The sequence below is a fragment of the Heteronotia binoei genome, chromosome 1 (genome assembly GCF_032191835.1).
Source record: "Heteronotia binoei isolate CCM8104 ecotype False Entrance Well chromosome 1, APGP_CSIRO_Hbin_v1, whole genome shotgun sequence".
Lineage (NCBI taxonomy): Eukaryota > Metazoa > Chordata > Lepidosauria > Squamata > Gekkonidae > Heteronotia > Heteronotia binoei.
The window spans coordinates 80,869,281-80,993,910 of record NC_083223.1 but is presented as its reverse complement, the minus strand read 5'-3'; the positions used below and the strand labels follow the sequence as shown (position 1 = coordinate 80,993,910).

At 43.2% G+C, this 124,630-nt stretch overlaps 3 protein-coding genes across 10 annotated transcripts in view; 2 read left to right on the top strand and 1 right to left on the bottom strand.

Annotated features, from left to right (window-relative positions):
* Nucleotides 1-979, top strand: part of SYNCRIP (synaptotagmin binding cytoplasmic RNA interacting protein) — a 22,481-nt gene extending 21,502 nt beyond the window's left edge. For all 6 annotated transcript variants that reach the window (XM_060236745.1, XM_060236736.1, XM_060236727.1 and 3 more), the window contains exon 12: nucleotides 1-979. This exon is cut by the window's left edge. The gene's annotated coding sequence lies outside the window, so the exon portion shown is untranslated.
* Nucleotides 980-4,848: 3,869 nt separating this feature from the next.
* On the top strand, nucleotides 4,849-72,740 carry SNX14 (sorting nexin 14). Of its 3 annotated transcripts, none has more exons than XM_060236676.1 (29): nucleotides 4,849-5,351; nucleotides 8,618-8,738; nucleotides 9,798-9,874; nucleotides 9,974-10,052; nucleotides 11,328-11,371; nucleotides 12,474-12,561; nucleotides 14,397-14,481; nucleotides 16,088-16,244; nucleotides 17,835-17,910; nucleotides 19,358-19,402; nucleotides 19,504-19,584; nucleotides 20,225-20,339; nucleotides 20,772-20,927; nucleotides 21,417-21,541; nucleotides 29,345-29,403; nucleotides 39,086-39,112; nucleotides 47,690-47,822; nucleotides 49,770-49,962; nucleotides 50,329-50,412; nucleotides 50,527-50,627; nucleotides 51,070-51,181; nucleotides 55,130-55,170; nucleotides 55,267-55,386; nucleotides 57,425-57,548; nucleotides 58,624-58,788; nucleotides 59,085-59,180; nucleotides 61,514-61,605; nucleotides 70,564-70,620; nucleotides 72,541-72,740. In XM_060236676.1, the coding sequence occupies exons 1-29, from the start codon at nucleotides 5,233-5,235 to the stop codon at nucleotides 72,577-72,579; spliced, it is 2,811 nt and encodes a 936-aa protein (XP_060092659.1). In that variant the 5' UTR covers nucleotides 4,849-5,232; the 3' UTR covers nucleotides 72,580-72,740. The 3 variants fall into 3 exon arrangements, with proteins under 3 accessions (XP_060092659.1, XP_060092670.1, XP_060092679.1); XM_060236696.1 differs by having other exon boundaries at nucleotides 5,213-5,343; XM_060236687.1 differs by lacking the exon at nucleotides 39,086-39,112.
* Nucleotides 72,741-75,352: 2,612 nt separating this feature from the next.
* NT5E (5'-nucleotidase ecto) lies at nucleotides 75,353-101,772 on the bottom strand. Its single transcript, XM_060236661.1, has 9 exons — nucleotides 101,425-101,772; nucleotides 95,391-95,613; nucleotides 92,554-92,742; nucleotides 88,357-88,554; nucleotides 88,103-88,257; nucleotides 82,536-82,644; nucleotides 81,748-81,897; nucleotides 77,017-77,217; nucleotides 75,353-75,518 (listed from the first exon to the last, which is right to left on the bottom strand). Exons 1-9 carry the CDS (start codon nucleotides 101,770-101,772, stop codon nucleotides 75,358-75,360), a joined length of 1,734 nt encoding a protein of 577 aa, XP_060092644.1. The 3' UTR covers nucleotides 75,353-75,357.
* Nucleotides 101,773-124,630: the final 22,858 nt, after the last annotated feature.

Sequence of the window (124,630 nt, the reverse complement as noted above, 5' to 3'; positions counted from 1 at the left end):
AGAAATCTTCTGGTTTAAAAACTCGTGCGCACACATTTCCGTATGTTTACTTGTATTTACATTTTTTAGAATAGTGGTTTCCAGTAGTCTGTCTCTCTCACATTAACTGAATTTTTGTTATCTTAATAAACCATTTTAGTATATTGTATGTCAATTACTGGGATAGCTGGGACATAAAGTGTAATTTAAAATGTGTCAAGTATTCATGGGAATATGTAAATGTGCCTTGCTAGTTAAAAAAGAAACTAAGTGGCCAAATGGTAAAGTCATTGCTTAATGAGATGCCAACTGCCACAGTTTCATATACTGCCCATGATGAAGTACTACTCTCCATAATTGAACATGAAACATGAGTGTTGCATCAGCTTCCAAGATCTTAAACTTGATAGGATGAGGCTTATGGAACGTAGGTTTGCTAAATGTAGCCTTAAATATAACTGATTTCTTTGTAATCCTTGGTGCTGGTAGTCCCAGTGCCAAGGAGAATTAAATGGTCCCTTCAATGAGGCTGTTGTGCCAACTGGCATCTTTACTGTCATAGTCTTATAAGGAGCACTGTCAAGCTGTTTATGCCAAATTTGTCTTTATATCTAATGGAGGTATAGGAAGAAGGGGAAACCTTCTGTCTTAAATCTTCCGTATCTCTCCATTGCTGAAAAACAAACTTTTCATAGGTGTTCTGGCATTGTTAATTGTGGCTTGGGGGGGGGAGATACTACGATCAATTGGTGTTTTCAGAGTTGTGCTTTCAGCTGATGCCAATGCATATGAAATTTCATAATATGCAAGCTGAAATTGTGATCATCTTCAGCTGTGAAAATGGGTTGGGGGGCGGGATGCATATTGAAACTGACTGGAAATGATCAGTATAGTTTGTAAGCAATGGTGAGTAATAAGTACCAGAATCTTGACAGTGTTCTTAATTATGAATTCAAGCCATTATGACTTTTACAATTAAATATTATTTGCACTGTTCTGACATTGGTGCAGTTTTTTAGCAGAATAATGAAAAAACTACAGTAAAAATGCATGTGGAAACTTGTATTGTGAAAAATTGATCTTTTAAGAAGAAATGTTAATACTGAAAACTTTTACAATTGGTTCTGTAAATGAAATGAAACCTCATTAATAGCTAACTAAAGGTGATGGGAATATGCTTTTATATAACTTTGACTTGGTCATATTGAGTACCAGTATTATAGAATATTTCAGATTATAGACATAGGGTACACACATGTAGAGAATATATGTCATGGTGTCCTTCTAAGACAAGTGGCTGATTTACCAAAGCAGAAATTTTACTGGTATATTACCACGAGTTTTTTTCTGTTCCAGGAAAAAATCCCTAGGGGTTATGTTTGTGTTACAAATGGCTTGTGCAAAATAAGTTTTGCCATTTTCAGAGACTGGAGTAAATGGTGAGGGGAAGGTGCAGTTATAATGTTGGAAAATCAGTTCTATGAAAAGTTCTTCCATAACTTGGTCTAACAGCTAGCTGCCATGGGTAGCAGAAAATACACATGCTGTTTAAAGGGACACACTGTTCTAAAGGGACACACTGTTCGTATTTATCTTGAACATTCTTTAAAAAGCAAAGAGTTCTTATAACATGCTTAGACTTGACAATGCTTTTAAATGTCCCTCTGTTCACTTCTCTTGAATTGTGTAGGTAACCATTCTTAATTACACTACATATTCAAAAAGACTGGAATGAGAAATCAGGGTTTTATTTATGCATTTTTAAAAATGAAATAGTCACGTTCATAGTGAAAAAGCCACTGAGTGAAGAGGCTGCTGTTTGGTATGGCTTCCTTATAGCCATACAAACCTTGGCTCACTTGCAGGTTTAAGCAGAACTTTAAAAAATGGAACCTAACATGTGTGAAGGCTCAACAAAAATGACTGGCTAGTTGCTGTTGTCTACATCTTGAAATGGAATTTGTAGGGCTTACTTTGCTGCAGCAGAACAGAAGTCTTTGACAGTATATTTGGAGTACAAATGTGCTACAGCTTAGTGAGCCAATAAAACTGCATGATTTTGTAGAAATTGTGGCACTAAATGATAAATACAGCATAGAAAAGGAGGAGGCCATGCTTCCTCACAAAGTTTAGAATTTTCTTCAAAGACATGTAGAGAACACTGCTCAGATTTGTTGGCTCAGAGTTCTGTCTTGGACATTTCTTAGCTTCATATAATGTAGCTTCATTATGAACTTTTCATTGTGATTTGAGTGACCAGTGACAACAGTGGCATGGTTGTCTGCTGCTCTGCCGCATAGGTGTTACAGGTAAGTCTTAAGTTTGTGTCTGCAACAAAGAATGCTTAAAGATATAATCAACTTCAGAACATCTATGGATAGCATTTTTATAACACAATGCTGGATTCTAAAAAAAAATATATCAGTATGTTTCTGTTTTGGTTGGAACATACAGAAGCACAGTGTCACAGGCTATTTGATAACTTATCAGCATCATCACAAGCAGCTAGTTTGTATTGTAATAATACAATTGCTATTAAGCAAAGTGTATTGCTATTAAGCAAAGAGATGAGAATGATAGATGTTCAGAAACTATTGCATTTGTACTGAAGGAATCAGACATAGAGAAATTAAGCTGCTTGGAAGAAAGTTAGACTGGTCACAAATACAGATGTGAAGACCAGGAAAAAAAACAACAGAAAAATACGGGAAAAATACATTCTTCACTCTCCCCCCCCCCCCCCATTTTCCCCTGAGGCCTTTTTTCAATTTTTCCAGTGGAAAACTTGGAAATTTTGGGGATTGCTGGAAAGAATAAGATAGGGGTTTTTTAGAATGAGTTGAAATGCTTTTAAAGACAAAGTGGGCATGCTGTAGGCATAGACAGCTCTTTTTACATTTTTTCTAGTATAACTTAAAAGACAGAACAAACAACAACAAAAAGAAAAGATGTGCACAGCTCTTAAATTCAAGATGAATTTCTGCACCTCAAAAGATGCCAAATCTTCATGAAAGGAACATGCAGGGCTTTCGTTGCTTCTCAACAATGGTATGCCTTTTGTTGTCCTTTTGACCTGACATGGCTGACCTTTTTATCACTACCTCAGACCACTGAGACACATTTGTCCACAGACTACTGGGGTACAAAGTAGCTCATTGCTCTACCTTGCAGGGGGGAGAAACAAGATTAAAAGGAGATGGGGGAGAAAATGCACTTAAAGCCTTGGAGGAAAACTTTCATTGTGAATTTAGCTCTCTCTAACCAGATAGTAAAAATAGCATGCAGTGCATCAGCTTGCAAATTTCTGCAAGTATTGAGTATATTTGTGATTTGTACATTGTACAAAACACAATGCATTTATAACTTAAAATTCCATAAATGTCAAATATTGCAGTTGTATATGCTTAAGCAAGTTATACATGATACATTTTATGTTAAAACCATAAAAATAGTTTAAGTTTGATATATATTTCATTCCCCCTTAGGAGGGAATGCGTGCACACACACACATCCGCTTCAAAATTTCTGGAAATTTTCCGTGTTTAGCTATAAGTATCCTAAATGGCCTGCAGGAGATCCTAAAGGGCAGCGGGGGGGGGGGGCTGGGCAGAGGCGATGCATAGTGACAGAAACACAGGATTGGAGATCTTTCAGCATTTGGCAATGAGTGCTTCGTTAGAGCTGTGAATGATGGAAGTGAGTAAATCAATGGTGGCCAAACTCTTAATATAAGAGCCACACAGAATAAATGCTAGATGTTTGAGAGCTGCAAGACAGGAAGGAAGGCAGATAGATGGAGGAAAAGAGGTGGAAAGAAAGCAACTGCATTCTGCAAGTTGCTGGCTGGCTTGGTGAAGTGAAGAGACAACTGCCTTCTCCAAGCCAGCCGATGGGGTGGTTGGGGCTTCAAGAGCTGCACAATATGTGTGAAAGAACTACATGTGGCTCCTGAGCTACAGTTTGGTCACCCCTGGAATAAATCATTAGTTTTCTCAAGAGTTAAAATAGTTGCCAAGGAATAAGTTCATATATTTTAAGCTCTTGGGATAGAAAATGTTTGTGATAGACCATTGGTCACAATAGCATCAAGTGGTGGTTTTTGCTTTTAAGTCAGTTTTACTGCTGTGCCTTGTGGATGTAGGGAGTATTATGAAAAAAGTGGTCTTATTTTTTACCTTCTGTGCAAGGTATGATAGTCCCAGCTTTTACTTTAAGCTTGGTACTTCATTTCCACATAGTGTGGTAATAGCTACATATTCGGAAGTATATTCGTTCCCATGTTCATCTTTTTTTCTTAAGTAATCTGTAGCATTTTTGGTTCATTCATACAGAATATAAGAGTTAATGGAGCAGTCATTCCTGTTCATATGCAATGTGAAAAATTCACTTTAGGTAAAGTATCTTAATGTGGCAAGAAACCAGAAATGCTAGTTTTTAAGTGGTTTCCTCCTTCCTGTAGCTTATTAGCCTTTCTCCAGAAACAATGGTTGCATTCCCTACTAGGCATCCTATTGCTGTGCACGTTTGTTCCAAGCCAGTCCCTCTAAGGGTGTTCTGCAGTAAATAGGAAATCCAGCGTTTTGCCAATAAGCAAGGGTGCATCTCCTGAAAGAGGTTCTTGTCCACAGAGGCTTATATAATCCGTAAACTTTTTGATTACAGACATGTTTCAAGTGAGCCGATCTTTAGAACGAGTCATTGCAAAATAGGGCAATTAACCCCGAGAACATAGGGTTTAATTATGAGTAGTTTTTTGCCACAATAAGCAGGAGTGCTGGGTGCCGCCATTTTATAGCTTCTCAACAGGGTGTGAATGAGACCAGCCAAGGAGCTCAATGCTTGAAGGCCTTCCTGTAATCAGCCCTTTCTGCCGTTCACCGGATAGGTTAGCCTGTAGTGGCAATGAAGGTGGCACGCGCTGGAGCACCTTCAAAGGTTTAGCGCCTTCCGAAACTCACTACGTTTTTATTTTTTAAAAAATAAGAACAACCGGGCGTGGGAAATGCAGTGAGCCGCAGAGGCTTTTTGCTTGGGCACTTCTGACGTAGTGATATAGCGCCGTTGTCCTACTTTTTATGCGCGAGTAAGACGTGCCGTTCACGTGACCAAAGGAAGATCACGTGATGTAGGCCACGTGAGAGAAACCAGAACCGTCCAACTGTTAGGTTTCTTCTAGGGAGTGGGGGGGGGGGGGCAGTCGTGACCCCTCGGTCATGACGGGTGGGGGCCAGCGTGGGCCTTCCATTTCCGAAGATGAGGTGGCTGCGCGCAGGGGAGAGGCTATGCCAGCGCGCAGTGGAGGCGCTGCGCGAGATCTGCCGCCAGTATCCTCTGCTTTGCTGTATGATCTTGGGGCTCAGTGTGGTAAGCTGGTAAGCTTGGGGCTGCTGACAGGGGAAGGGTTTCCTAATCGCGGAAGTGCGGCTTGTGCGTTTACGCGAAGTTTTACGGGGTTCCTCCAATTCGCTGTCACAGGAATATTTGGAGAATCTCTTTTCAAAAAGGCTATTTAAAAAGTTGGAAGACAAAATTAGGAGCCATGGTAATCTGAGATAAAGAAATAGGACAGTGTTGTAAACTGTCCTGCCTCTTGCGGGTGAAGCAGGGAGTCGTCATGAGTACTGACAGTTCAAGGGGCGTGGCTTTCTAAGGAAGTGTCATTTGGTTTTCTTCCCAAGTCTAAAAAGCTAGAAATCATTTGCATGGTGATTTGCAGTAGGTCATTTACCCTAAGGTCTTGCATGTCTGAGTCCTTCTCAAGAGAAAAAAGTCTGCTGTTAGCAGTGTTTGAGTAGCTTATTAAGAAGGTCTCTTCTTTTAATGAATTGGAGTCTTGTGATGCTTTGAAGGCTCCGGTTTTTTTTTCTAACGTAAGCTTTAATGCACTAGAGAAGGAACAACCTTCAAGAGCCAAACTCTGTCGAAATCCAGAACAAGAAAGTAGCAGAGAGCCTATATAAAAAATGCTGTTAACTGAAAATATACAATTTAACACTTAATAATCCATAAACTTCAGCCCAAACATTGGCTGTTGTGAGTCCTTTATTAGAATACAGCACACATGAGTCCTCACAAGAAGTGAAAGATGCAGGAGTACCGTGAGCAGTTGTTTTAAGCACATTGGCATAAGTCTTTGTACTTGGATTGCTAGCAACTGTTGCCATCTTTCATTTCTGTTTTTGATGTTGGAAATCTACTGGACCTCTAGTGCAGACCAACCCAGTTATCCACCTGAAACCATCTCTGTAAAAGATTTCTTAATCCTTTGTCTGTTCTCTTAATCCGCTCGTTATTTGGTTATTCTATCAACCCACCTACCTCTCATGCAACTTCAAGATTTCATTTTCTGTTTAAAAGTTTTATTGCTTTCACACTGGGCCACAGTGGCACACCCGTATACTTGAGTTTGCTTTGTGTTATGCATGCAGTAGGTCTTCACTAGGCAAACCTTGCATGTAGGTAGGTAGGTAGTCAGCTAAAAGCAATTATTTTAGCCACGATACTTGCCAAAAAACCCCAAAAGTACACACTTATTAAATATTTCTGGAAATTGCCCCTAAGTCTCCAGCTACTTTAATTTCCATTTCTATTATTAACTTCTGTTCAAATCCTGGAACAAGCATGTAAACAAAAACCAGCCAGTCTTCGCTAGCAGTCGATAAGATTTCCAGTGTTCTCAGACTCACAGAAACAGAGGTAATTTTTTGTATAACATCAAAGTTTTGGGGACGGACAGTGGCTCAGTGGTAGAGCATCTGCTTGGGAAGCAAAAGGTCCCAGGTTCAATCCCTGGCATCTCCAAAAAAGGGTCCAGGCAAATAGGTGAGAAAAACCTCAGCTTGAGACCCTGGAGAGCCACTGCCAGTCTGAGAAGACAATACTGACTTTGATGGACCAAGGGTCTGATTCAGTGTAAGGCAGCTTCATATGTTCAAAGTTACATCCTAATATATAACTTTTTGAAATTGATATGCTCTTACAGGATTTGGCAGGTTTTTTCCATTTTAGAAAGTAGCTTTTTATAAAGTTAGAGCAAATAATATCTTTTTTTACATAAGAACTGATCAGGATCCCTACTTTCGTCTTGGCATCACCTGGGATTTTGTAGGCTGTATTTTTTTTTACAGTATAGTATCTCTAGGCTATTAGGAAATGGAGGCCAGGCTGTATTTTAATACAGAATTCTTGTGAACATTGGCCCTTTCTTCTTATGCCTCAAATCAGTCAATGTAATTCAGACTGCGGACATAAGAAGTATCACATGAAGATTTCCACAATGCAGATATCTCAGAAGTGCGACACAAACTTTCCAGGCTAATGTCATCAACAAATCTGAACAGAAGGAATACTCTTTCCTGACTTCATACATGGTAGTCATTTTAGATGCTGAGAATAATGGAAACTCCAATCATGTATCCCTCAGAGTACAGGAAGCAAGTTTACATGCCTTAATGGTTCTGGAGAATTTTGCACTTTAGTAAAACTGATAACCAGTTATCTTTTCTTTCCCTTTCTTCTGCTGTGTCAAACATTTCTGATGTGTTAATGGAATACGATTTTATTAATCCTGTTTTTCGCCCAGTACCTGTCTGTAAGTAATAGCAAGTAGTATTGCTGTGACGTTTGTCAGTACAGTGTTAATCATATTTGCTGTGAAGCTTTAGCTGAAGAGATGCTCTCATTGGAAAGTATTTATAAGTTTTTTCACACATAAATAAGATCTTGAATTTTGTGCAGTATTTTTGAAATGAATTGCTAAGTGATCTGGTTGCCTTGGTATTCTTGTTTGCTAGGTATGTTCGTTTATATTTGGGACTGGGGGCCTTTTAGGGATTCTGTTAAGTCCCTCTGAAATTGTTCCAGATTTTACTTTAGAACACATTTGCTCACAACATGGAACAGATTCGGCACCCGCTTTGGTGGAGAGGGCAGGATATAAATGGAACTACAAGTACCCAAGTGTAAATTGACTGTACTCTTGGGCAGACATATAGCTTAAACGTCCAACGGTTGCCTTATAAGATTGATGTATATTGAATGCAAATAAAGAAGCCTGCCTTTTAGTAATGGTTGAAAATTATGGTGTGAATGATGAAGACGAGAAACCCATTATAGGCTCTTGAACTTTACATACTGTTGGATCAAAAGTTGAGTTGTATCTGTGGAAGGGTGGGTGAGTGTGTCTGTGATATTTGCTGATTTTCCCTTTTCATTGAATATCCTTATGTCTGAACCCTATTCTCAAGGGAATCCTGACCAACAGCCATTTTAGGAGTACAGTGGACTGTAGAAAGAAGGAGGAGGTGGGAATAGGGTTGCCATCCCTGGGCTGGAAAATTCCTGGAAATTTGGGGTGTTGACTGGGAAGGGCAGAGTTTGGGCAGAAAACTCAGCAGGGATGTGTTCTATGCAGTCCACACTTGGATGCTGTAGTTTTACCAGGGGGAACAGATCTCTGTAGCCTGGATATCAGTTGTAATTCCAGGAGATCTCCAGGCCCCACCTGGAGGTCAGCAACTTTAATTGGGGGCAGTCTGTTCCTCAAGCAGAACTCTTTGAGTTCCATCATTATTTCAGACTTCAAACATACTTTGTTATTTAGAAAATTCATTAATTACTTTCTTCTTTTTATTTTGAGGTATTTTCACATTTTAATGATCTTCTGGTCATTTGTGACAGGAGTTGTCACATTTTATTGTTCATTTGGACCAGACTACCTTCTCCCAAATATGTTGTTCATGCTGAAGCATAAAACTAAGGTAACTTGTAATTTTATTGTTGTGCTGTTTTCAGTTTAAGTGGTGAAATTTAGCTGATTTATCAGGAAGAGCTACTTTTAGTTGAGGCCTCAGGCATTTAAGCAGCTGAATTAAAAGCAGATGATTGATCTGTTAAAGTATTTGGTGGCCTTTTTAGTAGTAGCTCTTAAACACAGGAATATTTGTAAAAACCACAGGACATACAGTTGATTGAAATAAGTACATATAAGGCGCACATACAACATAAAAGAGCAACAGATTTTAGATATTTTATAGGTAACATATACTCAGTTATAGATAATCTTTACCTTTGTCCTGCAATATGATTGGAAACAACATCTCTCAAGACAAATCTACTCCAGTTATGTGTCTTTCACCCTTTTTTTGAATATCTGTGGTTGAAAGGTCTAAAAATTCAGTAAAGTAAGATTCAAAGGTATTGCCATGCTTTACGTTGACCTTATTTAATGTTTTGCCATCTGCACTGATGGCAAATAATCCAGCTAATGATAGTTTTTTGTCCCTACTCTGGTAATTTGATTAAATCACTGGCTCATACATTGCTTCATTGTAGATTTTATACTCAAGTGTGCCTGGATTTGTGGGAACCTGTTTTGGTTGATTTAAAAAAAACAAAACTTGGTTTCTGAGCACAGAAGACTTAAAAATATCATTGACTAGGGCTGACCAAAGAATCAATATACAAGTAGCTAAATTTCCTCTGCTAGGAAGATACAGGCTCAGATAATTTTTTTATCCTGGATGGAACAGTTGCCCACAGCAGCAGGAGGAGATAAGGAGGGAGCCAGGCCAGGAGGAAAGAAAGTTTTGAGATGAGGTGCCCAAGTACAAAAAGTCTGAGAAATGCTAGTATACAAATTAGCTGAAGAATACTGACTTTTATGACTCATACAAATACACTTTGTTCAGTTTCTTCACTTTTAAAGCTTGTTAATAACTTCATCACTTGTATTATGTATGGTTTATAATGTCTAATGAAGCAATGACGTCTGAGTAAAGATTTTGAAGTTCAAAATGCCTTTTCCCTCCCCCTCTTAGCAATTAGACCCGCAAGACCTATTTCTTCAGAGTCATGGGTGTGCTGTTTGTGGTAAAGTCAAATGTAGAAGACATAGGTAAGCTAAATAGGCCATGCTTTTAATTATTATGTTTTTGTGCTATAATAAAAACACAAAGGCAGTATATTTTATAATGGTATTCTTTCCCCCCCACAGACCTGTATTACTGCTAGAAAGCTATCAGCCGTGGCTGGACCTGAAAGTCCCTTCTAAAGTTGATGCATCCCTAGCAGAGGTAAATGTTGGATGTATTGCAGTCTTCCATTTATCTTTAATCAAAATTATTCTTGCTTGGAGTATTAGAAATTTGCACTTGATTTTTTTCTAAACGTTATCACAGTACAACTATTTTTCAAAAGTGCCAACATTCTCATCAAACGGTTAAATTCTCGTTCCTTTCAAACTTTTTTTTCCTCAGTGTCCATTATTTTATATTCACTGTTTGACTAGATGGAGAATTTCTTCAGTTTATTGGTCACATTGCTAACACAATTGGTACCCATTAAAATTCTAATGGGACTGCATGGAAAAATCCATTTATGCCTTTGGCTCTCCCCCCGCACTTTCATGGAAGAAAACTTGGGCCTGTTGTTTCCAGAGGCTGCTGTCCAAGTTGCTTTAAAGTTGATGTCTAAGAGTACTTACGGAAGATGTATGGAGTAATGGACACAGGGACACAACACCACTTGTACCACTGAATTCTGCCGGTGATGCATTGCTCTGTTGCTATGTTACTAACTATTCAGGATCACCATCTAGGAAGTTTCTGCTTTCTGAGATGTTTAGAATACAGAGAACTCCCTTAATATGTGACAGAGTCGATGTGAGAGGTGACAATTATATTGCGTAATTTTGAGATCTATGAAGAAAGGTTGTTTAACATTTATTTAATATATTTATATGCTGGCTGGTAAACTGAAGAAGTGGAAGCTTAGTGTTCATAAAGATAGGTACAGAGATACGTAACTCTCTGCTTTCTTGAAGCCTTTGGGAGGATGTCATGGGAAGGAAAGGAACATTCTGGGCGTTTTCGCACTCACCTTCAGCCGGCGCGACCCCCCTCTTCACCGCGCAGGATCTGCGCGGATTTCGCACTAAATGCCGCGGAGCAGCCGGAAGAGCCGGAAACTCCCGTCGCAAAAGCCGCGCAAACGGAAACTGCTTTTTGGTGGTTTCCGTTTGAGCGGCTTTTGCGCCGGGAGTTTCCGGCTCTTCCGGCTGCTCCGCGGCATTTAATGCGAAATCCGCGCAGATCCTGCGCGGTGAAGAGGGGGGTCGCGCCGGCTGAAGGTGAGTGCGAAAACGCCCACAGTGTTTTGCTTCTGTCTAATCTTGGGTGATTTTAATAGCCTGAGTTAGAGTATACATGTTTTTATATGTTTTAAATTGTTTTTTATATTTTAACTATTTTAATTGTTTAAATGTTTCTAATACATACTCAACACTTAAAGCTCTTTCAGTGATGATGTTTTAATGTATTGCTCAACTCTTGGTTCTTTTTTTCACACAGGTGTTTGAGCTGGTGCTAGAAAATTTTGTTTATCCATGGTACAGGTATGATTTTTTGTTAAGTCTTCCTTTTTAAAAAATTCCGTGTGCTGAATGAAGGCAAGATTTGCATTCACACCGGCCTTTAAACAGAGATGTGCACGAAGCTGATTACCTTACACACATGTCTCCTCCCCCACCCCCAGCACAGTGACAGAATCCTGGGTGTAATACCGACCTTGATTGCTGGCGATGTGGAGAGGCATGTGTGGGGGTTAACTGTCCCCTACCCCACCTCACACCAGGATTCCAAAACACAATTTAATAATTACCTGCCTTTTGAAATGCTGTTTATCTTCAAAAGACCTATCCTTTTGGGGTTTTTTGAAAATATTTATACATATTTGAATTGTTTCTTAATTGCTGGTGGTAGGGTTGGCCTTGAGCTGCTTTAGTACAACTCAGTGCTGATTGTGTTACAGCTAAGGGAAAAAATTGCATAGTTAAGATAACAGGTAAAAACCCTGTATCTGATCAAAGTATTTTTAATCCTGGGACCTGTTTCCTTGGACTCAGTTTTGTATTTTGAAACTGTGCCCCAGGAAAACAGTAGGGGGAGCTTGAATGTCACTTGATGCCTTATTAAGCTTGAAGACCTGTAAGTTTTCTGTTGGGTGAATTAATTTCTACGGACAAAGGGCTGATCATATATAATTAGGGCACAAAAAGAAGTTGTTCTTAGTTGGAAATGAAAAGCTGATTTTCACAATCTGATGAGAGGAATCTGAAAATGGCCTTGCATTGTTTTAGACAGGGTGATAATTTACAATCTACGCATTTCACAGAACTGTCACTGTTTGGTAAAAGTAAAGGTAGTCCCCTGTGCAAGCACCAGTCGTTTTCGACTCTGGGGTGACGTTGCTTTCACAACGTTTCCATGGCAAACTTTTTTACGGGGTGGTTTGCCATTGAAAGGGGTTTTAATCTTTGTATATTATCCTTTATTTAGCATGAAGACTTGGAGGGATAATTTGAGCAACTCTGTTCCTTTTGTTAAATGTTGCCAAACTTATCATTCTCTCATCTGATAATTCTGAGAACCATATTAACAATGGGGATTGTTTTGAATGATTAGTAATACACATTATTTTGTTATGATGTTTTGAAGGGACGTAACAGATGATGAAGCATTTGTGGATGAACTGAGAGTAACACTGCGATTTTTTGCATCTATATTACTTCGCAGAATCTACAAGGTAATGGTAGTTACAGTGTTTGAGTCACAGTGAGCTCTTAATGGAGGACTTTTGGCAGGCTGTATTAAGAGCAAGAGGGCTGTGAGCTTGTCCACACTGCTCGTTTACATCTGTTTTAGACCTGTTGAGCAGTTAAGGGCTATCCCACTATCTGACCTTCTCCATCCCATCTATGGAAATTTTGCTTTAGAGATGGTGATGAAAGATTAGATGCCACTCATGTAATGGCTGTAAACAGGCCTCTTGGGTGAAACAGCAAACTAGGTTAATAGTTTAGAAATGTTTCAAAACAATCCCTGTTGCTATAACAATGCATTTTTCCACATGATGCTGTATACTAGGAGACTTTGTGTGAACTGATTCTCATGTTTGTTGTTATAGTCTCTTAAATCTAATTATAATTAGATTCCTTGTTTTCCATCCATCAAGCATCTTCAGGATTGTTTCAGCATTCGCTGGCAAGTGTGGAATATTTGTATGTTTGATTAGTTAAGTTGTATAAGAACATAAGAGAAGCCATGTTGGATCAGTCCAACATTCTTTGTCAAACAGTGGCCAAAAAAACCCAAAACCCAAGTGCCATCAGGAAGTTCACAAGTGGGTCTAGAAGCGCTTCCACTTTACCCTCCTCCAAGCACCAAGAATACAGAGCATCATTGCCCCAGACAGATCCAATAATATACTTTTGCTAATAGCCACTGATGGACCTCTGCTCCATATTTTTATCCAATCTCCTCTTGAAGCTGGCTATGCTTGTAGCCGCCACCACTTCCTGTGGCAATGAATTCCACATGTTAATCACCCTTCGGGTGAAGAAGTACTTTTATCTGTTTTAACCGGACTGCTCAGCAATTTAATTGAATGCCCACGAGTTCTTGTATTTTGAGAAAGGGAGAAAAGTACTTCTTTCTCTACTTTCTCCATCCCATGCATAATCTTGTAAACCTCTATCATGTCACCCTGCAGTTGACATTTCTCCAAGCTAAAGAGCCCCAAGCGTTTTAACCTTTCTTCATAGGGAAAGTGTTCCAAACCTTTAATCATTCCAGTTGCCCTTTTCTGGACTTTTTCCAATACTATAATATCCTTTTTGAGGAGCGGTGGCCAGAATTGTACACAGCATTCCAAATGAGACCGCACCATGGATTTATACAGGGGCATTATTATACTGGCAGATTTGTTTTCAGTTCCCTTCCTAATAATTCCCAGCATGGCATTGGCCTTTTTTATTGCAATCGCACACTGTCTTGACACTTTCAGTGAGTTATCTACCACGACCCCAAGATCTCTTTCTTGGTCAGTCTCTGCCAGTTCACACCCCATCAACTTGTATTTGTAGCTGGGAGGGTCTACTTACCTTATTGGGAACACAAGGATCTGGGTTCCTGGTCCTTACACAGCCCCCATGCCAAGAGCCCTTTAGCTCTCGCCCTTTGGCTCGCGCCTCTGGCAAAAGGTGCAGCTTAATAATGCAAAGAGGGTGGGACCTCAGTCTGCCCCAGGAACACAGCCACTCCTAATCAATCAGCAGCAATCACCTTCAGCCCACTAAAACCAAACAAACAGCAGTCCCCCAGCAACCACAAACTCAGAATTTTCAGCAATCACACAGTCACAAACTCAGAAATTCTCAGCAACTTCCCCAGCTGTTTAGAAAGCCAAACCTCACCCTTATAGCACTTCTTATCCGCTCTTTCTCAGAGCTCTCTGAAATGTGCTTATCCTCTGGTAAGGTGCAGCTTAATGTATAGAAATAGTGTATAAGTATATACCATTTCTAGTTGTCTGTTTAGTGGAAATAGAATAATATTTTTTCCTTTGTGCTTTTTCTTCAGGTGGATATTCCATCTATTATAACAAAAAAAATGCTGAAGGCAGCTTTGAAACATATAGAAGTAATAGCGAAAGCTAGTCATAAAGGTAATACAGAACTGTTTTATATATTACATTTTTACTGCATTAAACTGATGAAACCTGCTATTTTCTCTGTGCACTATGCAAATGTATATGCTGTTAGCATATACACACAAACTTCCTGAGGAGGTGCGGGCCCTGCGGAACCTTGATCAGTTCCGCAGGGCCTGCAAGACTACCCTCTTTAAACGAGCATATATTGACTGCTGTATTGCTGTTAACTAAGGATCCGCCAACACGGTCCTGTCTAAGGACCTATGTCAACATGGAACTAATCAGACTGGCAGAAACTAGCGTCAGAACGCCACCATTGCTGCCAGATTAATTTAAATTATATGAATTTTAAATACACTAACTGGTTTTTAAATGATGTTAAATTTAAAGTTTTATTGTTATATTTAAAGTTTTTATATTTACTATTGTATATATATGGGATGTTGTTAGCCGCCCTGAGCCTGCCTAGGCGGGGAGGGCGGGATACAAATAAAATTTTACTTACTTTTACTTACTTAAAAGAGTAGCAAGTTGTGTGCTTTGTGGAACATAAAACCCAGGTAGGTGACTTGCAGCATGGATCTTACTCCCAAGTAGGCTGGTATAGAGCTTGGCCTTAGAACATAGGCCTGAAGCCCAACTATGCATTAGTGTTTTGTCATGTCAAATTGGCTTTTTAAATAAAAACTTCAGTGTTACTTTGATATCCACTTTGGATAAGAAAAAGAAGAAACTGCATATGACTAGGGATAATTTTGTAGAAAAATAGGTGGTGGAGCTCATCCAGGGATTGTTATGCAGATGCACATACTATTCAGTGGACAAGGAGGTGGAACTCTCAGAAAGGTTCAGGAACTTGCTCCTGTGAGCTCTCACTGAATCTGAGGCCTGCATATGACATTAATTATTAATCCTCAGTGACCTGAAATCTTAAGAAATGCCACCTATAGGTAATATGCTGCAGGTGTTTCAAGGAAGCATTTCCAGTGCATAGCATGTTATGATATGCAGAAATGGAGCTTGCCTATTTTAATATTTATTTCTCGCAGCAGAAAAATACTGTAAATGATATGTTGGATTCTATCCTAGCAGCCAAACCTTCCATCTGCGGATGGTTTCTTACACTGGAGGAAAGCTCTGTTTCTAAGCAGGAGCAGAGTCATAGGGTCCAATCCTATGAAAATAAGAAGCTGCAAAAGAAGAAACTGCATATGACATTAATTATTAATCCTCAGTGACCTGAAATCTTAAGAAATGCCACCTATAGGTAATATGCTGCAGGTGTTTCAAGGAAGTATTTCCAGTGCAAAGCATGTTATGATTTTAATATTTGCCTATTTTAATATTTATTTCTCGCAGCAGGAAAATACTGTAAATGATATGTTGGATTCTATGACTCTTAGCAGCCAAACCTTCCATTTGCGGATGGTTTCTTACACTGGAGGAAAGCTCTGTTTCTAAGCTGGAGCAGAGTCATAGGGTCCAATCCTATATAAATGTAAGACTCTTTATTCACTAAAGCTATTTTTAGTGTGTGCTTCTGCTTGGTACATGATTCGTATTTCACAGCATAAGCAGAAATCTAATGGGAAAATCTCACGGAATTTTTTACTTGCAGTGAAAAATGCTGACTATTTATCACAAGCTGCCTTAGAAGAGTATGGACCAGAGCTTCATGTGGCCTTAAGAAGCAGAAGAGATGAACTTCTTTATTTAAGAAAACTTACTGAACTTCTTTTCCCCTATATTCTACCTCCAAGAGCAACAGATTGCAGGTATAATGCAATAGTAACATTTGGACTAATAGCATGCAGTATTTTTGAATAGTATGGCAAGAAGATAAAGCTGACTAAACTAAGGTTGCACACTTGCAAAACTAGCAGTAGCATGATTGTTTTTGTCTTGCCTTGCAAAAGACTTGTGAAACTGGATTACTAGAATGTGATCATCAGCTCTTGAAATATTAATTAAGAGATTGGCAGCATGATAGTGGGTCCTGCATTACTCTGTTTGGTTCCCAGAACGTTCTGTGCAAGATAGAACTGGCTATCAAAATGCACCCTGAATGTCCACTCAGAGTTCCATAGGTGCTCAGACATGCCCATCAAATCCCACATGAGCAGCCCTCTACATTTACTTAAATCCTGGGCAATTTTAGATGTTTATTTCATTGCTAAGGTAAGGAAATAGTCCTCATGCATGCAGCAATTACATGCATATTGTTTGGTTTTTACAACTCCTTGTTCTGTTATGCAGAGTTTTTTTCAGTTCATGGAATTTCATTCAAATTATGCTAGTGTTAGTTCTGTGTAAAGTACTAAGGATCCTCACATTAAATTATGTAAAATATTGGGACTGGAAGGTATATCTTACCCACCCACCCTTCTAGAGCTTCCTTTATTGTTTCTTTTGATCCGTGCCCATAGTTGATCTGGTACTTATTGCTCTTTACACAAAACAAAGACGTTGGCAAAAAAAAAAAAAAGACATGGTCGATACTGCTGTCATAGTGCAAACTCCTGAGACCTCGGTTGGTGCTGGGATCATAGGACTCAAGTGGACAAAAAGCCACTCAGCCCCAGGAGGTTGCAGTGGATAAGCATAAACGACACCTCCTTGCTTTTGCACCAATGGCAGTACTACTGGCAGAAGAAAAAGTTGCATGATTCTGACAAGTTCTTCCTACAGCCACTGGGCTGCATGGCTTTTGGCCCAAGTGGGTCCGTTTCCAGCATCAGCTTTTCTAAGGTCTCAGGGGGATGCTGAGGGAACAGAAAAGACAAGAAGAATCTGCAACTGTGAACACTGTGGCATTCACACTGCATATTATCCAACCCAGTGTGGTCTGGATCCTGTCTAAAACTCCCATGCACAGAAGACCTGCTTCTCTGTTTCTCCTTATTTCTGCAGCCCAAAATGCCTCCTGAAATGATGTTCCTGGCGGACATAGGATTCCGACCCCCTCCAGGAAGAGGGATGTTGTGAGAGGGGAGAACTGGTGAAAACTGATAGGATCCAACCTGCTGATTTGCTTTATAGATACTTGAAACAGGAAAATTGTGTCACTTCTGCAGTGTTTAATACATAATATAATTTTAGCACTCTGCTTTTCAGATACTATCAGAACAGATGGTAAGGATCGGTTATGCATTCCAGATGCCCAAAGTTGGCTCTAACCTGCAGTAAAGAGCTAGGGACAGAAAAGCCCATTGTGAGGGGAATGCATACATGTGTACCTAGTATTTTGTTAACTGTACAATGAGAGCTTTTGTTCAGTAGTTTGAATACTGTATTATGAAAGCTTCTTAGTTTCATGGAAGAGAGAAAACAGAAGTGCATGAAATCTTTTCTTGTTCTCCTTTCAGATCACTCTCTTTACTTGTAAGAGAAATCTTGTCTGGTTCTGTATTTCTTCCCTCAATGGACTTCTTAGCTGATCCAGTGAGTGTTCTGTTGTGTTCATGTTTGTTTGGGGTTTTTTTTTTGAGGGGAGGATAAAGTTTTGCAAGTTCAGCTTTGAACTAGGCATTCATAGAGTTTCATGATGACAACAATCATTGACATGCAAGAATGTAGTTTACAAGAGCCTTTTTTGTCTTACCTCATTTTGTGTTATGTCTTGTTTTAATATTCATTTGGTTGTGCTCTGTCTAAATAGTTGTTGTGGGGGGGGGGGTTAGCTAGCTGTCCGTGTGTGCTCACGCTCCTCTGTTGGAGCAGTTATAACTTTACAGTGTAAAGCAGGCACAGAAGGTGGAGCTTTCCTACTGCACTCCCAGTGCCCCTACGTGGCAATTGCTTTATTGTAAGTGTTTCTCTGCAGAAGTAGCTCTTAGAAGGAGAAAAAAAGTTTTTAAAAGCAGCAGCAGGGTTCCATCTGTATGTGTTGTGCTTTAAGCATCTTCTTCTCTTCCATCTCCTCTCCTTGCTCTACTCCTTTATGGGAATTCACTAGGACCTGGGCTGAATCATGTATCAGCATGCCAAGGTTGATCTTCGGATTTTTCTGGTGTTCTTAACCTGGATAAAAGTTTACAATCCAGATGGATAGATACACCTCAGCTAATATTAATATGCTTGTTTGTGTGGTTTTAAACACATCACCTTGGTTCCGGGGCAGTGTGCAAGAAGAAGAAATGAGATAACACTCTTTAATAACATAGACAATCTAGCAGTACTGTAAGGCTTTAAAACCACCAATACAATCCATAAACCTGGCAGAGAGCAAAGAGGGTATGTGGCCATGTTATCATCAATGTTAGTCAAACAATTGGGGCAGAAAAAAGAGAGGAAAAGGCCTTACCTAAAAGCTGGGTTAACGCTAGGTAAGCTTGGCACCAAGAGAGCTACTGTGCAGGAGGAAGTTCTGCAACTGTGGTGTCACCACTTTGAAGAATGCATCTTTACCTTTACCTCACCTCTTTACCTCACCTCTGATGATGAGTGCACATGAAGTAGGACCTTGCCTATAAATTGATGGGCTCATAGAAAAGCAAAGTGGTGTTTCAGATACCCTCGTTCCAAGACAAACAGAGCTATAAAAATGATCACTATCCAGTTGAATTTGAACCAGAATGGAAGAAACATCAGTCAGCAGTTTTGCCACTGCATTTTGTATTGGTACTGTACAAGCATATTTCCGAACCTCCATCATGCTCAGCTTGCATAAGCTTCCAAAGTGCTCTGACATGCACACAAGATTCTCCATCCCACCTCACCCCTTCATATGGCTGTTGTTTGGTACTTTGTAGAGTATTGATCTGGAGATTCCCCTGACTTTCCTGGGACAGCCTTGGGGGAGGAGCCAGGAGGGGCAAAGTGTGCTAAAAAAAAATCTTCATGCATGCTTGAATTAATCTTTCTGTATTGTTCTTTTTTCTTCTCTTAGGATACTGTGAATCACTTGCTGCTTATTTTCATTGATGACAGTCCAGTAAGTACTGACGAACCCCCCCACAAGAAGATACAGTTTTGCTTATGGCCTTAAGATCTTTCTTGGGTGAATGACGCTTCCCCTCCTCTTTTTTCCTGCAGCCTGAAAAAGCTACAGAACCTGTATCTCCTATGGTTCCTTTTCTGCAGAAGTTTGCGGAGCCTAGAAATAAGAAACCCTCTGTAAGCATAAAAGAATATAGATTTTAAAACAATGTTTAAACATTGCCTACAGGTCAGTTGTGCAAATGGCAGAGCTTTCTGCGAGGGGAAAATGACCTTGTGCCAGAAAAGAACACTGCTACTGGCAGAATGGTTGTGTAGGTTCTAGCACTGTGAACATAAACATTTAAATGTATTATTATTACTTTGCATTTTTATCCCGCTCTTCCTGAAAACAGGCTTAGGGAGGGTCTTGAGTCAGCCATAGGTTTTGTAGGAGTTATCCTTGAAAGGGCAGCTGCTGTAAGAGCTCTCTCAGCCCACCTATCTCACAGGATGTCTGTTGTGGGTGGAGAAGATATAGGAGATTGTAAGCCGCTCTGAGTCTCTGATTCAGAGAGAAGGGCGGGGTATAAATCTGCAGTCGTCTTCTAAAAACAACTAGATAATCAATTTCCAAGTTAACAAAGTCAGATGACAGCCAAGTCAAGAGGACCAAGAGACTTTGGCTGACACAAAACAAATGGCAGTAGTTAAGATCAGTTCCACAGATGGGACTGCCTGCATCAGGGAGGCCATGTTGATGTTCAATAAATTTGGGAGGCGGGGGAAATGTTATTCCAGATGTTAGAAAATAAATTTCCTTTTTCAACTTACTCAGGCCTTGAAGCTGGATCTGAAAGAAATTAGAGAACAACAGGATCTTTTCTTCCTCTTTATGAATTTTCTGAAACAGGAAGCAGCAGTACATGTGTTGCAGTTTTGCCTGGATGTAGGTAAGGTTGTGTATCTACTGTTCTGTTCTCATTGTAAATCATATCAAATAGCTAATTTTGGTGATTAGTAATAATATTGGCTTTGTACACCATAAATAGTAGACTGGTCAATGCCAGGATGGTTTTCAGTTGGCCGGAATGTGGGGAAAGGGGGGGAGGGAGGACAGGGATGAGAAGCAGAGAAATGCTGTGCAGAAAGCTGTAATTCTGTAGTTCATTTAAAATAGCTTGGTTGATAATTGGCTTAACTTAAGAATATTTATCACTAATCACATTTGCATAAAGACAAAACCAATTTTCATTGCATTAGAAGAGATGGGGAAAGTACTTAGACAGTCATTTTGAGGTTAGCTAAATATCCAGCCTAAGGTAAGGTACTCCCTGTTATGAATATTTACAGCAGTGAAATTTTGCCCTTTCTTCTACCAACAGAGGAATTCAATAACAAAATTTTGCAACCGGAGTTACCAGATAGTGAGAAGATGATCCTTCATGAAGAAGTGCAGAAAATCTACAGAACGTATTGCTTGGATGAAAGCATTGACAAAATTCAATTTGATCCTTTCATTGTGGAAGAGATAAAAAGTAGTAAGTAGTGAAACTTAATGGACAATTTAAGAGATGCTGAATAGACAGAGGGACTAGAGAGTAAAGTCAGGCCAGGAGAAGTGATAATTGTGGCAGCTGCCACAGCTATTGAAGTCTTTTAACCTTACATTGTTGCAGCCCAAAGCGGGATAGTAGAGATATTGATCTGCAAAATACATTATTGTCTTTGTGACCCCAATACATGCATAAAGGAAGCAGCCTTCAGACTCTGTCTCCTTGTCACCATTTTTGGTCTTGTCTGTTTTCTTTCTATTCTGTCTGTATCATTCACTATCAGAATCTCTGCTCTACCTGGACACTGGCCAGTTCCCAAGGTGGTATGTTGGGAGGAAAGAGATAAAACACTGCGGTCAGGACTTGGTGGTCTTGTTGATAATACTTGAATTCTCTACAACCAGGCATTTCTTGCACTGCAAACATTTTACTTACAAATAGTTCAGTCAACATTTTCTTTGCTTTCTCTCATAGTTGCTGAGGGCCCTTATGATGAAGTCGTGAAATTGCAAACCATGCGATGCTTTTTTGAAGCGTACGAACATGTTTTGTGTCTCTTAGAGAATGTCTTCACTCCTATGTTTTGTCACAGCAGTGAGGTAATCCTGAATATGGCTAATGTTTGCCATTTTGTTCAGATGTATTTAATGCACAAATGGTAGCCCAAATGTTTCAGTTTCTGTCCGCTTCTGGTTGGTTAAGGTAACTTTCAGAATCACCCACTTTGGTTCTCTCGGATGTTCCTTTGATCCAAAGGAGCTAGGTGAGTGGTCTCTCCATTGGCAGAATTCAACAGTGAAACATTTCCTGTCCATTTTAAAAGGGGGAGCCCAAGTAGGTGGGGGAGGTAGGTTAAGAGAGTTTCTACCAGGAACACTTACCTTTATAGAAAATTTCCACCCAGCTCCCAAGACTTCTCTGGGTATGCGTTCAATCCTGCATGCTTACCTCCTGCTGCTGAGCACTATCTCTGGAAGAGGACCACAGTGTACTGTCTTTACAATCTGGGGACTGTTGCTAATTGAGCAGAGAGAAAGCATGCATCATTAAGTACTGAAGTCAGCCTAGTGCTTATTTCTGAGCCATTTGTCAACTCTCACCCCTAGGGGAGGGCATCAATCTGCTCGTCTCTTTTTCTTTATTCAGGCTGGCCTATTTCTGTGTTGTGAGTTTAGGCTTGGGATGGGGAGGAGGTGTTTAAGAATGTGGGATAAGAGATTAGTTGGGGCAGGTGTGGAAGCAGGGATAAAAGGGGGTTGCAAAAAGAAAACATTGCATCTTCTTCATGGTCTCTGTGCAGTCCCACACATGGGTCTTGCCGCAGGCAACGGATCCATACCTCGGAGCTCCAATAGCTCGTTTATAACGTCTTTTGGCGCGCTTTCCTCCCGCCCTGGGGAGCAGGCAGCGACTGCGCATGCCTGGAGCGGGGGGAGAGCGCCCATTCCACTCAGTTTCTTCCCTTCCGCCGCCCGGACAACACCTACCTCGTTGCGTTCCTCCTCTGGCTCGTCTCTTGGTATCGTACTATCTCTCTTACTTCTCCTTTTCTATTTTCTTCGTCCCTTTAATATATATTAAAAAAAAAAAAAAAGGTAGATCCGACTTCTGCGCTTTTGCCTTTTTTCCTTTCTACCCCCCCCCCCCAACCCCGTCTCTCCCTTCCCTCCTTCCCCTGTCCGGAACGGATGGAAGGGAAAATCACCTTCAAAAGGTGCAGGCAGTGTGCTGCTAAAATCCCGTCATCCGACGGTCACTCGCTCTGCCTTTTTTGCTTGGGGGAATCCCATAGAACCGATAACTGCCACCACTGCGCTTGCTTCGGTAAGCAGGCGCGTAAGAACAGAGCGGCTCGTCTTCGTAGCTTCCTCATTGAGTCTTCTCTCCGCGGGATGTCTACTTCAGATCCGCCGCCTCCCCCACTTAGAGCGGGAGATTCGGCAGCGTCGGCCCTTCCTACCGCTCCTAGGAAACATAAGTCCGACAAAAAGGCCTCTAAACACTCTGAGGGGCATAAGGCGCCTAAACAAGCCCGTCAGGGCGAATACTCGGCTCCGAAAACCTCCAGTCCGAGCACCTTGGCGCCTAAGAAGCACGACCCGTCAGCTTCTACCTCCGCGCGCCCTAGTACTTCCGCTTTTGCTACGGCTGCGCAATCGGCCTCGGCGGCTGCGCAATCGCAATCAGTTGCTTCGGCGGCACAAGCGGCTTCTGCGCAGTCGACTCCGATTCTACCCATCGAACTTTCAGCTCCTTCTGACGTCATCTCGGAAATGCCTAGCCTCACTCAAACTTCTCTTGAAGTTATCCCGATTGGCTCTAGATCGCCCTCGGTGCACAGCCTTCCTCCCAGCGATATCCTCGACTCCGAGGCTCCACCTCTCAGACCGGAATCCTTCCTCGACATCACTACGCCAGTGCTGAAGGACGTTACAACTCCGGTACTCAGGGATTCCACAGCACCATTGCTTAAGGACAATACTACCCCACTGCTTGTCGAATCTTCTACTCAGGTCTCTTCGCATCGGCTCCGATCTCGATCTCCGCGGCCCCGCTCTCGCTCGCGGTCTCCGCTTCGCCCAAGGTCTCCGCTCCGGGATCCCCCGCTTCGTCTTAGGTCTCCGATCCGAGATCCTCCGCTCCGTCCCAGGTCTCCGATCCGACATCCTCCCAATTCTCCACATCGGGAGGACTACCATGACTTTCGACGCGACCGCTCTCGGTCCCGGTACGGCGACTACTATCGCGACTATCGACAAGACCGCTCTCCATCCCGGTCTCCGTCACCTCGCCTTTACTCACGTTACCATCGGTACCAGAGTTCGCCTTCGCGCCACAGCTACAGGCATCTCTCTGACTTCGATCCGGACTCCTTTCACAGAGATGTCTATATGCCTCGACTCAGGGACTATTATTCTCCCGGACCCCGCGACTACTATCGTGCACGCGATCAGCGATCTCCTTTGCACCGTCACCTGTCTCCGGATCGCTATGGGGATTACCAACATTACTATTCCCCCCGACGGGAGCCTACTCCACGCACCCGAGATGATGCGGCAGCCCTTCGGAACCGAGACACTTTCGACTCCCAGACTGCACCCGATCCACACGATGTTCTGCAGCCTCCTGTCCGTCCTCGGGACCGGGTTTCTCCTAGAACCGCATCCGCATCGGTTTCTAAACCGACTGCTTCGCCTCTCAAACGCCCTCGGGACCCTTCACCTGTCGAGCCCAAGTCACCACAGCATCCACTCTCGACTTCTGACAGAGACACTTCTGATCACTCCGACTCCGAGGAGGCCCCAGCCTCCCCCGCATCGGACCAACCTCCTAGGCTCTCACCATCTGACAGTTCCAAGGCCTACCTTAATCTCATAACAACTATGGCTTCCGCACTAAACATTCCTATGTCCTCTGACTCACCCAAGATCTCGGATGTGGTACATGACCTAGTCCGTTCAGACTTCCCTGACAGCTCTTCGCTTCCTATGCTCCCTGTACACTTGGAGGGCCTCCAAGAAGCCTGGGATAAGCCGGCCTCGATCCCTACGCTTTCCCGACGCCTGGATTCCCTTTACAGGGTTCAAGCAGCTGACTGCAAATTCCTCGCCTCCCACCCGGCGCCCAACTCCATCGTTGTTCATTCGGCCACCAAGAACAAACAATCTCGCCACCCTGTTCCTCCTGACCGCGAGGGCCGTAAACTGGACACTCTGGCTAAAAAGATCTATAGCTTCTCCTCGACTAATTCCAAGCTGAACAATTACTTGGCCTATTTTGCTGCCTACACCTTCAACCTGGCGAACCAGATCACCCCGCATATCACATCCATGCCTGACTCCTCTCAGAAAGCGGTCTCGTCTCTCGTCTCTGAGCTTTCCCGTGTCTCCAAACAACAGATCAACTCCATTCGCCATGCGGTCTCCTGTTCCTCCCGAGTGTTTGCGACATCTGTAGCCTTACGTCGCCATGCCTGGCTCCGCTCTACCAACCTTCAACCAGATATCAAGCAACGTATAGAGGACCTTCCTTTCGATGGCCTGGGTCCATTCCATGCGTCCACGGACGAGGTCCTAGCTTCGGTCGATGACGGCCGTAAGAGAGCCAAACGCCTCGGCGTCACACAACCTACCTCCCTGCCCTCTAACAGGCAGAGACCCTGGAAGCCATCTTTTCAGCGTCGTCAACGATCGCCTAAATCTCAGGAGTTCTGGAAAAGGAAACCCCTGCCTAAACAGCCCTTTCATCAGAGGCCACGGACTCAGCCCTCTAAGAAGCAGTCCCAGACAGGCAAACAGTCTCTTTGACTCTCCCAAGGGGCAGACCAGACTATTCCCCTTTTACCCTCGTTGGAGTTCCATCACCACCGACTCTTGGGTCCTTACCATCGTGCGTTTAGGTTACGCAATAGAGTTCGTTTCGCCACCACACCACCACCACTTCATAGCCACCCCTCCATCTGCACTCCTCCAGCAGGAAATCCTGGACTTGCTCCAGAAGAATGCCATAGAACCCGTTCCTCCTCAACACCGAGGGACGGGATTCTACTCAAGATACTTCCTGGTCCCCAAACGGGATGGAGGGAAGCGCCCTATCCTCGATCTTCGGAAGCTGAACAAATTCATAGAATACAGGAAGTTCAGAATGATCTCCCTACAGGGCATCCTGCCTCTTATCCCCAGGGATTCCTGGATGGCTTCCCTAGATCTTCAGGACGCTTACTTCCATGTGACAATTCGACCTCAGCACCGGAAGTACCTGCGATTCGCTGTGGGGAGAGACCACTTCCAGTACGTCTCCCTGCCCTTCGGCCTCTCCACTGCGCCAAGGGTATTCACCAAGTGCATGGCGGTGGTGGCAGCGGCTCTCAGACTTCGAAACATCACAGTTTTCCCGTATATCGACGACTGGCTCCTCATAGCACCAAGCCAGCGTCGGTTGCAGGCCAACATCAGCACAACACTCTCTCTTCTCGATTCCTTAGGGCTTCGGGTGAATGCATCCAAATCCCATCTCGAGCCCACCCAAGACATCAAGTTTATAGGGGCTCTCCTCCGCACTTCTCTCCACCGTGCCTTCCTCCCAGGGGATCGAGCACTTACTATCATCACCTTAGCCAAGTCGATTCAGCATCAGCCTTACCAGTCGGCATTCATCATACAACGCTTGCTGGGCCTCATGGCTGCCACAACTTCCGTCATCCACTTTGCCAAGCTACGGATGCGACAACTACAGCTTTGGTTTGTAAGAGCTTACCATCCTCAGTTGCAACCGCAGAATGTCCTACTTATGGTCCCCCAGAGAGTACTTTCATCCCTAACGTGGTGGACGATACCCAGCAACCTCCTCGCGGGCATGCCATTTTTACCGGCACCCCCAGTGGCTGTTGTGACAACGGACGCCTCAAAGTGGGGATGGGGAGCCCACTTAGAGGACAAAACCGTCAGAGGCCTTTGGACCCCTTCCGAGAGGGCCATGCACATAAACTGCTTAGAACTGATTGCCGTGCACAGGGCCCTCTTATCCTTTCTCCCACTGATCAACGGGAGCCATGTCCAAATTTCAACGGACAACATGGCAACGGTGTACTATATCAACAAGCAGGGAGGAACCAGGTCGCTCCGGCTCTGCCGTATAGCCGTCTCACTCTGGGAATGGTGCCTGGAGCACGACATTTACCTGACCGCGATTCACCTCCCAGGTGTCGACAATGTTCTGGCCGACTCGCTGAGCAGGTTTCGTCTGGACGACCACGAATGGTCCCTCAATCCGATCTACCTTCGAGCCATTTTCAGGTGCTTCGGAACACCCAAGGTGGATGTCTTTGCTTCCAAGGACAATGCCAAGTGTCCACGCTACTTTTCCAGGAGGCGGAACGACGCCTTCCTACACAGATGGACAGGTCCTCTCCACTATATCTTCCCACCAACCCCTCTACTAACTCGGGTGTTGATGAAGATAACACGAGACGGCACGGACTGCATCCTGGTAGCCCCCTGGTGGCCACGGCAACCATGGTTCACGAGACTTCTCCAGTTATCTCATCACACTTACCGTCGTCTCCCGTTCGCGATCGACCTCCTCTCCCAAGCCAACGGTCAGATATTGCACCACAACCCTCAGGTTCTGGCCCTTACGGCATGGAGAATTCGACCTCCCACCTCTCCGCAGAGGTAGCACACGTTATTCTTAATGCCAGGAAGCCCTCCACAAGGCTTTCGTACCGAAGGAAGTGGAAACGCTTCTCCTCGTTCGCGGCTACTAACCATCTACTTCCTGAATCGGTACCTCTCAATATGATCCTGGACTATTTGCTTTCACTGAAGAAATCAGGACTCTGTTACTCATCCCTCAAGGTTCATCTGTCCGCCATCTCCGCGTTCCACAATCCGGTAGACGGCAAGACAGTTTTTTCTCATCCCTTGTCCAAGTCCTTTCTCAAGGGCATGTTGCACCTCAATCCCCCTGTTAAACCTCTTGTTCCAACTTGGAGTTTATCCCTAGTTCTTTCCTCGCTTATGAAGGCACCATTCGAACCCATGGCCACCATAGACCTCAACCTTCTTTCCTGGAAGACAGCGTTGCTCGTTGCCCTCACCTCTGGTAAGCGGGCAAGTGACCTATGCGCTTTCCGCCACGATCCTCCTTACACCATCTTCCACAAGGAAAAGGTTGTCCTGAGACCGGACCCTGCGTTCCTTCCTAAAGTTGTCTCCCAGTTCCACTTGTCGACTGCAACCTCTCTGCCGACTTTTTTTCCCAACCCAACTGACCAGGGACAACGGGCCTTGCATTCTTTGGACGCAAGAAGAGCGTTATCCTTCTACCTCCATCGTACACGGCCTTTCCGTAAGGACCCTAATTTATTTGTGGCATACGGAAACCCTTGCAGGGGACACAAGATCTCTACCCAGAGACTTTCAAAATGGGTAGTGAGTGCTATTAGGCTGTGCTACGATCTGGCTAAGCAGCCTCTGCCCGAAGGCCTTAAGGCGCACTCCACTAGAGCGGTCTCGACGTCTTCGGCCTTCTTGCACGGCGTCTCCATGGAGGACATCTGTGCAGCCGCATCCTGGTCCTCTCCCTCCACGTTCGTCTCCCATTACGCGTTGGACGTTCGTGCGAGACGTGACGCCTCCTTCGGACAAGCGGTCCTCAGATCCATCTTTCACTGAAATGGAGGTGAGTGCATCCGCTTATACTCCTATACCACACAGTCTTTGGTATGGGTCAGGTGACTAACTTTTTATTTTCCAGCACCCTCCTCCAGGACTCTTAGCTAGCTAGTCACCCATGTGTGGGACTGCACAGAGACCACGAAGAAGATAAACAGGTTGCTTACCTGTAACTGATGATCTTCGAGTGGTCATCTGTGCAGTCACACACGCCCACCCAGCCTTCCCCGCTGCTGGCCTCTGGTACTTCTTGCTTTAACCTTTCTAGTCTTGCCAGTGGCGGCTGGAAGAAACTGAGTGGAATGGGCGCTCTCCCCCCGCTCCAGGCATGCGCAGTCGCTGCCTGCTCCCCAGGGCGGGAGGAAAGCGCGCCAAAAGACGTTATAAACGAGCTATTGGAGCTCCGAGGTATGGATCCGTTGCCTGCGGCAAGACCCATGTGTGTGACTGCACAGATGACCACTCGAAGATCATCAGTTACAGGTAAGCAACCTGTTTTTTCTCTTCCTTCCCTTGCAATTTCCACTTACATTACAAGGAGAGTGTATTCTTTGGCTGAATTTTCCACACTGTTTTAGGATACATTTTGTGGATAACTGTGGGAAGAATCAATAGACCTCTGTGGATATTGTTATTCATTTATTATTAGATTTATAGGACATTTTGTCCCATGGATTCAGACATGCCTTCAGCTGTTTTTCCAAATGCAGTTCTGTCTCCAAAGTCCTATCACTCCAAATAATTATGAGATAAGGACAGGCAGGGTTCGGTAGGGACCAGACCACCATTCTGAGGCCTCCTGAGCTCTTTCCAGAAGGAAATGATCTTCTTTCCCATGTATGGAACATCCCTCCTCTTTAGTAGCAGCAGCAGCAACTGTTGTTGGCTTCTGACAGATAAGGTGCTGCAGAACAAGTGGGTTGCATGGGGACCAGAGCTATATCCTAAGTGTGGTAAGACTGAAGGAAGAACTTGTTTCAGCACGTGGGTTCTTTTCTCCTTGTTAAGGGCAAATTGTAGAAGTCATTGAGAACTACAAATGAAAAGAAAAGTTAATCTCATTCTTGGCATGTTTGTTAATTTGTGGAGTGCATGTGATACTGTTGTCTTAAATAATTACATATGTAGGAATATGGCCATCTGGTGCTAGAAGTGGTTTCTTGGTAGCTAGTACAGTGGGGGGGAATGATAGCAAGCTATTAATTGTTTTCTTTTATCCTGACTTAGTATTTTAGGCATCTCTTAAAAGGAGTTGAATCTCCAACACGCAATGCCAGATTCAACAGGTGAGTGTATTATATCTGACTGCACATGAATGCAACTGCCAAACATTTTCACCCACTGAGTTTGTAAAAATTTAGTTTTATGGATTACCTTTTGAGAATTAATGTGTTGAGAGAGCAATTATTTCTTTGCAATGTATTGTTTTCTTTAATCCGTAGGTTAGGGACTGAAAAGGAACCATATATTCCTTCATCTTTCTCTCTTGCTTGTGGCTATTCTTTCAACTTCCTCTTAGTGTTCGTTATGACTTATTATGATGTGGGATGGTTTACACTTTCTCTACTAACTGGAGTTAGAATCATAGAATAATAAAATTGGAAGGGGCCTCCAGGGTCACCTATTGAAAACCTGCTTCTAGTTGCGCTTTCTGATATTATCTTGCAGAGGTTATGTAATTTGCTCATTAGGACCTCTTGGCAAACTGTGACTTTTCACCACAAAAGAAATACATTGGAGTGAGGGGAGTTGAGCCCTATTTTTTATTTCTGAAGGTGCCTTCCTTGTTGGGGAGCTCCCACAGATCAAGGGTTCTTTGGAAAGTACTCTTGTAACCAGCTGCCACCACTCAGTTACCTCCTAAGAACCTCTAGTGCAACCCTCCAAGAAGGTATTCTTCTAGTGCAATACTAGAATAATAACCAAAGTGACGGAATAGAAACTCTAGAAAATACCTTCTACTAACCGACTGTGAAGACATGTGCAGCCTGGAACATAGGGAAGTTATTCAGAGAAATATCTCAAATTGTCCTAAGTAAAGGCAACCTCCCCCCCCCCCAAAAAAAACCCTCTGTGAAAAACGCAGGGTGGGGAGAACCACACAAGAACATAGTACAGAGAATTCCAAAATAAAAGCAATAACATTGATTAAGCTAAGTATAAGTATCTAGGCTGTAGTAGGGTCTTCAGAGCATGTACAGAATTCCTTGCAGTAACAAGATGTTGGAGGAGTTCTTAATCCCTACTCAACTTCCTGTGGACAGCAGTTTCCACTTAAGGCCAGGGAAAATCCAAAATACTATTATAGTTAGTGGAATCTTACCTAAGCCAGCCTCCTCTCTTAAGAGTGATGAGTTTATTTATCCAGTTCCCTATAAAGCCTCATTTCTGATGTCAGAGGCTACTGTTACCAATCAGAGACTTAATAAAATATAGTCCCATCCCTATCAAGCATTTTCTAGTGACTCTGAATATCTATGACAAAGAGGTGGTCTGGGCCAATTTGGATTGTCCTTTGTCCAATAGGGATGGAGTTTGAGAGGATGGGCCAGTGTTCAATGAAATGAATTCTCATGTAAGCTGCAGGTGTCTGAGATCCCAGACACTCTAGGTGGCACTCTTGCCCTAGTAACTTTTAAAATTTCTGGCAGAGCATTTTGTCTCTTTATGTGTGAGCAAAAACACCAATACTCCTAGACTTATTTTTCTATATTAGCTGGGATTCAGAGCACCAGGTAGATTGGGGTTTCCTCCACTGCTGCTTTGAATGAGTTTACAGTGGGTTTTTTCTCTTCTGATTTTTCAGTATGAGCTGGGAAGGAAGCCACATTTGCATGTATTTGACTAGATTAGCATGGAGTGTAAAATTGGCAGTGATGTAGTCCTCTTGCACTTAGTGGCAGGTAAGCCTTGCTATTCAGTCTCCCAAACTTTGGCAGCTCCCTTTATGGAAGTTCTAAAACTGCTGTAGGCAGAGGAATTATTTCCTGTTTTCCTGGGATGAATGTTTTTGGCAGACTTGCCTTACATAATCACACATTAGTTTTTCTGTGGCTCTGCAGAGTGCCAGTATTTTTAAACTGTTCACTTATCAGTTTCATATCTGTAGCAGTTAACTTTACTTCAGCTGTTTGTTTCACAAAGCTTTTAAGTCTAGTGCAAACAGGTAACCTGTGATATTGTTGCAGGAAGTGCATTTTATTTAAAGGATATTAAAGTATCTCAACTTTTCAGAACGCTTTGGTTGGTCAAATGACAAAGACCAGTTTTGCACAGACATAATTCTACTGAAGGCTCAGGGCATGAATAAGGAGGCAGGGAATTAGCCTTCCTCTCTTCAGAACAGGTTCCTGATAGGTTGACTTTAACATATGGGGAAAGAGCAGGTGGTTTTATCCTCAGAGCAAGTCTTGAGTCAGACCCAGGGCGACTAACTCTGCAGACCCAGTGAGACTGCATTTTAAGAATTTCTGCTGAGTTGGTGTCTGGAAATAGATAGACTATTTTGTGCAATGAAGGTAAGAGCTCACAAATATGCTAATTGGTGGCAAGTACATCTTTTAGTGATGCTAGAGATTAGCAGGGATTTTTAAAAAAAATCTCCGCCATTTGTTCAGGAGTACTTGGAAAATAGGCAAGTTCCTTAATGTTCCTACATGCTTATTTGATATCAGTCAGAAGAGAGGTTGCATTAGGGTTGACAGGTCCCCGATTTTTATATATGAGCTGAGAAGAGGGCAACCAGTGGAACATGGGGAGGAATTACCTAGAGAAAGAGAAAGGTCCAGGCCTCATCACCAGCATCACACAGGAACTAACATCATCACACCAGCGATGTCCAGGCAGCACTCTGGTATTTGAGCAAAAACTCAATGGTAAAACTAGTTTCTACTTAAGAGTTTTGCCCAAATACCAGAGTGGTGCTCGGACATCACTGATGTGATGATGTCATTTCCTGTGCAATGCTGGCGACAAGGCCCCTCTGCAAAAAAGCCCCTCTGCCAGCCAGTTGATCAATGGCTGGGGGACAGGGTCTGTCAGTGGGGGATCCCCACCTCCAACAGGGGTTCTGGATGATAACCACAATTTGTAGCAGGCTCTAATGGTAAATTAAACTTTCTGAGCCACAGTGGTCCCTCTCCTCACCTCTAATTTGCTCCATTCTTGTTTGCCCACTGTTGCCACTTCTTGTGCCTTCATCTGCCTGACCTGTTCTGGTGTTGCATTCCCCTCTCGTGAGGCCTGAGCTACTGCTGTCCTGATCTGAACAGACTTTGTTTGCTCCAGCCAGTCATAAGAGTGGGAGGAAGCTGTAGATGGACATCTGTATTGCCCTCCTTCTCCATCTGTGTGTTTTTGTTTATTATCTGCCAAGAAAAGTCATGACTTGTTTCCACTAATATTAAAGTACTTGAGGTCTTACTGTATTTCTTGTCATACTGAAACTGTTCTATCTTCTTCGTGGTCTCTGTGCATCACACTTGTGGGGATACTGCGCCTGCGCCGGTCCCCGATCGGTATCTGTAAGAAAGCCCGGGAATTTTCCGCGGTCGGCGCCACTGGGCATGCGCAGGCATCCCATTGTGCACGCCCAACGGCGCCACCGCGGCAATCCCACCAGTTCCTTTCTGACCGCTGTGCGAAGAAGCTGCGTTTCCTCGTGTTCCCGGTCGGTGAGCTTCGGGTTTTACCCTTTTTTCCCCTAGCCTCTGTATATATAGCCGTTTGTTGTTTTCCGTAGAGTAGTAGTTAGTTTCTAGTTAGTTAGTTTTAAAAAAAAAAAAAAGAGAGAGACTTTGTATTTTTCCGGGTGCGTGTTGTGGCGGGTCGCCCTCCGGGGCTTCCCCCCCCTGTTGTTTCCCTAGTTTTTTCCCCCTCTCAGAGGACTCTGAGGGGATCTTCCCAGTGACGATTGTCTATGGACAGTCGCTGGGGTTTTTTTAAGAGCTGCCAGGCCTGCGGGAAGAAGATCGCCCCTCCCGACGGCCATTCCCTGTGTCTTCTCTGCTTGGGTGAAGCGCACCGTGTGGAGGCCTGCCCACACTGCCTCCGCTTCTCCAAACAAACCAGGAAGAACAGGGCGGCAAGGCTCTCGGCCGCACTAACTACCTCGGCACTTCGCCCTCCGGCATCGGTACCGAAAATGGCGGCTGCCCAACCCCCGACGGTCCCATCGGCCGATGCGACCTTGATCGAGGCGGAAGCTCCAAGGGAGCGACAGCCCGCAAAACGAGCCCTCGAGGGGTCGGTCGAGAGGCCCGCAAAGAAGCGACGGGAGGAAGCAGGGCGAGAATCCTCCAAGAAGGCGAAGAGCAAAGAGAAGCGAAAGCGACCACGCTCCGCTTCACCTTCTCCCGACGTGTTGGCACCGATCACCATCGAGCCGCCGAGAAGGGTTCCTCCCTCTCCGCTGCGCAGCCCACCGACTCCAGGGGCTAGCGCTCATCGGCCACGCAGCCCTTCAACTCCAAGGGCTAGCGTTCATCGGCCACGCAGCCCTTCAACTCCAAGGGCTAGCGTTCATCGGCCACGCAGCCCTCCAACTCCAAGGGCGAGCGTCCATCGACCTTGCAGCCCACTGGCCCTCGGGCCCAGCGTTCATCGGCCGCGACCCCCAGCATCGGAAGTGGAGATCGACCTAACCCGTCGATCTCCATCGGTGGCATCTCGTCGGCGGAGCAGCGAGTTGGCATCGGACGTTGAAGCATCGGCCGACGCGGCGACACCTGCAGCGCCTAAGCGCGTAAGAGAGAGGGAGCCGTCGGTCGAGTCTCGCCGTTTCCCACCGATACCCCCTTGGGAGCAGCATAGATGGCAGTCGACCTACCCCTGCTGCCCACAGTTCCATTGGTACCAGCCAAGGGAGCACCCGGAGTGGGAGCATCGGTCCGAAATGTCCTCATTCTCCAGGACATCACACCGATCCAGAAGACCATCGGTATCGATCCCACCGAAGCGACGCATCGCACCGACAGAGCCCCCGCACCGACCCCCGACGCCGATCCAGTCGCCACGGAGGGAGCCAACACCACCCCTGTCGGAGCGCTCAGAGCACAGAGAGTCTTCGCCATCGGGGTCGGAGAGCGACGAGGAGAGAACATGGGAACCCTCGCCGGATCCTAACACAGCGGAGGACCTCCCAGTCTCGCCCTCAGAGGACCTGTGGTCCTATGCAGAGATGGTTAAAAGGATGGCAACCACCATTTCCGTCCCCATCTCCCAGCCTAAGCCAGTCGTGGATGATAACGTCTTTGATATCGTCCAACGAGACACCTCCACGGCTGTAGCCCTGCCTGTGACCAAGGTCATCCTATAGGCACTCAAGGACCCATGGAAGAAGCCATCCTCGGCACCGGTGTCCTCGAGGAAGCTGGACCATATGTACAAGGTCCAGGAGACGGGGGCTGAGTTTTTATTCACGCACCCAAAACCAAATTCAGCCATCGTCTCATCTTCCTCGAGGTCGCGCAGGGTGCATTCTGCCCCTCCTGACAAGGAGGGGAAGAAATTGAACAGTATGGGCAGGAAGATCTATTCGGCGGGATCCCTTGGCGCGAAAGTATCTAACTATGTGGCCTGCATGGCGAGATACCAGTACGCCATGTGGGAACAGCTGTCCCCCCTCCTCTCCTCCCTACCCGAGGAAAAGAAAATGGCCGCAACGAGACTGCAAAAAGAAGGCCTATCGGTGGCCAAGCAGCAGCTAACAGCAGCGAGGCACATGGTAGACGTGTCTGCCTCGGCCATCATGTCCGCCGTCTCCATCCGCAGACACTCCTGGCTAAGGTCTACCGCCCTACAGCAAGACACCAGGGCACTCATCGAGGACTTACCCTTTGAAGGGGACGGCCTCTTTAGTACGACCACGGACAACGCCCTACAGGAACTAGATAAAAACCTGAAGATCTCCAGGAGCCTGGGGGTTCAGGCATCTTCCAGACAACCCAGAGCCAGGCAGTGGAGCAGATCCTGGAACAGGAAGCCTCTCCACAAGCCACCCTCAGACCAACAGTGGCGCCCTCGTTCCTCGCAACCCGACAAGCAGGCCTACTCGGGTAACAACAGAGGTCGCTACAGCACCCAGCCCTCAGGCAAACCTAAGGGCGCCCGCCCCTCTAAGCAGGGGCTTTGACTTTACTGCTGCATGCATCGTCGCCCCCACCCATTCCACTATCCGCCTCCGCCCTTTCCTGCCTGCCTGGGAGCGGGTCTCCTCAGACAGGTGGGCCCTATCCATCATCAAAGAGGGCTACAAAATAGACTTTGCTCAGATTCCAAACCAGTCCGTAGTGGTCACCACTCCTCCCTCCCCACCTCTGCTGGCGGAGGTGGCCACCCTCCTACAGAAACAAGCCATAGAGAAGGTACCAACAGGGGACAGGGCGGGTGGTTTCTACTCCCGCTACTTCCTGGTTCCCAAGAGGGATGGAGGGCTGAGACCCATTATGGACCTTCGGAATCTGAACAAATTCATCCTGTACCAGAAGTTCAGGATGTCCACACTGCAATCAATCCTGCCCCTCATCAACCAAGGGGATTGGATGGCCACCCTAGATCTCAAGGATGCCTACTTCCATATCAGCATCCACCCAGAGTTCAGAAGGTTTTTAAGATTTGCTGTGGGCCCACAGCACTTCCAGTTCACGGCCCTACCATTCGGACTCTCCACAGCACCCAGGGTGTTCACAAAAATGATGAGCGTAGTGGCTGCCCACCTCCGGCTGCAGGGAGTGATAGTCTTCCCATATATAGACGACTGGCTCCTGGTAGCCAGATCAAGGGAAAGCCTGTCTGCTCACATCACAACCACACTACGCCTTCTCGATGCCCTGGGTTTGCAGGTCAACCTAGAGAAATCAAACCTCACTCCATCAAGGACAGTGCAGTTCATAGGGGCAGTACTGGACACAAACCTGCATCGAGCGCTCCTGCCCGCCCAGAGGGCAGAGGACATCATCAGCACAGTGCAGTTGCTCCAGAGACAAGGGTGGGGCACAGTACAACAGCTTCAGCGGATGCTGGGGCTGATGGCGGCGACGACAAGCGTGCTACTCTTCGCGAAACTGAGGATGAGAGACCTGCAGCTATGGTTTCTCCGTCAGTTTCGCCCAACCAAAGACTCACCTCGAAAGAGGTTCACTATTCCTCCTACGACGCTCCAATCGCTCCAGTGGTGGGAGTCGAAGGACAATATCTGCCAAGGGGCTCCCTTCCATCTCCCGGCCCCCACAGTAACCATCACCACGGACGCTTCCCTGTGGGGTTGGGGGGCCCACATGGACGACCTGTGCGTGGGGGGCCAGTGGCCTCCCACACTGGCCCTGCACCACATAAATTACCTGGAACTGCTGGCGGTGCACTTTGCCCTTCGTTCATTCCGCCCGAAGCTGGCAGGAAGGACGGTGGCACTGCTCACAGACAATACCACCGCCCTGGCTTACATCAACAGGCAGGGTGGGACAGTGTCCCGTCGGCTCTGTGCACTGGCGATGGACTTGTGGGCGGAATGCATCCAGCACGACATCTTTGTGAAGGCTGCTCATCTTCCAGGGGTCCTCAACACACAGGCAGACTCCCTGAGCAGAGGGGGGGCCTCACCACACGAGTGGGAACTTCAGTGGCGCTTCCTGGAACCAGTTTTCCAGCTTTGGGGATACCCACAGCTGGATGCCTTTGCCACAGCAAACAACAAGAAGTGCCCCATGTTCTGCTCCAGAGGGGGAGCGGACCCAGCATCCCTGGGGGACGGACTCATCATCCCCTGGGCGGGCCGTTTTCTCTACCTGTTCCCGCCCCTTCCCCTGTTGACGAGAGTAGTCAGCAAGATAGCAACGGAGAGGCCACGTTGCATCCTGGTGACCCCCTGGTGGCCCCGCCAGAACTGGTTCTCCACACTGCTACAGCTGTCGGGGGGGAACTTCTACCACTTCCCAGCGGAACCAGACCTCTTGTCGTCTCAGGGGGGGGCTAGTGCTGCACCACAACGTGCCACACCTGAAACTGACAGCTTGGTTTATAGACCAATAGAGTTCTCTGGCAGGGTCCAGGAGGTCCTACTAAATAGCAGGAAACCCTCCACCAGAGCTTCCTATGATAGGAAGTGGAGGAAGTTCTCGAACTTTATGGCTGACCGGTCAGGCACACCAAGGGAGGCAGGCCTGCCGGCCATCTTTGACTTTTTGCTATCCCTAGTCGACGCAGGCCTAGTTTTCTCCTCCATTAAGGTCTACCTGGCAGCTATATCTGCTTTTCACGAACCTGTGGGGGGATAATCCATCTTCGCTCACCCCCAGTCCAAAAAGTTTATGAGGGGGCTGTTTAGACTGCATCCACCATCTAAGCCTTCCACTCAACTGTGGGACCTGACACTGGTCCTAGACACACTAACCAGGCGTCCCTTCGAGCCTATGGCCACATGCTCCCTGCAGCTCCTGTCTTGGAAGACTGCCTTTTTGGTGGCCATCACTTCTGCACGTCGTGTGGGGGAGCTCACGGCGATGCGTTGTGACTACCCCTACCTAATCTTTAGGGAATCCGGTGTCTCCCTGGCCCCAGACATCAGCTTCCTCCCTAAGGTGGCTTCCCAGTTTCACCTCAACCTAGAGGTTTGGCTACCATCTTTTTTCCCTAACCCCTCCTCGGATGAGGAGCGTGGGTTGCATGCCCTAGACGTCAGGCGTGCTTTGCTCTTTTACCTAAAGTGCTCTAAAGCCTTTCGCAGGGACCAGCAGCTATTTGTCTCCTACACTGCGCCCAAACTGGGCTCCAGGATCTCGTCACAGAGATTCTCGAAGTGGCTGACAGAGACCATCAAGATCTGCTACCTCCTAGCGAAAAGGCCGCTGCCTGGACCTGTTCGTGGACACTCCACAAGAGCTATGGCGACATCGGTGGCGTTCCTGAAGGGTGTGCCCTTGGCGGATGTCTGCAAAGCTGCTACCTGGTCTTCCCCACATGCCTTCATGAAGCACTACGCGCTGGACGTGCATGCTCAACAGAGGACTCGGTTGGGGACTGCGGTTCTACAATCTGCTGTTTCTGGTTGACCGTCTTCCCACCTCCAGGTATGCCTTGCTTGCTAATCTCCCACAAGTGTGATGCACAGAGACCACGAAGAAGATAGACATGTTGCTTACCTGTAACTGTAGATCTTCGAGTGATCATCTGTGCATTCACACTACCCGCCCTCCTTCCCCACTGCTGACGGTCTCCCTTCAGTAGGAGCTTTCAGCGGTCATGAAGGAACTGGCGGGATTGCTGCGGTGGCGCCGTTGGGCGTGCGCAATGGGACGCCTGCGCATGCCCAGTGGCGCCGACCGCGGAAAATTCCCGGGCTTTCTTACAGATACCAATCGGGGACCGGCGCAGGCGCAGTATCCCCACAAGTGTGAATGCACAGATGACCACTCGAAGATCTACAGTTACAGGTAAGCAACCTGTCTTTTCAACCCTAGTTATGACTATGCAATAGCATTGTAAAAAAAATTTCCTGCCCAGCACCCATTGGTCCTTTGACAGCTGCCTGTTGGGTATTTGTTAAAAGCAAAGGATTCTTTCTAGGGGACCAAATGGCAGCCCTCCTGAAGAATTGTTTCATGATTTGCAGAAACCAGGCCTTTGGTAATCTGGGCTCAGCAGGCCACTGTAGCTTTTCTATTCCCTGTTCAGGTATAAACACATGACATTTTGGTTTAGCTTTGAGCCACCATAACTGAAATGAAACAGGACTTTGCTAGCTTTTAATTGTTTTTCTCACCAAAGTGTGCATTGAACATCTGCCTTTGCAGTGTCCCAGTTCTGTATCCAGGACACTTTGAAGGCAAGCAGATCTCCTGAGGGATGGATTTTGACTACGGAAGCTGGGGTGCTGCAGCCGTTCTAAGGCAGTATGGTTTAAGTAAAATAGGACTGCTTCAATTTCCTTCTCTTCTTGGCTTGTGGGGTAATGTTATTTGCCTGTTGTTGCAGAAGTAGCCTCAGTTTGGATGACTTTCGGTAAGTCAAGCTGACATGCCATCAATGTTGCCTGCTTTACGCCGCACCTATTTGTGACCCTCTCATACTGCCTTTATAACAAGTAGCATTAGGACCTACAATTTCTAAGTACTTCAAAGCTGAATTCATGTCGAAATCCCCTAAGAAACTGTACATTCCTCTCATTTCTAATGTTAAGGGGAGAAATGATATTCAGCTTGTTTTTAATGTCTAGTGTTATTCAAACACTAGAAATTCAAACTCTAGAAATATGTCACTAAGCATTCCTACATATTTACTGCCTCTTAGAGGGGGGAAGAACAATTTTTGTTTCTGGTATGTGTACATTTCAATTACAACAGTGTGAACCTAAGAAATATTTAAAAATCTATTCTATCCAACTTTTAAGTAAGAATGCAAATGCATTGATAGTCAGAATGGTTAAAGTTAGCAAGTCTGAAAGTCCTCTTTTCTTTGTTAGTAGTGCTAGATGTACAGTTCTGTGCTCTTTTTTTTCCACAGAACATTTATAATCTATTAGTAGTTCCTTCTTTTTTGGATGCACAGATTATCATACCTTACCTTTACTATCCATTTCTAAGACCATTTTCAATAGAATGTATATTTTGCCTCCTACCACCAGCGCACTGCCCTGCTCAGTGTGTTTCTAGAGTAAGAAATAAAATTATCTGGTGTAAGGGCAGTATACCAGCGTGCATGCATTAATATGCCGTATATGTGAATGCATGGCTGTAGAGAAGAATGCAGGCTTTGTGGCTAATGTCTGTATGTTTCACTTAAATGTGTCGGCTTTTGGTTGCTGTGTTTATAAATTGCTCTGAACAAGATTGTAAAATCTGACTTATGCTGTCCTGTTGGGCTCTGTCCCATTAATGGCAGCTCTTCCCTCTGACATAAGGAGCCTTTGGCTGGCACAAGAGGCTGTTCCGCGTCTTGGAAAGCATCTTCACCAGAGGAAAGTGCTGCTGCTAGTGGAACCAATCCAGAGGATCCCAACCATTATTTGTAGGACAAACCGTTTTCTTAAACCAGGAGATTTCATTTGCAGCTATATTGCTTTGCAATTTTAATTAGTCCAAGCCATTTTCTGTTACTTTTGCCTTCCCTCCCTACTACTTTACAACAAAGTTGAGCTCTTTCTCATATCACACATCACTGAGTAAATGCTTGGCTGAAGTTGAAACAATGTGCTAAGCATGGTATCAAGCAAATTTTGCCTTTTGAGTTGCTGTGATGCAGCATGAACAGACAATCATGGTGATTGCTCATTGTGACAATGTGTCTTTTTGTGTTTGGTTGCAAATGATGCTGTCGTAAGAAAATAGTTTCTTCCATCATATACAGTTTAACTGCTATCTTAGAATGTATGAAAAGAAAAATTTCTCAGATCTATAGTAAAGCCATTTCCTAACTTTCTGTCAAATGGGGCAACTGAGAAACTGAACACTGCATGATGGAAAGGGCTCTGCTAATAAGATCAGCCTTAATTTTCCAAAAGAATAATTTGTGCAGACAGAAAACTTTTCCACTGGTGTCCAAAGTGCTCTTTATTTCTTTCTCCATAAAACTGAACTGTAATTATCAATTGCACTGAAGTAAACAAAGTGTTGGACTTTTCAGAGCCTTTATACATGACTTGTACCGGTATGTGCGAAGAACTTCTTAATTGTTCCTGTTAAGAACCTTGATGTTCGCTACTCACTGTGTACCATGTATTTGTATTTATTTTTAAAATAAATTATTATTTCAGTTAATCAGCTCACAGATATAAACATGAACTCCAATCATAGTAATCTAAATCATACATTTACAATCTGAATAATTTACAATAATCCACAGTGACAATTATGCATAGTTATCTAAGTCATACATAAAACATAAGCACAGTCATCTGAACCATACAACAAAGAATAGAAGCATAAAACAAAAACTACAATCATTTAGATCATATAGTTATCAATAAAATCATATATCTATATAGAACATTTTTATATTCTTGATTTTTCACTTCTATTTCAATATCTATTTTTTCCATTCATCTTCATATCTAATAATGATTTTATTGCTAACGTGTTGTCAGTCACTTTCAGCTGTATAATTAAAACATACTTTCAATTTTTCTTGAAATTTTGAGATCGGCCTGTTGTGTGTATATATATAAAAATATTAGTCTTTATGTACATAGATGACGATGACCAAATGACTGTAATCCCCTTCTTTCATTCAAGATGTTAGTTTTGCTATTGTCACATATTGATTTTCTAGTCCTTCAAATCTGGACATCTTTCTGCCTTCTATTTTGCTACAAATATTACCCTTGCCGCCATCACCATATACTTAAATAATTCACAATGTGTTTTTGTAGTATTATTTGGTAAGATATTTAGTAACATATTTATGAGGTCCATCACAAACTTGGATTTTGGTTATCTTTTGCATATCTTCATGTGCTTCTATACAATATTTTCTTGCTTTCTTACAAGTCCACCGCATATGGAAAAATGTTGCATCTGCATTCTGACATTTCCAGCATTTTCAATTGTTATTTTTTGCAATGTCTTTGGAAGTAATATACCATCTAAAAACATTTTATACCAATTCTCCCTTAATATTTGACATTCAGTAAATTTAATTTCTTTAGTCAATAGGTTTTCACACTGGCTCCAAAATTTTCTCCAAATTTTTGTATCCATTTTATCATACAGTTTTTACTTGATATCTTTCTGTATCATATTGCAATAACATTTTATAAATTTGAAATAGGTGTTTTGAATCAAATTGTTCAAAAGCTGTTTTCTCTCTTAATTGTTCAAAAGCCATTTTCTCTCTTAACTGGCCACCTTCTTTGATTCATTTGTTCTTTGAATTTGGACATCATTTGATAGTACAACCACCATGGAATATTTATTCCTTTATCTTGAATTTCTTGCCAGAATTCTGTTCTGTTCTGTTCTGTTCTGTTCTGTTCTGTTCTGTTCTGTTCTGTTCTGTTCTATTCTATTCTATTCTATTCTATTCTATTCTATTCTATTCTATTCTATTCTATTCTATTCTATTCTATTCTATTCTATTCTATTCTATTCTATTCTATTCTATTCTATTCTATTCTATTCTATTCTATTCTATTTTTGCCAGAATTTTATTTTCCCTTGCTTTAAGCCCAACCAAGCTTTTGTCCTGGTTTGAAAGAACTTCTGGAAACCTATGGGTGCCTTTGTAAAGGAGAATGAGATTGCATCTTAACTGACTTTGTAATATCAAGATGGTGATGAGGCAGGGTCTCTGGTGCTAGGGCTCCTGAAACGGAAACTTTTACACCTACCACACGCCTGCAACAGTTGCTTCTAACAACGGACCTAGTAATATGCTGCTAGGGGAAGGTGCAGGGCAAAAGTTTAAGAACTTGGTGGGCTACAGTTCCCCAGAGAGACAAAAAAACATAGTCTACCATTTTGTTGAGTCAGGCCTGGCACTGACGTGGAGGGCTGCTGTGACTGTGGCCTGGTGTGTGGGCGAGGCCAGGCGAAGGCGAGTGGGGCTGTGTGGCGAGCGGAGCGTCGGGCACAGGCGGGGTCGGACGCCGGAGAGCGAGGAATCGGAGGAGAGACCGATGGAAGCTGGACCACCAGACGAGGTGCCAGGAAGGCAGTGGAGGGCACTCGTGGATGCAGCATTTGGCTTGCCGCAATTCGACTAGTGCTTCCTCCAGCGGTGGCGGTCGGCTGCTACTGTGCCTCTGACTTGGGTGGGGAATATTATAAACAGCCGTCCTGGGCACCGACCACGAGCGGAGCTAGTGGAGCTCCTAGAGTTCTTGTTTGCATGGCAGAGAGGCATGGGAGGGTCTTTACCCCCTGGGTCTGCTAAGCTGCGCAAAGGGGTCAATGGGCTAAATACTTCGCTCAAAAAAATTGAAGACCTCGCTCTGCACCTCGCTGCATGACTGCACTTTGGAGAACTGGGGATCCTGCTTTTCGCACAACCGCACTTTGAGGATATTTTGTGCAACATCTGGACTATAGAAGCACAGCAGCACTTTATTTTGCTACAACATCTACCTCCAACTATCTCCGAACTGCTAATTTATAATGATTGAATTTTAACTGCTAATTGATGAATTAATTTATAGAGAAATTTATTATTGAATTGATTGGCTTTCAGATAGAATATATATTTTTGGCAAATTAATTAAGAATGTTTTATTGTTGGGGAGGGTTTCTATAATTAGTAATGCCATTAGAATTAATTTAAGTATGTTAGCTAATTAATTTAAAAGGGGGATTGTGGGTTGGTTGGTTGACTTTTAGAACTGGCAGGTCGGTAAATTAAGGGAATTGATTGGCAAGGACTGAGAGGATTGGTGAGTTAGTTAATTGCAAGGTGTGAGTTGTGCTTTCTACATTGGTTGAGTATGAAGTAGAGACCAGTGGGAGATGACAGGCCTGGGGATTCCAGTACTCCTGGAGAGGGGAAAGTATGACGGTGGGAACAGACATTGATATAAGAGAAGGAGGCCAAGATAAGGTGGTGCTCGACCACCTTCCGGTCTGTGTCCCATCCCAACAGTGACAGGTAGTGGGGCCAGGTTGAATTACTCGCCTCCGTCATTGGTGTTATGCAATGTCAGGTCCATAAATAATAAGATCTCGGTCCTCCGAGAGTTTCTGCTCGAGTAGGACGTGGACCTGGCTTGCGTGACTGAGACCTGGGTGTGAGAGGGAGGGCACTGTGGCCCTCTCCCAAATGGTTCCCCCGTGTTACTCAGTCTTTCACCAATCACGGACTAGCTGGCAGGGGGGAGGGGTGGCTCTATTTATATGAGAGGCCCAGAGATCAACGGTATTGAATGGTCTGGCGTGGGATGTTGGGGAGGGGTTGGTGATTTGGCTGGTGTACTGTCCACCTAACGCACCAGCCAGCGCCTTACTATCCCTGATTGAGGCCGTAACAGGCTGGGTATTGGAGTACCCAAGGCTTGTGATCCTGGGCAACTTCAATGTCGATGCTGACGACGCGGACTCTAGTCAGGCGATGAACCTAGTCGTCCATGGCAACACTGGGACTCTCCCAATTTGTTACATTGCCCACTCACCAGGCGGGGCACATGTTAGATTTGATCTTTGCAGCCGAGGTTTTGGTGGACGATATTACTGTGGAGGCGGTGCCATTGTTGGACCACTTTGCCCTCAAGGCTCATGTTCCACTCCAAGCCCGTTTGGGTGGCAAGCTTATTTTAGCTCGCCCGCAGAGTCTGATGGACCCTGGTTGAGTCCTGCCATGGCCGGCTCTCCAGTCATTGATGAGATTGCACCTTGACGCCCTCTGCGCCCTCGCTTTAAGCTGGCCCCGTGGTATACCCTGGAGCTGTGGCAGCTGAAACGAGGACTCAGACGGTTAGAGAGGCAATGGCGGCGTACTCGAGACGGAGCGACTAGAACATCTTATAGAGAGTTTATGAGGTCCTATGAGATGGCAGTCAAAGCCACAAAGAAGATTTACTTTGTGGCCAAGATTGCATCTGCAAATTTGCACCCGGCGCAATTGTTTAGGACGATTCGGAATCTTACAACACTGCCACAAGGCAGGCCAAATGCTAGGGAATTAGAGAGAGGCTGTGAGGCTTTTGCGAAATTTTTTGCAGATAAGATTGCGTCGCTCCGCCACGACCTCCCCGCCACATTGGATACAGTATGTAAACTCGAGGCCCCGTGCTTGTCTTCTGGTCCAGTTCTGGATCGCTTCGACACACTCAGCTTGGAGGAAGTTGACAGAATCCTCTCTACTGTATGCCCAACAACTTGTGATCTGGACCCGTGCCCCTCCTAGCTAATTAAAGCTTGCCAGAGGGAGCTTAGGTGTCCTATACGGGAGATCGCAAATAGATCCCTCTCAGAGAGACTTTTTCCCACTCCTCTTAAAGAGGCTGTGGTCCGCCCTCTCCTGAGAAAGGCTACATCAGACCTGATTGAATTGGCACATTACTGGCCGGTCTCAAATTTGCGCTTTTTGGGCAAAATTATTGAGAGGGCAGTAGTGTTACAGTTGCAGAGTTTTCTGGATGATGCTTCCATCCTAAATCCCCACCAGTCTGGCTTTCGCCTGGGCCATGGGATGGAGACAGTGCTGGTTGCCCTGGTGGATGATCTCCAGCAGCATCTGGATCGAGGCGGTTCAGCGGTGCTGATGTTGTTAGACTTATCGGCTGTGTTCGATACAGTCGACCATCCAACCAACCAACCAACATTTTATTTATATTCCCCCCTCCCCGCCGAAGCAGGCTCAGTAACCATCAGTTACTGACCTGCTGCTTCGCTGATGCGGGGATTCAGGGGCTGGCCTTGCAATGGCTTTCCTCTTTTCTTGATGGTCGGGGACAAAGGGTGGTGATTGGGGGAGAACTGTCCCAGAGGCATCCACTTAATTGTGGGGTGCCACAGGGTGCAGTGCTCTCTCCAGTGTTGTTTAACATCTACATGAGCCCCCTTGCCCAGATTGCCTGGAGGTATGGACTGGGCTGTCACCAGTATGCTGATGAAACCCAGGTGTATCTACTGATGGATGGCCGGCCTGACTGCATCCCAGAAAATCTGGACCTACCGTTGCAAGCTATGGCAGGATAGGCTGAGTAGGTTGAAGTTGAACCCAGGGAAGACAGAGGCCCTTTGCCTGAGCTGTGGCGGCCTGGGAAGGAAAATCCCCCTACCAGCTTTTGATGGTGCGCCATTGGAAATGGCACACAAGGTCAAGAGCTTGGGGGTACTACTGGAGCCTTCCTTGTCAATGGAGGCCCAGATTGCAGCCACTGCTAAATCCGCCTTTTTTCATCTTAGGCGGGCGAGGCAGTTGGCCCCCTTCCTGGAGCGCGACGACCTGGCAACAGTGATCCATGCAACAGTCACCTCAAGGTTAGACTACTGTAATGCCCTCTACATGGGGCTGCCCCTGTGCCGAACCCGGAAATTGCAGCTAGTGTGGAACACGGCAGTCAGACTGTTATTGGGACTCCCTAAGTGGGAGCACATACAACTGAGGCTGCGGGAACTGCACTGGCTGCCAATTGTGTACCGGATTCGTTACAAGGTGCTGGTTATTACCTCTAAAGCCCTATATGGCCAAGGACCTGCCTACCTTAGGAACCGTCTCTCTATATATGTTCCCCAGAGGGTACTGAGATCCAGTTAGCAAAATCTATTGAGAATCCCTGGGCCGAAGAAGGCCAAACTGAAAGCTACAAGAGAAAAGGGCCTTTTCGATCACAGCTCCCCATTGGTGGAATCAATTACCAGAAGAGGTGCGGGCCTTGCAGAGCCTTACCCAGTTCCGCAGGGCCTGCAAGACTACACTCTTTCAGCAGGCTTTTTCTTAATGTGGAACCTATTGTACCATCGCCATGTAAAATTATAAGATGAGTAACATCGAGACTGTAGCACCAAACTAATTGTTGGAATTGAATTTGATGGTTTTAATTAGATGGTTTTAATGTAATAATATATATATGTGAACTGTAATATGTAATTTTATGTAACCAGTGTGCTTTTATTATTGTAATATTTGTATTTTGTGTTATGCTATGTGAGCCGCCCTGAGCCTGCTTTGGCGGGGAGGGCAGGATACAAATTAAATATTATTATCATCCACCTATACTCATAATTTATATAGTCCCATTTTATTTCTCATACTAATATCACAATAGGTGTCAATGGAGATGTCAATGGCAAGGTTGATGGACGTATTCTGTTTCTGCACTGAAACCATATTCTTTATACTCCATTCCTCAAAATATGAGTGCCATCTTGTCTTTGAATAATTTTTAATGATTTCTTAGTCCTTCCTTCTTTAGTGTCAATTGTCTCCAGTTTAATGTTCCTGGATTTATAATCCATTCTGATATCCAGACTAGTGTGGCTGCTTGGCAATTCAGTTAATATTTGGTACGGCTAAATCTTTTTTTTCCATCCTGTAATATTTAAAATTTTATTTTTGGTTTCTTCCTGCTCCATACAGAGCTATTTATTGTTTCCTACCATTTTAAAAGGTCTTTTCATCTATATAGATTGGTGACATTTGAAACAAAAAAATCAGTTTTGGTAATCTGTCCATTTTAACAGCAGAGATCCTTCCTAACCACAGAATTTTTAATCTTTCCCATCTTTGTAAATCTTCAATAATGCTTACACTGATGTTTTGATAATTACCTTTATATAAATTATCATTTTGCCCTGTCACATATATACCCTGTTATTTTTTCTATCTAGTTTAGTTGCCACTAGTAACATTATCTTGGTTTAGTTGCCACTAATAACATTATCTTGGTCTTTTTTTATTCAGTTTATATCCAGAATAAATTCCAAACCTAATTATCCTTGTATAGTTCAAAGAAATATTTGGTTTTACTACTGATACAGCAATGTCATCCACATAGCTTTTCATCTTGTATTTTTCTTCATTATCTTGTATTCTAGCAATTCTGATATCTTGTCTGATTTTTATAGCCAGTATTTCCATTGCCAGAATAAATAATAGTGGTGATATTGAACAACCCTGTCGAGTTCCTCTGTATTTTTGTATTGTGTACAGGAGCACTCAGAAAAAAGGAGAATCCTTTGGGATCAGCAAAATAGGCAGCAAAATCAAAGGGGTGTTCAAGAGCACCACAATGGAAGGATCTGTGCTGCCCAATTATGGTCCAGCTGAAGGCGAGGATGACTTTGTGAGTAGAACCCTTTGGCCTGGTAGTTCTGACATGCATGGTTATCCCTTTTTCTCTCACCTGTGTTGTTATCGCATGCATTTCAGTGGAAGCTGAATTTCTATAAGCCATTTTATGGCTGCTGCTTTTCCCACTGTCAAGTCTCTGAAGGCAAGCAATGAACTGCAGATTCTTACAGTTCCAATTCAGATACCACAACAACTGCGGTTTCTCTTCAGTCAGGAATTTTTTCAGAGTCTGTAGGGTAGGGAAGGGGTCTCATGAGTCCGGTGAGTGCTTGGCTTGCTCTTGTCTCAGACAAGTTTGCTCATATCTGAACACAGCTTGGATCTATGTTAGATGTTTCTTTTGGCATATTTCAGAACACCATAACGTTTAGGTAGACCATTACAGGGAAGCCTAGCAGCTGTTGCTGGAGCTGTCCCAAGTCGAGGAAAAATGATTTTGGAGATAAATCATTTGGCTCCTTTGCATGCATCCTTGGAGTTAGATCAGATGATGCTTATCTTGGCATTAAAATTAGTGTGCTTATCCCTCAGAATGCTGACTTCTAAAGTGTTAGATTCTTTACAGTTCATTTTGGGTGCCTAGGGTTCATATCCTTGGTTCAAAATAGTGCAGTGTAGTGCTCTAGTTTTTGTAGATTAGAAGTGTGAATTATCTATTGCCACTTTATCTAGGGGTTACAAAGCTGGTTCTGAAAAACTTTACAGGTGCACACAGCTTGGAATTGGAATCTGGCCATCATGAGTGCATATTCCCATCTCTGGACCCATTGGATGTTCATGAGTGGATGTCTCAGTTGGCTAATGCTTTTGTATGTAGAGCCAACATGTTGACTGAAATCACATGATAGGTTTTGCAGGGGAATAGGCTGCTGTATACGAGCTTATGCATGCTAAATTGTTTTGCTCATAGGTCCAATGCAGAGGTCAATATGTAGATGTTCAGTGGACTAGAAGTGGTATGAATGCTTATGTTTTGCAAATATGTTATTGTGGGTCTTATTCTTCCACTGTGTATTGCCATCATCATAAGAACTAGCCCATTTGATCAAGGCATTTTTTCCTATGTAGAGCAAGAATTTTCCTGCTGATATTAGGAAGGAAGGACTTCTAAAATGACAAGGAAGCAAGGCATTTGTCTTGCATGCCTGACTTTTAAATGCATTATTGAGTTCACTGACAACAGCCTCTGAAGATGTAGTTCTGCCCATATTAAAAAAACCCAAGTTGTATAACTTCATTGGGGTTTTTTATTGTATTATAAATATATGTGTGCATGCATTTTAAAATTTGTTTTAATTGTTTGAGTATTCACTGCCTTGGACACCCTGAAGCGGGTAGAAAGGCATCATAACATGTTTTAAATAAGCGAATGACTTTATATTCACTATAGCTACACATAATTTATTATCTCCGGTACAATTTCAACTCTACTGTGCTTGACACAGTTTGAGAAAGAAAGTACAGATTATCTGTACAGAAAGTACAGAGTATCTGCAGGTGACAATATTGGGGGAGGGGCATTTTTCCTTATTTTCAGAATTATCTGCCACCGTTTTTGTGTTGTGCTACATACAGAGTTTATTTATTTCAAGTATAGTGTGACTTTCTCACTGAGACTAACATTTTCCCATACTTTTACAGAGTAACTGCAAGGTAATACAATAAATTATTGTTCATGGCATGCCATTGTTTGAATTTGAAGCAAGCCAGAATTACTCCTTTCTATGTACTTTGAATCCTTGTGAGAAATGCATTAAATAAATCATAAGTTTTGTCTTTTTAAAAAAATTACATACAAAACTTCCTTCAGGAAATTGATGATAGTCTTGAGTTTTGCTTCCTGGAGACATCCAGCCTGAAGTCTTTTGGAAGAACATTAGCAAGTCCAAAGGGAAATTTTATCAAAATCTTCTTGGGGTGCTTGAATCTTTCACTGCAGATTGAAGAAGGCATTATGGTAATGGAAGATGATTCTCCTGTGGAGGCAGTTAGTACTCCGAACACACCTCGCAATCTTGCGGCTTGGAAAATCAGCATTCCCTTTGTGGATTTTATTGATGACACCCCTTTGGAGAGAAAAGAGAGAATACCAGTATTTTGCATTGATGTGGAGAGGAATGATAGAATGGCAGGTAGGCTTTCCGAAACCTGTTGTGTGCCTAGTGTGCTTATCTGGTCTTGTTGAGATGCATGCTTTCTTTGCATCTTTCATTTTATCATGAGTAGCGTTTCCAAGACGTGTTGCAATCTTTGAAAACATGAGGGAGAATATGAAGTATGATTATCTAATATGGAATGTTGCATCCATTTGGATATCCATGATAGTGTTTGCATTATTTAACTTTTTAAAAAAATTCTGCAGCTGGTCATTGCTGATATCATCAGTTGGTAATGAAACCTTTAAGGGATTTCCTGCACTGCTTTATACTCACATGTTTGCCTTTGTACCCCTTTCAGGCTGGATAGAAGGTAAATCTTATATCTGTATGTATTTTCAGTTGGGCATGAACCTGAACGCTGGTCAGTCTACAGAAGATATCTTGAATTTTATGTCCTTGAGTCAAAACTAACAGAATTTCATGGTAAGATTTGTGTGTGTGTGTAACTCTATATCAGCTGTAGTTTTTGTATGAAAATTTGAGAGTATTTTATAGTAGATTTCAGTTATAGTAATTTTAAGAGTTTGAAATTTTCAGGTACATTTCCTGATGCCCAGCTTCCTTCAAAGAGGATCATTGGACCAAAAAACTTTGAATACTTGCAGTCAAAGAGAGAGGACTTTCAGGAATATCTGCAGGTAAGAAAAACAATGCCAACTAAATCTTCAGTGTATAGAAGGTTGGACCAGTAGTAACTTCTGCTAACAGAATGTATGTGGAGCAGGATGTTTTTGCCTCTGTTGTCTTGTTGCAACCCCAAATGCTGCTCAGGAAGGGGATGCTAAGGAGCACCATGAGGAACAAAACTGCTAGGTGTGCTGCTAGATCCAATCCAGAGTAATCATTTACAATAGCATGAGTAGGTCTTCATCAGTTTTCAACTTTAGCATTGTATACACTTGTCACCTGCTATTCATATAACATTTTTTCCTACAGCTGTGATTTCTGATGGCTTTGTGCATAAGCGCGTTTGCAATATTAACCTAATATAACCTGAAAGTTTAGCATTGAAATTCTTCTTATTGGAGGAAAGGTAATTTGAGCATCGTAATCTCATTCTTCTTTGTGTCTTTTTCTAAGAATCTTGCACAGCATCCAGAGCTAAGCAACAGCCAGCTTTTAGCCGACTTCTTGTCCCCTAATGGTGGAGAGACGCAGTTCCTTGAGAAAATATTACCTGATGTAAATCTAGGTATGTAAAGAGCTGTAATTGAAAAATAATACCCAGTTTATCCAGATATAATTGTCTGACTCTGATTTGCATGAACTACTTAAACTTTTTTTTTGTGGTTTCTTGCATGCATACAACTGTTTGCTGCCATGCCAGAGACATGGCAATTAAGTTCCTTGCAAAAGTGCCTTTCTGCTCATGGGGAAATTTTCCACTCATGAAAAGCCCCAGCCCATTATCCTAACCTGCCAGCACAAAATTGGGGTTTTCCTGTGCACATTTTTCAGTTGCATAAAGGAATAATTGTCGATAGGTGATTTAACATAAATGCACTGACAGTTCAGGTATGGTGAAATATTTAGGTTGGACCCTGTGCCTTCTTTCTGCCAGCACAAGATGCAGGCCCTGCTGGTACAAGAGACAAAGGGGCTTCCTCCTCCCCCTCACTACAGCTGTCTTTTGTGCATGTTGATTCCCCCAACCCCTTTGCTGCTCACGGCTGGCTGCTGGGAGAAGGGAATTGGGAAAAATTTCTCTCCCATAGGGCTTTGTGCTGGCACTGCACAGGAGTAAACCTTTTTGTTTTTAAGTAAATATTCTGCAGGTTCTTTTCATAGCATACTAAGACATGGTTTACCAGACGTGGGGGACTACAACTCCAAAAAGCAATTAGATTATTCTGGGGGCAAGAGAATAAAGTGCTTTCATATTTTTAAAAATAGAAATAAAATGAATAGAATATAGCAGTCATGTCCAACTTCGAACAGGTCGTGATCTATTTTTTCCAGACAAAAGTGCTGGTGATCTACCACCATGAAAATTAAGTTTCAAATTAGTTTCGAATTAGATATTAACCCAGCAAAGTTGGGTTCCACCGCCCCCCCCCCCCTTCCCATTTACAAATCACCTTCTGTCATTTACTGGTAAGCGAAATAAGCAAAAACAAAACAGAGACAAAGATCCAGAAAGAACTGCGAACAGTTTTTCTTAAATTTTTATTGTTATAACTTTGTTTAACTGTCTTAACTTTTGTTAACTTTTATTGAGTAATTTGTGTTAAATGTAGGTCAAGTATTGATCCAGGCAGATCTTGCGCAATCTTTAAAATGTCGCTCTTGCTAATTAGTGAGACATCTGAGCCTGCATTTCAACCACCAGCTTTTTGAAGTTGGGTGAATATTGCGTGAGGGCCAGTCTCAGGGAATCCTGGAGATGTTCATCTGTCATGTTGGAACGCTGTGTACTCTTTGTCATTTTCAGATGGGAAAACGCAGATTCACACAAATAAGTTGAACCGAAACAAGAGTGTACAGCTTCACTGCATCTTCTCAAGCTGGGAAATTTGTCTCTAGGCACTAGCTTCCAAAACGATTCTTGCTCAGCACAGGTCTTGAGAAAAATGTCATTTTTGAAAGTTACTATTTCATTTTCAAGAGATGCCTTGTTCAATGAGTAATTTTTACTGATAGCAGCTGCAGTTTCCTTAATGTCCATATCCGCTTTGAATGGGTATGACAAGTACTCCACAACTTTTTCAATTCTTTGAAAGTCACAGAATCTTTTTTCGAATTCCTGGATAACAGAGCAGATTTCTGTCACATACTTCTTATTCTGAAAAACAAAATTTGGATATTGTCCCAGATGGTCTTGCATATTAGGAAAATGATCAAAAGTGTTGTTTGCTAGGTCAGTCATAATTAGCTCAAATTTGCTCTTGTAGGATGAAACTGTACTCATCATCTTGCCAATGGCATTTGTTTTTACCTTGTAGTTCAATGTTCATACACATTATGTTTATTGGCAGAATTGAGAACAATGTAGTGATGATTCTCAGGGCAGGGGAGGGCATATGTGAGGAACGGGTCAGGGTCAGCTTAGGAGGGTGACCACTCTAAATTTTTCCCCAGTCCTTCAGTCCTTCAGGTATACATACAGTCCTTCAGGTATACATACAGAAATCCTGTCAGAACTCTAAAAAAACAGGCACCAGACCGACAGCCAGTCTGGTGTAGTGGTTAAGTGTGTGGACTCTTATCTGGGAGAACCGAGTTTGATTCCCCACTCCTCCACTTGCACCTGCTGGAATGGCCTTGGGTCAGCCATAGCTCTGGCAGAGGTTGTCCTTGAAAGGGCAGCTTCTGTGAGAGCCCTCCCCAGCCCCACCCACCTCACAGGGTGCTTGTTGTGGGGGAGGAAGGTAAAGGAGATTGTGAGCCGCTCTGAGACTCTTTGGAGTGGAGGGCGGGATATAAATCCAATATCTTCTTCTTCTTCATATCACTTTGTAAAGTCAGCGAGAAATGCCAGATCACATAACCACTCCTCATCTTCCAACTCTGCTTTGTCATCTCCCTTCTCCTTCAAAAACCTTCTTGTTTCAGTCAGCAAATCACGAAATCTTTGCAGAAATTTGTGCCTACTTAACCACCTTACATCTGTATTAAAAATGATTTCCACTGCCCCTTCATCAAGAGTAAGATTGAAAAGCCGTCTTTGAAGCGATCTTCCACGAACTGAATTTACAATTTAGAAAGTGATGTCCATGACAGTCTTTGTATTGAGTCTCTTTGCTTGCCAAAATTTGCTGGTGAATGATGCAGTGGTAAGAAAGGAAATCTGGAAAGTCGTCGTGCTGTCTGCAGAGGCCTATGAAACCGTTAACCTCACCTGTCATTGCTCTTGCTCCATCAGTAGTGATGGAAACAAGTTTATGCAATGGAAGATTACACTTTGTCACAAAAGAATGGAAAGAGCTGAATATTTCCTGACCAGTAGTTCTCCCTTTTAAAGAAATCATTCTAAGTAGTTCTTCTTTAACCCTGAAGTCTTCAAAAACCACCTGGATAAAGACTAGTAACTGGGCTATGTCTCTTATGCCTGTAAATTCATCCAGTTGGAGTGAGAAAGCAACACAAACTGAAACATCCTCTTCTTTGGAACACTCATCTTCATTATGCTGGGGTGGCTGGGGTGCTAAGTTAACACTGACTGGTCCAAAACTGTCACTGTCCCAAAGTATTAAAGATCAACAGGAACTGAAGACCTCTGGCTGATGCCAAAACCACACATGCAGTTCTAAAAGTAAAAATAAGTATTCATCATACTGGCACCAATAATCAAATACCACCCCACCAAACAATCATCAAAAAAACCCAAACACCTGTCCAGCAAACCATGAGACCAAGTTCGGCTGGTGATCTACCTCTGACCCCTCCGCGATCTACTGGTAGATCGCGATCTACCTGTTGGACATACCTGGAATATAGGCTGTGATTTAGGTTGATATTGTAAGCTACTATAAATGTGCTTTTAGATTTTGGGGCTGATTTCTTTTTAATCCTTGAACAGCAACCCCCCCCCCCCACACACACACACACACACCATGCCATACCATGTTTTTAATGTTCCTTTCACTTACAAAAGTGGATTAGCAATGGTTTGGGGGGGGAGCTTTTCAGCATACCCACATAGAGAGCACATGGAACTAGTTGTGCTGTTTTCTTTGTGCTTTAATGGTTTTCTGGATTCATTTATACACATACAGTGGGTTTGGAGGCTCTAATCCAAATTCTGAGGTACAGCCCTTTCATGTGGTTATACAGACAAATGGCTGCATAAAGCAAGTGGCTTTCCAGTGCACCAAGAGACAGTCATAGAACTTGAAGGCTGGATCTAAGGCCTCCCTTGTGCAACAAGAAGGGCACTTGTGTAAGTGAGCATCTACTTCTAATGATTCCACCTTCCTATCAAGCATCACATCCCACATTTCCTGAGGGTCCCCAAATCTCAGAATCAAAGAATGGGGAAGTAGTGAAGATTGGTTTTGCACAGCAACAAATTGGATTTATATCCCGCCCTACCCTCTGAATCTCAGAGCCTCAGAATAAAATGAATAACTTAATGTTAGTTGTGAAGAAACAAATCTCTCTCTCTCTCTCTCTCTTTTTTTTTTTTGCTACTGTTATGCAGGTAAAATTATAAAATCTGTTCCAGGAAAGCTAATAAAAGAGGTGAGTAGAGCTGATACATTTTATAATTAGTGCCTTTTCCTGATAATTTGTTAAGGACTGAAACTTGTCCATTACAGCTGTTTTGTTTAATTTCAGAAAGGTCAGCACTTGGAGCCATTCATTGTAAATTTTATTAATTCCTGTGAATCTCCCAAGCCTAAACCAAGTAGACCAGAGATTACAATTCTCAGTCCTACTTCTGAAAATAACAAAAAGGTACAGTATGTCTGCCAGGATGAAATTGTTCAATGATAAAATATCTATTTTATTTTAAAATGTGTCTCCCACCTTCTCCTTTATTTATAACTCACAAAATTCACCACACTACATCGCCTTCTTAAAAGCCACAGGAGGGTGGGTGTTTTGTCCAAATAGCCATATCCCAACAAGAATATTTGATCTATAAATTTCTTGGTCGGGGGGCAGGACGGGGTGGGTGGGCCAAGAAGTACAGGAGTCCAGATCATGCCTTATTTATTTCCTTCATTTATATTCCACCTTTCTCCCCATTGAGGACTAGTGTTCCCTGTAAGCTGAGTTAGGTGAGCTAGTTCACAGTTTGTTAGCCTCCGACTCAGACATTTTTGTCTTAGCTCAAGAAAAATGGCCCCAGAGCAAACTAAATTATGCAGTAGCTCACAACTTTAATGCCAATAGCTCACAAAGTAGGATTTTTGCTCATAAGACTCCACAGCTTAGAGAGAGCATTGGAAAGCAGTTTGCATTCTCCATTTTATGCTCATAACAACCTTGTGAGGTAGACTAGGCTGAGATTGTGTGACAGACCCAAGGCCACCCAGCAAGCTTTCTTGGCAAAGTGGAATTTGAACCTGGGTCTCCCAGATCCAACACATTTAACTACTACAGTGCAGCATTGGCCATAGCAAGGGTGCCAGTGGTGGCAGCTGTAGTCCAGAGTCCAGTATCTCCATTTGGTGATTGTGAGGCACATACTCAGCCTCCTTGGCAGATCACATTTTACTGTGAATCACCCCACCCCATGATTCAGTAGTCTCCTTGCCTATGCTGTTGGTGATGATCTCAGATTTGGCACAAATATAGGGAACAGATCAACCTGGTGTTGAAAGCTCTGCACTGGCTTGCCGTTCTCTTTCTGGGCACAATTCAGAATTCTGGTTCTTCTCTGTACAGCCCTAAATGTCCTGAGTCTGTGTTTCTTTCCTCCTCCTCCTTTGCATTTTTATGTGCATATTTGTATGTATGTGAATGTGTGTATTCGCACATATCAGGAAGTCATGTTGACTTCTGGTGACTGACCCCTACCGGGGGCTTGGAGGATATGCAGAGAGGTGGCTGAATAAAGCCTGTCCCTGCCTTCCTGGGTCTGGTATTCCAAGGAGGCCTCCCATCCAAGTACCTGCCAGAGTTGACCCTACTTAGCTTCCAAGATCTGATGAGATCAGGCTTGCCTGGGCTATTCAGGTCAGGGCTTTGAGGCTGTGTTTCTTGAAGGTGACTGCTTTCTTGCATACTGTCGAACCTGCCAGCTAAGATCTTCCTCACAAGTCATGCTCTCTTTGTCCCTTCCTTCATAAGTGATGTGGGTGGTGAATGGAGGCAGGGCTTTTTCAAAGTGGCCCCTCGTGTGTAAAATACCCTTCCATCACCTGGTGTCCATGCTACTTTATTTTAGGCATCAGGCAGAATCTTTTTTTTTTTTAAGGGTGGGATTGTAGCATCATTTTTATAGCCTGAGAACTGTGAGAGACTCATTTTAAGCTCCTCATTGTTTTGTTTTTATGCTCTGGCTGGGTTTTGTTAACTCTGGGTTTTTAATGCTGGAGTTTAATTAATAACTTACGATGCGTGATGTCTTTTATTCGGTCAGCTGCCTCAGATGGGTTCCTTAGAGAAATGCTCTAAAAATAACTGCCTTGTGTGCATTCTGGGAAACCACCAATGAGGATGCTCCTCAGTAAGTCTGTTCCATAACGCTGGGTCCACATACACTGTGTTACATGTTGAGGGAAAATCCTGACAGCTGACTATAACTTCTGCTCAAACTGCCACATTTTTTTTCTGCTAAGGAGAGGGCTTGATCCTTTTTTCTGCTTGGCTTATGCTATTTCACACTGGTTTCATACAGATATTGGGAGATTTATTACTGCTTAAGAAAGTTGCCACTCTGATTCAGTTAAAACCAATCATTTATATAGGGAATCCAATCTGGTGATAATGCTGCATTTCTGCTTGTTTTTAAAACTTGGTGGACTTTTTTGTTGTTTATTTTTAGCTTTTTAATGAACTGTACAAGAACAATGCAAACCGTGCTGAGAACTCAGAACGAAGACAAAATCAGAACTATTTTATGGAAATGATGACAGTGGAAGGAGCCTATGACTACTTAATGTACATTGGTGAGAAATCACTTCTATCTTTTCCAACATGATGCAAGGGTTCATGCAATTCTGGCTCTGTTGAATTTATGCATTAGATTAAAATGCTTTAGTATTTCAGCTTGAGGACCTGTTTATCTTGTATCTTTAACAAGATTGTTATGCAAATGAACTGTGGGATATGTGCCAACATCATAGAATTTTCAGTTCCTTGTTCAAAGTTACGCAAACTTTTCTGGTACAATGCCCATGCTGCATTTGCATGGGAATCAAAAGGCATTGTGAGAAAAATCATATTGCAATTGGAAGGCTCTTGTTCTTCAGTTGCCTTTGTCAGCCTGTCTGGGGGGGGAGGGGAATCTCAGCAGTGATACTTAGAGCATTCTCTGTCTTTATCCACTCTGACACACAAGTGAATGAAGGAGAGGAGGCAGGCTGTACTTTGTACTCCAGTAAGACAAGAAGGGCAAGTGGTGCGCCTGCATTTCTGTCCTCCTTTGAAAGGTGGGAACTGGAACTCAAACCAAAGCAAAGAAATAGCTTTCTTTATAACACTGCATGAGTTTGAGCTGCATTCTCTTAGGGTACACCTGCATGATTCTTCTCCCTCTGTACCCTTTCAGCAAGTCAAAGTACACAAATTAGATTTGATAGGGAGAACAAGAGAAATGAAACTGCAAAACAAGGAGGTCAAGTTTACTGCTCTAGCTAGTCACTGCAATTACCTGGCACTCGTACATAATGAAGCACAAAAGATAATCATTCAGGGAGATAACTCAAGACACAGGGAGGTAATCAGCATTTCCACGTAACACCCCCACAGTATTACCCAACAGCACGTGGCAGAATTCTAGCAGTCTCTGTTACTTAGAACATTCTGCCTCCGTATACAGAGACTGCATTTAGCCATCATGGCTAGCACATGTTGATAGACCTGTCTTCCATACCTGACAAATAAAATACATAAAACATGGGATCCTTGTTAATAATGTAAGTTTGGGAGAAGTTTTGAGACAGAAGTTACTCTGAAATTTAAATTATGTGCATTCAAACAAACTGTGTTCATATGGTAAATACATGCAACAAAACTTTGCAGGTAGAGTGGTCTTCCTTATTCCTGATTGGCTTCACCATATTATGATGGGAGGACGTATTCTCTTCAAAAACACCTTAGAAGCATACACAGACTATTATCTGCAGCATAAACTAGAAGAGCTCTTCCAAGAGCACCGTTTGGTGTCACTTATAACACTTTTGAGAGGTCAGTGTGAATTTGTGCTGTTACTGCATATTTTCAGTGCTGTGCTGAATTATTCCAAACTTAAACCCATTGAATTTGGTAAAATCCTGGACTAGATTGTACAATTTGAAAATGATCTATTGAGATAAAAAAAAAACCAGTTCTGCATCTTGGTGGATGGGGGCTTTTTAAAAAAAATGAGTTGTCACCTGATAAAGGATTTGAATCTTACCTTAGCCTGATTAAACATAGTCAAAATAATTAAAACAAAAGTATCTGTATTTATGCAGCTCTTATTAATTGATGTTTTATTTCAGATGCTGTGTTTTGTGAGAATTCTGAACCACGTTCCCTTCAAGATAAACAGAAACGGGCAAAGCAGACTTTTGAAGAAATGATGAAATACATTCCAGGTTCAGTGTTGATTGTGATATGACACAACTTATAAAGACTAGAAACTGTAAATAAAAATCAAGTTGATTGAATGGCCCATTTTCATATAAATGCTCTATGTATGTAATTTTCAAAGCATTGATTTTCAAAAGGAGCATAGTTATTGGAAACAGAGATGTGTTATTTTAATATTGGATGTCCTACAGTGCCATTCTCCCTTCTTAGTGTTGGCTGCTTCATGTTGACTCGCGGTGCTATTGGCCTCAATGTGAGCCTCTTCTCTTCCCAGCTCAGTTGCATGCCTGAGAATGATTCCCTCTGGGAGCCATGTGAACCTGAAAATACAAGTGCTGTGGACTAGGAGTAGGCAAAAAAGTGGTATTTTGGATATATTGAACCCCAAAAATATCAATATTACATTCCTGAAACCCAGTACCAGTTCAGATTCAGAAAATATTCAGGATTCCTGAATTTTTCAGGTCCAGTGGACCCAAGAAAAAACACAAGAGGATCAGCTGGGGTGGCAGGAGCTGAGAGTTGCATGTTGCCCCAGCCAATCCTGGGTGGGCTCCTTTTTGCAGGTCGGTTTAAAGTGGACTGCCCAACAGAGACACTCCCCTCCTCCATTGTTTCCAATGGGGGGGGGGAAGCCACAAGTGAACTCCAAAGAGTCAAGTTCACCCAAAAGGTGTTTAAAGAGACTGTAGTCCCTTTAAACACCCTTTACCTTCAGTCAAGCGGCAGTTCTGTAGATTCCTGAATAGGATTTTTTGGGTTGGCCATTTTCAGATAGCGAAATAAATACTGGGCTTTGTATCCAGCTGGAAAAATATCTGGAAAATACCAATACGCTATCTGCATTCAAAGGATCAGATAGTAGGTGATATCTGTCTGAGAACCTGGAGAACCACTGCCTGTCACAGTAGACCATGCTAACGTTGACGGAATAATGATCTGACTCATCAGAAAGTGGTTTTGTGTGTTAAATGCGGACCCTTTTGTGTAAGGCCTGTTCTCCAGGGAGTGTAGTTTGGGAATTACAGTCACACCTGCATTGGTGAATTGGACTTCAGGAAGTCCAAAAAATGAAGAAAAACATTGTATATTGTAAAATGGACTGTGAAATAATTTCAAATTAATGTGGAAATATTGTGATTTAAAATATTGTTTAAAATATTGTTTTCCATATATATTAGTTAAAGCTCTCACGGAATGTTCTCCTATATACCTTACTGGTCTCCAGGGAGAGCAGGTTATAAATTTCATACATAATAACAAATAATAAGGTAGATTGTAGTGAAAACTGTGCTCAACGGACTATACCTTTCCAGTACAAAAGAAACCACCATTTGAAACATACTTTCTTGCAATGTCTCAAACAAATATATTATGTCATAAATTACTTGTCCCACTTGCAACTTCAGTTTTAAAAAATGATAGATCTGAATTTAAGTTTAGGGTTAAAGATGAGTATAAGGTAAGCTAAAGGTCATGTAATGATTCCCTTTTTCTTGCCATCAAATCATTGCTGGCTTATGGCAACCTTGTAGGCTTTTTGAGAAGAGACATTCAGAGGTGGTTTGCCATTGCCTGCTTCTGCATAACCACTGCAGGACTTCCTTGGTGGTCTCTCTTATAAGTACTAACCAGGGCCAATCCTGCTTAGCTTCCAGAATGCTACAAGATTGAGCTAGTATGGGCTATCCATGTCAGGGTTTGCAATTTTACATGAGCTGAAAAATTACTCTGATGAACTTTATGCTCATACTTACAATGGTTTAACTTCATCCTTGTTGACAGAAATAATGAATTCATTGGGTGTGCCGATTAACGTCTGATTTATTGTATTTGAATAGATGTAGCTTCAGTTCCAAGAACAGAGGCATTTGTTGGTTCACAGACATTGAGGCATGCAGTCTGTTCTGGAAAGAGCAGTTTCTGTCAGAGCTGTCAGCCCCATCTACCTCACAGGATGTCTGTTGTGGGGAGGGGAAGGGAGGAGAGATTGTGAGCCGCTCTGAGGCTCCATCAGGTAGCGAAGGGTGGGGTATAAATCCAATTGCTGCTTCTTCTTCAGTCATTCCTACACATGGTCATCCTTTCACCTTGAGAGTTAACCTCCAGGATAATGTACAGAATACAGATTGTGCTTCCTGCTAAAGACAAGACTGTGTACTTAGGCTCTTTGCCATTCCGAAGTATCTGCCATGACTCAGTAGCTGGCAGCAACAGATTACTTTGTTGAACAAACAGCTTGATTATCTTAAAGCTCTGAGGATTTGAAGTACTAAGTTTGTATTCCCACCTCTTTTTGTTATGTGCTTAATTTGTTATGTGCTGACATTTTGTCCAGACTTGATAGGCAAATGTATTGGAGAAGAGGCCAAGTATGAAGGGATAAGACTTCTGTTCGATGGATTGCAGCAGCCAGTGCTTAACAAACAGGTATGAGCTTTTACAAAACACCCAGCTACTAATAGTGTTTCATCAAACCCTGTTCCTTCTCTCTTTCCTGTCCCAGAGCCATGATATTGGTGCCAGAATGAGTTAAAATAGACATGTAATTTGGGGTGGGGCTGTGTTAGACCATCAGCTAGGCTTGCAGAAGGTCCTGGGTTCATTCCTAAACATATCCAATAAGGATCAAGCAGTAGGTGATATGAAAGGCCTTTGCCTGAGACCCTGGAGAGCTGGTGCCAGTCTGAATAGACAGTACTGATTTTGATGGGCCTGATTCATATGTTCATAATTGTAACTGAATCAATACTAGCCATTCATGCTGTTCTTTTTTACCTTAACAATGCAGGCAAAGGAGAGTCACCACCAGAAGAGCACACAGCCACAATAGTTGTATTTGTTCTTGTGGAATGGAAGCAGTAGCAGGGAAGATTCACTTTGCTAGTTCAGAATTAACTGAGCTAGTTAATAGAACTTAAAGCAGTACTGGATGAGGGTTCTAGCCTTACCTCATCTTGGTTCATTGTTCAGTGCAGCATGTGGCAAAGTTAGATAGCCTCAGTTGCAAAAGATCCAACTAAAGAAAAACTTCTTAATGATTCCATCTACTAGTGTATGAACCTTTTTAAAAGGTTGATTTGCGAATCAGCTGGCTGGGTTGACATATATGATCTTCTTCGTGGTCTCTGTGCTTCACACTCATGGGATAAAGCGCCCGCGCCAATCCCCGAATCGGTACCTAAAAAGCCCGGGATTTTTTCGCGCTCTGCACCAGTGGACATGTGCAGGCTTCCCAGTACGCATGCTCACCGGTGCCAGCACAAGAATCCCGCCAGTTTCTTCCTTCTTGACCGCCACATTGAAAGGATCTGCTTTTGGCCGCTCTGGTCGGTGCCTGGTAATCTGTTGGATTTCCTCTTCTTAGCCTGTTTGTTGTTTTCCTATAGTAGTTATAGTTAATAGTTAATAGTTGTTGGAAAAAAAAGACTTTGTATTGGACTTTGCCCCTCAGGGCTTTATTTCCCCCTTCCCTTGTGGGCTCCGGCCCTATAGAAGGCATTGGGGGTTCTTCAAACGCTGCTTGAAGTGTGGAAGTAAAATTGCTCCCCCTGATGGTCGCTCCCTCTGCTTGTTATGCCTGGGCGAGGGACACCGTGTAGACTCATGCCTGCATTGTTCAAGGTTTTCGAAGCAAACTCGAAAAAATCGTGCGGCAAGGCTATCAGCGGCCTTAGTCAAGTCGGCTCTCTGCCTGCCTAAAATGGCTGCAGATCAATCGGCATCGATGGGGGATGCTGCTCAGGCTCTGGCTTCAACGTCGGTCAACCCATCGTCACCAGAGCGGGGCCGACCCACGAAATGACCCTCTGAAGGGTCAGTGGCGCCCACACCATAGAAGAAACGTCAGGACGAGTCGGGGACCCAATCGTCCCTCCCAAAGAAGCTTAAATCGAAGGAGAAGAAGAAGAAGGACAGACTTTCTTGCACTCCTTCTCGGGGTGTCTCGATGGAGTCATGTCAGCGCAAGTCGCTCCACCTCGAAAGATCTTGGCGTCTCCTAGTCCGCGAAATCCGTTGGTACTGAGGAGCCGCGGCTCACAGCCGCTCCATTTTTCTGGATCGGAGCAGGAAATAGACCTAACTTAGCGGACCCACTCTTCCAGGTCGGGGCCGCGTCGTCAAAGCAACAGTGGTTCGGTATCGGAAGTCGAGGCTTCAGCGCTGAATGAACATCTAGCACCATTGCCACCTATTACAGGATAGAAAGAGCTCCAACTGAGTACTGTGATGCGTTGCTTCCCTCCTCCTCTATTGTGGGACCAACGCCAGTGGCCTTGCTCATACGGACCATACTCGTATTCATTGCCATACCCACGGTACCCTCTCCGTGAGTTCCCGGAATGGGATCAGCGGTCGGAAGCTTCTTTCTCGAGGCTTTCGCATCAATCGGCCATTCAGCATGCACCTTCGGCATCGGTGTCAATTCCTCCTGAAAGACGCAGAGAGCTGTCTGGGGACCAGCAAGTTCATCCATCGGTATCGCTCCGTTCACCCGAACGTGCTTCAACCCCAGTTTTATCTGAGCACTCTGCTAGGAGAGAGTCGTCGACATCGGACTCTGAGGTCGTTACTGATGATCCGGACAGAACAGCGGAACCTTCTCCAGATTCTCATATTGCTGAGGACCTTCCCATATCACTATCGGAAGATCTCAAGTCTTTTTTTAATTGGTTTTTTTATAAATACAATTTTATTTGGTAACATATGGTAACAAATTATATTTCTTGCATCATTAATAACTTCTTTTATCTATCCCGTATATTACTTTTCACCCACCCCTCCCCTCGTTACTTGACCCCCGCCAGTGTTATTTACTTAAAATACTAATATTTAAAGGTACCCTTAACTAACAAAAACAAAAATTAATATTCTTTTTTTTCCTAAAACTTAAATCATTATCAAAAGTTGTCCAATGTCCTTTTATTTTCCACTCTTTTTCTACATATCTTCTGAACTTTTTTCACTCCATCTTAAAAACTTCTAAATCATAGTCTCTTAAATCATAGTCTCTTGTTAATTTGTCCATTTCACTCCATGTCATAACTTTTACAATCCAATCCCATTTCTCTAGCATTTTTTCTTGCTTCCACAACTGCACATATAATGTCCTAGCAGCTGAAAGCAAGTACCAAATTACAGTTCTATCTTCTTTTGGAAATTTTTCCATTTGTAATCCCAACAGAAAAGTCTCTGCAACTTTCTTAAATTCATATACCAAGATCTTAGAAATTTCTTGTTGAATCATCTGCCAATACTTTTTTGCTCTTTCACAAGTCCACCACATATGGTAGAAAGAACCTTCATGTTTTTTACATTTCCAACTTCTGTCTGGCATCTTGTTGTTCATCTTTGCCAATTTTTTAGGAGTCTTATACCATCTATACATCATTTTAAAACAGTTCTCTTTAATCAAAGATTTCAGGTTTTCACGGCTGGTAACATCATTAGGGTTTGTAGAGTCTTTTGGGATCAAGTGCCGTGTTCTACTGGAGAAAGTTTTCCTTCCAGACGTTTCGTTCTCAGCTGCGGAAGTTGAGTATTAAAGTTCTTTTTAATACTATGACACGTCGAAAGCTTCATAGAATTCTTCCATAAATATTCCCAAGTTTCCATCTGTATTTCTTTATTTACATTAATTGCCCATTTAATCATTTGAGATTTCACTACTTCATCCTCCGTAGACCATATTTTTGAAATTAATTTTTCATTGTCTCCAAGTAGAACCTTTTCCATTTCTGTTTGTTCTTTTCTTATTCCTTCAGTTTTGATATCATTATCCACCAAACTCTATTTGTTGCATTTGGAACCAATCATATTTATTATTCAGCTCTTCAGCAGTTTTCAATTCTATTTTGCCACCTTGTATTTTTAATAATTGATTATATGACAACCACTTTTCTTCACCTATCTCAGCTGTTATCTTTATTACTTCAGCTGGCACTATCCATAACGGTGTTCTCTCATCTCCATATTTCTTATATTTCATCCATGTATTTAGCAAATTATTTCTTATATAATGGTGAGAGAAAAAACCGTCCATCTTCTTTTTTCTATAATACATGTCTACGTAACAGCCAAATTTATTTCCATGACCTTCCAGCGCTAAGAGTTTTTTATTTAACAGCATTATCCATTCTTTTATCCACACTAAACAGACTGCTTCCTGATATAATTTTAAGTTTGGTAATTGAAATCCACCTCTTTCTTTTGCATCTGTCAAAATTTTCATTTTAATCCTTTGTTTCTTCCCGGCCCACACAAATTCTAAAATTTTTCTTCGCCATTTATCAAATTGTTTACTATTTGTCACAATAGGAATAGTTTGAAACAAATACATTATTCTTGGTAGAATATTCATTTTAATTGCAGCTATTCTACCCAGCAATGACAAATTAAGTTTATTCCATTTTAACATATCTTCATCCATTTTACGCCATAGCTTCTCATAGTTATTTTTAAACAAATCAATATTCTTCATTGTTATCTCCACTCCACACCCAAATATTTTACCTTGAAGGTAACTTCACAACCTGTCAGTCTCTGTAAGGCCTGTTGCTTATTTGTTTGCATATTTTTACATAAAAAATTTTGATTTTTCTTTGTTAATAACAGCAAAGGTGTAACTTGTATAGGATTTTCATTTATGAACAATATATCATCTGCAAATGCTCTGTATTTGTAAGTAAATCCTTTTATTTTTAATCCTTCTATTTCTTTATCTTCTTGAATCTGCATCAATAATATTTCAAGAGTCATTATAAACAACAATGGGGAAAGCAGACAGCCTTGTCTTGTACCTTTGCTAATTATCATATCTTCTGTAAGATCTGCGTTTATACATAGCCTTGCACATTGTTCAGTATATATTGCTTTTATCATTCTTATAAATCTTTCTCCTAACTTCATTTTCTCCATTACTGCAAACATAAAGTCCCAATTTAAATTATCAAGGAAGATCTCGAGTCTTATGGGGACCTCGTGAAGTGAATGGCACAGTCTCTCTCCCTGCCAGTAGTCCATCTACAACCAGTCGTCGATGATACCGTCTTCAACATTATGCAGAGGAATTCATCGACGGCTGTGGCCCTTCCAGTGACAAAGTTATTCTACAGGCTGTGAAGGAGCCTTGGACAAAGCCGGCGTCCATATCAATCTCGACATGTCGCCTGGGCCATATGTACCGTGTTCAGGAGGCTGATGCTGAGTTTTTGTTTTCCCACCCCAAACCCAACTCAGTGGTGGTTTCGTCATCCTCAAGAGCGCGTAAGACCCATTCTTCCCCACCTGATAAAGAGGGCAATAAAATTGACAATGCAGACAGTCGATTCTACTCAGCAGGAGTTTTGGGAGTGAAGATCTCAAACTACGCTGCTTGTATGGCTCGTTACCAGTATGCGGTTTGGGAGCAGCTCGCACCATTGATGTCATTCCTGAGTGACGAGAAGCGTGCTTCACTGAAGAAGCTGCAAAAGGAGGGCTTTGCCATGGCCAAACAACAGCTGGCTGCGTCAAAGCACATGGTGGATGTCTCTGCAAAGACCCTCACTTCTGCAGTCTCCCTGCGCCGTCACTCTTGGCTACGGTCTACAGCTCTCCAGCCTGACACCAGGGCCTATGTTGAAGATCTTCCCTTCAAGGGTGAGGGTCTTTTTAGTTCCACCACTGACAGTGTCCTTCAAGAGATGGACAAAAGTATAAAGACCTCAAAGAACCTTGGTGTTCCTGCATCCACTAGAGCTGGCAAGCCTAAGCAGTGCACAAATCTTGGCCCAAGAGGCCTTATCAGAAATTTTCCCTGGACCAACCATGGAGACCTCGCTCTTCACAGCCGGAGAATAGATCTCCTTATAGGGGAAATAATAAGTCAAGGTTTGCCTTAGGTTCTGCAAACACCAGCAAATCTAAGGGCTCTCGCCAGCAAAAACAGGGCCTTTGACTTTTCTGCTGCACACATCGCCGCCCCTCTTTCTTCTCACATCTGCCTCCATCACCATCTACCGGCTTGGGAGTCCAACACAGACAGATGGGTTCTCTCCATCATTGCAGAAGGCTACAAGATAGACTTTGTTCAGGTTCCGACTCAGTCAGTGATTGTTACAACACCTCCTCCCCCCCCCCCCCCTCTGCTAGAGGAAGTCAGCAACCTCTTGCAGAAACAAGCCATAGAACCGATTCCAGTAACAGCCAGAACGGGGGGCTTCTATTCTTGTTATTTCCTGGTCCCCAAACGGGATTGGGGATTGAGACCAATCATGGACCGTCATAATTTGAACAAGTTTATGTGTACCAGAAGTTCAGGATGTCCACTCTGCAAACAGTCCTTCCCCTCATCAACCAAGGGGATTGGATGGCAACGTTGGATCTCAAGGATGCCTACTTCCATGTCAGCATCCATCCATCTTACAGGCACTTCCTCCGGTTTGCAATAGGCTCCAACCATTTCCAGTTCAAAGCCCTCCCATTCGGCCTGTGCACTGCACCATTGGTGTTTACCAAGATGATGAGTGTTGTAGTCGCACATCTTCAGCTCCAGGGCATAGTCGTTTTTCCGTATATCGACGACTGGCTCCTTGTGGCGGATTCGGAAGAGCGTTTATCCGGCCATACTGCAACACCTTAGGTCTGCAGGTCAACATGAAAAAGTCCCATCTCATACCATCAAGGACAGTTCAGTTTATAGGGGCTCTGCTGGACACAAACCTTCATCATGCTTTTCTGCCTCAGCAGAGAGCAATGGACATTTTCAATCTCATCCATCTTTTTTGAAGCTGGAAATGGGGCACAGCACAACAGCTGCAGTGGATGCTGGGGCTGATGGCGGCGACTACCAGTGTGCCGTTGTTTGCGAAATTGCACTAGAGGGCTTCAACTTTGGTTCATCAGAAAGTTTCAGCCTTTACAGGACTCACCTCGAAAGAGGTTCATAATTCCATCACTGATCCTTTGGGCCATGGAATGGTAGACATCCAGAGACAACATCTGTCAGGGAGCTCCCTTCCATTTGCCTGTGACGACAGTTACGATCACCACAGATGCGTCTTTATGGGGTTGGGGTGCTCACATGGACTCTGTGTGTGTTAGGACCTTGGCCTCCACAACTGACACTTTGTCACATAAACTATCTCAAACTGTTGGCAATTCATTTCACCCTTCGGTCTTTCCATCCTCTGGTGGCGGGGAAGGCTGTGGCCCTGTTGACGGACAACACTACAGCCCTTTGTTATGTCAACAGGCAGGGCGGAACAGTCTCTCGACGGCTCTGTGCGCTAGCAATAGAACTGTGGATGGAGTGCCTAAAGCATGGCATCTATGTGAAGGCTGCGCACCCTCCAGGAGTTCTCAATCTGCAGGCGGATTCATTGAGCAGAGGAGCAGCATCTCCACACGAATGGGAGATGCAATGGCGCTTCCTTCAACCTGTTTTCCAGTTCTGGGCATATTCTCAGGTGGATGTTTTTGCCACAGCACGGAATCGGAAGTGTCCCCTTTTCTGCACCAGGGGAGGATCGGACCCAGAGTCTTTGGGAAACGGCCTGATGTTCCCGTGGAACAATCGGTTCCTGTATCTGTTCCCGCCTCTTCCGCTGCTGATGAAAGTTGTCAACAAAATAGCGAGAGAGAAACCAAAGTGCATTCTAGTCACACCGTGGTGGCCTAGGCAGAACTGGTTCCCGATCTTGCTTCGTTTTGCAAGGGGAGGTTTTTTATCAGTTTCCGGCAGAACCGAACCTTCTGTCGGCCCAGGAAGGACAAGTGTTCCATCACAACGTACCTCACCTGAAGCTGACGGCGTGGTTCATCGACCCTGCAAATTATCGAGCAGAGTCCAGCATGTCTTTCTAAATAGTAGAAAGTTGTCTACCCCCACTTCCTATGATAGGAAGTGGGGGAAGTTACTTCGCTTTTTGACCGACACTACAGTCTCACCCCAACGGGTGGGCCTACCGGTGATTTTCGAATTTTTGTTGTCCTTGGTGGATGCTGGACTTTCCTTTTCTTCTATTAAAGTTTATTTATCAGCAATATCATCGTACCATGAATCTGTTGAGGGGCATTCAGTTTTTGCTCATCCTCATTCGAAACAGTTCATGAAAGGACTGGTCAGGTTGCATCCTCCATCTTGATCACCTCCACAGTTGTGGGATTTGCCATTAGTATTGGATAAGTTGACTAGGCGTCCCTTTGAACCTGTGGCAACCTGTTCCCTACAGCTTCTGACCTGGAAGACTGCATTTTTGGTGGCAATCACGTCAGCACGCCGTGTAGGGAAACTCATGGCTATGCGTTGTGACCACCCATATTTAGTTTTTCATGAGTCCGGAGTATCATTGGCTCCTGATGTTTCGTTTCTCCCTAAGGTGGTTTCCCAGTTTCACCTTAAGTTGGATGTTTGGCTACCCATGTTTTATCCCACACCTTCCTCGGACAAGGAACATCGGTGGCACACTTTAGATGTTAAGCGTGCGTTACTTTTTATTTGAGTCGTTCTAAGAGCTTTCATCAGGACTAGCATTTTTTTTATTTCTTATGCTGCTCCTAGATTGGGTTCAAAAATTTCATCTCAGAGGCTTTCGAAGTGGCTTACTGAGACTATTAAACTGTGCTACTTGCTGGCGAAGAAGCCGTTGCCTGGACCCATTCGTGGACACTCTACTAGAGTGGCGATGTCGGTGGCATTCCTGAAGGGTGTTTCCTTGATGGATGTGTGCAAAGCTGCCACCTGGTCCTCTCTGCATGCTTTCATGAAGCACTGCACTCTGGACGTGCATGCTCATCAGAGGACTCGTCTGGGAGCTGTGGTGCTGCAAGCTGTTTCTTCTGGTTGACCGTCTTCCCGCCTCCAGGTATGTCTGGCTTGCTAATCTCCCATGAGTGTGAAGCACAGAGACCACGAAGTAGACAGGTTGCTTACCTGTAACTGTAGATCTTCGAGTGGTCATCTGTGCATCATCACACTACCCGCCCTCCTTCCCCACTGCTGACGGTCTCCCTATGGTAGGGGCTTCCAGCGCTCAGGAAGGAACTGGTGGGATCCTTGCGCTGGTGCCGGTGAGCATGCGTACTGGGACACCTGCGCATGCCCACTGGTGCAGAGTGCGAAAAAAATCCCTGGCTTTTTAGGTACCAATTCGGGGATCGGTGCGGGCGCTCTATCCCATGAGTGTGAATGCACAGATGACCACTCAAAGATCTACAGTTACAGGTAAGCAACCTGTCTTTCTGTCTGACTACATTTTTCCATCTAGCTTGCCAGCTATTTACGTAATCTGGTATTCCTTTTCCTTGCTGGAGATCATAGTAGTTATTCCAGGCTGCCTCACTAGTGATGTGGAGGTTGTATTTACAAATTTGTTTAAAAAATTAACTTCTCCTTGAATCTTTTAGCTGACTTATGTCCTGCTGGATATTGGGATACAGGAACTCTTTCCAGAGCTCAGTTCGGTAGGTCATGACGAAAAAAATACCCTTATGTTCTAATTTGTGTGATTGCAGATGTATTTTATCAACAGGTGCAGATAAAGCTACTGCATTTCATGGATGGATATAGTTTAACTGCTAAAAATTCCCTACTCAACAAATTGAAAGATTTGAACATCTTTAGAAGCAAGCTCTAAATGGTTTTGTTCTTTGAATTTTGTCTTCCTTTATAGTTTTAATGTATCTATATGTTAATTAGATACATATAATTCTGCTCTTTCTGGAGAAATCCTTTGCTACCAGCTGATTTAGGGGGTTATTCTGAAGGTGTCATGACTTAGCACCTCGGAATATGGGGTTTCCATTTGCAGTAGTTACGGTTCATAGAGTGCAATAGACCAGTTTTTGCCTAATTACTACTGGTCATTTTGACATGCTGTGACAGTGATCACTGCTTACTTGTGCCTTACGGTGTTCTTCCTGTTCCCATTTTATCCTTACAACAATCCTATAAGCTAGGTTGGACTGTTTATATGCCTGGCCCAAGGTCACCTAACAAGCTTTCTTGGCAGAATCAATCTTCCAGATCCTAGTTCAACCTATACCCCGTTATAGCTCAGATGGAGCAGTGTATACAGACAACTTCCTTTGTGCTTATATTGATCCTCAAACCTGACTTTTAATAATTTTTAATAATCTTCTGATTATTATTTTCTATTACAAACCTTCCTTCCAATTTTTTTCCTTCGGCTAAAATGTTGACTAAAAGTCATTATCAAAATGATTTTTTTCCCACTTCCTTTCAGCTGTGGTCCCCAAAATGCTTCTTTTGGGAAGTTGATGGACCTTCAAGTATAACATGAGATGTGAAATGATGACAAAGGAAAGGGGGGGAAATCACATATAAACGTACACCCACACACCCCTTTTCTGTACAGAGAAGTCAACTTTGTGTCTAACTCATAGATCAAGCCTCGTTTGCTGTGATGCTTAATCAGCAGGTTTGGAGCAATTCATTTTAAATATTGCAACTTCTCATTAGCCTAAGGTGACTTATAAACATGATCAAAGATCAGAACACACAGTAAAAACAAGGTACTGCAATTCAGTAAAAGCCGCCAAGGTCCAAGTTAAAATTTATTTTTTTATTGTTAGCAAATCATGCTTAGCTCAGTGTTCACCTCTGGAACCAGAACATTCAATGAATATGTTTAATGACACATAATGATCAAGGAAAATCAGAAGGAGTTGAGTTCTCAAAATTTAGCAATTCACAACAAAAAATCAGGAAGTGCATATACCTGCCAAAGGTATCTCAAGCAATATATGCAATTTCTAAATTCTTAATAAAATTTTTACAGAATGCAGCAGCAATAACATTAAACTAGGGTGAATTGTAGGAACATCGCTCCAGTTTGCTCCAGTCTTGTTCCATCTGTACTGGCACCCAGGTTGCTTCCAGTTCTGGGTGCTGCTGTTGACTTTTAAAGCCCTATGCAGATTGGGACCAGCATACCTTAAGGAGCACCAACTCCTATATGACCTAATCCACCATTACAAGTATTATTGAGGGCCCTGCATTAGGTTCTCCCATAAGCTGAAGCTTTATGGGTAGCACCGAAACTCTGGAATTCCCTCCCCAGGGAAATTGTCTTTCTTGGTCATTGTCTTCCACTGAGTGAAAATCTTTTTGTTTAGTTTATTATTCCCACCTGTTTGTTTTTAATTGTATATGTGTGTGTGTGCTTATAAAATGGATGTGTATTTGTACTGTTTATAATGTTTCACTGTCTGCTGCATTGAGGTAGAAAGGTGAGATAGCAAGGTTTTAAATAAATAAAACTAATCACTAAAGGTTTACCTATTGATACGAGTACAATACATTTTCACAATTTGAGTGAATTAAATCACAGGTCTTTTCTCTCCGACTGCTGTTTCCAATAGGTTCAAAAGGATGCTCCTTCTTTACCATCATGGATGTAAGCAGCAGGATGTGGAAATACCAGTGTTTTCGTGATGGATGTTCATGTGCTGATTGAATTGACAAGGTCATCTGTTGTTTAGTCTTGTATATTTGCTTGTAAATATAATGAACTTCAGAATGTCTTTACCCAAGGAAGATTAAAGTTTTATTACTGACTGAATTTCATTAAGTCTCTGTTGTCTTTTCTCAGTAAAGTATGGTAACTTCCATGATTCAAGCTAAAACTTTAAAAATGAGACTGTGATATGGAAGGTTTTTTCCCTGTCAATTGACGATCCCTATGAAAGATCAAAAATGAAAGTACTGTTGACATTGACTTAACTGTACACTGCATCCCCAGCTTTTAAATTTCTGCATCTTCTCCAGACATGGCCTCTTCATTCTCAGTTCCATCATGATGACTAAACTTGTTATTGGCCTTCAAGATTTTATTAATAAAAATTAATTAAATCCACATAATTTGGCTCTCTGAGCAACTTGACATAATACAGATGCTTAAATATATAGAAATATGCCACTTCCTTTCCATTTCTATTATACACTTGCTCTTTGGATTCTGCCTTGCCATTTCTGTTACATGTTTTTTCTCCAGTTTCACTGCTGCTTGGTTTGGTTGGACTTCCTCATCAATTGGAGTAGAAATTGTATCATTTGAATTTTATTATTGCATCCAAGAGCCCACATGAATTTTGTGAAATTCTCTTATTGTGCTCCTGAGCCTGTTTCCCTCAGAAATATCTCCCTCAAATAAAATTAACTTGAAGTCTTGACACACTAGTTCCCTTATTTACATTTTAGTTTTAGTGTGAAAAACCAGAGTACTTTCTCATAAAAACTGCTTTGTTAAAATAGTGTGATGCAGTTTTAATGTTGCCCTGCTTGAGCTCTTGAGAGCCTGAGAGAAGGGCTTTAAAGGTAATGACCAGCACTTTGTACTGGACCCGGTACGTAATCGGCAGCCAGTGCAGTTCGCGTAGTCCCAGCCGTATATGCTCCCACCTCGGGAGTCCTAGCAACAGCCTGGCTGCCGCGTTCTGCACTAGCTGCAGCCTCCGGGTTCGCCACAAAGGCAGCCCCATGTAGAGGGCATTACAGTAGTCCAATCTTGAGGTGACCATCGCGTGGATCACTGTTGCAAGGTCCCGACGCTCTAGGAAAGGGGCCAACTGCCTCGCCCGCCTCAGATGGAAGAATGCTGACTTGGCAGTGGCTGCTATCTGGGCCTCCATTGATAATGAAGGCTCCAGTAAGACACCCAAGCTCTTTACCTGGTGCGCTGCTTTCAATGGCGCACCATCGAAGGCCGGGAGAGATATTTCCTTCCCCAGAGCGCCGCGACCCACACAATGGACCTCTGTCTTCGTCGGGTTCAGCTTCAGCCCACTCAGCCTAAGCCACATTGGGACAGCCTGCAAAGCCTGATCCAGATTCCCTGGGACGGAGTCGGGCCGGCTGTCCATTAGCAGATAGAGCTGGGTGTCAACTGCATATTGATGGCAACCCAGCCCAAACCTCTGGGCAAGGGGGCGCATATAGATGTTGAATAACATCGGGGAGAGAACTGCTCCCTGAGGCACCCCACAATCTAGTGTGCGCCTCTGGGACCGCTCGCCCCCAATCGCCACCCTTTGTCCCCAGCCCATGAGGAAGGAGGAAAGCCATTGTAAGGCCAACCCCCTAACCCCTATGTCGGCGAGGCAGCGGGTCAGTAGCTGATGGTCGACTGTATCAAATGCCGCCAACAGGTCTAACAGCATCAGCACCGCAACGCCACCTCGATCCAGTTGCCGCTGGAGGTCATCTTATCCCCCATACTAGTTAGCACCAATATGAAACCACGGGGAGAGGTCATCAAGAGGCTTGGGCTGTGGTGTTACCAATATACAAATGATATCCAGCTCCACTTTTCATTGCCACCTAATTCTGAGGATGCTACTGACATTCTGAACCAGTGCTTGATGTCAGTAATGGGCTGGATAAGGGTGAACATGAAACTTAATTGTGACAAAATAGGTCCTCTGGGTTAGTAGAAAGGCAGACCAGGGACCTGAGATGTTTTGTATGAGGTTATACTCCCCTTGAAAGCCCGGCTCACAGCTTGGGAGTGCTGCTTGACATTGCAATCACCTTAGAAACCAGGTAGCTGCGGTCACCTTGTGTGCTTTTGTCCAACTTCAGCAGGTGTATCAGCTGTGCCCATCTGGTTGTTGGATCTAGCCACAGTCATCCATGCCTTAGTTACATCTAGACAGGACTACTGCAATGTGCTTTTCTCGGGGGCCACCTTGAAGAGTTTTATTTAGGATTGCATTTGACTATTTTAGTTTTTTATTTACTGGGAGTCCTAATTGAGATCTTAAATCATGGCTTTCTAGGTGTTTTTAATAATAGTTTGTAAGCCACTTTGAGTTCCCAAGACAGAAAGACAGATAATAAATAAATTGCTGTTGGATTCCATTTGGGCTGTTCTTCATCAGAAGGCAGTATAGAAAATATTTTGGCTTAGGCTTTATGATATGTTCCTCCTGGGAACAGGGAGAATCTATACAATTTTGGTTTACTCATTTATTTATAACACAATTTATCAGTTCTATACATCAGTATGACATGGTCCAAATAATGTACATTACAGATGATTAAAAAACATGTCTTCTAGAGACATTAGTAGTATTTACAATTTACATATTGGCATCTCTAGCTTTAAATCAGCTGAAGCCTTGAATTGTGTTAAAAGGTTAACCAACTGCTGGAGCCAGTTGGAATGCCAAAAACAAAAATTAAAGAACGAAGCACAACAATATAACAAATAACCCCAAAACAAAACTATGCTGTCCTTGGAATACAATTCCAGCAGAAAACCTCACACGACCTTCAACTCCTGGAAATACCCGGCCCATTCTATTAATATAGTTGGAAACAACAGCAACATCAAGGTCACCTGTTTAAAAAACAAATGGCATGCATCAAATATTAATATATTTTAATATAAAGTTACATTAAATTTAAAGAGAGATTGGATTTATACCCCACCAGGTCTTGAATTCAGCAGGAGCTCACAGGAGCACAGCTCCTGAACCTTTCTGACAGCTCCCCCCTCCTCCCCACCTACCTATCTTGTCCATTGAATAGTAGGTTCAGCTGCATAACAATCCTGAGATTAACAGGGCGGGCAGCCAGCTAGCCACCAGGGGCTTTGCCACACCCCCAGCAGCCCTCAATAACCCCTGGTGAAGTCTGTACCACCCTTTCTCCACTTTTTATGTGATTCTGAGTGGTAGATGGCTTGCTGGCCTTTTGACTGTAGAGGGGGGGAGCCCAGGAGAGCCCCAGGAGAATGAGACCTGCTTGGGCTGGCTGGATCTCTAGCCAGCCCAAGCAGGCCTTGCTCACCCAGGACTCCTTTCTTGTGTCAGGTTGCTTTTGGCGGGAGGGGGCATATGCTAATGAGTTATGTTAATGAGCACCACCTATTTTTCTACAAAATGACCACTGTACCCCACCATTCACTATCCAAAGGAGTCTCAGAGCGGCATACAATCACTTTTCCCTTCCCCTCCTCACAGCATATTTCTTAGCAAAGGATATCCTTGGATCTCATTCCTGTTGCCAGTCCTAGGAGTGGTCCTCAAAGCTTGTTCCTCTATCTCTGTTCTCCCATTTACTTCAGATGCATGTTATACTGGTAAAGTAATAGCTATTGTATTTGAATATTATAATCTGGACAAACAGACCATACCTGGGCTCTCTAGTAAATTTGGCTGTCATATTGTAATATATAGCTAAACAAAGATGGTAGTGATCATTCTGTCTTGAAGATCTTAACATAAACCTCAAGTGGCGATCAGAAATATATGCATGGATTTTCAAAAGCTCAGGTAAAATCTAGAGGAAAATTGGTTGACCAGGTTAAGCTCCTGGGAGTCCATCATAGAATGGTGGTATTTGTACAGATCTGATAGTACTTTTCACATTAAGATAAGAGGGAAAGACTCATGCCTTTTTGCACTTCCTGAACATGCAAAACTACCTTGTACTGACTGCTGGTCCAACTAGTTTAGTATTGTCTGCTCTGACCAGAGGGGCTCTGCAGAGTTTCAAATGGAGAACAGCCTTTCCAGTTATCTGCGATCCTTTTATAGGAGATAGCAGGAACTGAACCTAAGCTCCTATGCATTCAAAGTATGTGCTATATCACTGAGTTATAGCCCTTTCCCTGAAAGGACCATGTAAGTATGCAAATAGGCATCTTATGCAGAGACACTCACTTGCTCTTCCCTTTCTCGGCGTTTGGATAGTGCTCAAAAGCTAACCCAATTTAAATATTTGGTGTTTCCCCTTGAATAAGATGTCATGGAAAATACAGCTTTGCATAGTCTTACAATCATTTCTAGTATGCATTTGATTTGCTATATATACAGATCAGCAGGTGTGCTTACCACTACTATGGTTATTTGAGCTTCCTTTTAGCATGTAATATCCGTCTCCTCCCCCAGCGAGGAAAGAGGGCAAAAGCACTTTGTATGTTTTTTCCATCTCGAGTGGCACGTAAGCTGGCACTCTGCACGCTGTGCAAAGAACCTCTAAACTGACCACCTTGCTTCCTGGACTTTGGGAGAGGTCATATACCACATGTATGCCTAATAAGAAACAAGGTTGAACAGCATTTAACTCATCAATTTCCTCTCAATTTTTTAAACATCTAAAAAGTTATTGTGTTGTTCCTTGGCTCGGATAAGATTATGAACAAAATATTTCTTTAAAAAATCCTCTCCTGCATTCTATGCATTCAGCAGTTCCCGTGTTTTGAAATGTGCCCAAGTGGATATGGCAGCATTATTTAATCTTCCAAGCTTTTGTCTGTCTACACTGGTTCATCTTGATTTGTAATACACTGTATTCTTAGTGTTCTTTGTAATACACTGTGTTCTTTCACAATAGTGATCCCTAGTGTATAACTGCCCATGTGTTTCTGGATGCCTGCCTGCAGCTTTTATTAAAGTGAAAAGTCAATCTTGGCTTTCTTCCATCTCACTGAGTAGAAGGTGCTTCAGAAGACTGCAGGAATCACCCATTCCTAAATAAGCTACTTCCATCACAGGAGCTGACCGGCTTGGAACCTCTCAACATTTTATAATTGCCATCTATGGCTGCCATTTTGTTATTTGTTTCATGTCACATGGCACCCTTTCTCAAAATTCCTAAAGTGCACATAGGCTTAACATAGCTGAGGGTACCTTTTGTTATCTATCAACATTGAAATCAGCTTTCTCCTTTTAAGCTAGATATCACTATACGTAATTTTCAACATGGCTCCATCTATGGATATTTAAATCTGGAGACTCATTGGAGCTAGGGCCAGCAGCAGCCACTAGGTGACTTACTACCACCCAACTTGTAAGACTCACCCAGGTCCAGCTGCTTGCTACTGTTCAACAGCAGCCACTCCACAAAAGTCAGTATAGTAGTTAGTGTTTCAGACTAGGAACTGAGAGACTCAGGTCTGAATCTCTGCTCTGCCATTGGAGCTCACTGGGAGGTGACCTTGGCCTAGTCACACCCTCTCAGCCTAACCTATCTAAGGGTTCTTGTGAGGAGAGGAGAATGATCTAAACTTCTTTGGTTCCACATTGTAGAGAAAAGCAGGATAAAATTAAATATTTCTGAAGATGTGGGGAGGAACAGATCAAAGCAAGTTGGTTGGTGAGTGGGGAGGAGAAAAGGAAGCAGGGTAAGGGGAGAAGCTACAGGGGCTTTCAGGGAAGGGGAAGCTGAAATATCTAATTCTCGTTGCAGCCAAATCTGTGGATATGAAAATCCAGAGACTGGAGCCAAGGACAAGCCTTTTTACAACCCAGGGGAAAAAAGCCCCAGGTTTGAAGAGAACATCTGAAGCCAAAATAAAACAGTGGGGACTTTTAAAAAAATACAAGCAATACCTGTACCTTTAATAAACAATCCATGCAGTGGTCACCTCCAGATTGGACTACTGTAACTCACTCCAAATGGACCTACCCTTGACACTCAGAAACTTCAGCTAGTACAGAATGCAGCAATGTGGGACCCTGCAAACAGCACACATTTAATCTGTGCTGCGTGAGCTGCACTGGCTACTAGTTGAGCACTGGATCAGGTTCAAGGTTTTGGTGCTTACTTTTAAGACCTTTACTGGTCTGAGACCCATGTTTCTTCAGGACCACCTCTCCGGGTATATCCCAAAAGGGCGTTATACTTCATCAATAAGAATTTGCTTGTGGTCCCAGGCCCAAGAGCTATCCAGCTGTTTTTAACCAGAGCCAGGGCTTTTAAAGCCCTGGTCTCAACTGGATGAAACTCTCTGCCAATTAACATCTATGCCCTGTGGGACTTAATGCAGTTCTGCAGGGCATGTAAACCAGAGCTGTTCCTCCAGGCATTTGGTTGAGGACAGTGACAGTGTTCATCTGGCTGGCACCACCCCCCCCCCCCCACCAGCAAGATGGTAGCATAATTGGAAATTCAGATCACCATCTCAGCAAATTTGACTGATATTTTATCGTAATGTTTTATCCTATATAATATGTTGTTTATTGTTATGCACGATCCTGAGCCCTGTTTACAGGGAATGGGTGGTATAAAAATCAAATTTAATAAAAATATTTAAAATCATACATAAAATAATCATTATAAGAACAAAAAATAATTACTGCAATTATCTTTGGCTTTTCACTGAAAAAAGTTATTAATGAACTAGTTTCTCAACAGTTTTCTGCACTGCATCTGCAAGCACTTTTTCTTGTCCTCTTCTTTCCCAAAAAATGCAGTAACGAAAAAAAAACACACAAATTGCATTTTCAAAAACAAAGAAATACTGGCTTTATTGTCCAATTCTTTAAAAACTGACAAATTAATGACCAAGATGAAAACACTGACTTTTACTAATTTTCCTGATAATTTTCCTTAAAAGGGATTGGAATTTACACTAAGTTTTGATCATAATTTTTTTTTCTCAAAATGTACCTTTGATATATGTCTCCAGATAAATTGGCTAAACAGTATAAGCATACTTCAAACAAGTATTGGAAATGTGAGCAACATAAAAGGACATTTTATCATATGTAGTGGACCTGAAATAAAGCCATTTTTAAAAATACAAATACATTTATTAATACAGAAGGTTTTAAAGTTTAATATACAAATGAAGCCAGAAGCTTTTCTTTTGGGACTAATGGATAGACAGCTTGAAAATAATCATAGAATTTAGGGACTGCGAGATTATTATATGCCCAGAACTGGAAATCTTCAAAAATACCCAAAGTAGAAGAATGGTTGTCAAAGACGTTACGATTTGTTGAGATGGCTAATCTTACTTCTCTGATTAGAGAAAAGACAATATCTACATTTATGGCTAACTGGAAACCTCTTATTGACTTTTTGCATGAATGAGAAAAAAAATGAATTGATTACTTTGTGGATTTGACGATTAAGGAGATTTTTAATAGCAGAAATGTAAGAAGTGTTGAGATTATTTTGTTGCTTAGTTTAAGTACCTATCTCATAATCCTAGACATAATATTAAGCATATTTGAATATGTCATCAAGAAATTTTGAAAGTTTCACTGGTATGTTTCAACTTTTTCTTTGATTGTTTATTTTCCCTTCTTTTATTGAACTTTTAGTTTTTATTTGTTTACATTTTTTAAAATAAAAATACTATTAAAAATTAAATGGCTGGCAGCCATTTCAGTGCTCAGTTATCTGGGATATGGCAAACAAAATTAACTCGGCTAATGCTATGTTGGAGTTACTAATGTTGGAGCCTGAGCACTGCACTTTTTAAAATGCTAAAAGTGCAGTGTTAAGGCTATTATTAACAGTATATATGTACCATAAATTGTGACAAAAAGTGATGAAAAGAAAATTGTACCCCCTTTCCCTAGTGAGGAGTTTCTCTTGGGCTATGATGTGATAAAGGCTTTACAACAACAATGCAACCACAACTATTAATACAAAACAAATTACTTAGGTTGCCTTTCTTAAGTGCTCCTAGTATAAAGAGGCCTGTGCAAAATATATAGAGCCTATATTAAGGGCAAATTCTGGGCTGCTGGAATAAGATTGTCTTAATCTCATGCTTTCGGATGAAAACCAGCTCATTTCCGAAGCTGTTGCCAAGTTCTGTGCTGTCTATACCATCCGAAAGACTCGTTTTATTGCTTCTCAGTTTTAAGATGTTCTGTTTTAACTTGTGTCTTGATGTAACTCTTATACTGAATATATTAAGACAGTTGTCTATCCTAATACTTATTATAGCACAGATTTACAGTGTTGCTTATCTTTTGTGCTGAAGCTTTTAAATTCTTGGGTTTTTTATTTGGTCTGTGACCATAAATAAACTGACTGACTGACTGAGGTTGCCCTTCGTTTCCTCAAGGTCTTTTAATTGTATCCTCTGTAATCTGTCTGGAAAAGCAGCACACTTTTCTTTTTTTTAATGGGGAAAAATTCTAGGATCTTTACAGTCCAAACTATATGATTATTAGTAAATACAGCCAGAAAAATACACTCTAAAAATCCTGAATGCATCCAAGCCCTGGAATACATATTTATGGCACTAAACACAGGGCTTTTTTCCCCCTGGGGAAATGCGGTGGAACGGAGTTCCAGAACTCTTCATGGAAATAAAATTCTCAAGAAATGTTTAAAAGTTCATGAGGGGCACCCATTTGTTTCTCCTTCATTTCCCTCTTGAGAGTTCTGGCACCTCTTTTTCCAGAAAAAAGGCTCTGACTAAACATAATTCTGTTTCAGCCATTAGCTGAAATGCACAAATTCCAAATACAAACAGCAGACCTTAAGGCAGATGCACAAGTTACATAGTCCACGCATGGAACCAACAGACCAATTTCTGTTAGTTTCCAGTGTAATTCACAGGTACACACAAGCCTAATTTTAATGGGACCATCACATGGGAGCAGAAAGGGCCTTTTCCCCCAACCTGGGGAGCTGATATTTGCCTGTTGCCCAGAATTGCCCTTTAGTCATAATATATCCTGCACAGTACATTTGGCAGCAGCTCAGACTTGATCTTCAGCATGTTGTAATAAATCGTATCTGGAAGGTTCTTACGTTTATTTACTAAAATGACAGTTTCAGGACTCTGAACTGCTGATGTCAGCAATGAAACTTACCTGCAACCTGTAGCAGCTCACCTGTTCCTTTCCCATGTCTATGAACACTGTGCTCAAATGCTTCTTTTAGAGCTGAACCTCTGATCTCTAGCAAATCAAAAGTGCCTCCAAAGGGCAGTACAGCTAGCAGCTCTTCCAAAGTAATAGTACCTGAATGGAATGGAACAGTTTTTACAATGCAATGTATTGTAGTACCCATCACTTTAAGACAGTCTGAAGCAGAAAGCAAGCTGGCTTGGACAAAGGAGAACCAAGTTCATATTCCTGCACCATGATGAACCTCACTGACTGGGCAAGTCACAATTTAATGCACCCTAAAGCTAAGATACAAAAGTTAAAGTTCCAATGTCCTCTTAACTGGAGGGGTAGTCAATGTAAAAATGATTACTGGAAAAACAGGACATTCTCCACATACATGATGTACGGCTGCTTACCACATGGATTCTTTGTAACATGAAAATGCAGCATGCTGGTTGTGGCCTGGAATGTCTTCAAGTGATACAAAAGATCTATGTGGTGTAGTGTGGCCCTGGTCAGTGTGGAGATGCTGGAAGAGATTTTCAGTAACCTTCACGTGGAGACTGTTAAATAGATTTTTGCTTCAATTTAGAAGCTTCTAGCTAAATTATGTGATGTCCAAAGAAGAAAGGGAATTTACAGTCTGGCACAAGAAATAAAGAGAAGTTATAAGAAACCCCAAACCTAGTTACATTAGTTCTCAGAAGTGTGGGAAAAGAAGACCAAACTGAAATAGTGTTGCCTTAAAACAGCCCTAAAACTATATATACCATCATTGCTTCGTTCGTCAATGGGTGCCCGTATTCCACCACCATTTAGGATGCACATCGAAACATGATTCCACTGATTATCATCTGGATGTCTAAGATTATTGTAAACCTAAAACATTCACAAAGAAAATAATTTCTATCATTTTCCAGTCTTTTGCTTTAGTTTAGCTTCAAGGATTCTAGCAACTCGTTCTTGAACAGCATCTTATAAACTGATGGTAAAAAGAACTTCTGGATCCGCCCTAGCAATAAAGCTTTTAAAGGGGGGGGGGGGCTTTGCTGCTATAGTTTTGGGATATAAACTGAAAATAATAAAAGAGCCATTATTCTATAACAAATGTTAACCTGTTTGATCATTCTGATTGCAAGCACAACAGAGGGATGAAATTATGCTTTGGCTTGTGTCCTCTCCTCCAATATAGGTTTTGCGTGAGCAGCAAGGGTTAAATAACTTATACTTATTTTTAAACAAAAATTTCATTGTAGGATGAGAAATCCCTGTAATACTTATTCTGTAAGCACTTGTTCTTATGAATGTGTCTATATATAGATAAAATACAATAGTTCCTTCCATGGGAAATTTACAGAATCTTTTCTGTGATTCTCCTTCACAATTTCAGTGACAGTTTATGAGATCAATGACACAAGAATTGCATGGATTTCTTGCTTTGTGCTGAATATTCCTAGTAGATGAAAAACCACAACCCTTCTCAATTGTTGTGAGTCCCAAAGCAATTGCTTATTAATTGTTCAGAGACATATGGTGAGTGATCAAACCATTACAGAAACCATTCACACATCTGGATAGAAACTCCAAAACTCCCTCTCTAATGCAGAGCTCCATGGAAGACTTTCCTCATTTACAGCAGTGCAGTGGCTGGCATCTGCAGTGTCAATAAACCTGCTTTCTTGTTCCTTAAAAAAGAGGGCTTTTTGATATTATTTTTTGGAAAATGACCCCTGAACGTTTAAATGAGTACATTTTTGTGTGCTGCACCTTAGAGTTATGGGGAGGAGTGAGACAGATGACTGACATCAGCATCTGAATGTGAAGTGCTCTGTGAAGATGGTGATGGGGGCAGGGCTTACTCTGCAGTAGTCAGACCTCTGACAGGTGTGCTTGCATGCACACAGACAGAGCGGCACAAAGTTCATCAGCTTGCTTCAGAAGAAGGAATACAAACTCTCATCTCTTTTTTCTAAGAGAGCATCTGAAGTCTCTCACAGTGTGGCACGTAAGATTATCTACTTGAATGCTCAAGTAATATTCTGCCACAATTATTTTGGCAAGAGAGAAGTGTTTGACTTCAACTCATGAAGTCTGGATCCTGCTCAGCCCTGAAGCTGAATGACCTTGATGGAGTAAGTGGGTAAGATTCACGCAGTTGCAAGAAGGAATTCCTCAGAAATGGATTTTCCTTCATCATCTTTCCCCAGCCGCCATGAGGGCACCCTCGAGCCATTGCCATTGGTCATGTGGCACAGGGAAGTGGCTGCAATGAGGAAGGGAAACTGGCCAAAACTACCTACCTTTGATATTGCTGGAGCACACCAAGCCCCACAAAAATTGCCTATTTGTTAACAGGACAAATCGAAACAACAACACTTGGTAATATTTGAAAATCTTTGTCTCTGGCACCCAGTTGTCTAGCTGGCAGTTCAAGAAAAACAGAAGGTGTTGGAGAAATGTATAATCCAGTAGATATGTAAAAAGGATGTTTACTTATCACTGGATTTACAAACAAATCTGGCCACTAACAGGGTTCTAATGAGAATACTGTCTTTCCAATGTGCTCTTTACCCCAATCACAATAACAGGACTGGGGTAAAGAATTGCTCTCATTTGTTTCCTGTTCTGTGCCATGTGGTACTGCTAGGCACAGGACCAAAGGTTTTGTTTATACTGACATAAAAACTAAGCAGCGCTGCAGACTGAGTGGGGATATACCAAATGCTATACTTGCCACTGCCCTGTCATGAGTTACCACTAGCTAGACAGGAAAATGGTATGCTTGCACATGCTTCTGTTGGGGCAGACAGCACTTGCACCCAATTTCACCTATCAGTGATAAGCAGCATGTGTTGTGCCGTTGTCTTTCAATGTGCACTGCAATCAGTAACACAAAGGAGAAAAAGACTTAAGTCAGTAATCCTCAGTGTGGTGGTTGCGCATGCCTTGTCACTTGCTCATGTGCTTCTTGGAACACCCTTTTCTCCACTTCACTGGAGTAGGAGATGGTTTAGGCATCAACTTTGAATCTGAAGGTGGTGCTCTTTGGGAAATAGCTTCCTCCATCAAAGGAGGTTGCTTGAATTGGAACAGCATAACAATTTCTGGAACTAACCAATGTTTTGTATTTTTGGGTGGGGCCCACCAGCTTTTCTCAGTTCCAAAGTTCCCACAGTTTCAACAAGGCTGGAGACCCCTGGGTTAGTGCAAAGTCATATGAGATACAAGTGATCAATGATAAGAAGTCTCTGGCCATCTTTCATGAACTTTCAGCAACACTGATCCCTCTGCTGCTTTCTTGCCTGCACCCCTTTTTCGGCATTTTTAATTTCAGCCAGGCTCACTTCCAGAATTAGAGACATACTGGAATAGAAATACATCCAGCAGACTGGGCAGAGAAAATAAAACAATGTCCTTTTGAGTAGGTGAAAGACAAACTAGTTTTAAACCTTGGCAGCATTTTGTAGCTATATCCCATCTGTCAAGATTTTAGCTGGCTTTTACTGGCAAAGAGGCCATGAAGAATCAACATAAAGATAGAACAAAAACATTGATGGGAAAGAACACATTTCCTGAGATATCTATTCAGTAGCATCTCTGGGAACTCAGGGCTAAGCTACACGGTACGCCCAACACATGGGAGGTCATGGGTGCAAGACCAGAATTGGACACTGATGCACCCTGGAAGAACTCACCTTAAAAAGTACTCATTTGCTTGGCACAGCACAGGGAGAGAACTATCTTCCAGTTTCCAGCCATGACCCTGCAAGTATCAGGTGTATCATGTAGTTATACCATCAGCCTCCATGTCAAGAGACAGCAAACCTCTGAATACTGGTGCCTGGAAGGCTGCATCAGGTGATGGCCTTGGCCTTTATGCCCTGTTCATTTGGATCTCAAGGCAGCTGGTTGGCAACTGCATCAAACAGTATGCTGGACTAGATGGACAACTGGTCTCATCCAGCAGGCTCATATTATGCCTTTAAGGAATGCAAGCAAGATCAAAGCAAGTTCTGTTAAGAACACAACATAAGAGATGCAAGATCACAGCCAGCTCCAGAACACAGAGTCACTTGCAATTTGTATCCTGATGAGTGACAACTATTTCTGAAGTACAGCTTTTGCTAGACAATTTGGAAAAAAAATATTTCCTGTGTGCATTTAATAGCTTAAACAATAATCTTGGCCATGAAGCTCAAACTTGAAACCTAGCTAGCAAAGAAAATGTCCCTTTTTGCCATTTTTAAATAAGAAAACTGCATAGTATTTTAAATAATTCCTATTCAAAACAGTCATGTAAAAAGTTAATGGCTGAGTGCTTTTAAGCCTTCAGAAGGTACTGTATACAAGTATTTATTTTTTTATAACCAGGGCTTTTTTTGTAGCAAAAGCCCAGCAGAAACTCACTTTCATATTAGGCCACACCTCCTGATGCCAAGCCAGCTGGAACTGTGCTCTTCTGTGTTCCTGATCAAAAAAAGCCCTGTTTATAACTGGCCTTTCTCTGCAACAGGGACCAAAAGCAGTTTGTCATTCTCCTCACAACAATAATGTGAGGTATATTAGGCTGAGAAAGTATAATTGGCCCAAAGTCACTTAGTGAGCTTCCATGGCAGAGTTGGGATTAAAATCCAGGTCTCCAAATTTCTAGTCTGACTGTCTAAACCAGGGGTATCAAACATCCAGCCCCTGCAGTGTTCCCATCTGTCCTCCCAAGCAACTGATTGCATCTTAGTTCTCTGGGGCTGCTGCTGTCATCACATGGCAGCTAGCTTTTGCCCAGCTCCTCCTTCTTGGTTCCTACAGAACAGAACCAAGCCATGCCTTTCTTCCCTCGATTGGCTGAGCTCACCTCCTTTGGGAGAAAGGGAGGGGGAGGGGAAGTGAAAGTTGGTGCTAGTGCAGCAGAACAAGAGCAAAGCTTGACTCCTCCCATGACACCTTTAAGAACAACAACGTTTCATTTCAGGTATAAGCTTTAGTTCTTCAGAGGGAGGGAGGTGGATGGATGGATTCTTCTGCCAAGCACAGTTTACACCGAGATCACTGTGCTCTGCCATTCTCCTTAAGACTTGGTTGGTCTCTCTCTCCCTCCCTCCCTCCCTCTCTCTCTCACACACACATCTAGGTGTATTAAAAGGAAGGGGCATGTTGGGATAAAGGGAAAGGAGAATTAAAAGGAAATCATTTTGGCTTATTCTGAAAAGGAGTTTTTAAAAGATTAGATTTCTCAGTGCCTATCTCGGATTTTATTTTCTTTCAAAAAGACCCTGATTAAAAATTAGAATACTTTGATTGCATTCCATAGTTTAATGACTGGAAATTGATGTCTAAGTGTTTTAAAATAGATTTATGGTTCCATATGTTCCAGTTTAACACATCTCCTTCTCTGACTGCCTTTTATCACTGATGCACTAGCACTGATTTTGTCCAACACATTATTTCACTTGGAGAGATCCTCTTCTCCAGTTTAAACAGATGAAGAAAAAAAAAACCTAACAGTACAGCTTGCAGTATTTATTAGTGGAAAGGAGCAAGAGTTCAGTAGCACCTAACAAAATTTATGGCAGGGCATGAGCTTTCACTGCTCACTTCTTCAGATACAATTAGAATGTGAGTCCATGGGTCTTCATATCTTGAAGAGTGGAGTGATTTCAGATGCCAAACGACAATAGCAGGAAACCTAGGTCTCAGTTTAGTTCTGGAGGATGCATTAAGCTTCATTATCAGTTGCAATTCAGCAGTCTCTCTAATCTTCCTTTGAAATTCCTTGATAAGAGAACAGCTACTCTTAGGTCAGCAACTGAATATCCTGAAGGGTTAAATGTTCCCCCATTGGTCTTTTGTTTTAATTTTAATGATTTGTTTTCTAATGTCAGACTTATGCCCATTTATTCTTTGCAACATCCTGGACTGAATCCTCCTGGACCAAATTTAGACCTTGTTCTCTTGTCTCATTACCAATGTTGGTATCTCCACTCCTATTACCCCTCTGCATATCATACCTAATCCAATCAAGTCTGCTATTGTCATTCACCTGCTATTGCCATTCAACATCTGAAATCACATTTATAAAGGTTATATCTCCCATACCTTGTTTTACATGTTACAGCATGCATGGTGCAGCCCATGTCAGATCCAGCCCTTGTAACAAATGAGTTCAACATCCTTGCTCTGAGCACGATGCCACACTGGCTCTTGGTCTTGAGTATCAGTTTCCAAAAAAGAAAATGTAAGTAATTTCCAATTATGTCTAATCCATAACAAATGGTTTCTGTCCCAGAAATACTTATCAAGTGGACAACAATGCAACATCATGAAGTGCTTTCTTTCTTACCACAGCATCACAAATCAGATTTCCCATGTTGCATTCTTGGAAACGGCATGCTTCACTTGTACCATTCAGGTATACAATGGTTTTCCCTATCTCCTGGGAAGAAAAGTTATTCAGCTGAACCCTCATCATGGAAACTTGGGCCTTCACCTCTTCATCTAAAACAGAAGCGGAGCACAGATAAGTCTACTGTGAGCTAGATGGCAGACAAGGATTACTAAACTGCTCATCCACAGAAATAGATCTTTTTGCCATACCTTCAGGGATACTGCTGTTGAGTAGGATTGGGTTTCCTGATGCACTGATCACATTTCCTTCATCATCAAATACAACATTCAAATAACCAAGGTATTTTCCAAAAGCATAAGCTTGAACAACAGGTACATTAGGGCCATGATCAGATTTTACCATGAATGGATAATTACCAGCTGGTATATTATTTGAAGGTGGAGTCCCTATAAAAACAACCAAGAACCAGCTTTCAATGTACAAACAAAATATATGCATTTTATTAAAACATTCATACTCCATTCTATCCCCACATAAGGGGCTCAAGTTTATACCACAAAAAGAATAAGAACACTATTTTTTTAAAAAAATCATAACCCATACCATTTCTGTTCAATTTTTCCACGTTAATCAAAAGCTCTTCTAAATAATATCACCTTGCAGGATCTCCTGAAGGGCAATAGGGAAGATAAACCTTTTGAGCTCTTATGTAAGGCTGTTCCAGAGAACAAGGCCTACAACAGAAAACCCACACACACAGGTGGAGGAAGTTCTCACAGCCCTGACAGATAAAACAGGGTACAAAAAAAGTAGTTGTATCCGTCTACTGAAAAATTGCAAAAAGCAACAGTCAATATGATATCTTTTTCTTAGGACCAACAAAAGTATCACAAAAAAGTGAGTGCAAATAATGGGGAAACCCAAATGTTTGCTTCTCTGTGTTCTATACATTTTTAGTCAATGCTAATAAAAAGGTACTGTATTACACTGATGCTTAAAGAAGAAACACCTGCAAAACCATAACCATTAAAAGGTTTGGGGTTTTTTTGCAACCTGTCACTAAGTCAAAGAAATGAACATTTTAAACAATCTACCTGTTGAGTCATACGAGTGGCTGAAGCAGACACCACAAAAACACTTATTCACCCCTGGGTCCTTCTTTGACTGCTAACACTTTACACCTGAGCCTTTGTAATTAGAGTGTTCTTATCATAATTACAACAATATGATCTTGTCCCTATATCACTGTACTGCTGAAACAACTGAACTTTTATCTCCACTTGGTCCAAAGTAATTCCACTCATTTTATCTTGACTTACAGTAATGCACGTATCTCAGAGTGGACTGTTTGTTAAACCTTTTAATGTATGCAATTTCTTCACGCAAATACCTCCGCCTCCCAAAAATACAAACAGAAAAAAACAGTTAACATTTCCTTATAAAAGAAAATGTTCTTTAAATCAAGTCGCCTTGCAACTTGACATTTTTAGCAGATGTTTTTGTAATTATCCAGGAGGAAAAAGTGATCTGATAAAGTTATGAATCTGAGCTGCTTTGATTATTGCAATTAGAACAATGGGTCTTTAATCCACATGAAAACAAGCCCTGCACAAATACAGAAAGATATTACAAGAAAGTCCGCCAGTGACACTTGGCGGGGGGGAGGGCAGTTGCTGGTTTAAAGTTTATGTACATGTGTACTGAGTATATTAAGTTATTGGTCTATCTAGCTCAGCATTATCTAACCTGCCAGCAGCAAACTGGGATTCCTGGGAAATAAAAGCTTTCCCAGCCTGAGATCCTTTGACTGGAATTTCCAAGCACAGAATCCTTCTGCAGGCAGGCCATGTACTCCAAAACTGAGCAACTCCAATGACCAAACTGATCCTTAGGAGTGGCTGTTTTAGGGATAGGGGGGGCTACAGTTGAAATGAGGCTGAGAAAATTCTTATGGACCTGGCTCTGGAAAACCTAAAAACCAAATCACTGGAAAACATGGCATGTAAAAACACTGAACAATGAGAGAGAAATCCCAAATGAGAAGATAAGTTTACATAACCTCAAGTAAACTATTTTGTCTGGCTGCAAATGCACACCCAATCCATTTTAAAAGCTTTCCGTTTTAATTTTTTAAAACTTAAGTTAGCAAGTCTCTTCACCTCACTGGGAATTAGGAGGAAAATATTATTTTCTGCCTGAAAGAGTTAACAATACATCGGAGGGTACACTGTGTGTGTGGAGGAGGAGCAGAAGCCATGGATTTTGTCTTCCACAGACAACCAGTGTCTCATACCATGAATGATTCTTTGTGAATGCTGGCTCTGACACTTGTTTTAAAACGAGTGTTCTGGATAGCACCCAAAATGCATTTGTAATGGTGCTGGAAAATACAAGATGTCACTGGTAAAGCTTACTCAAAGTATGCTGTTTGAAAAAAAAAAGTTTTAAGTGGGCCAAAGAGGCTATAGAATCTAAACAGAAGCATCTGTAGGGACTGCAAGTTACATGCCTTAGTTGTGACCAATGATAACTGAAAGTCTGAAGAACATTCAGTCTGCTGACAAAGTGCTGCCTGCAATCATACCCTGAAAACTGTGTGTTCCAAACTGGGAAATGAGGACAGGAGTTGGACTCTGAAAGTAGGTCTCACCAAAATGAGACTACAGGCTTGTTTAAAAACAAGGGAGCAGCTGGCGTTGAAGGGTTGGTGTCTGATCACCCCAAAGCAGTCAGTACAGCAGACAGTGCACAGATGAAGCAAGAATGTAAGGTTGGATAAGGACTGCTTACAGAGTGAGATTCATGGAAAGGTTTTTCCCATTCCACTGCAATCTGTTGAAAAGCAGCTCCTAAAGATCAGGGCACCTTTGGCAATGACATGCGATGTAGCACAGAAACACCAGCAAGGAGGAACTTGGATCTGGCCACTAACCAAAATAGAACTGAATTGAACAGGCAAGAATCATTCCTTACCCTTTGTTCTTGTACCATTCTCAAAACTCCCCTAAGCTTCAACAGTAGCTTTTGGGGAGGCACCAGGATAGCAGAAGGAAGGGGCAAAGATTCCTCCCATGAATTCAATCCTTAGAATTCAAGCCATAAAATAAAGCTTGGGGGAAACTGAGTGATTAACAGTGGAACTGAGAGAGTATGGGCTTTTAAAACTCCATTCTGTATCCATACTAACAAGAGTTATATCCTTCTAAGATCACTGACTTCAATAGACTCAGAAGGGTGTAGCTCTGTCAATCAGTTCCACATTGCACAATTGATGACGATGCAGCCGATTTCTGGCTCTAAAATCAGGCCATTTCCCTTCCTACACAATCCCACATGTGAACTTCAACATGTCACACACATGTTACATTGCTGTTCTTGCTGAATTAATATCTATCTAGGAGTAGAGTTTAAGAGAAGACTGAGCAAAACACCAGAGAGAGGTCTGAAGTGGCATGTTTATGCTAGAATGAAGGAGAACGGGGGGGAAACAAGTAAATAAGACCAAAGTAGGGCACAGACATGAGTCATTCAATTACAACCATATAGGCCACTGGAAAATGATCCAGCAAAACTGCTTTAGACACACCAAAAACCAACCATTTCCTGAGGAGAAAAGGCACCTCATTGAATAATAAGGTTGCGGTTGCGAACACTGCCAAGTACGTTAAAAATAGAACATGCAAGCCAGGCTTATGAGAAGAGCAAACGTTACTTTCAAGATTTGTTCAACTAAACAGAAAAGAACAGAGACAAAGCCAGTTATTATATGCTCAGTCTTCTATTTTCCAAGGTTTCTTCAATCTGTTTCTCCCAGGCTGAAAGAAGGAACAGAAAAGGAATCACCACAAGAAAGAGACACCAGTTGGGAAGAGGGGATATTCCTTTATTTGATTCTGTCACCTATCTTGATCCTGCTAGTTCTCGGTCATTCTGATCAGTTGGAACCAGGATGTATTCATGTCAGACTAATGTGTCTGCAAACCTTCCATTCAGGATAGAAATATTATCAGCAGTCTGAATTGCTGATCCTTGAGAAATCCTGCTCCCAAGTGTGCTTTCTGGCCTTTCAGATGAGCACCTCTGAGCACCTCTGTGAATAGAATGGGCTACAGCACAGGAACTCCAGCAAGAAGGATCCTCCCACCAAGTATGGGAGATGTTGCATGGCATTCCCACTGGAAAGAGGTTTGGTCACCTTGTATTCCTGTGAGTAAGGAGCAGGGCAGAGCAATGAACTGTGGTAAACATGAGTAACTATCAGTCTCTGTTTCCCATGACTGTTGGATAATAAAGTTCCTACAGAAAATCCAGTTTCCTTCTATGAATCCAGATCTAGCAAGTGCCATGTGTCTTAGCAGGAGGTTAGAGAAATAAACACTTTAATGAAGCTTTTAAGAATTCAAACGCTAATTAGAACCTCTATCTTGTATAAAGAAATAATTTACCTGTATAGAGAAATGTGTTTGTATGCCCCCCAACCACAATATCCACATTTTTCACTTTTTGAGCAATGTCTTTATCCACAGTAAAACCTGAGTGACCCAGCGCAATGATTTTGTTTATTCCCAAAGCAGTTAGTTTGTCCACCTGCAACTGTAATGCCGTGATTTCATCTTCAAAAAATAAATCTTGCCCTGAAAATCCAGGAAAAAATTGTATTTTATTGTGTTGTCAAAAAAAACATGATTTCCTAATGTCAAAGCACAAGAACACTGCAGACACCATTTTCTCTCATTTTCAGAACTCCTTATATTTGTATGCTAAAAGTCATATCACTACATTACAATTTTTACTGGATCTAGAGGTTTATACTGCAGGGAATCTTTTGGCTACTTTAGTGGAAAGAAATTGCAGTATTTAATCTGGCTGATGTCTTCCTGAACCAAACAAAAATATACTAGCTGTGCATTTTACATGCCTAACAGAACACTCACAGAGACAGGAAGCAATTCAAACAACCCACTTTACCTAAAGGAGAACAAACATTTGTTTTGCTCAGAAAACAGGATCCATCACTAGGGCAAAAGGCACCAACTTGTAGCTGTGCTCCAACTGCCATGCAAGATTTTTATTATCAATAGTAGTAAGAACAGGGCTTTCCTAACCTGTTCTCGTCAGATCTCAGAAGCTAAGCAAGGTTGGCCCTGGTTAGTATTTGAATGGGAGACCTTGAAGGAATACCAAGGTCATGACATGGACACAGGCAATGGCAAATCACCTCTGAAGTCTCTTACCAGAGAGCCAGTTTGGAGTAGTGGTTAAGTGCACAGACTCTTATCTGGGAGAACCAGATTTGATTCCCCGCTCCTCCACATACACCTGCTGATGTGACCTTGGGTCAGCCACAAGTTCTCTCAAAGCTGTTCTGCTCTGGGAGAGCTCTCTCAGCACCACCTACCTCAGGGTTGTTTGTTATGGGGAGGGGAAAGGAAAGAAGATTGTAAGCCACTCTGAGACTCCTTCTGGTAGTGAAGGGTGGGGTATAAATCCAATCTCCTCTTCTTCTATCTTGAAAACCCTATGGGTTCCATAAATTAGCTGTGACTTTGATGGTACTTTCCACCTCTAAGAACAAGCTAATAATTGTGTCAAAGTTTACCAAGATGGTCCTTATGATGCTATACTGCAGGACTTGTCAACATTTTCTTTGGTTCTAAGAGCCAGTCCAAGAATGTAGAAACAGACTCATTTTTCAGCCTTCTGAGTTTGGTATTTCAGGGGTCATATTTTCTCATTTGTCCTGCCACAAAACCTAATCCTAACCTCTTCAGAGATTCTCATGGTTATATAAACTTATAATAAAAGTTCTGAAGTATATAAACAAATATAGCAGTTACACTTATTGTTTAGCAAACCATAGTCTAAATTACAATTTTATCATAATACCATTCTTTCTTTTTAAAGCCCCCTTTACCGGAATACTAATAATACTAATAATCTGCGAAACAACCTGTTTGCCAAACTGACATCAGACCTGAGGATACATCCTGCTCTGGAAAACTGGAAGTTGCGGTAAATCCCACTTTGCCAGTAAGATATCCAGCGGTGTACTTACTCTAGAACACGGAATGTTCTGGCTGGCAGTGCGTAAGCATTTAGAATGTTAATAATATAGCATTTAGAATGTTAGAAACATAAGATAGTTGAAACAAGAACCAGCATTTCCATGGATGTGTGCTTTTTCATATTTATAGTTTTAATCAAGTGTTTTCACTAGATAACAGATATTTAGAGAGAGAGATAACTTGCACAAGGAACAAAGGCTGGGGAAGGAAATTATCATGCTGAGGTGAAGGCACTGTTAAAGTTCTAAAGAGAGACAGTTGCCAGATACATAAACTGTTTATTCTATGTAGCATTTTACTAAAGTGCAAATACTTAGCTTTTTCTGATCTCTTTTGGGATGAACAAGTTGAAATCTATGTCTTAATAATCTGATACAAAACCTATTGCACTCCCAGTTTCAGGGTCTGAATTAGTGTAAAAGAAAAAAAGTGTAAAAGAAAAACTGTATGGTTTGCCAGACTAATTTTCAGCCAGCATGTAAAATTAAAGATTGATTTTCTATACTTGTAATATACAAGAACTGTGACTGAGAAGCCAAGTACCTTGGATAGCTGCCCTATAACATTTTTGTGGAACAGAGATAAAGTAAATCTACAAGGCATATTGGTACACCAACTTAAACGATTCCAAAACTGTAAAAAAAAAAAATACATACTCTTAAAAAGGGAGAGTCAAGAACATGGTGAGAAATGGATATTGTCTCTATACTTAAAGCAAATGTTATCATGGCAGACAGGGTAAGAACTTAACTACTTTCATGTACTAGAAGACCTATACCCTGCATGTTTATCTTAAACAACAAACCCCATTCTATATCCTGTACTTAGCCAGTAAATGCTCTCTGCTTTCTCCCTCAAGCCAGCTAATGTGTATGTGTAAAGCCCCATCAAGTCATAGCCAACTTATGGAAAGCCCAGCAAGGGAATTTCAAGGCAAGTAAAGAACAGAGGTGGTTTGCCATTGCCTTCCTCTGCAGAGCCTTTCTTGGTGGTCTCCCTTTCTTCCTGCTTAGCTGAACAGATCCAGCTACTCCACACTGCCTTCCCTCTCCAAAGCATCTAATACATGAATGGTGTGATGTTTAAGTACACACACAAATATTTAGTTAGCATATGCATCAGTTTCATCACCAACTTGATACTAAAAAATAAATAAAAAGGGTGGTGAAAAATCATAGAAACTTAGTCAAATTTAAGAGTTCTAAAGAAATGCATACCTGGGTTTGAAAGAACAGGTGTTTCCTTTGTGGTATAGCCAACAACTCCCACTCTTTCTGAGCCAACATTTAATATCTTATAAGGAAGGAAATATCCTGAAATGTTCGTTGCCAGTTGCTCGCTTGCTTTAATATTTGCACTTAAAACAGAAAAGTTAAGATTTTTAAGCAGTGGGTCTAATAATCCATCCACACCATTATCAAATTCATGATTTCCCAATGCCTAAAAAAAAAAAAAAGTGGAGGAAAGAAAGTTATTTGCTATGGCCATAAATCATAATGAAGTTTCATTCATATAAAACAGACTATTAAGAGAAATTATTGCACACAGAACAATCTGTTCTACAGATTTGTACACAAGCAACATGCTATATCTAAACTGAGATCTGCTTCCTCCAATTTTCTGACATATTTCAGTCGAGGTATTCACATTTGAAGATGCAGCAACTCAAGTTCTCTTACATAGTCTTTAATAAAGTCCAATTTAAATTTAAAACAGAAAAAAACCTGAATTTAAAACAGAAAAAATAGCATACTATTCGAAATTAGTGGTTCAATAATCAAGACCACATTTTCCATGATACCACTAAAAAACAAGAGTAAAAGAAGCAGGAAAAATAGTTCAAGGATGAGTACATATTTAGCTTACATCCATGAACAAACTGTTTTTTCTTGAATGAAAACAAAGGAAGAGCAAGTCTTGCTATCCTATGTACTGAATTCGATTTTCTAAATTCCATCAGAAATACCTGCCACTTCAAATGATTACTTTAAGGTAAGGATGGATATTCAAAGAACCAAATTATATGTTGTGAGAAGGCCTAGAATCACAGTAAGGCACAGAATCCCTACATGGATTTTTAAAAATCAATTTAAAAGATTTATTATGGTAAAAGTGAAAATAAGAATACAGGCTCTTAATTCCAAGATTCTGTTCCCAGTAGTAACACTCAGCTAGATGCCTTTGATTACAAGGGGGACCTGAAAGTGACATGTATAACACCCAGTTTTAAAAAAATATTTAACCTATTAATGGCAGTCTATCGAGGGCTATTAGTAATGACAATTAATGCTCACAGGCACTATAGATCAGAGTACCCACTCAGATACATGTGGCCACGATAATGGCGTTTCCACTTAAGTATTATATCTACAATGCACCGAGAATAGTCTCTCAAATTCTTAGGATGTATACGATGGGGTGGTTCAAAAGCTCATACTAAGAAGTGTGACTGGAGAATAAGCAGCCAGGAACTGAAAACTGCAAACACACAAAGGCAACACAAGCCACCACCCAGTCATAGCTTACATCCTTCTATGGACAACACTGTAAAACCCACATATTCAGTACTTTACAATTATGTCAGGCCAGAAAAGCTTGTATCTGAGCTGAGGCCTGGATCCTAAGGGCTTCATGGCACACTTCATACCACCCATTCACCATCAAATTAGAGCTCACAGTCATGTGAAAAACAGAATCCATTATTTTGTGATGTCATTACAGCTTGAAACATGAAGTCAAGCAGATTTTCATTGAGGATTTTTTAATGGCAATTCCTAAATTCACTATCAAATCATGTCCAACATTCTTCTTCATGGACTGTACCATGGACCAGTGTTCCCTCTAAGCTGAGTTAGTGTGAGCTAGCTCACATTTATTTAGCCACCAGCTCAAACATTTTTGTCTCAGCTCAGGAAAAATGTGCCTAGAGCAAATGATTTTATGCAGTAGCTCACATTAATGCCAGTAGCTCACAAAGTAGAATTGTTGCTCTCAAGACTTAGATGGAGTACTGCAATAGACATATAGCCCTGTGTTTTGATTGACAAAGATCCCGTGAAGAATCATGGATGTGAACTATGATTTGATGGCATACTTGGGAGATTCCATACAAAAACAGCAAGGAACCTTGTAGATCAATTTTTTAAAATCTTTTTCACTTCATAAACTTGTTACCTGCCCTCTGTGGAGGTTGGAAGAGTCATCAATTACAAATGAGGAAAGGCAGACCAGCAATCAGTGTAGTTATGATTTCCCCATCCTCTTCCCATCCTCAGAGGCAAGACTTTCTCTTCATTTTTCTTTGTGACTGAGTTGCCTTGCTGTCTGTTTTATGTTATTTATTTTATTATATTCAATTTATGAATCTCTCAATCCCTGCTATTGCAGGGCTCTGAGTGATGTGCAGTAAAATAAAACATTTAAAATACAAAATAAACATAAAATAGTACTAGAACAACCATCTAAAAAGAAGTCTAGAGGTGAAGATTATAGTTGTCTCCCAATTCCGGACTGCGATCACCTCATGGGTGTCGGGGAGGAAAGACAAGCAGTCTAATCGAATAAACAGTAAGAGGAGGGTGCCAGCCAAAATAGAAACTGTTGCTGCTCTCAACCAAAAGCTTGACAGAACATCTCTGCTTTAGAAGCCCTGCATTATTGCATAAGATCCTAAAGGCCCTGATGGTATTTGGCAGAGCGTTCCACCAGATTGGGCCAGGACTGAAAAAGCCCTGGCCCTGGTTGAGGACAGTTGGAGCTAGGGATCACCAGTAGATTGTTGTCTAAGGAGCATAACATTTTTCAGGAGATGTACCAGAGGAGATGGTCCCACAGATAAGTCGGTCCCAGACCATTCATGGCCTTAAAGGTCAACACCAAAATCTTGAACTTGACTTGGTACTTCACTGGGAGCCAGTGCAGCTGGTGCAGCATCAGTTGTATATGTGCTGTCAGTGACATTCCCAAGAGGACTCACACCACCGCATTCTGGATCAGCTAGAACTACCAGGTCAATCTCAAGGGCAGGCAAGCGTAGAGTGAGTTACAGTAGTCTAATCTGGAGGTGACCATTACATGGATTACCATGGCTAAATCAGGGTGCAAGAGGAAATAGGCCAGTTGCCGGGCTCCTTCTTTCCTGAAGAATTCTGGCTGTCCCACCCTGTCACAGTACAGCATTTTGTGATGGGCTATCGGGACCACAGAGGAACTAGTACAAGCACAACAGAAAACCTCTCTCTGTGCAAAAATTCAAAAGCAACTAGACCAATATATATCAACGCTCTTTATTCAGTATAAATTCAAAATTCAATATAAATAGTGTGTCCATACAAATAATGAGAAATCATACAAAAACATCATCATCCACGACATGCCACTTTCATTCCTACCGACTCTTTATGATGAACAATGTCCACAATAATTGATGGTCTTAGCTGAAGTCCAATGCTCATAAAAACCGGTCCTTAAGTTGTTTTGAGGCTTAACGTTCTTCTTCCAGGGACCGTCTGTTGTCAGTGTACTGTACAGTAGGTAAGTGGTGTCAAGGTACACCTTCCAATATTCTGTATGTCTCAATTCATTTTGCCTTTTTCATTCATTCATAATGCATTATGCTGAAATATTTCTACTAATTTCATTCACATCTGTTCTCCAAATTGCTCAGCTTTCCTCTAGGTGTCCTAGAGGACGGTATTTTGGCTGTCGGCTCAGCCCAGGAACCTGAGGAAAGGGGGACTGCCCTTTAAATTAAACCACTTAAATGGCACTCAAGGCATTTTAAAATTCAAAAATAAAATATTTTATTTAACATAGAGGGGAAAGGTCAGGTGAAAACAGGGATAAAAAGTTTGTGGTATCACAATATAGATAACTTTGAGGTAAAATCAGTACATGCACAGACTTTAGTTCTTATATTTCAGATTAATGAGAGTTTCTTAAGCTGTCCACAGTTACTTAAACGAGTATTTTGTTCCAGTGTTTTCCCAAACAATCTAGTACAGGAGTGTCAAACTCATTTGTTAGGAGGGCCAGACCTGACACAAATGGGACTCTATGGGGCCAAGCCATACATGTCATAAAATGTAATATGAGATAGTGGAGATATAAACATTATAAAGGACACAGACAAGCACAATTAAAGATATTTTAAATTAAAATACAAACATGTTTAAAACTCTTGGAATATTTTGTTTAAAATGGAAAGATAGGGGACTAGTGGGATTTAGCAATGCAATTTTTAAAACAAAACATCAAGAAAAAACACACGGGACACAGCAGAAACTAAAAATATAAATGCTCTGAACCTGAGAAAACAATGAAATGGCATTGTAAAGCTTCTCTCCCCCCCCCCCTCCTCCCTGGATCTACTCAGATTGATAATGGCTCTCCAGTATAATATCCCCCTTAAGATGTAGGTTCCCAGGTTAGAGTACTCACTAGTCAGGTCCATTGAGCAAAGACAAACTGGCTCAAAGCATCAACCCTTTATTTGCAAAGGACACAACTCTTAAAAAGTCTGAGCTTCAGCTCTCTATATAGGAAGGCTGAAACTATCTCCATTCCATTGAAACACACTGCAGCACAGACAAAACTGCAAGGGAAACGTAGAATGGATCTTCCATCAAGGTCCCTGGCCCTATCTATCTGGACAGGGACCTTAATGGAACATCCACTCCATGTTCTCCCAGCAGCTTTGATAGAGAATCTGTTCTATGTTTTCCTTGCAGCTTTGTCTGTGCCACAGCCTGCAAAGACAAGGCAGAAAAGGCAGGGAACTGAAAGAGAAGAGAACTTTGTCAGACTCAGACCTTCAAACAGTGAGGACAGGAGGGGGAAGAAAATGACCCCAGGGGTCTAATTAAAGTCCTGGGCAGGCCAATCATTTGATACCCCTGCTCTAGTACACTTTCTCTGACTCTCTGGTTTCCAGAAGGCTGGTAGTCTACCCAGTACCCAAACCCCTTCTCTTGAAACACCAGTACACATCTCGAGCTTTTAACTGGCAAGGTCTCTAAAGGCAGTTTCTAACCAGACCAGGGATCTCTTCCCTCTTCAGAGCTAACTCCCTGTAGCGAAATTCTCCTCTCACTACAAGATCTATCCCCTTTCTTTGGCCTGAATGGGCATCTTTAACTACTCCCAAAACTATCTTGTCAACTTTCCCCCTGTTCTCCTGTCTGCATTAAATTGCTCTCAATCAGGGCTGAATTCCAAAACTGTCTAGTCAATTCTTCTCTGCTAAGGCTAAAGTCAGACTGAATTCTCTTCAGCATCCAGTTCAGAAGTCCTTCTCTGCTCTGCTGATGCTAAGCTTAAGGTCACCCAGCAAGCTTCCATAGCAGAGTAGGGATCTGAACATGTCTCCAATATTAAAACCATGATTCCACATTCTCTTTTTATACTTTCTTTAAACCATGGTCTTAAAAAGGGTTTGGGGAGAGGGGGGTTGCTATCAAATCACAGCTGACTTAGGCAAGACATCATCCAGACGTGGTTTGCCATTGCTCTGCCTTTGCTTCACAATCCAGGACTTTTTTCATGGTCGCCCATCCAAACACTCACCAGGGCAAACCCTGCTTAGCTTCTGAGATTTGGTAAATTCAGACTAGTCTGGGTTGAAGCTATCAATTCATTAATAGTTTTAACAAACACACTCAGCCCCAACCCAGTTTTAGCTACCTGACAACAGTGTCAGTTATATCTCCTTGATTTCATCAACTCTTGCTTCAGCTTAAATTCCCTTTTGCACGGAAGACGGTCTACATAAGTTTGCAATTGCCTCTTATTTCTACAGAAGGCAGAACATGGGAAATGCCATCATGCCCTGAGAGAGTTTTTCATCCCCACGCTTTTCTGTTAACTGAAGATCCTGCCTGAAACAGAACTTTGCTCATATTCCTAAATAGAAGTTATTTTCAGGGCATAGTTGGAAAAACAAGGTATCACCAACTGAAGAATCCTCTCCATCACGGAAAGTTCCATTTAGTTGTTGACTATCCTTTCCTTCAGATGATGACTTTCCTATTTCCGAAGGGGGGGGGGGTGTCTTTACCAGTAACGTTTGCTCGGATTGCTCTTTTCTAGCGAGAGTCTCAGCATAATTTGGCTTCACAGGAGTTCAGCAACAGGAACGGAGAGAGGAAGCCACCACCAAACGCTCAAGCACGCGTGTACACTGGCAGCCGGTGCCAAAGGGCACCGGAGCAAGAGGGGGAGGAAGGGCCCTTTAGATTGTATAGTTATAGTTACCATTGCGTCGTAGCGCAGGAGATTCATGAAGCGCACCACCTCCCAGCCTTTGAAGTAGCTGAACCAGACGGTGCCTTGGTACTGGTCGCCCGCGTCGAGGAGCAGCACGTGGCTGTGAGTGTCGCGGATCTGCTGGATCTTGGTGGCCCTGCGCGCCACGCCGCCGTAGCAGTCCTGCCCGACGCACTTGCCGGAGTCGCGACTGGTCTCCTCTACTCGGGCATGGACGTCGTTGGTGTGCAGGATGGTGAGCTCGAACGCCGCCGAGGACGCCATGTAAAGCAACAGCAGCGACAGCCCCGGCGGGAACCTTTGCACGCCTTTCTGTCTTGCGCGCTGCCTCTTCATGTTCGGTGCGCGCACGTGTTTCTCACGCTCAGCGCACTGACAGACACGGCGGGCTGCTGAAGCGCTTTAGGCACAGCTTGCCAGGAGGGCGGGAAGAAAACGATGACGCCTGCTTTGGGGAGAGCCGCCTGTTCGTTGGGGCGTTTGCCAGGCCCCGGTGGAAGCCTCCCTATCTCTCCTGCCCTGCCCTGGCACGACTGGGAGAGGCGGCCTTGCTCCTCGAAGACAAGCTTAGCCGAGGACGCTTTCCTGCTCTTCGTTTCCACGAATCTCATTGAGAAATGTGGGCCTTTCCTACCTCTGCTCAGGTTGTTGAACGTAATTTATGCCTGTCTTCGGATTTCTAAATGTGCCTTGTAGGAAGGCTTGGATTTACCTAGTCATCAAAATTGCTAAACCGTTCATCACATTGCTAAACCGTTCAGTGTCATTCAGAGGGTTTTATTTCCACCACTAAGTGGGTTAAAGTACCATACTGTGCACTGGTTCTCAGAGTTTTTCAGTCCAGCGCCCCTACCCTATCCTGTAAAAAGCATTATTCAGAAGATCAGTTTGCATGACACACTAAGGGAGAAAATGACAATAAAATTCAAAACATTAACAATTGCACATTTATTAAAAATCCAATTGAACTTTTTAGTTTAATTTATTCCACTTGTAATTGATGGACTTGATCCAGTAATGTTAGCTTTTCAAAATCAGATAATCATTTAGCAAGAATCTTAGACACCACTTTTAGTAACTACTTTATAGTAAAGTCTTAATGTAATGGACGGGCTTGATGAAATGATACCAGGTCCCCAGTGTCTGGTTTTAAAGTCACTTAGCAGGAGCCTTAATCACCATGTTTAGTAATCTAGAGTAAATTTCTTCATTTGGAGAGAAGTTGGATGACCACACTAAAATCACATTTTACCAAATATGATGGTGGCAATGTAACAAGGAGCTTCTCAGCCACTGTCCATAGTGCAAGAAATTTCCTTCTGTAACCAAAGCTCTTGGTACAATTTGGTAAACTTTGAATTCTGCTCAATGTCATTTTGCAGTTCAGTTAGTTCTTCCTCCACTATCCCAACTCCCTCGGTATCTGAAAATGGATTTATCACCTAATCTGGAATTCCCATCAAAAGATGATCCTCAGATCACTCAGACATATCTTCATGCAGAATATCTAAATGGTCACAAAAATCTTGCAAACCATCATCTTGTATCCAGCTTTCTATTCTAGCTCAGACAGGCTCAGAAATTGGAATACTTCATGATAGCCTACACTGTGTTTGAACAGAGTTAACTTTGAAATAAATATAGAGATGACAAATTTAGCCTTAATAAGATTGACCTAATTTCCTTGCAAGTGCAAATTCATTTCATTGACGTTTGCAGATAATTCTGATAAATTTCAGAGGGTAGATGTGCTGGTCTGCAGATCTGAATCTGGTAGCACCTTAGAGACCAACATGATTTGGGAGGGGGGCATTGAGTGTTATGGCTCAGATTTAGCTGATAAGTAAGGAATGTCACGCTTGATCTCTTTGAGTTCATCATTTAGCAAACCATTCATGTCTTCAAAGAAAACCTCCACACAACAGTGTCAAAACAGTCATAAAAGTGTCTTGCACAGTTGCCCCTTGAGAGCCAATGAACTTCAGTATGAAATAGCAGGTTTCAAAATCTTCATCATTCTCAATACAGGGCTTCTGAAATGCTAGATTATTGAGAGTATGGGCTTTAATTTTATTCACTGCAGTAGTGACAGTGTGTAATGACTTGTGCAGGTAATCACTGAAGATATTTGCAGCCAGATGTTGTTGATGAATGACACAGTGAATTATAATGATGACATTTGGCATTGCTTTTTTTCAAGTAAGTCACCAACAGTAGTGACTAGTCATTGATGGTTGCACAAGCAAGTATTACAGTTCAAGTCCAGTGTCATCTTAGAAACCAACAAGACTCTAGATAAGGTAAGATGCTACCGCACTCAAATTTTAACTGTTTTACTACAGCAGACCAAAACAGCTGTCCTCTGAAACAAGCAAGTAAGCTAGTAGGCAGAATCTCCTTGCCTTTGAAGAACTGCTCAACAACACAAAGTATTTAGGGTCTGTTTTTTGTTGCTTTACAAATAACAACTTGAGTCAAACTTTTGTCTTCTGTAAAGTATACATAAGCGAGAAGCAAAGATTAATTGCCTGGCAAAGTTGACTCATCCAGTTGTAATTTCCCTTAATATGCTACATGTTGTATCTTCCATGTTTTCAGTCATTTCATCTATATGTCTTTGCACTGAATTGTTGCTGGGTGGAATTGTCTCAATGGAGCCCTGCTGATGATGCGATGACTTCTCAAGCCCCTGCTGGTGTGGTGGATCCCAGGAGCTCTTCTGGGCTCTCTCAGCAAGGGCAGTCCTGGTGGTCCAAGTGGAGGTCAAGGCAAAGAGGGAGGGAGGTGGGGGATATTGTCAGTGAAGAATGGGGGGCGGGGGAAGAGAGGGGGCAAAGATTGCCAGAAAGGGAAGGGGAGAAATGGGATTGATGGAGAGGGTGTGGTGGGAGAAAGAGAGGGTATAAGATTGTTAGAGAAGGGGAGAAGGAAAGAAGCAAAGGCAGGGTGATGGCATGTACCCTCTCTGAAAGTTTTGTGTGGATCCCCGCTTGTATTATTATAATGCACTTGCAAGCTCAGGAAGCAATGGCTGAAAAAGATCTCCCTCTGCCTGTGGCCCTGAAGGAGGTATTACCTGTCAGAGCAGACAATAATGAGATCTGGTGTAGAAGTATTTGGTTAAAGCATCTGAGGAACCAAGGAATGATAGATCTTTCATATTCATTAAGTCAACGCGCCAATGCTGTGATGCTGATGTATGGCATATAAAAATTTGTTTTCAAGCATTTTCAGAGAAAGTAACATCTCCTAAAATATAAGCCTTTTCTTTCAGAGCCTATATGACATCTTCCTGTGTGTTATGAGCAATCACTAGCAAAATATATCAAAGGCAGTTTATCATACATTAAAGGGAAATTTATTGTTATACAGGAGTGAGGTTGCTTCTGCTGCATATGGGTTCAGTTTCTCTTTTATTTAGTAAATATAGAGTCCTAGGGATCCGGTTTGCTTGTGGTGATTGCTTTCCATGGCACAAGAAAATATCCATGCCTTGTAGAAGAGCTTGCAAGCTCTTCACTAGCAGAAGTTTCCATGTGCTATTAGCAAGGGTTGCTGTTATCGGAACAGGCCTCTGGGATCCATCCTGTAGTTGGTGACTAATAGTCATTCCATTGCTAATTAAGATTAATAAAAGGAATCAGTTGCTTCTTATTGCGACTTCCACAGGTAAAAAGAAAGAGATAATATTTCAGAAAGCCTTGAATGCCTATTCTTTAGGTAAGTGGGGATGATGGGTGCTCTTCCAGTAGTTTAAAAATGAGAGTCATTTAAGGCAGAGTACATTTTTATTCTGTTTCATTTTCTTAAAGTCTAATACACTCCTACTCTACTGACAGTTTCTAAAGTTTTTTATTTGTAAGTGGCAGCCTTGGTGCCAAACGCATACAAGATCTTCAAGTCACAATGTGTGGCCACAATGTGAGATCATAAGGCTCATAATACCGTTGCTTCTCTCCCTTCCCACTTGTCTCTGTTTCCTGCCTCTTCCCTGTTCTTTCCCTGCTGTTCTCCAACCAATCCCATTAGCAGGGCTGGAGGTGGAATTGTAGTGGAAAATGTGAAGAAGACAGCAAGTAACCATACCTTTGAAGTTTATGCACTTTGTTCCCACATCTGCACTGTAAGGAACGAATATCAGATCAGCAATTTTTTAAAAGACCTTTAGAACAATTATTCACCCTTGCAGTTGAAAATGCGTGACTCATGAATCTCAGGAGGCTCTTGATGGTGCTTCAAAATGTCTCCTTCTGTCCTCATTGTGTTAAGGGAGTTGTTTATTTGAAGTATAAAGTCTTGCAAAAAAAGGAGTTGTAATGCACCATGCTATTAAGTTCACATACTATAATCAATTGGTAAATCACCACGTAATAAGAGATGCTGTAGATTAGGAGTAGCCATGTTTGTCTGCCGCAGCAAAATTAAACAGAAGTCTTGTGGCACCTTGAAGGCTGTCACATTTTTACATTCCTGCATAAGCATTCATGAACTAGAGCCCACTACTCCAGATGTAAATTTTGCATCTGAAGAAGGCATTTCTAGTCTGCAAAAGCTTATCTTGGATTTTTTTTTTTTGTAAACTTGGACTTTTAAGGTGCCATAGGACTCTCACTAACTTTTGTATGGCAGGCAGAAATTTGACAGCACTGAGATGTAGCAATGGGAAAATTCTAGAGTACCCATATTAATCTTGCAGCCCAAAGAGTCCTGTTGTGGCATTTTAACACTAACCCATTTATTGTGGTATAAACTTTTGTAGGCCACCAGATGAAGCCCCTGTTCTGGTATTTTGGCCTATATTCACAAATCACACACACACACATCCTAATATGCATGAAGCTGAGCTTGGAGTGATGCAAGAAATCTCTGTGCTGCAGAGGGGAAAGATCACATCAAAATAGATTCCATTAGCAGGAAGGAAAGCGACCGTATCTAGGAAAGCCTGAAGAAAGGATGAGGAATGCTTCACTAAGGAGCCAGTGCTCAGAAGTGAGGAAATCACAGTTAAGGGCTTGTGGCCATCTTGGCATGCTGCCCTAAGAAAGAGGGAGGCAAATTAGAAAATGTTAAGAGAAGGGCAACAAAGATGGCTTGGGATTTGGAAAAATAAACTGTAATGTACTGAAGTCAGAGACATTCAAATAGCAACATGCTTTATTAGCGAGTACATCACAAAGACAACATGGCGGGGCCAGGTCCCCTGTTATATACATTTCCCAGAACAACCTTCTTCCTGGTCAGGTCCAATCCTGGCCAGTTAAACTTCCCGCCACTGATCGTCATATGCAGGCTGCATTTGTCCCTTCCAGGCACCGCTCGCAGGTGCGCTGTGCTGTACTTTCCGGGACGAACGCTAGACACAACACTTCTCCCACCCTAGTTCAAGATACATAGTCTTTCAACTGAGCGGGCGGCCGCCGCTCTCTGAGCGACCGACGAGGTTTGATCTGCGGAGCTGGGGCTGCTGTCTGGGGTTCTGTAACCGCTGATTCCTCGCTTTGGGCCATGGTCGGCAGAGCGTTGTCTCGATCCTGCAGAGGTATCTCCCCCGCCCTGTAAGGCTCCTCCGCCAGCAACCCCGGCGAGCTCAGCAGGGTTGCTTCTTGCGGCGGCCCTGTGCTCTCCCCATTCCCCACTCCCCCTGGCCCTGCCGGTTCCTCTGGCAGGGTGCGGTGGTGGAGTTGGTCTATGTGTCTGCAGAGGAGATGCCTCCCTTCCAACGAGACCTCGTAAGAGCGGGACCTGGTGAGCCGCAGCACCTGAGCTGGTATCCACTCCGGCCTGCTTGCAAAGTTCTTGGCATAGACCGGATCTCATGGAAAGAACCCCCTAGTGGCCTCCCTGGTTTCAGGGGAGCTGCAGAGGTCTTGGGTCTGGTCGGGGTATAACCTATATAGCCTGGTGGTTAACTGCCTACCCATGAGAAACTCGGCAGGGCTTACGCCTGTAGCCAGGTTGGGGTTGATGCTGTTCCCAGACAGGAAGGCGGACACTCGGTGGTCCCAATCCCCTTAAACTATGTGACCCAGGGCCTCCTTGGTTGTGTGAACCATGTGCTCCGCTTGGCCATTAGTGGCCGGGTGAAAGGGAGCAGATCGTATGTGGCTGATGAGGTACTTATTCAGGAATTCCTGGAACTCCCGGGAGGTAAACACGGTGCCGTTGTCTGTCACTATGGTGTCAGGGATTCCGTGGGTGCAAAAAACCCTCTGTAAGGCTCTGACTGCAGCTGCGCTGGACGTGGAAGCGACTGGGATGACCTCCAGCCACTTAGTGTAAGCATCCACCAAGATAAAAAAAATTTGCCCCTTGTGTGGCCCCGCAAAGTCTAAGTGTAGCTGGGACCATGGCACCGAATTGGATTCCCAGCGGTGAACGGGGGCACCGGGCGGATTCAGCCGGGACTTTAGTCAGGGCAGGCACCTTCTAACCCACCCCTCAATCTCTTCATTCCCGGCCACCATGCATAGCTCCGCACCAGAGCTTTCATACATACTATCCCCAGGTGAGTCTAGTGCAAGGCTTCAAGCACTTGCTTCCAGAGTGGGGGAGGGACCACCACTCTGCTGCCCCAAAGGATACACCCTTTGTGTAAGGAGAGTTCTTCCCGGTGGGAAGCAAACGGTCTGAATGCAGCGTCCAATTTCCCTGTGGGCTAACCCCTCCCCACCCAGTCTGAAACGCGTGCAAGGATGTGGTCTCTGCCCGTGGACCTGGCTACCTCCACTGCGTGGAGGGGCTGCTCTAGCAGAGACTCCAGGAACATCACATGGTGGGCCGGGGCCGGATCTGGGTCCATCTGCAGCAGCGGAAGGCGGCTGAGGGCATCTGCGTGGCCCATTGCTTTGCTGGGGTGGTAGACGAGCTTATAGGTGTATGAGTTGAGGAACTCGTTCCACCGCAGGATTCGCTGTGACAGGATCTGTGGTGTCTGGCGGTCTGGGACGAGTAGGCCGAGCAATAGCTTGTGGTCTGTGGCAATCCTGAAGTGCCTACCATACAAGTAGTCGTTGAATTTGTATACGCCCTCCACAATTGCCAATGCAGCCTTATCTATTTGGGCGTAGTTGTACTCTGCCTGGGTCAAAGTGTGAGAATAATAGGCCGCGGGAACCTCTCTCCTGTCCGGAAGTTGGTGGCCCAGGACGGTGCTCACTCCATAAGGGGAAGCATCACATGCTAAAATCACGGGGAGGGACTCGTCAAAATGGTGGAGTACTTCATTTGAAACTAAGATGTCCTTGACCACCTGGAAGGCCGCGGCCTGCTTTTCCCCCCAGACCCATGGGGTGCCCTTATCTAGGAGTCTGTGTAGGGGTTCTGCCAGGGCTGGTTTGTGGGGCAAGAATGAGTGGTAAAAGTTTAAGAGCCCCCCAAAACGTTGTAGCTCTGCCCTGCAAGTGGGGGCCAGGGCATGTACTATCACCCTGGTCTTGCTGGCCGTTGGGTGAATTCCCATGGCGTCCACCACAAACCCCAGGAACCCTTGGCACCCCAAGCGAGCACTTCTCCCGCTTCACTTTGAGACCCACATTCTGGAAATGGCAGATCATGAGGTGGGCCAGAGTTAGGGTGGAGTTCAAAAATTTTAAAGGGGGCCCGGACATTCTTGTGGTGAAGTGCTGGCTCACCACCGTATTGGAATTGGCTTGGTTTAAGCCCCTAGGCATCAAAATTGTAGGGGCAGACCACATACAGGCCCACAATTTCGACCAAGTGTGCCAGGAGTTCCCGGAAGTATTTGATGGGGCTCTGGGAATGTACAAGGGGCCACCTATTGCATTGTGGCTGGACCCCATGGTTCGTCCCTTAAGGCTGAAGGCTTGGTGGGTTCCATTTGCACTTAAGCCAAAAATTGAAGCCGAACTGGACTGCCTTGTGCCGAGGGGGTGCTAGAGCCCATTTCCCACGCCACTTGGGAAACCCCCATAGTCACCCCAGTCAAGCCGAATGGGGACATGCGCATCTGTGCAGACTACAAATGCACAATTAATAAAGCCCTACAGGACCACCCATACCCCGTCCCGGTGGTCAGTCATGTCCTCGCCTCCCTGACCGGTTCCAAGATTTTCGGGAAGTTGGATTTGGCCCAAGCATACCAACAACTTCCGGTGGATGAGCAAATGGCTGAGGCTCAGACCATTGTGACGCACCAGGGGGCTTTCAAGGTGCGGAGGCTACAATTTGTGGTCAGCGTGGCTCCGGGAATTTTCCAAAGCTTAATGGACTCTCCTTAAAGGGGTTCCCGCAGTATAACCATTTTTCGATGATGTTTTGATAGCAGCACCCGACGCCGACGAGTTCTGCTGCCGCCTTCGAGAAGTGCTCCTTCGTGGCCCACTAAAATTTGGGGGTAGAGCCAGGAGACTTTGGGAGTGGAGCCGGGAGACAGGAAATGATGTACAAACAAGCCTAAAACTCTTGCAATATTTTGTTTAGGAAAGGTAGGAGAATAGTGGGATTTTGTAATGCAATTGTAAAAATAAAACATTAAGAAAAAGCACAAGGATCACACAGCAGAAAACTAAAAATATAAGATGCTCCCAGCTGGGAAAACATGAAATGGCAGCCTGGGGAAACATGAAATGGCAGGGCGTTTAAAGCTTCTCCACCACCCCCCGCCCAGGTTTACTCAGATTAGCAATGGCAAGGAAGGAAGGAAGGAAGGAAGACTGGGGAAAAGACTGACTGACAGAAAGAGAGAGAGAGGAAGGAAGGAAGACAGAAGAAGATTGACTGACAGAAAGAGAGAGAGAAGGAAGGCAGGGAAAAAGACAAAAGAAAGAAAGAAAGAAAAAGAGGGAGGAAGGGAGGGAGAGTTGGGAACTAATATAGAAAAAAAGAAAGAGAAAGGAAATAGGAAGGAAGGAAAAGGGAGGGAAAGAGTTAAAGAAAGGAGGGACAAAAGAAAGAAAGGAGAAGAAATTGGAGCAACTCACCTTTAAAACTGCTCACTCTTGGTGGGAAATCCGGCCATGGAGTCCTCAACGCTGGTCCATAGGGCCTCCAGTCCCCTGGCTGCCCCTCCCCCCGCTTTCCCCCGCATTGTGCCTCCTCCCCCCCCAGTCGCGTGCCTCTGCACTTCCTTCTCCCTCCCTTCCCCACCTCTGGCAGGTCATTTCCATGCTGCACAAAGCCCTTCCTCCCCCCCCCCCCATCGCCCGATCACTCGGAAATCGCCGCGGAGCTCATTCCATGCCGGGCCAAGCTGGCAGCAGCTCAAACAGACCGCAGCCGAAAAGGGTGCATGGCTCCTCCCTCCCCGGCACTTCCTGGATGGGAAGGAAGTGCCAGGGAGGGAGGAGAGAGGAGCCATGCAGCCTTTTTGGCCATGGTCTGCTTGAACTGCCGCCGGCTTGGCCTGGCATAGAATGAGCTCAGCGTCGATTTCCGAGCTATCGGGCGACGGGCAATCGGGGGGGGGGGGCGCAAGGCAGGGGGAGGGGTGGCCAGGGGACTGGAGACCCTGTGGACCGGTATTGAGGGCTCCGTGGCCCAGTGCAGGGTCACAACCCTGCCTTTGGGAAATGCCGCTGCAGGCAATTGACAGTCTGAGGAGAAACTTTCTAATGGGGCAGCTGATCAACAATGGAACCAATTATCTCTCTGTGTGTGCATGCATGCACTTTCCCTTTTTGGAAGTCTTCAAACAGGCCATGCAGTCAGTATGCTCTCCTATATTAAACAGTGGATTGGACTGCTTTAAAGGTCATTGCTTTTAAAGGACATTCCAATTCTAAGACTCTACGATCTCTGGCCTGGATCAATAGTGGTACAATTAAGAGTAAAATGAGAGGCTGTGGAGAGGAGCTAGTTGTTTTGCTTTGGCTCTCCAGTCATATTGTGTGTGTGTGTGTGACTTCCATTGGAGGAATAGGACCATATTCATATAGACATGGAATTAGAAGTGTTACTATCAGTTGGCCAAAGAATCTATTCATATGTAGGATTACCTCCCAGGAAAAAAAAAAGACCTGTCCCTTTAAAACAGGAGTATCGAACTCATTTGTTATGAGGACTGATTCTGATATAAATGAGATCTTGTCAGGCCGGGCCATGTGCATCATAAAATGTAATGCCAGGTAGCGAAGATATAAGCCTTATAAAGGACACAGAAAACACAATTAAATATTTTTTTAAACTTTTAAAAACATGCTTAAAACATTACCACTGTTTAGTCTGAAAGGTGCTTTATATTTATATATCTCCAGATCCAGAGAACTGGGCAAAGGAAGCTCTGGCTCTTTCCTTCCTTCCCCAGGGGACCAGGAGGGGGAGGAACCTCAGCCAATAGAAGGAAGGGAGGCTTGGCTCAGTAGCTCTGCTGTGCGACTGAGAGAGCCTGGCAAAGCAAGCTATCCCTCCCCCCTCCCTCCCCAATGGAAGAGACTTAGTCAATGGAGAAAATAGAGGCTTTGTTCTGTAGCTCCTGTGCAATTGAGCAGGCCTGGCAAAGCAAGTCATAATGCAGAAGGAAGCAAGAGAGAGGGAGAAGGAACCAGACAACAGTCAGTTGCTTGGGGGCCTGATTCAGCCTCTTGGCTGCATGTTGGACACCCCTGCTTTAACAAATGCTTGGTGGGTTAGAATTAGAAGCTGAAATTTTTTGTACCATGGAGGCAAATATTGCTTCAGATCAAACTGATATTAAAGGAACAGCAAAAGAGACCAGTTTAACAGTGGGCAACTCTAGCTCTGGGAAGGGGGAAATTGTTACAAAATGAGGCCAGATGGAGAAAAGTGTTACAGTACTATGCAGAGCATAGATGGAAAGAAGCCCTTCTCAGTGGGTGTGGATCACTCCCAAGTGTTGATGAAACAAGAATCTCTTTGTGATATTATAAATTTCCCAACACAAAACAATTCAGGAATGAGTTAGCCATTCTATCTCTGCTGAGCCAAATCATTTAATCAAATTGCATATTATCATCTGAGCTTGTATTGAAACACAATAGGGAGATGCCGTCAGTACATTTGTGAAATGCCTAGAAGGGGTGGGGAAAGTCCATTCCCTTCACTGGAGACTGAATAGGTGACTTTATTTACTTAGTGATTTTATTTACCTCTCCATGTCATGACAAGCCCATTGCAATACATTGTTCCTCTACTAAAGGGACAGGTGATTTTTCTCCAGGTCTGTTGGCAACACTGCTGTCATAAAATTAGATAGTTCTTAAGGTGCTTGAGGGCTATTTGTGGTGATGGAAAAGTGTCATTAATGTGTATATACAGGTCTTCATTTATCCCATGAAGTAACTGCTACGACTAGTTTTCATACCTTTGTGGTTAAGGCTCACAGTTTCCTAAGAAAAGTTCCTGACTTTGAAGAACCCATCCTAAATAACTCTCATTTAAGCAGATTCAGGTGGGCAACCATGTTGATCTGCAGCAGCAGAACAAAGTTTGAGTCCAGTGGCACCTTTAAAACGAACTAAGTTTTATTCAAGGTATAAGATTTCATGTCTGTAGACGTGTGATTGCACACAAAAGCTTCTATCTTGAATAAAACTTTCTTGGTCTTAAAAGGGACTTGAACTTTGTTCTCATTTAAGCACTAAGTCTGATTGTATGGCATAGCAGCCTAGTGAAAGTACTTAGGCTTTCCTTGCAGATTCATGGAGATTATATATATTAGGCTTCCCAACCCCCCCCCCCCGCCCTGCTGGGGTACCCCTGGATTAGCAGCGTCTTCCCCCGCTCTCCAAAAATGTGGAAGCAGGGGCGTGTGTGGGGGGAATGGTGCAGTGTCTCTTTCCCTGCCTGCCTGCCTCCCTCGCAGGCTTTAGGCTTCTCCCTTCCTCCGGGTCACAAAGACCCGCCCACCGCCGGCCTGCTATTCGCTCCAGTCCGGCCTCCCTTTGCGAGGTGCATGCTGGAACTCGTAGTCCTTGCATCCTCTCTGGCTGCCACAGGCATCTCCTTGGGGAGTCTGGCCAGCAGAGGGGGGAGCTCCGCCCCCAGAGGACCATGTGCGTTTCTACCTCCGGAGGCTTCAGTCGCTGATTGAAAGGCTTCCTCTTGGGATGGGGTGTCTGTGTTACTTTGAAGAAGTTGGCAGCAACTCATGAGTAAAGAGGCCAATCCCCCTTCAGTGTTGCCAGAAATGGGGGGGGGGGGGGGGTCTGCTGAGTACTTCATTATTCTCTATGTGGAGATCGATTCTCATAGGATATAATGGGGAATTGATCTGGAGGTTTCAGGGGCTCTGGGGGAGCTGTTTTTTGAGGTAGAGGCACCAAATTTTCCGTATAGTATCTAGTGACTCTCCCCAAAGTATCCCCCAAGTTTCAAAACGATTAGACCATGGGGTCCAATTCTATGAGCCCTAAAAGAAGGTGCCCCTATCCATTATTTCCTATGGAAGGAAGACATTTAAAAAGGTGTGCGGTCCCTTTAAATGTGATGGCCAGAACTCCCTTGGAGTTCAATTATGCTTGTCACACCCTTGTTCCTGGCTCCACCCCGATGTCTCCTGGCTCCACCCCTAAAGTCCCCAGATATTTCTTGAATTGGATTTGGCAACCCTAATACATATAAAGTCTGCCCTGACATAAACAGAGGCTCTATTTCAGTCTCTGCGGTTTTTTACTCCCACTTCTGTTTGAACCTCCCAACAGAACGGGTTTTAAAATAGCTGCAGCATCTCGATTGGAGCTCTTCAACAACATCCTATTATACTGCCACTTGAATGCTTCTATGCCTCCCTGGAGACAGGACATTCTGGTTTTGTGGGCAGATGTCAGAGTCACAGCTGAGACATTAAGTAACAAATAGAACAAAGCTGAACATGCCTCCGCATGTGAAAATTATGTAGGCCCCTTTTAGCTATTCATTTCTTAATCTTACATTTTCTATTTAATATACTGTTCCTTCCCAATTAACATTTTATTCTTCGTTGTGTTTCACAACCTCTTTCCTGAGAATTCCTGTTCCTGTTTAGAAATTTGAGCATCTATCTGCCAAAGCACATGAGTGAATAAAATAAGTCTCAAATTATTAAATTTTAAAAATAAATAAAAATGAAAAAGAGAAAGAGAAAGAGAAAGAATTCAATCCCTAGGTTTAGATGATAAATACAGGCTCCTTTAAGAGCAGAAAAAGTAATTTTAACTTTAGAAAGTGTAACTTCTTGTTGCTGCCAACCAAGAGAAATAAAAGCTGAAAATCATACAAGCAGATAAGATACTTGGCAACAAGAGGTGTTATGAAGCAAGTTGTTGGAGTGGAATATAAACCACAACTACAGAAGAAATGAGTTAATGATTCAGTGACTGTTCTTCTGCAAGGACAGGATCTCTGAGCTAGAGGGATTCCTGCACAACAGCTTTCTGTTTCTGCCAAAGAAAAAGAAAAGCTGACAATATATTGGGACTGTAAGAAAGTTCAAATATTGTTGCTGGACACAAAATAATGGGGCTGAAAAACCCCAATAAAGTGCAGAACAAACTCTTTTAGTGTCCTGGTTAATTCTATCCTGATCCTGCTTCCTTAACAATTAACAGTTTTCTTCCTAATGCTTGTGATGTCCAAAGATGGTAAAGCTATTTTAAAGCTTCTTAACTACATATCTACTAAGATGCTCCAAGATGACATGTGAGAGTCCTACTGTGACCACTGTAGTTACACTGGCAAAGAATTGTGATGTAACAAAAATAATCTAAATTTAGCTGCAGTAGTCCAAGCCTTCAGTGAAATGGAACTACAGCCTGCTTCTAAAAGCAAGCTGGAATTTGAAACACAGTTTGGGACCCACTATAGGGCACAAAGAAAGGAAACTGGAGCTGATTCCACTTTAGCAGAAGTTGCAGATACCTATAAAGGTGCTCTACAGTGCAGAAGAGGCAGGATCTTGGCATGATATACTGCAAAAGCCACAGGGATGTACTGGCTGTCTTGATGAAAAAAACCTTAAAATGGCATGGTGAATTTAAATTCTCTCAAGCACGTAATTGTAATGTGTGGTCCATTTATTAGAGAAAAGAAAATGGTATCCCGCATAACAGAAAGAATGTACCTGCTCAATAAGGTGACTGTTTAGAATCTTCCTTTCAAATTACAACTTTGCAGCAAATTGAAGCTTTTATAAATATTATTGACCTTTCTGTAAAAATGTTTCCATTCAACCAAATTACCTGCAACTATATCCAGTTTATCATAATTTTTTTCAAGTGTTTTGGCTATCAAGAACATATGTTTTATCAAAGCTTGGGAATAAAAGGACTCCCTACAACCACTCATGCAGCAAAGTGCTGAGTTGTGTACAGGAGGAAGGTTTGCCACTCCTTGTCTCAGTAAGGGGGTTAGAAGGGGCTGGAATACCTGCATCTAAAACTTCACAAGTATTCATGGTAACAACAGAAGATTTAAGAAATAAAAATATCATACAGTCTTGGTTTAAACTGTAATGGTTCTGGAGAATTGTCTGTAATTGGCCTCTTTTTTACCAATACTTAATATTTTAATCAAAACTTGTTCAAGGTCAAAAGCTTGTTTTTATCCTATACATAATTTAGTTATCAGTTAACTTGTAAATACACAATAAAAATCCCTAACACAATTTCTGATACAAGTAGAATAAATTTTAGTATCTTGCAAGGGCTAAAATAAGGTCTAAAACAATTTAGTTGCTATTTTACACCTGCTAGAGCCAACGCCCTAGCTTGGTGGGTTTCTACTTCTTACAGGGCAGGGACAGCAGCAAAGGCAGAAAAGGCCACAAAAATGATAATAAAAGGTAATAAATGTGGTGGTGAGGAAACCATGGGTTAACTACCTGCATGTAAGGGATAAAGGAGGAAGGAGCACAGAAGCCCCATGATGATAAATGTGTTCAGACTAAAAACAGCTCTCAACTAAGCAACTGCCTGATATGAAAAACACACAAGGAAAAAGAAAATAAAAATCAGCCCACACACAGCCTAATGAATCTTTTCCCTGAGATTATCTCAGGAGAATTCTTGCAGGAAAGAATGATAATACATCCCAGATTAGGATGAGTTGTTTAAGTGCTGTTATTCTACAGAAATTATGATATCATCATGGGAACCACAACATAGGCACCATGAGAGACATTAAGAGGTAGTTGAAGTATAGGACTAGAGCTGGAGGTTTAAATCCCTGTTCAGCTCACTAGATGATTGTAGGCCAGCTACTCTCATCCTAACCTAATTCACAGGTCATTGTATGAATAAAGTGGAGGAAGAAAGAGCTATGTACACCACCTCTAGCTCCTTGGAGGGAAAGTGGGATAAAAATGTGACTGATGGTTCTCTTTGTTTCTTCTGCCCATTCTCTTTCTCACTTCCATTTGAACTGGGACTATAGTTTGTCCATTAGGATATTAGCAAACAAGCATTTCACAAGATTGTTTAAGGGTGTAAATGAGTTGAATTTCCATTTTGGAGGGGGAATTTGTACTACTTATATGTATTTATAACTTAATTTTTAATGGAAGATTCAGCTGCCTTCCTTGTATTCCCTGCCTTCCCACACTGGACTCGATAAGGTATGGCCATTTTAACTAATATGTGAAGTGTCTTTTGAAGCAGGGAAAACCCTGAGCAGAAAATGCAAAGTTCTAGTAATTTCCTAATTCAGGAGTCTTCTGGAACATATATCTTTGTTATAGGATAAGAATTCACAGGGGTCAGTGAACTGTCTGGCCGTACCACATTCTTTAAAGTTTGCTGGTAATGTGGAAATCTGGGAAGAACGTCAGAATAAGCATATGAAGAATTTCATAGTATGGACCTTTACCTTAATATATTCTTATCTGTTGTATAGATACTGTGTACCCTTGTTCACAGAAGTAGAGCTTCATACTAGCTAATGTCTCATATTCATCTCATAAAGGAGGAGGAGAACTTGAGGTTTTGGATCTTCCTATAGATCAGGGGTGGCCGAACTTGCTTAATATAACAGCCACATACAATAAACATCAGGTGTTTGAGAGCCGTAAGACATGAACATCAAATGTTTGAGAGCTGGAAGGAAGCAAGGAAAATAGATTGGGGTTAGAAATCAATTTTAACTTTAAATGCATTCTCCAAGCTACTAGATAACTTGGCTTGGAGAAGTGATTTAAAGAGACAAATGCCTTCTCTAAGCTGGCTATTGGGGCAGTGGGGGCTTTGAGAGCCACATGTGGCTCCCAGACTGCAGTTTGGCCACCCCTGCTATAGATCCTTCACCAAACATTCATTCTTTATCAATGTATAATCCTTTTGTATACCATTCACTATACTTGTGCTCTGGGGTCCCATAGGACTTCATTCCATCCCCTGTACTATTTGTCATCTGTATAAAATACTAGGAGAGGTGACTTGGGATAACACCCAATTCTATTGTTAACAGAGTCAAGTGCACTAATGGTAAGGATGTGATACCATGCAGCCTATGCACCAACATTGCAGTTTTCTCTAGGGGAACTCATCTCTGTAGTCTGGAGAACAATTATAATTGTGGGAAAACTTAAGGAGGTGATTATGAGCTAGATGAGAAACATCCAAATTAAAGGTCAGTCCCTGCAGTTACTGAGATGCTGGTATTTGATACTGTAGCCAGTTAGGGACTGTGGAATCAATTGAACAAAGCAGGAGTCAAGTGCACCTTTAAGACCAACCAAGTTTTATTCAGAACATAAACTTCCGTGTGCTCTCTAACCACACTTCATTAGATGAGGGAATCAGGTATAGTGGGCTGAAAACAAGAATACATAAAATGAAAATGGATTAAGTATATATAATGAGATAAATAGCCAATATCCCTTATTTGAGTATGTCAATATAAAACATTCTGATACACTATTGTATAGTGTATACTCAAATAAGGGATATTGGCTATTTATCTCATTACATATACTTAACCCATTTTCATTTGATGTATTCTTGTTTTCTAATGGCAGACTAGAATGATATTTATAATGTATAGATTGATGTTGATAAGTAAATTAGGTGGACTACAACTAGGAAATACATGACCTTTTGTGATTTACCTAGATTTGCAGAAACACCAACTGGCAGGAAACTTTATTACCTTTTATGGTTATCCAGACCAAATGGCCAAGCCACACTGTTTAACCATGTGATCACAGTCAGTTTGCCCTCTTAATCAACAAACTGCATGTATTTCAGCCAACTGTACCTGATCTCCTTGTCCGATTAAGTGTGCTTAGAGAGCACACGGAAGCTTATGTTCTGAATAAAACTTGGTTGGTCTTAAAGGTGCAACCTGACTCCTGCTTTGTTCAACTGCTTCAGACCAACACGGCTGCCCACTTGGATCTATCTATATGAAATCAATGCTCTGGAAAGGGTCACATGCTAACAAGCAAAGGAGAGCCATAGTTTGGGAGTTCTATTAAATCTCTGCCTACAAATGAAAAAGCGCCTTTATTCATCCATTTGGCATACCAGCAGCAGTCGTCTTCTTGAAATGTGAGCCCTTGCAAGTTTATCCATGATCTGATCACATTCTGGTTAGTTTACTACAGTATGTTCTCCAAAGGACTGTCTTTGAAGACAGTTTGCAACCCTTAAATGGTGCAGAGTTGCTAAAAACAACATCCTGCCAGATTTTAAAGAGCTTAATTGGTATTTTGGGGCATAATTCAAAGTCTTACCTGGGATGAGAACATTTAAAGGATTGCCTATGCCAAGCTGTTTTGTGTATGTTTTATCTTACTACTTTTTATGTTACTGTTTTTGATTTTTTAAAATTTGATTGATTTTATAGGGTTAAATTTTAATCTGTTATTCCACACTGTACCATAACCCCTCCCTCTCAGTATAAACAAAATTGGGGGTGGGGGGTGGTTTTGGATTCCAAGCAAGACCACCTAAGAAAAATTAAAAGCTATGACCACAAGTCTGCAAATAAAATATAAAATGCTTTTTGTATATCCATGTTGGATATATTACATAAGGCAGTAAATGCAGTCTCCTTTTAAAGTTTTTGTTTACCCTGCACATTGCAAGGGAAGTTTTACAGCGCAATCCTAAGCAGATGCAGCCCAGCAGAACACCAGTTATATAAATCCCTTTGCTAAGTGCTTCCAAATGGAGAACTGGGGATGGTTCAAGTCAAGAAATAACATCATCCCTTGCGGCTTGTTAGGCAACTATGAAGCTGCTTCAAGAAAAATGTATTTAAGGTGATAGGATTTCAAGTAAACATATTTTCTAATAAACTTGCAATATAACAACCACCACATGCATACTGAGACGTCACTGCTGTAATCATAGCAACCTTCATAAATGGTATGCTGAACATAGACAAGCCTATTAGCTGATGCCCAGTAAAGCAAAGAAAAAGGCATCCAAAATATTCAACTGAGAACAAGCAGGGCCTCTTCTCCCCCTGTATCCTCTGCAGTGACTCCTTTTATTACTGCTGGGCTTGATGTTTTCTCTTTCTCTTTTGCTTGGGACTGAAAAGAATCTAGCAGTTCCCTCAAATTAAACTGGTAGGGAAGCCAGGCCAACACTCCAAGGGAGCTGTTTGGGCAGTTATAAGTGGGTTCAATGCATAAAGGAGACGCAGTTGCAGTGATCATAGCTCTCTTTATTGATTGCAGCATAGTAACCGCTGAACAAGAAGACTGCCCAACGGGGCCAACTAAATACAATCCTGGGTTCTCGCACTAGAATGCCATGCCATTGGATCATTTGAACCAGCAGGGGGCTCCTGGTTGGGCCAGGGCAGCAGAGATTTGGATCTTACTGCCCATTGTTCAAGAGTCCCCAAGCTCAGTCCTCCAGGCTTCAATGAGCCAGGCGGAAACACTATTGAGGAACATACACATTAGTCCACATACATAACAGCAGTGGTGGGGCTTAACGAGCCTGCATGTAGGATAGGGCGGGGTATAAATCTAAATTAAATTAAATTAATGATTTCGCCATGGGTGAAAGTAAAAAATGGGGCCTAGGGCTACCAACTAGAGTTCTCCAACTAGACTAGAGTTCTCCCACAATTACAGCTGATCTCCAGATGACAGAAATAAGTTCCACTAGAGAAAATGGTAATATTGGCATGTAGACTGCATGGTATCATATCCCTACCAAGTCCTCTCACTTCCACAGGTCTCCAGGAATTTCCAAGCTCAGAGTTGGCAACTCTAGGCAGGGGTTGGTCATGCTGGCTGGGGCTGATGGGAGTTGTAGGCAAAAAACATCTGGAGAGCTACTGTTGGCCACCCCTGCTCTTTGGGAACCTCTTTTGTTTTAGACTATTTAAAATAACTCTGTGAGGTAGGCCAGACAGAGAAATTAGCATGTTTGTCATCCCAGCCTCTCTCTCCCAGCTGAGACTTCGCCTGCCATGCCCAGATGCTTCTAGGGGGACACAGCTTTTACTCTGCTCAGGAAAAAAGGAGGAGTTTAAATTAGGGTTGACAATCCTCAGTTGGGGGCAGGGGATCCCCTGGTTTGGAGGCCCTCCCCCTGCTTCAGGGTAAGCAGAAAACAGGAGGGGGGGATGTCCGCTGGGCATTCCATTATACCCTATGAAGACTGGTCCCCATAGGGTATAATAGATAATCTATCTGTGGGTATCTGGGCTCTGGGGGGGGGGGCTGTTTTTTGAGGTAGAGCACCAAATTTTCAGCATAGCATCGAGTACCTCTCCTCAAAACACTCCCCCCCCCCCCGTTTCAAAAAGATTGGTGCAGGGGATCCAATTCTGTGAGCCCCAAAGAGTTCCTCCTCAAAACACTTCCCCCCCGCCCCGTTTCAAAAAGATTGGTGCAGGGGATCCAATTCTGTGAGCCCAAAAAGAAGGATTGCAGTCCTTTAAAATGGGATGGCCAGCACTCCCTTCAGAGTTCAAGTATGCTTGTCACAGCCTTGCTCCTGGCTCCACCCCAAAGCCCCCAGATATTTTCTGAGTTAGATCTGGCAACCCTAGTTTAAACCTTTCCCAAGACAGAGCTTGCCCTTTTTTGATTAAGATAAGCATTAATAATCACATAGACTGTTTGCAATAGATCTTTTGGTTCCAAAATGTCACTTCTGAAATGAGGAAATGCCAGGTTTGAGCAAGCTGACCGGAAAAATCCCTGCTTCTGTGTTTTAAGCAGTATACCTGAAGATGCTTTATCTCAAGTCTGGCCCATCTGTTCTGCTTTAATTATTTCCTTTTTACATTTGTGGATTTGCTGTGCTCATTTTGCGGAGCTAAACTTCTGCACTGCAGCTCATGCACAGACTGCTGATGTCGGTTACAGGAACTGCAGATATATGGTTCTGAGACATCACATTTTATCCTGAAGCCTGATTGCTGCATTCTGCAGATCTTTCCAATGTTCACAGTTTCCTTATTACTCTATGATGTGGATTATTGTGAGCAAAAATTAAACTTTGTGAGATACAACCAAGTGAGTATGATACAGTATGAGCTGTGATCAGGGCAGCCAGAATACCAGTGCTTAGTACAGGGATGTATACAATTGCTTAGAAATCACCACCATAAAAATGTAAATTGAGGCAAGTAACAAGATGAGGCAAGCAATGAGATGTAAAAATTACAAGTGCTGTCAATTCTCATGCAAATTGGTGGCACCTTGTGGCTTTTGAAGGGACAGGGAGTGGGATCTAAAAATACAGAGGAAAACTTCTACAACTGTTCATTTGATACCCCTCTTGAGAAATGTCCAGATCAAAACTAGTTTCAAGAAAAATGAGGCAACAGTGAAGTAGGCACCCCCTTCACCTAAACAAATGTAGATGTTTTGGGAAGCAAGGATGCAAGACAGCGGTGAGCACATTTTGTAGTGTAAAAAATGAGTTTCCAATGTGGAGATAAAGAGCAATAAACTGTCAATGCAGATGTAACGTACCAGTACTGGAGACGTAGGTCGGGCAACATACTTTATTGCAGGTACATTACACGCAAGAGGGAGAACACGCGGGCCGGGTCCCGCTTATATACATCGCCCGGAACATCCCCCAAGACTGGCCAGCCCAATCCTGGCCAGTCAACTTCCCGCCACTGATGGTGATTGGCGGGTGCTCAGCGCGCTCCGCGGAGTCGCCTGGGTGTCCCCAGTCGCCTCCGCTGGCTGCGCGGACTTACGCTATTGCGTTATAATGAAATGGTTGCGTTATAACGAAATGGTTGCCACAATACACTACACTCCTCCCCCCTTAGTTGATGTACATAATCCTGGAGGTAGGCGGGAAGCCGTCGCTCCCGTGTTGACCTCCTCGGGGCTGCTTGGGGTGTAGGGCGGCTTCTGCGGCTGGGGTCTCTCCGGGGGGTGATGCGTCGGCTTGTTGCTGGTCTGGCTCTGCTGATCGACCGGGCTCCGCTGGTGTGGGCAGGGGCGGTGCTGGCGCGGTGACCTCGGGTAGATCCCTAGCTGGCTCTTCCCCGGGCATTGCTTCTCCCGCTTCGGCGGGCCCCTCCGGTAGAGTGCGGCGGCGCATTTGGTCGATGTGCCGCCTTAGGATCTGGCCCCCCTCTGTGGACACCTCGTAGTGGCGGGACCCTACTACTCGCAGCACCCGCCCTGCTAGCCACCCTGGTCCCCCGGCGTAGTTGCGGGCGAACACCGGGTCCCCGGCGAAGAACCTCCTAGCCGCGTCCCTGATCTCCGGGGACCCGCGCACGTCAGGGGCTCGGTCGGGGTGCAACCTGTCTAATCTCGTGGTGAGTTTGCGCCCCATGAGGAGCTCCGCCGGGCTAACCCCCGTGACCGGGTTGGGGGTTACCCTGTTGTCAAACAAGAAGGCTGCAAGTCTGTGGTCCCAGTCGCCCTGTACTATCCGGCCCAGGGATTCCTTGGTAGTTCGGACCATGCGCTCTGCCTGTCCGTTTGTGGCCGGGTGGAACGGGGCTGACCTTATGTGCCTGATCAGGTACCTCTGCAGGAACGCCTGAAATTCCCCGGAGGTGAAAGCCGCCCCATTATCCGAGACAATGGTGTCTGGGATACTGTGGGTGCTAAGGGCCCTGCGCAGTGCGCGGATGGCAGCTGCTGATGAAGTGAACGCTACTGGAATGACCTCCAGCCATTTAGTGTAGGCGTCCACCATGATCAGGAAGATCTGCCCCTGGAAGGGCCCCGCGAAATCTAGGTGGAGCCTGGACCAGGGTTTCCTGGTGGTTTCCCATCGTGTAACCGGGGCACTGGGTGGCTCTGGCCACGACTCCTGACACACGCTGCACCTCCAAACCCAGTTCTCGATCTCTTCTTCCATCCCCGGCCACCAGACGTAGCTCCTGGCTAACGCCTTCATCCGGACTGGGTCTCGTGAAGCGACTCTAGAACTCGCTTCTGTAGCGTGGGGGGGACCACCACCCGGCTTCCCCACAAGATGCACCCTTTGTGGGCTGCTAGCTCCTCTCTCCTCGTTTTGTAGGGCCTAAACTCTTCCCCCATGTTCCCTTCTGGCCACCCCCTCACCACCCAGTCGAGAACCCTAGCCAGTGTTTTGTTCTTCCCGGTGGCCTTCGCCACCCCCGCGGCGTGGAGGGGCTGTTCAGGAAGGGACTCGACCAACATGACCAGGCGTGCAGGGGCAGGGTCAGGTTCTGTGTCGGGCAGTGGCAAACGGCTAAGTGCGTCCGCGTGGCCCATAGCTTTGCCGGCCCGGTGGACTAGAGTGTACATGTAAGAGTTGAGGAATTGATTCCACCTCAACACGCGCTGTGACAGTATCTGGGGGGTTTGGCGGTCAGGGGCCAGCAGACCTAAGAGCGGTTTGTGGTCGGTGGTTATTGTGAACCTCCGCCCATACAGATAGTCATGAAACTTGTGGACCCCCGCCACGATTGCCAAAGCCTCCTTATCTATTTGCGCGTAATTGCGCTCGGCTGGTGTGAGAGTACGGGAGTAGTACGCCACCGGTACCTCCCTCCCGTCCGGGAGTTGGTGCCCCAGGACTGTGCCCACCCCATATGGTGATGCATCGCAAGCCAAGATGACCGGGAGGCGCTCGTCAAAATGGTGGAGCACCGCATTGGAAACCAGAATGTCTTTTACCGCCTGAAACGCGGCGGCTTGCCGTTTGCCCCATACCCAAGGGGCTTGTTTGTCCAGCAGCCGATGTAGGGGTTCTGCAAGGGCTGCCTTGTGGGGGAGGAACGAGTGGTAAAAATTGAGCACCCCCAAGAAGCTTTGTAGCTCCGCTTTGCAGGTGGGGGCCGGGGCTTGCACGATGGCTCGTGTCTTTTCCTCCGTTGGGTGGATTCC

Bases quoted from the DNA above. Each gene is read 5' to 3' on its own strand.
- SNX14 (XM_060236676.1), top strand. From the start codon at position 5,233: ATGAGGTGGCTGCGCGCAGGGGAGAGGCTATGCCAGCGCGCAGTGGAG. The intron at 12,562-14,396 runs GTAATGGTAGTT...CTTTTTCTTCAG, and splicing joins TACTTCGCAGAATCTACAAG to GTGGATATTCCATCTATTAT. The intron at 20,928-21,416 runs GTAAGTAGTGAA...TTTCTCTCATAG, and splicing joins TGTGGAAGAGATAAAAAGTA to TTGCTGAGGGCCCTTATGAT.
- NT5E (XM_060236661.1), bottom strand. From the start codon at position 101,772: ATGAAGAGGCAGCGCGCAAGACAGAAAGGCGTGCAAAGGTTCCCGCCG. The intron at 92,743-95,390 runs GTATGCATTTCT...CTGGATTTTCAG, and splicing joins ACCTGTTCTTTCAAACCCAG to GGCAAGATTTATTTTTTGAA. The intron at 88,258-88,356 runs GTATGGCAAAAA...CTTCTGTTTTAG, and splicing joins CAACAGCAGTATCCCTGAAG to ATGAAGAGGTGAAGGCCCAA.